Source organism: Triticum urartu, chromosome 2 (genome assembly GCF_003073215.2).
Source record: "Triticum urartu cultivar G1812 chromosome 2, Tu2.1, whole genome shotgun sequence".
Taxonomy (NCBI): domain Eukaryota; kingdom Viridiplantae; phylum Streptophyta; class Magnoliopsida; order Poales; family Poaceae; genus Triticum; species Triticum urartu.
In genome coordinates, this window is record NC_053023.1 from 261,641,349 (window position 1) to 261,785,527 (window position 144,179).

The window sequence follows — 144,179 nt, forward strand, 5'->3', positions numbered from 1 at the left end:
AAAATAGATCACCACTTAGGTACTGTTGTGAACTCATTCTAAATTCATATTGGTGTAATATATACTTTATTCCAACTTCTCTATGGTTCATACCCGCAGATACTGCTCATAGATTCACCAAAATAGGCAAACAACACATAGAAAACAGAATCTGTCAAAAACAGAACAGTCTGTAGTAATCTGTATCAACCGTATACTTATGTAACCCCAAAAATTCTGAAATAAATTGGTGGACGTGAGGAATTTTTCTATTAATCTCTCCCTAATAATAAAGGGCCTATTGCTTCTTCCTTTGAAATTTTCCTCCGTAAGTAGTGAATTTCGTCCGTCCATTCATATACCAGATTTTCGTATGTAGTAAAAAAATTGTCCTTGCCGTGAGCCGCATGGGCCTCAGCCCACCCACGGGTGGCCCAAGTAAACTATGCAGTCCGAGGACCAAAAATATGGGCTAGGGAGTCGAACTCCTGACCTATAGCTCAATCATCAAGCGCATATCCAACTAGAGTAGCTCGCGGTTGTGTTAATAATAGGCTCATATCCTTTATATTATCCCACCTCGCTCCCTTCAATAAAATATGATCAACTTATATACCTTTCCTCTTGATATCAATATAAGCGGCCTAGAAAATCCGTAAAGAGTTGATCCATGTCTGGGAGAAAATTTGTGGGATTAGTATGGGACAGAATTACTGAGGGAAGGAAACAAAGACCGGGAGATGGACAAAATTGCGGGATTATGGAGAGAGATATAGGGAGAAAATTGACCCGCACAAAAGATGAGATCGGAAGAAGATTGTGGGATTATGGAAAATTATTAATGGGAGACATAATTTTGGAATTGACGGGAGAGAATTAAGGAGATAAAGACCGGATTAAACTGGCTCATGCTGCACGCATCCAAGCCTATAATAAGCATGCGTGGAATAAGGAGGAAAACTGGGCGATATAACGTTGATGGTTGCATGTGTCAGAATTGGTCAGTCTCAGAAATCACGTGACATGTATGGATGGTCAGTCTCAGAAATAACGTGACATGTATGGAAAGTCCCAAGAAAATAATTGCATGCGTATGATTTGGCAAATCTCAAGAAAAGAACGTGCCAGGTACTGCACTTATCGGTTTGAAAGTATCAAGAAAAAAATGTTTTTTTTGGTGTTGGCCGATTTGAATCAAAGCTGGATTGGATTTGGTATTGTTTGTGTGCCCTCCATGTACTGGTATTGGAATCTTTCATAATAAACAATCTTGGACTAATATATATAAATGGGTTATCACACAAACGTCAATATGCGACTGCATAATAAATCACCGGCTCCAAAACACATACATTTAGAAGTCATGGTCATAGAGTCTCATCTTGATGAAGTTGTTGTTCTAGACCAGAAAGAAGATGCCATCCTTAACGTTTCTGAAGGTGGACACGCTGGAGGTGGTATGGAGAAAAAATTTCATCTAGGTAAATTTACTTCAACTGAAGTGTTGCGCATATGACATTTTTATTGTCTGATTTCGGTAACTCATTAGGATGGTTAATTTAGCGATGTGATATGCTTTGTCACTATGCATCTATTTAATGCAAAATATAATCAATTCCTTCTTTTTTAATAAATTTAACAGATTCGTACAATATAGAAAACTCTCATGCTGCCAAGAAATTTGTGTCGCTATCTCCAGTCCTGGATGCCAAAAAACAAAGAAATAAAAAAGATAGAGAGCGGTATGCATGAATGACCAATGAAGAAAAACAAGAGAAGCTAAAAAAGCAACGTCAGTCCTATCAGCGAAACAAAACAAATAAAGATTCAACTTAGTTGAAAAAAAATTGCCCACAAGGGAGGAAGAAATATGCAAATATGGAGCTGGCACAAAAAACAAAAAAGTGTGCAAGAGAAAGGCAAAAATACGCAAATATACAGCCAGAGCAAAAGAAAGATAGAATAGCGCAAATTGCAGCTAACCGTGAATTGAAGCGCAACACACCATGCAAAGAATCAATCGCGATGATGAATCCTACATATGTCGCAACTGAAGAGGAAGTTTGTACATCTATCCGACATTAACATACACACAATAAAATCATATTTTTATGGACGGTCCACAAAGTACATGACGTTTTTATTATCATATTTGTCTATTAATCATCTTCAAAAGGAATCAACCTAATCGCACTCTCCAGTAAAAAATGGCAGCTAATCTCGTCAGCACTAAAGTTTCTGTTTTTTACAGAAAGATCGCAAAGACTTCACCCAAGTCTTCCCAAAGGTTCTACTTGACACAAACACTAATTAAAACATAAAACCACATATAAATAGAGTCTAGATGAATCATTTATTGCTAAATAGGAGCAAAAAGCAAAGAACAAAAGTAAATTGGGTTTCCTCCCAACAAGCGCTATCGTTTAACGCCCCTAGCTAGGCATGATGATTTCAATGATGCTCACATAAAAGATAAGAATTGAAACATAAACAGAGCATCATGAAGAATATAACTAGCACTTTAATCCTAACCCACTTCCTATGCATAGGGATTTTGTGAGCAAACAACTTGTGGGAACTTCAAGATTTTTAACACATAGAGAGGAAACTTGATATTATTGCAATTCCTACAAGCATATGTTCCTCCCTCATAATAATTTTCAGTAGCATCATGAATGAATTCAACAATATAACCATCACATAAATCATTATTTTCATGATCTACAAGCATATAAAATTTAGTACTCACCACATAAGCAAAATTCTTCTCATTCATAATAGTGGGAGCAAACTCAACAAAAATAACTATCATGTGAGGCATAATCCAATTGAGAACTAAAATCATGATGACAAGTTTAATGGTTATCATTATTCTTTATAGCATACTTGTCCTCACAATAATCATCATAGTTAGCCACTTTGTTCTCATAATCAATTGGAACCTCTTTCGAAATAGTGGATTCGTCAGTAAATAAAGTCATGACCTCTCCAAATCTACTTTCATCAATATAATCATCATAAATAGGAGGCATGCTTTCATCATAATAAATTTGCTCATCAAAACTTGGGGGACAAAAAATATCATCTTCATCAAACATAACTTCCCCAAGCTTGTGGCTTTGCATATCATTAGCATCATGGATATTCAAGGAATTTGTACTAACAACATTGCAATCATGCTCATCATTCAAATATTTAGTGCCAAACATTCTAGGCAGAGTCTAGCGAGCAGCCGGCTGCTCGGTAGCCGTACCGAGCGGCCGGCCTAAATTCTAAATTGTGTGCATGTACTATTCCTGTCTATGCTACAGATTTGGTTTAGCAGTCCCTTTTCTTGCTACGAATTAAATGCCAGCATATGCATCTCCTCTTATGCATACATATGCATATGCATGTGTTTGTTCGTATTTATTTTGTGATTTAAATTTTTTAAAAAGGCATAACTTTCAATCCGCATGTCGAAATTCAGATCCGTTTTCACCGTTGAAACCCTTGCGACATGCTCTTTAAAACTAGATCCCACATGAGGATGTTTCGGCGAACTAATCCTCTTGCCAACTAAACGTCAATGTGTGTGCAACTAGACTACATTGGCGCGCCAACTGAGCATATATGTGTGTAACTAGTCCTGCTAACTAAATATCAATGTGTGTGCAACTAGACTACATTGCCGCCTCGATTACGCATATGTGTGCGTGCAACTAGTGTCCTTCCAACTAAACATCAATGTGTGTGCAACTAGACTACATTACAAGCCAACTGAGCATATGTGTGTGCAACTAGTATTCCTACCAACTAAACATCAATGTGTGTGCAACTAGACTACACTACAAGCCAAGGCTGCCGCAGCCCTGAGACCGGCAATCAAGCCTTTGTACTCCATGATGTTGTTGGAGACCTTCTCGCCCTGCTAGAAGCAGAGCTGCACGGCGTAGTAGAGCCTGTCCTGGGTGGGCAAGATGAGCACGGCACCAGCCCCCACGCCCTGACGCACGAAGGCGCCATCGAAGTACATGACCCAACCGTCTGGTGCCTCGCTTCCTAGTGAGAGGGATCGGTCCTCACCCACTTCGGGGCTGGGGACATCAGTCCATTCCGCCACGAAGTCAGCGAGTGCGGCGCCCTTGATGACTCTGGTGGTGCTAAAACCGAATTGGAATGCCTGCAATTCGATGTTCCATTCTGCAACCCTCCTGCCGCATTGGGGGCCCTGAGCACCCTCGCCAGCGGGTAAGCCGAGACGACCTTGATGGGGTGGCCATGGAAGTAGTGGTGCAACTTGCGGCATCCTACGAGAAGTGCGAGCAAGAGCTTTTGCGGCATGGGGTAGCATGCCCGCGCATCATGCAGCACTGTGCTGACGAAGTACACCGGGTGCTCGACAAGGGCGGAAGTGCTGGTGACGCCTTGCACCTCCTGAGGCTCGATGGCCTTAGGAGGCTGGTCGTTGGTCGAGGCAACCGGGGCCTCAGGAGCTCCGTCCTGAGGGGCTTTGTCTTCTGTCAGGGTAGCCGAGGCCTCATGAGTGCCATCCTAAAGCCGGTGTGTTCTAGCCGACCGCGGGGTGCTGCTTTGAGAGCCCTTGGCCGGGCATTCCTCCCGGACCGCCACCAGTGCCATGCAGGATGAGTGAGGGGTGGCGGCCAGGTAGAGCACCAGGGGCTCAAGGGGGCGTGGCGCTACCATCACTGGCAGGCTGGTGAGGTACTTCTTGAGGTCTTGGAACACCGCATCAGCCTCCGGAGTGCACTCGAATGGTCCCTTCTTTTTCATTAGCTTGAAGAATGGGAGGGCACATTCCCCCAGCTTGGAGATGAAGCGCCCAAGCAAGGTCATGCAGCCCGCCAGCTTCTACATCTCCTTGAGGGTCTGTGGCAGGCTCATCCCTTCTATGGCCTTGACCTTCTCTTGGGTGGCCTCGATTCCAATATGCGACACTAGAAAGCCCAGCAGCTTGCTGGAGGGGACGCCAAACACACATTTCGCCGGATTGAGACGTAGATCCACCTTGCGCAGGCTGGCAAACATTTCTTCCAGGTCTTCAATGAGAGTCCTCGCCTCCCGAGACTTCACCACTATATCTTCAACATATGCCTCAGCGTTCCTCCCGAGCTGTCCGCCCAGAGCGATGTGCATCAGCCGCTGGAAAGTTGCTCCGGCATTACGCAGCCCGAACGGCATGCAGGTGTAGCAATACACCCCTCATGGGGTCAGGAAAGCCTTCTTGTCAACATCTTGCACCGCCATCTTGATTTGGTGATAGCCTGAGAAGGCATCCAGAAAACACAGAAGGTTGCACTCGTCGATGGAGTCAACGATCTGATCGATACGCGGAAGCGGGAAGGGGTCTTGGGGGAAAGCCTTGTTGAGGTTAGTGAAGTCGATGCACATGCGCTCCTTCCTGCCTTTCTTGGGGACGACAACCGGATCCGCCAGCCATTCCGGGTACCGCACCTCCCGAATGACACCGGCTTCTTGCAGTTTGCGAGTCTCCTGGATGATGAACGACTGCTTTTCTATGGACTACCGCCGCGCCTTTTGCTTCATTGGGTGCACGTTAGGGCATACCCTTAGGTGATGCTCGATCATCCCTCTCGGGATCCCGACCAGATCCTTAGGCTCCCACGCGAACACATCCTTGTTCCTGCGGAAAAAGCCGACCAATGCCTCCTCCTGACCCGGAAGGAGATCGACACCTATGGTGAAGGTGGCACCCGATGCCCCGTCTTCGTCAATCGGTACCTGCTTTGTCTCGGTGCGATCTTGGGAGAATAGCTATTTCTTCTTTGCCGGCGCGGCCCTTGGGGCCTCTGGGCTCCTTCCTCGCTTGGTCACGCTGCCGCCGCGGCCCTGAAGGCAAGTTTGAGGGCTATCGATGCTTCCTTGGTATCTCATGCCACAGTGAGGACACCGCTGCTCCCTGGCATCTTCAAGAGACTGTAGGCAGGGTGAGTCACCGCCATGAACTGGGCCAAGGCCATGTACCCGAGGATGGCGTTGTACGGGAGGCTGATGAGAGCGATATCAAAGTCGATAAGCTCGGTGAGGTAGTTGTCGCGGGTGCCGAAGGTGACCGGGAGGCGGATCTGCCTCAGGGGGCTGTGGAGCCGTCGACGACCCCAGAGAAGGGTTTGGTTGGGTGGAGCCGGCCATGAGGCAGATGAAGCAAGCGGAACGCCTCCATAGAGAGCACATTGAGGCCGGCTTCACCGTCAATGAGGGTCTTGGTGACCGCCACATTGCAGATGGTGGGGGTGCACAGCATCGGGAGCGCGCTGGCGCCAGTGGTGGTCGCGGGGTGGTCCCTTGAGTCAAAGGTGAGGTCTACCTTGGGTGCCGCCCAGCCCGGTGGAGCCCCCCATTGCTCGCGGGCGGCACCCACCCGGCGAAAGAACTGCTTGACATGGCGGTCCAAGGGCGGTGCCCGCGAACCAACGAGGAGGGCCGCGATGGCGTGGGGCGCCGGAGCCGCGAAGCACGCGGTGAAGAGGCCGCGTAGTTCTTCCCGGGAAGCCACAAAAGATCTCGACAGGTTGAGCAGCCAGGCATGTGGCAGGCCTGCAAGGGCCATAGGAAGCCAGCTGGCCATGGCCTTGTCATCACCGCCAGCCATCAACACAGCTTGGAGAAAACCTGTCGGGTCCGTCGGGTTCGCCGCGCCGTCGTATCAGGGCGGCAGCTCCGACCTGAACTTGGGTAGCCACTGCACCCGCTGCAGGGCGGGGGTCAAAGCTCGGTGGCCCTCGGCCTCCGAAGGCACGCGTCAATCCAGTCGATGGAGGAGCGTTCGCCATTAGGGCCGACAGCAGAGCGCAGCAGACAGAGCGGCAGATCTTCGATGCACCCCTACCTAGCGCGCCAAATTTCGGATTTCGGGTTCCACATCCCCTTGAGAGGTTCGAACACTGGGGTGCGTGCGAAGAACTCGTCCTACCCAGTCTGCCAACTCTCTAATCTCACGGCCTAGCTCGACAAATTGAATGGAAAGGAGACACGGTAGTTTACCCAGGTTCGGGCCACCTTGCGATGTAAAAGCCCACTCCTGCTTTGTCCTGGATTGGCCTCAATGGGCTGAGGATGAACTAGTATTGTGGAGAACAACCTCAGGAGGAGGGGTGTTCTTGGTCTTGAGTAAGCTGGTGAGCTAATCAGGGTCGAATCGACCCCCCTCTATGGTGGTGGCTAGGTCCTATTTATAGTGGCCTTGGTCTTCTTCCCAAATGAAGGCGGGAAGGGATCCCACAACGGCCAAATTCGAAGGGAGACAACTAGTACATGCCCTCCTAACAAAAGTGGTCTTCGCCTGCGAAAGCCACTAGTCGTGACGCCGTGGTGGGCTCGATGATGACCTCTGTCCTGTCGTCCTGGTAGCCTTGGTCTTGTTGCATCGGAATGGAAACCTTTGGCTGATTCCTCGGGACTCCATGCCTGCGCCTGCCTCCTTAGGACCAAAGAGGAAACCAGTACACTGCACCCACTGGCGCCAGCCTGGCCTTGGTCGCCATGGCTCGGGTCATCTGAACCTCGCGAGGTGAGGCTTGCATAGGAATCTCCGCTCCTCGAGAGCCAGCCTGGGGAGGTTGCTCCTCGTGGAGGTCTTGGTGTCATACGCCTCGCGAGGCTTGGCCCTCTGTGAGTGTCTTGATTTGTTTGCTGCTAAAGTCGGGTCGTACCTGGCCGTCGATGGAGCCATGCCGTGGGCCGCAGGCAGGCAAGTCTAGGTACCCCGTTCCCCGAATGCTGACACATCTCTAACATCGGGGCGGATCACGTCCGCTGGGGGAAGGGATGGATGCTTTTGTGTAGATGTGGTCGCGGTCGCCGACGGCGAAAACCCAGTGTCGGCACGTCTCAATCAGGGGTCACCGTCGTTCTCTCTCACAAAGCCGGTGAGGTTGCCTTCATCCCTTGCTCACTTCCGCGATGTGGGAAGTTGCCGCCTCCCACTACCCTCCTCTAGGTTGACCTACGTCCCGATATTGCTCAGGCACAACTTCCTTTACAGCCGGCTTACACCACCGCCCCAGCTGCCCACATCGCTCCATGTGGATATTTCTCTACTTCCTTGCCCACACGTACCTCTACTGGCTTCTATTTATGTCTCATCAACTAGTCCCAGTAATCTTATTCTAATCACGCTTCTTGAATTTCTTTGCCACAGGGATGCTCATCTCGATTTTAGTGAAACTGCACAAAATGATTTGATGGTCAAAGTGTTGCAAACTTCATTTCTTTGGAAGGTTCAACATCGGCAGCAAATTAAAGCCTAGTTAGGGTTTAGGTTCAGGGGCTAGGGATGCAAGATACATGGAACAGAAGCTGAAAGCTTCATAGCATTGTACAAATGTATCTCGCTGAGAAATTACAGTACGTACTATACTACTATGTAAAGAGTTAGGTGTCGCATGGTGTCCAGAAAATATGGTGATAGTGTGAGGTGGCCCATGTAATCACTGAGCTTGCGTGTTTTCACTGCTTTCGCATTCCTCCGCTATAAGAATGGAGAAAATTGTAATCTAGTACCTCCTTTCGCCGAAACGTGGGACATCCAGCAGTCGTACCACCTCAGTAATAATGACCAATGAGTCGTCAAATCACATAGAACCAGCAGTAAGTTGGACGGACGAAGCAACCATCACTCTTGTATCCGCTTCTCCCTTCAACGCAGGCGCAAGTGAGAGGTCGTGTCCGCTCTACCCGGGCATGAATTCGACACCGATTCTTTGGAGCGACGCTGACCATTTCAGGAGGGAAGCACGCACGGGCGATGGAGGGGCTTTGGGTGGGCTAGACTGGCGAGGAGCGGGTGTGGCAGCTGTCCCGACCAGATGCCCATAAACGAGAGGATGCACCGACTCTCGCAGCCAAATCGTACACTACACACCATCTCGCAGTAGGAGTAGGTCGATGTGTCGCTCTCTCTAACACACACATGCTGTTAAAACACATACACACACATGCACACAGGTTCATAGAATAGGAATATCGTGCGAGTGGGAAGCCACAGGAAGTGAGATAAATGGAGTGCGTACAAGAAGAGAAGAGGTGACGACTATTGTGTCAAACCTGGACTGAGGAGTGGTACTCCCTCCGTCTAGGTGTTAAGTCATCTTACGAAAATGACATATTCCCAAAATGTTTAGGTGTCGTCCATTAACTTCGCATCTCAATCCCCTCCTAGACTCGTTGCTAGCGAGCATTGCTACTTACTCTACCTTGTTATCTCCCCTGGAAACCCAATGCATGAAGCGCAACTACGCGTTGATCAGTCAAGGAATCAAAGTCGGCTTGCATGCGAGTTAATACGTGGCCCTGCATGGTAGCTAAAACGGCATCTCTTAATTTTTGTGATTGATTGTTGCGTTTAGAGATAGAAATCAAGGCTTTAATTGGAGGAAGGACCGGTCAAGTGACCCTACAAATAAATGGCATGTCAATTACTCTCAATACGCCCTAGTTTCTTAGCACCCACTGTAACCCTTAGTACATACGGTGGCGTACTGACTTAGGCCGAATACAAGTGCCCAAAATAATTTAAAATTGGAGGATGGTGCAACCCACCTTCCCAATATTTTGACCGTGTGTGGTTCAGTTGTTGTTCACTTTGGAGGGTCGTGTACCAATAGGTGATCGTTAGTAAGCATGACCGGGAGGCGTGCGGCGTTAATTGCAAGTTGACTCCTTCGAGCATTAAATTTTCTTCATGTACTAGCATTGCCCCTAGTATTTTTCTTCACTATGTTAAATAAATAGTTTCATTTCGTGTACAATTTAAAACGATTTTTGCGGAGAGAAAAAGAAAACAACTCCATCTATATATGTTCCAGCCTCAACACTTGTTTTCTAGGGTTTGCTCTCTTCACACTCTCTAAACAAGACTTCATTGGCATCTCTCTCTCTCCCCCCTCACTGCTGGTCAAAGAGCCGGCAGGATCCGCCCGCCGGGAAGGGAAGGAGGCTTAACACTGTCGCCATCGGCTAGGGAGGGAATCCACTGCGGGGCAGCTGTTGTCTTTCCCGGCGGCAGCGCGGGAGGGCTTCCGTCCCCTTCTTCCTTGTTGCCGTATATAGTGTGGGCAGATCGGCCTCCCACCGCCCACTAAGCCACACCCCGAGAACCGTAAATATAATTTACTTATTCCACAAGCATTGATCTAGCTGCATGTGGGCTTTTTCCGCTTCTACACTTGAATCTACATTGGTAGGCGTCGGTGCTAAACAAACGGTTTTAACCCCTTTCTGCGACGGCATTCGGAACCGTCGCCTAGTGAGTGTAGGCGATAGGGGGGTCCTTCCGACACGACCCAGAAACCGTCGGGGATGTGCCCTCCTGGCACACACGCTCAGCAAAATGAGGTCATGTGTGACCGACGAGCACTCAAATACAGAAATACGTACAGTAGTGCTAAAAAATACAATTATACAGGCGAAATCATTTCCGGTCGTAAGTACATCCCACACAGTCAGTCACCGCTAAATGTTTCCGTTCGTATATACATCCCACACAGTCACTCCAAGCAAAACATTTGCGCAAGGTGGCGTAACGCAAACAGTTTTCAAGAGAATGTTGTGTGTGATTGTTCATTGATCCAACACGGTTTATTCCTAGAAACTGTGTGCGTTGCCTCAGGTCATAGCCCACGGTGTTTTCTCAATAACTGTTTGCAATAGGAAAACCCAATTAGCAAGCTAATTGGCCAATTAGTGGGCTAATTACCCTATTATTAATAATCAATTTACTATTCTAATTGACATTCATATTAAGGACATAATATATTCCATTTCCATATTAAGGAAGCAGGATTTCATAATTGAAATACATCAGAGTACAACATGATATAGCTTCAGCACTCAGCTACCCCATTACACAACTGCACCAGCACCAAGTTTCACATGCAACATCTAGAACCTTTCGAAATTAGCATCATTGACGATACATAGAGAGATGCATATCATCTGGAAAACTGCTGAAGCGGAAGGCGAATATTGAGCCTTCATTCATGTTGAATGTCTTTGCAACTTTAGGCCAACGCCTGTGGATGATTGACCGTCCATCCTTTGACCTCTTCAGGAACACTTCAATATCGAACCATGGGTGTTGTATGAAAACTTTCCTCGCCTCCTGACCACAGAGGTGGTTTGAGAAGTAATCATTAGTGAACCCTAAAAACAAGGATGTGCATAAATATTGTCTCTATATTGGAAATGGGGCAAAGGAATAAAAAATGCAAGGTATAATAGTTAGTACCATCTTGTAAACCTCAGTGCTTCCAATTGTTTCCCTACAACACATATAAGGTAGTTAGTCATCAGGTTAAGTAAGGGTTCGCATGCTATCTGTAAAATATGTTGATGAAAAATAAGCACATTGCAGATTCATCGGATTAATTTAAGCCACATGGAAAACCCATTTATCCGTACCAAGTATGATTAAAAACTAGGAAATATAGCACTTGTATATGGTTCTCATGTACTAAGTGCAGCCAAATTCGATTTAATCCTCACAAGGTATACAATAAGAGAATGCAGCCACAACAATTGAACATCGCATTGCAGAATTGAAGCAAGCAGTTAACTAAACACCACAACAAATGAACCAAATGTTAACTGAGCACCACATTGCACAATATAACATACTCCTCATAGAAGATCAGACAGTTAACCAAACCAAGCATGGTTAACAACTTGGTAAGGGGGAGGAGGCGGGGAGGTAGATATTTCCGCGGAAGCCAAAATTTGGAATCGCTTCTGCCAAAAAATTGGCACGCAAAGTGTCATCCGACACGGTCCCTTATTCAGAGCTGGTTGTGGATTGTAGTCGTCGCACCTTCCCGCGTAAGCCGTATGCGTACTATACTCCGACGGTGCTCCAAGATATTTTGTTTTGCATCTCACACGGTTGGTTATAATAAATTGTGTGGGATCTACTTAATTTTTCGTCTTGATTTGAATTACATAATGGGATCACAATGGCCATGGACGGTGTTTGAATTTCTAGACCTTTTATCTGCAGTGAACATGCAGCTATATGTGCGTCATAAAAGAATTGGAATTATTCAGGGTTTGTTTGGACATTTTTATGCATTAAGTGAGTTTTCAATGCATTTTTGTCCATAATTCAAATTTGAACTACATGCACATGCTCCAGTGCATATAAATTGGTTGAAAAAACAAATATTTTGTCCTTGGGTGCATGCTTAGGTCCCATGCAAGAAATGGGAATGAATGTCAAACACCCTGCCACTGTCACTCGGCCGCAAACATTGAGATACCTTGTTTTTAAATTCTAGTAAATCCAAAACTTGTCTGAAATTCATGAAACTTGGCATGCTATCGTGGAGCGGCATCAACATGCGGTGGTAAATATTTTGTCCCATTTAGGGCAAGTTTGGGTATATGCTTCTCACAAACCCGAGTTTCTCACAAACCCGAGTTTCTCACAACAAGCATGATGGTTTCGGTAGGGAACGCCCAACCTTTGGGGACGAAACGATATACATTGCCTCTTATTGCTTTCCAAAAATTTCTCGTGTCAGCATTGAACAACAGGACTGTTGTGTTATTTTTTGTGATTTTTCGGGGTTCGTTTGGACATTTTTATGCATTAATAGAGTTTTCAATGCATTTATGTGCATAATTCAAATTTGAACTACATGCACATGCTGCAGTGCATATAAATTGGTTGAAAAATCAAATATGTGTCCTTTGGTGAATGCTTAGGTCCCATGCAAGAAATGGGAATGAATGTCAAACACCCTACCACCGTCTCTCGGCTACAAACATTGAGATACCTTGTTTTTAAATTCTAGTAAATCCAAAACTTGTCTGAAATTCATGAAACTTGGCATGCTATCATGGAGCAGCATCGACATGTCGTGGTAAATTTTTTATCCCATTTGGGGAAGGTTTGGATATATGCTTCTCACAAACCAAAGCTTCTCACAACAAGCATGATGGTTTCGGTAGGGAACGCCCCACCTTTGGGGACGAAATGATATCCATTGCCTCTTATTGCTTTCAAAAAAATTCACGTGTCAACATAGAACAACAGGAGTGTTGTGTTATTTTTGGTGATTTTTCGGGGTTCGTTTGGACATTTTTATGCATTAAGTGATTTTTCAATGCATTTATGTGCATAATTCAAATTTGAACTACATGTACATGCTCCAGTGCATATAAATTGGTTGAAAAATCAAATCTATGTCCTTGGGTGCATGCTTAGGTCCCACGCAAGAAATGGGAATGAATGTCAAACACCCTGCCACCGTCACTCGGCCGCAAACATTGAGATACCTTGTTTTTAAATTCTAGTAAATCCATAACTCGTCTGAAATGCATTAAACTTGGCATGCTATCATGGAGCGACATCAACATGCCGTGGTAAACTTTTTGTCCCATTTGGGGCAGGTTTGGGTATATGCTTCTCACAAACCAGAGCTTGTCACAATAAGCATGATGGTTTTGATAGGGAACGTCCCACCTTTGGGGATGAAATGATATCCATTGCCTCTTATTGCTTTCAAAAATTTTCTCGTGTCAACATAGAACAACAGGAGTGTTGTGTCAATTTTTGTGATTTTTCAGGGTTCGTTTGGACATTTTTATGCATTAACTGAGTTTTCAATGCATTTATGTGCATAATTCAAATTTGTTCTACATGCACATGCTCCAGCGCATATAAATTGGTTGAAAAATCAAATATGTGTCCTTGGGTGCATGAAAGAAATGGGAATGAATTTCAAACACCAGGGCACCATTGATTGCCGGCAAAAGGTTGAGATACTTTGTTTTTAAATTCTAGTAAATCTAAAACTCGTAACTTGGCATGCTATCATGGAAGGGCACCCGACATGTTGTGGTATTTTTCGTGTCCATTTTGAGAGAAGGCGCACTCGAATAATGACAGCCAACAAAGGCATTTTGAAAAAATAGCTGCCACTTTAATATCTCAAATATTTGTATAATTTAAACCGTGTGCATTCTGTTAACTATTCATGTGACTCCACGTGTCTTTGTTTTAGTGGCTATAGGAGGTGTCATGTGGACAGTTGCTTGACCGAACGGGAGGCATGCGAGCGCAGTACGGTGCGCAGGCTCACCGAGAAGCGTACAAGATGTTCAACGCGGTATCTGTGCATCTCTTCAACGCAAACAGTTCAGATTACGGTATGCAAAATAAAGCCAGACTTTGGCGCTAAGCTAGGAGACACTGCGATTTGACAAAATATGCAACTAAAAATCAATAACACTATCTATTTTTTGCAACTAAAATTCAGTAATTAAGCATAGATTTCATTCATACTAGAGTTTAAACAGTCATTCTCACCGGGAAGCGAGACAGCCATGGACCGCCGCCCGCCTCGCTCCCACTGGTCTATATTAATGGCGCCACCGAGCGGCCGGACCGCCCATCATCACCACACACAATTCCTCTCTCTCCGCCCGCATAATTTATACGTCTCCAACGTATCTACATTCCCAAACACTTTTGACCTTGTTTTGGACTCTAACTTGCATGATTTGAATGGAACTAACCCGGACTGGTGCTATTTTCAGCAAAATTGCCATGGTGTTATTTTTGTGCAGAAATAAAAGTTCTCGGAATGACCTAGAAATTTACGGAGGCACCTTTTGGAATTTATAAAAAATATTGGCGAATGAATCAACACCAGGGGGCCCACACCCTGTCCACGAGGGTGCAAGGGGCGCCCCCTGCCTCGTGGGCCCCTGAGGCTCCACCGACGTCAACTCCAACTCTATATATTCACGTTCGGGGAGAAAAAATCAGAGAGAAGGATCCATCTTGTTTTACGATACGGAGCCGCCGCCAAGCCCTAATCTCTCAGGAGCGCGGATCTGGAGTCCGTTCGGGGCTCCGGAGAGGGGAATCCGTCGCCATCGTCATCATCAACCTTCCTCCATCACAAATTTCATGATGCTCACCGCTGTGCATGAGTAATTCGATCGTAGGCTTGCTGGACGGTGATGGGTTGGATGAGATTTATCATGTAATCGAGTTGGTTTTGTTAGGGTTTAATCCCTAGTATCCATTATGTTCTAAGATAGATGTTGCTCTCACTTTCCTATGCTTAATGCTTGTCACTAGGGCCCAAGTGCCATGATTTCAGATATGAACCTATTATGTTTTCATGAATATATGTGAGTTCTTGATCCTATTTTGCAAGTCAATAGTCACCTACTATGTGTTATGATCCGGTAACCCCGAAGTGACAAAAATCGGGACAACTCCCGATGATGACCGTAGTTTGAGGAGTTCATGTATTCACTAAGTGTTAATGCTTTGGTCCGGTACTCTATTAAAAGGAGGCCTTAATATCCCTTAGTTTCCAATAGGACCCTGCTTCCACAGGAGGGTAGGACAAAAGCGGTCATGCAAGTTCTATTCCATAAGCATGTATAACTATATTCGGAATACATGCCTACATTACATTGATGAATTGGAGCTAGTTATGTGTCACCCTATGTTATAATTGTTGCATGAGGAATCACATCCGACATAATTATCCATCACTGATCCATTGCCTACGAGCTTTTCACATATTGATCTTTGTTTAGTTACTTTTCCGTTGCCACTGTTACAATCACTACAAAAACTACTACCGTTACTTTTGTCACCGTTACTGTTACTTCCATATTTCTTTGCTAGTAAATACTTTGCTGCAGATATTAAGTCTTTTCAGGTGCGGTTGAATTGACAACTCAACTGTTAATACTTGAGAATATTCTTTGGTTCCCCTTGTTTCGAATCAATAAATTTGGGTTGAATAATCTACCCTCAAAAACTGTTGCGATTCCCTATACTTGTGGGTTATCAAGACTATTTTCTGGCACCGTTGCCAGGGAGCATAGCTCTATTCTTTGAGTCACATGGGATTTACATCTGTTGATCACTATGACGAACTTGAAAGATGAAAGAACAAAGATTTTTCCCTCACCTACGAAGGGAGGTAAGGAACTGCCATCTTGCTCTGCACTTGATTCACCTTCTGTTTTGAGTAAGCATGCAACACCAACACCTGCTATTGATTCTGATATGTCGCATGTTATTGATGATGCCACTTCTGCTATGCATGATGCTTATGATGAAACTGCGTCTATGCTTGATAATACTATGTCATTAGATGAATTTCTTGATGAACAACTTGCTAGGGTTAGAGTGAATGAAATTATTGAAACTGATAATATTGATGAAAGTGGTGATGAAGATTCTCCCCCTAGATATGAATTGCCTGATGTGCCTGAGGGTTATGTTATGGATGAAGAAACTGGTAGAGATCTTTTAGCTTGCAAAGATAGATATGACCTTAAGAAACTATTAGCTAAGCTGAAAGAAAAATCTTTGAATGCTAGAATGAAATATGACCCTGCTTTTGCTACTTCAACTATTTGTATTTCTGATAAGGATTATGATTTCTCTGTCGATCCTGAGTTAATTACTTTGGTTGAATCTGATCCTTTTTACGGCTATGAATCTGAAATTGTTGTGGCACATCTTACTAAATTAAATGATATAGCCACCCTATTCACTAATGAGGAAAAAAATCGTTACTACTATATCCTTAAGTTATTTCCATTCTCATTAAAGGGTGATGCTAAAATATGGTTTAATTCTCTTGATCCTGGTTGTGTGCGTAGTCCCCAGGATATGATTTATTACTTCTCAGCTAAATACCCTGCTCATAAGAAACAAGCTGCCTTAAGGGAAATATATAATTTTGTGCAAATTGAAGAAGAGAGTCTCCCACAAGCTTGGGGGAGGCTTCTCTGATTACTTAATGTTTTGCCTGATCGTCCTCTCAAGAAAAATGAAATACTTGATATCTTTTATAATGGACTAACCGATGCTTCCAGAGACCACCTGGATAGTTGTGCTGGTTGTGTTTTCAGGGAAAGAACTGTTGATCAAGCTGAATTGCTATTGAATAACATGTTGAGTAATGATAATGATTGGACACTTCCTGAAACAACTCCTAAGCCAACTCTAAAGAAAAGGGGTATTCTATTTCTCAGTCCTGAACATATGCAAGAGGCAAAGAAATATATGAAAGAAAAGGGTATTAAAGCTGAAGATGTTATGAATTTACCACCTACTGAAGAAATACATGGTCTTGATAATCCGACACAGGTAGTAAAGGTAAATTCTCTCTATAAATTTGATAAGGGTGAAATCCCATCTACTAAGTTTGCTAGCCAATGCTTGGATGATTTTTATAATTTTAATGTTAAACAAGAAAACTTTAATGCTTATGTTGGTATACAATTGAAACGTAATGCTTATACGATTGAACACTTGAGTGATTATATGTCTAGAGTTAAAGGTGAACTTAAACTTATTAGTAAACATGCTTCCATGGTTACCACTCAAGTAGAACAAGTGCTTAAAGCACAAGATGATTTTCTCAATGAATTAAATAATAAGAAAAATGATAATGTTATTAGAGTTGTGACTAGAGGAGGTAAAATGACTCAGGAACCTCTGTATCCTGAGGGCCACCCTAAGAGAGTTGAGCAAGATTCTCAAATAACTAATGTTGATGCACCTAGTCCTTCTAAAAAGAAGTAAACTAGAAATGATAGGACTTTGCATGCTTCTAGTGAACCTATTGTTGACACACCTAAGAACCCCAATGATATTTCTATTTCTGATGCTGAAACACAATCTGGTAATGAACATGAACCTAGTGATAATATTAATGATGATGTTCATGTTGATGCTCAACCTAGCAATAACAATGATGTAGAGATTGAACCTGTTGTTGATCTTGATAACCCACAATCAAAGAATCAACGTTAAGATAAGAGAGACTTTGTTGCTAGGAAGCACGATAAAGAAAGAGAAACATGGGTTCAGAAACCCATGCCTTTTCCTCCTAAACCATCCAAGAAAAAAGGATGATGAGGATTTTGAGCGCTTTGCTGAAATGATTAGACCTATATTTTTGCGTATGAGTTTGACTGATATGCTTAAAATGAATCCTTACGCTAAGTATATGAAAGATATTGTTAAAAATAAAAGAAAGATACTGGAAGCTAAAATTTCCACCATGCTTGCCAATTATACTTTTAAAGGTGGAATACCAAAGAAACTAGGAGATCCAGGAGTACCAACTATACCATGCTCCATTAAAAGAAACTATGTTAAAACTGCTTTATGTGATCTTGGAGCCCGTGTTAGTGTTATGCCTATCTCTTTATATCGTTGACTTGATTTGAATAAGTTGACACCTACTAAAATATCTTTGCAAATGGCCGATAAATCAACTGCCATGCATGTTGGTATTTGTGAGGATGTGCCGATTGTGGTTGCAAATGTTACTGTTTTAACGAACTTTGTTATTCTTGATATTCCCGAGGATGATGGTATGTCTATTATTCTTGGTTGACCCTTTTTGAATACTGCAGGGGCTGTTATTGATCGCAACAAAGGCAATGTTACTTTTCATGTTAATGGTAATGAGCATACGGTACACTTTCCAAGGAAACAACCTCAAGTTAACAGTATCAATTCTATTGGAAAAATTTCAACCATTACTATTGGAGGTTTTGAATTCCCTCTTCCTACTGCCAAGAAGAAATATGATATTCTTAGTGTTGGGGACATGCATATCCCCGTTGAGGTAACTTAGTGTTATTCGAAAATTCTCCGGTTTCATGTTATTCAGAAAGAGTTTGTTAACAAGACTTGATCAACCTTGTTAGTGGATTCCTTTTGATGAGCATGAGATGGATGAAGTTAGAAAGCACAACTCTCTGTACCCTTCTTTTACTTTCTGTTATTTAGATTAAATAAAGCAAAAATAATAATTTCTCTCTGTTTTCTGAATTATCTTTGCAATAAAAAAATACCCCGAATATAGAAGTTGTCCATATGTCCTGAAAATGATATATGATTTTTTGTAGAATATTTAAGAATTATTGGCACGGAGAACACACCAGGGGGGCACACCACCTGGCCACGAGGGTCCAGGGCGCGCCCCCAGCCTCATGGACCCCACGTGGACCCCCTCCACTTATCCCAGCACACACACACTTCGTCTTCCTCTAGAAAAAGCATCCCACATCTCAAACCCATGTTCTAGCTCACCTTGCTGCCATTTTCGATCTCCTCGCTCAAAGCTCCATTCACAAAACTGCTTTGGGGGATTGTTCTTCGGTATGTGACTCCTCCAATGGTCCAATTAGTTTTTGTTCTAGTGCTTTATTTATTGCAAATTTTTGCTACTTAGGTGACCCTTTTCTTGAGCTTGCATGTCAAATTTATATGGTCCAAAGTAGTTTTAATGCATGATATGGCCTCTAGGCACTTGTGGGAGTAGTTGCTATCAATCTTGTTGAGTTTGATTCACTTTTATTTTGGGTCACCAAAAATTTCAATAAAAATTCATAGGAATAAAAATGTTTAGGAAAATGTACCAAGGTGGTTCCTCAACGAAGCAAGGACCGAGGCTCGCGATACATGAGCGAGACGATGAACCACCGAGGGAAGCCCAAGTGTGGCCTTGTGAATGGCCGTCTGAGGAGTTTATGGTCCAAGTAGGCATCAAGGATGAATTTGACGCGTATGTGCGTAACGCTGATCTTGAGGGCTTCATGTCAGATAAGTGTCGGCAATACTACTATTTAACTGATTCCTTTCTGAGAAGGTTTAAATTTATGTCCTCGCGCAGTTCTCACACTGTTTATTTGATCTTTATGGTAAGTCAAATACCATGGAACTAGAATATTTTAACACTACTTGTAAACTCCCGCACTGGGGCAATGTTAGTGAACCCCGCAAATCTGAATATAAAGACTTTATTGCTAGTATTACTGTGGGGGAATCTAGAGAAATCACACAAGATACCATAGGGAGCATTCATTTCCCTTCCGTACAATATTTTTCTCTCTTTATTGGTAGATGCATTAACGGTAATGATGAGGCTTGTCACATGTGCATTCCAGATCTTAGTGTCCTCAAGAGTGCGGTATTAGGTGATAAACAATATAACTTGGGGGGCCATTGTTGCACGAAGGTTGCATCACAACAGTATAAGTGGACATTTGTTTGGTGGAATTTATGCAACTCGTGTAGCTAATTATTTTGATGTGCCCATACATGCATATGATATGGAATTACCTTCTGCTTATGTAGACTATAATGCTATGGTTCGCGATCAGTTTGTTGAGAGGAGTGAATAGTTCCTCCAGTACCGACTAATCTTTGACAGACAGTGTACTGTCCATGTTGCCCTCCCTGCTCCTACTTTCTTTGACTTTCATGCAAAAAGGAGATATGTTATAACTAGGGAGGAGGTGAACGAGTATGAGAGGAGGACGGAGACAGCTCGCCTCCAAGTTACAACTTTTCAGGCAGTTGCTGCGGCAGCTCAGTACAACCCCAACTACGACTTTGGATATCCGCCAGGCCAGCAGTGGCCATAGACCAACTTAGACCAAAAGCCTAAGCTTGGGGGACTACGTATTTCTCACCGACAATACATTCATGTTCACACACTCATTCCAGTTGTCGGTGCTCATAATTTTTCATTCTACTATCCATGCTAGTTTATTTTCTTTTCTAGCCTTCTTCTTGTGTGTTTTCAAAACCTTAAGAAAAACCAAAAAAAAATTGGTTATAGCTTTGAGCTAGTTTACTTTCCATGCCTGTAGTAGTAGTAATTAAAAGAAAACCCAAAAAGATTTCGCGTTCTTCTTTTGCTTGTTGGGATCTTTCCCGTGTAAATAGTTCTATTTCTTTTCTTTGTGGTCGAGAGGAGAAGACCAAGATGAAAATGTTGAGTGGCTCTCATATGCATAATTGTTGATCTAACCAAGAGCCCATATTACCTTGTCTTCTCCCTTGTATTAAATGCTTGTAGATTCTAGCTTAGTCCAATGCATGTGCACTATTATTATTATCCACACCGTTCGGTCGTGCAAGTGAAAGGCAATAATGACGATATATGATGGACCGATTGAGATGAGAGAAGCTGGTATGAACTCGACCTGTCTTGTTTTTGTAAATATGATTAGTTCCTCATTCCTGATTCAGCCTATTCTGAATGAAACATGTTTGCAATGACAATTAGAGATTATAGTTGCTCATGCCATGCTTAATTATCTAGGAGTTTATAATGGTTTACCTTGCGTGCCAATATGCAATTAAAATAGTTGTCATGTGGTATGATAGGATGGTATCCTCCTTTGAACGATTCGAGTGGCTTGACTTGGCACATGTTCACACATGTAGTTGAAACAAAATCAACATAGCCTCACGATATTTATGTTCATGGTGAATTATATCCTACTCATGCTTGCACTTAGTGTTGATTAATTTTAATGCATGTTCATGATTGTTGTCGCTCTCTAGTTGGTCGCTTCCCAGTCTTTTTCTAGCCTTCACTTGTACTAAGCGGGAATACTGCTCATGCATCCACTTCCATAGACCCCATAGTTATTCCATATTACTCCACCATACCTTCCTGTAAGCGGTATCTACCTTCCGTTCCAAGTAAATTTGTATGTGCCAAACTCTAAACCTTCAAATGAAATTCTGTTTTGTATGCTCGAATATCTCATGTATCAACTAGGGCTATCTATATCTTCCATGCTAGGTGGGCTATTCTCAAGATGAGTGGACTCCACTCATCATTCACGAGAAAATGGCTGGTAACCGGGATGCCTAGTCCCATTCTTAAATTAAAATAATTACAAACAAAACTCCCCCAGGATTGTTGTTAGTTGGAGGCACCCGTTGTTTCGGACAAGCCATGGATTGATGTTTGTTGGTGGTGGGGGGAGTATAAACTTTACCATTCTATTTGGGAACCGCCTATAATGTGTGTAGCATGGAAGATATCAAGATCTCTTGGTTTTTATGTTGACAATGAAAGTATGCCACTTAAAATATTATTTATCTCTATTTCAAAACTCGAGCTCTAGCACCTCTACAAATCCCTACTTCCCTTTGCGAAGGGCCTATCTATTTACTTTTAGGTTGAGTCATCATCCTCTTATTAAAAAGCACCAGTTGGAGAGCACTGCTGTCATGTTCATGCATTACTATTAATTTACATTGAGTATGACTGTGAATGGATCTCTTTTACCATGAATTACAATGTTTAGTCAGTCCTTGATCTTCAGGGGTGCTCTGCATTTATGTTTTGCGGTCTCAGAAAGGGCTAGCAAGATACCATATTGTTATATCATATTATGATTGTTTTGAGAAAGTGTTGTCATCGGAGATTTATTATTATTGCTCGCTAGTTGATTATGTCATTGATATGAGTAAACATGAGACCTAAATGTTATTGTGAATATGGTTAGTTCATAATCTTTGGTAAAAACTCGAATGCTGGCTTTACATATTTGCAACAACAAGATCAAACAGAGTTTGCAAAAGTTTGTCTTTATCACTCTCAGTTTTTCAACTGAATTGCTTGAGGACAAGCAAAGGTTTAAGCTTGGGGGAGTTGATACGTCTACAACGTATCTACTTTTCCAAACACTTTTGACCTTGTTTTGGACTCTAACTTGCATGATTTGAATGGAACTAATCCAGACTAATGCTGCTTTCAGTAGAATTGCCATGGTGTTATTTTTGTGCAAAAATAGAAGTTCTCAGAATGATCTGGAAATTTACAGAGACACGTTTTGGAATTTATAAAAAATACTGGTGAAAGAATCAACACCAGGGGCCCATACCCTGTCCATGAGGGTGCATGCCCCCCTGGGGCGCGCCCCCTGCCTCGTGGGCCCCCTGAGGCTCCACCGACATCAACTCCAACTCTATATATTCACGTTTGGGGAGAAAAAAATCAGAGAGAAGGATTCATCACATTTTACATTACAGAGCCGCTGGCAAGCCCTAATCTCTCTCGGGAGGGCTGACCTGGAGTCCGTTCGGGGCCCCGGAGAGGGGAATCCGTCACCATCGTCATCATCAACCTTCCTCCATCACCAATTTCATGATGCTCACCGCCGTGCGTGGGTAATTCCATCATAGGGTTGCTGGACGGTGATGGGTTGGATGAGATTTATCATCTAATCAAGTTAGTTTTGTTAGGGTTTGATCCCTAGTATCCATTATGTTCTAAGATAGATGTTGCTATGACTTCGCTATGCTTAATGCTTGTCACTAGGGCCCGAGTGCCATGATTTCAGATCTGAACCTATTATGTTTTCATGAATATATGTGAGTTCTTGATCCTATTTTGCAAGTCAATAGTCACCTACAATGTGTTATGATCTGGTAACCCCTAAGTGACAAAAATCAGGACCACTCCCGGTGATGACCGTTGTTTGAGGAGTTCATGTATTCACTAAGTGTTAATGCTTTGGTCTGGCACTCTATTAAAAGGAGACCTTAGTATCCCTTAGTTTCCAATATTACCCCACTGCCACGGGAGGGTAGGACAAAAGATGTCATGCAAGTTCTTCTCCATAAGCAGGTATGACTATATTCGGAATACATGCCTACATTACATTCTGAATTGGAGCTAGTTTTGTGTCACTGAGGGAGTCCTGGATTAGGGGGTCTCCGGACAGCTGGACTATATCCTTTGGCCGGACTGTTGGACTATGAAGATACAAGATTGAAGACTTCGTCTCATGTCCGGATGGGACTCTACTTGGCGTGGAAGGCAAGCTAGGCAATACAGATATGTATATCTCCTCCTTTGTAACCGACCTTGTGTAACCCTAGCCCCCTCCGGTGTCTATATAAACCAGAGGGTTTTAGTACGTAGGACAATATACAATCATACCATAGGCTAGCTTCTAGGGTTTAGCCTCTCCGATCTCGTGGTAGATCAACTCTTGTAATACTCATATCATCAAGAATAAATCAAGCAGGACGTAGGGTTTTACCTCCATCGAGAGGGCCCGAACCTGGGTAAAACATCGTGTCCCCTACCTCCTGTTACTATCCGCCTTAGACGCACAGTTCGGGACGCCCTACCCGAGATCCGCCGGTTTTGACACCGACATTGGTGCTTTCATTGAGAGTTCCTCTGTGTCGTCGCCATTAGGCTTGATGGCTCCTACGATCATCGATAGAGATGCAGTCTAGGGTGAGACTTTTCTCCCTGAACAGATCTTTGTGTTCGGCGGCTTTGCACTGTGGGCCAACTCGCTTGGCCATCTGGAGCAGATCGAAAGTTACACCCCTGGCCGTCAGGTCAGGTTTGGAAGCTTAAACTACACGGCCAATATCCGCGGAGACTTGATCTTCGACGGATTCGAGCCCCTGCCTTGTGCGCCACGCGGTCACGATGAGTACGATTTAGCTCTACCATCGGACTGTATTCAGGAGATCGCATCGGTAGCCGCTCTGAGCCTCAATTCGGAGCCAGTTGCGCCATCCATGAACGGGTGGATAGACCCCGTCACGGAGGTCGTATCCTCAGCGGCGATCGATCCGAATATCGACCTTACCCTTCATGAGAGCCGTGTTGCCAAACTATCGGATCCTTCTCCGGCCACGGACTCCGAACCGCTTGCGCCCATTCCTATCGAATCCGATTGGGCGTCGATCATGGAGTTTACCTCTGCGGATATTTTCCAGCACTCGCCCCTTGGCGACATACTGAACTCATTAAGGTCTCTCTCCTTGTTAGGAGAGTCCTGGCCGAACTACATCCGGCAGGATTGGGATGCGGATGACGAAGAAATTCGCCGCCCACCCACCACCCACTTAGTAGCCACTGTCAATGACTTAACCGACATGCTCGACTTCAACTCCGAAGGCATCGACGGTATGGACGACGATGCGGGAGGCGAAGAGGAACCACTGCCCACAGGGCACTGGACGCCCACTTCGTCACATGACGTATACATGGTGGACACACCTAAAGAAAATAACGACGAGGAACGGAAGGACGCTGCGAAGGGTTGTTCCCTCGAAAAGCACTCAAAGCGGCGGCGTAAATGCCGCTCCAAATCCTGCCTCGGCAGAAATAACGATCACATAGACCCAGCGTTAGGGCAGGGTGAACCATTGCCCGATCACGGCAACACGGAAAATCAAGCCGAACAACCCAACCTCGTCGAAGATAACAGTCCAGACGACATCACACCGGACAGGCGCCAGGAGCAACATAATGCCCACCAAAGGCTTGTTGCCACGGCGAGGAGTCTGAAAAAACAGAAGTGAAGGCTCAAGGCTGCACAAGACACACTCAAAATCAAATGGAGTGAAGTACTCAACACTACAGCGAAATATGGCAGTAATCGCCACACCAAGAGCTATCCGAAGCGAAAGTTGCTGCCTAAATTTGATGAGGAGGCCTTAGATCCTCCACACTTAAAAAATAAAACGGCCATCCGGTCGGATAGACGACCTCATAGCCAACATAAAGCGGCAATCGACGCCGCACATAAACCAGTACGGGATCCGCGTAAGGGCTCGCATCAAAAGAAAGACACAACCAGATCCATCTCTGGACCACGCAGGCGCGCTCCAACATACAATGCAACACAACAAACATCCGAACACCACAGTACACCCAAATACAGGGGTGCCGCACACCCTCTATGTTTCATCGACGAGGTGCTGGATCATGCATTTCTAGAGGGATTCAAACCCATAAACATAGAGGCGTACGACGGAACAACAGACCCTGGGGTGTGGACTGAGGACTACATCCTCCATATCCATATGGCTCGAGGAGATGATCTCCACGCCATCAAGTACTTACCCCTCAAGCTCAAAGGGCCAGCTCGGCACTAGCTTAAAAGCCTCCCTGAAAACTCCATCGGAAGCTGGGAAGAGCTCGAAGACGCCTTTCAGGCAAATTTTCAAGGGACATATGTCCGACCACCGGATGCAGACGATTTAAGTCATATAACTCAACAGCCCGGTGAGTCAGCCCAAAAACTTTGGAACAGGTTCCTCACTAAAAAGAACAAAATAGTTGACTGTCCAGACGCCGAAAGCATAGCGTTCAAGACGAATGGCTTGCCAGACACCTCGGTCAAGAAAAGCCGAGAACAATGGCAGCATTAACAAGCCTCATGAGCCGTTTTTGCATGGGCGAGGACAGCTGGTTAGCCCAATGCAGCACCAGTGACCCAAGTACATCCGAAGTCAGGGATGGAAACGGGAAATCAAGACGCAGCAAGAATAAGCACCGGAATAAAGAAGACAGCCCGAAGAGCACAGCGGTAAACGCCGGATTTAGAAGCTCTTGGCCAGGGCAGCAGAAGCCGCCCTCCAAAGGCAACAGAGACGAATTGTTGCCTAAACGAAATTTTGGACCAAATATGTCAGATCCATAGCACCCCTGATAAACCTGCAACTCATACCCACAGATAATGTTGGGTCTTCAAACAGTCCGGCAAGCTCAATGCCGAACACAAGGGGCAGGATACACCAAGTGAAGACGAGGATGAGCCTCGCAAGCAAAGCACAGGGGAACAGAAGAAATTCCTACCAGAAGTCAAAACAGTCAACGTGTTACATGTGATAAAAGGGAGAAACACAGCGGCACCTTTAGAGGAACATGCCCCAGGGCCTATCACCGCGGAGCTCCGCCACTGGTCATCCCAACCGATCACCTTCGACCATCGGGATGACTCGGTAAGTATCCGGCGTGCAGGATGGGCTGCCTTGGTATTAGATCCAATAATTGACGGATACCACTTCACCCGAGTCCTGATGGACTGCGACAGCAGTTTAAATCTGATATATCAGGACACAATCCGCAAAATGGGGGTAGACCCAACAAAAATTTACCGCAGCAATGCTACCTTTAAAGGAGTAATGCCAGGCCCGAAGGCTCATTGTAGGGGCTCTCTGCTACTAGAGGTCATATTCGGCTTCCCCGATAACTTCCGCAGTGAAAATTTATCTTTCCATGTCGCTCCGTTCCAAAGTGGCTATCAAGCACTACTCGGACGCAAAGCTTTCGCTCGCTTTAACGCAATACCGCATTACGCTTCCCTCAAGCGCAAGATGCCCGGTCCACACGACATCATTATAGTAAATGGAAATATTGAGCGCTCCTTGCGCGCCGAAGACGGCGCGGCCGCCTTGGCCGCCGAACACTAAACGGCCTCACCAACTCAAGCATTTGACAGGTCGTTAAGACCACGGACACGGCTAGACGAGTCCGGCTCAGCTATATGTAACGAATACAGGTTTGATGGCTACACCCCTATTACAATACAAGGGCTCAACGCGCGCGTAAAAGTGGCAATAAGGCTCACCTTTACTCATTTTCAACTATATATTGTTTATTTAGTATAACTTAACTTTTGCACGACAACTTTTCAATTAAGTTCCTCTCTTTTTCAGATGACCATCGTGCTACACCCGTCCAGGATACGGCACAATGGAGACACAGGCGCAGACGTGCAGCAGGGACCCGTTCCAAGGATTCTTTGTAGATTAAGACCCTGCGTAAACCTTTTTTACCGTCTCTTGTTGATTTACATCCCTCGGATTCTCGGTACAACCGAGAAGGATGCTGACGTCTTGGCATGTGGCCACGCCAGAATAATGCATGTACCTGGGCACCAGGGGCTTATTACAAAGGGTACTGTTTAGACCTGGTTTACACCACAAAGACCGAATACCTTAGGGAGTGTTTGGCGTCGCGAGTTTGGCCTTATATGCATCAGCTCCGAATCATGTATTTGGTCAAATGTTGGGTTTGCCCGGCTCCTATGTTTTGCTGCCTTACGTTCCGCTCTATCAGCTAAGGCGGCACCAGGAGAACTACTACAATTGTGCCTTGGTTCATCCGGACGAGCACCTTAGTAGAGAAAGCCGAAAACTGACTGTCATGATATAGCGTGAGACTGGTCAACCACTCGATGACCTATTGGAATCTTCAGGATTCCTCGGCATTAACGACGGGCCGTTTCCCGGCCAGCCATGTATGCACCCTGAATCCGAACGAGTGCGGAGCCACCAGGGGCTATATAGTAGCCCCACTGTCAAACTCCTATGGCTAAGTGAAAGTGTTAAAGCATTATAGTCCGGTTGCCTAGTTCGCTACGCTATCACCTCCTTATTAGGACCAAGACGTTGGATTAAGTGTGAATACGCATCTTCTGCGAACACCCCCGCATTATATGTTTGGGGGCTGAAGCCGACGACTGCAATCTTCCAGGTTATATACATGTATACATAAACGGCCGCACAGGAGGCATCACAATACTTTCGGGCAAAAGTATAAATACATCCTTGATAAATTCAATAAACCGTTGTTTTTACAACGGGAATACATGTCACTCAAACATAACACTCTTCGAGAACTGGGCCTCTATTGTACAAGCGCCCTCAAGAACTTCTTCAAAATAGTGCTCGGCAGCCACCCGGCCTATGGCCGAACCCTGCGCCGCGGCAGTGGTGGCATCCATCTCCGCCCAGTATGTTTTGGCATGGGCAAGGCCATCCGCGAGCCTTCTATGCACGCCGACCTCGTCATCGCATTAATGCGCGGCACCGCACCAAGGAACTGTTGCACCAAGCTAAAATAGCTATTCGGCTTTGGCCTTTCCGGCCACAGATGATCCACGACAGACCTCATGGCGAGTCCGGACAATCTATTGAGTTCGGCCCAATAGGCAAGCTGATCAGTCAATGGAAGCGGACGCTCTGGAATGTTAAATTGCAACCAGAACAGCTTGTCCACTTCACGATCTGTCTGATCTCGGAAGTATTCGGCCGCATCAACGTTGCTCACCGCTAAGTCCAGATATGTGTCGACCGAACTCCACAGCCGATCCAGAGGGGCATACCGTGGATCGCCGAACTTCCTCCACAGCATAAAAGGGCTTGCTAACCACAATGTCCCCGGCTTCACGCAGTTCCTCCTTCTTCGCTCTCATTGCAGAGCGGGTATCTTTGGTCGCCATTGTGGCCTTTTCAAGGTCCGTAGCCTTCGCCCGGTTTTCTTCTTCAAGAAACTGGCAGCGGTCGGCAGTGTCTTTTAACTTCATAGCCATTTTGGCCATTTTCTCTTTGCTCTCGCTATGAGCGGCCTTCTCGGCTTTCAACTCTTCGGCCGCCTTCAAAGCGGCCGCATCACTACTCCTTGCTTGATCCTTGGCTCGGGCAAGCTCTGCCCGCAGGGCCTCCACGGTGTCAGCTCCATCTGCAGTCACAACATATTAAAGATACTAGCATCATGCTGCTCTTACAATGTGACATTCACTATAAATATCATCTACCCTGTGCCTCGTCAAGCCACTTGTTAACAAGATCGATGTCGGCATCCGCCGCATCTAGTTGCCGCTTTAGTTTGGCAACCCCATAAGTCCGGCTAGCCACCAGAGCTTCAGACACCTGCACATAACGGCAGTCTGGTTATTACCTGGGACTACGATCCTCTGTTCGCCGCCATTCTCGACGACAACCAGAGTCTCATGGGCTACTATCTACACAGGGCACACCTAAAAATGTGCGGTACTACCACAAATGAATATCATTCCACGTACCTCAAAGCCCATCAGTAGACTCATAAAGGCTTCATGCAACGCGTTTTCGGCGGACGAAATCCTTTCAATCATCGTACACATTAATGTACGGTGCTCTTCTGAGATAGTCGCTCGCTCTAGCAGACCCTTCAGTACGTCCGACCGCATACCAGGTGGTGGCGGACTCTTTTGATTGCTCTCTTCAAGAGCCGGATACTGAAGGCTTCGGGTGACCATGGGATTACCTTCTGGCCTTGCCGGATCCGGAGAAACTCTCCGTCACGACACTTCAAGGTCGCCCGCTTCTTGAGCTAGGGAGTCCGGGGGAGGTATTTCGCTCTCCATCATCTACGGAAGAAGATCCCCCGAAGACGAGCTCTGCTGAGAAGGACTCAGATCCGAACTGCAAGATAGATGCTTCGGTTATCTTCCTCAGACATAAGGTAGTATATCTTCACTATTAACTACTTTTTGATTACTTACAGCTTGTTAGAGGGCTGATCCACACACGGACTTTGTGCGGCAAGAGCACCCTCCGAGGTGGGACCCTCTGGTGGAGTTTTCTTCTCCCGTTTGGAAACCTCGGTTTCCAGATCATCAGAGGCAGTCCTCTTCCTCCCCCAAGGCGAGGGAATGTCAGATTCCTTCCCTTGGCTATCCTCCCTCACGGAGGTGCTCGTTCCCTCGGTTGGAATAGGTAGCGGTGGAGGCCCGCTTTGTCCCTCACTATTCCCCCCTTCATCTTCCTTTGAGGGCACTAGGCAAGGTGCTAGCTCGAGCATCTTTTCCAGCACCGGATTTTCCAAGCCTTCGGGAAGGGGAGCCGAACACCGGATCATCTTCGCCTTTGTTATCCAGTCCTGGTCAAAGAGCGATCCTTCAGAATGATGTCATGATAAAAGAAAGGCAGTGTGTTCGGCTAGAGGATTACTTACTTGGGCCGCGGTGCGGTTGCTGCTCAGACCCACGTCCTCGGAGGTGTCCGGACACTCTATCTGGGGTCCGAAGAAAGACTTGTACATCTCCTCGTGCGTCAGGCCGAGGAAATTCTGAATAGCGCGTGGTCCTTCTGGATTGAATTCCCACAAGCGGAGGGGTCGGTGTTTGCAAGGCTGGACTTGACAAACTAGCATGACTTTCACTACCATAACCAAACTAAAATCTCCCTCGAAGAGATCCCGGATGCGGCTCTGCAGTATGGGCACATCCTTGGCTGCACCCCAGCTCAACCCCCTGCTGATCCATGACATCAGTTGCTTATTAATGCACCCCCGCACGTTGTGTACTGCCCCTCGACTGTCTTCGGCTTCACATCAAAGGTCTTGAGCCACAGGCCAAAGTGAGGGGTAATGCGGAGCAAGTCCTGACATACGACAATAAATGTCGAGATGTGGAGAAAGGAATCCGGGGCTAGGTCATGGAAATCAAGCCCGTAATAGAACATCAAACCCCTAACGAAGGGATCCAGAGTGAGGCCTAGTCCTCGGAGGAAGTGGGAGATGAATACAACGTATTCATTGGTTTCAAGAGTAGGGACGACCTGCCCTCGGGCAGGCAGCCGATGCGAAACTTCGGCGGTCAAGTATCTTTCCTCCCTCAACTTCTTGATATCCTCTTCCGTGACGGAGGAGGGCATCCACCGGCCCTGGAGACTGGATTCGGACATGATTGAAGGTCCGAAGCACCTGACCTGAGCTTTGGGTGTTAGAACTCGAGGCGGGGGAAGGATTCGATTGAGCACGGGAGGAAAAAAGTAAAAACCTTGACCCTTTATAAAGAGGGTGAATATCAAGTGTCCTCCTCGTGGCCGTTTGGGACTTGCCTAAAGTCTAGGAGTCCTAGGCGCGGTTGGGTTACCCACGAACGTATTGATGAGAATCCTGTAATAAGGGGGACACGATCTCTGCTTTGACAAGATGTGTCAAGAAACTGCCTCGCGTTATGTGCGGGGCTGGTTAAAGAAAAATAGTTCGAATAATCACCGGGCCATGGCATAATGTCATGTTGCCAAAACATGTCAGCATATAAGATTTGTGGAAATATTATTCTCTCTACGGTGGTATGTGGAACTTATTTTGTAGGGTCAGACACTATCCTTGTATTCAAATTCTTCCGTGGTGTATTCGGAGGAGGAACCCGCCTTGCAATGCCTAAGACAACACTGTGCGCCGGACTCATCGTCATTGAAGCCTGGCTCAGGGGCTACTGAGGGAGTCCTGGATTAGGGGGTCTCCGGACAGCTGGACTATATCCTTTGGCCGGACTGTTGGACTATGAAGATACAAGATTGAAGACTTTTTCTCGTGTCCGGATGGGACTCTACTTGGCGTGGAAGGCAAGCTAGGCAATACGGATATGTATATCTCCTCCTTTGTAACCGACCTTGTGTAGCCCTAGCCCCCTCCAGTGTCTATATAAACCGGAGGGTTTCAGTCCGTAGGACAATATACAATCATACCATAGGCTAGCTTCTAGGGTTTAGCCTCTCCGATCTCGTGGTAGATCAACTCTTGTAATACTCATATCATCAAGAATAAATCAAGTAGGACGTAGGGTTTTACCTCCATCAGGAGGGCCCGAACCTGGGTGAAACATCGTGTCCCCTGCCTCCTGTTACCATCCGCCTTAGACGCACAGTTCAGGGACCTAGCCGTTGGAAATATGCCCTAGAGGCAATAATAAAATGGTTATTATTATATTTCTTTGTTCATGATAATTGTCTATTGTTCATGCTATAATTGTGTTATCCGGAAATCGTAATACATGTGTGAATACATAGACCACAACACGTCCCTAGTGAGCCTCTAGTTGACTAGCTCGTTGATCAAAAGATAGTCATGGTTTCCTGACTATGGACATTGGATGCATTGATAACGGGATCACATCATTAGGAGAATGATGTGATGGACAAGACCCAATCCTAAGCTTAGCTCAAAGATCGTGTAGTTCGTTTGCTGTAGCTTTTTTGAATGTCAAGTATCATTTCCTTAGACCATGAGATTGTGCAACTCCCAGATACCGTAGGAGTTCCTTGGGTGTGCCAAACGTCACAACGTAACTGAGTGACTATAAAGGTACATTACAGGTATCTCCAAAAGTATGTGTTGGGTTGGCACGAATCGAGACTGGGATTTGTCACTCCGTATGACGGAGAGGTATCTCTAGTCCCACTCAGTAATGCATCATCATAATGAGCTCAATGTGATCAAGTTGTTGATCACAGGATCATGCATTACGGTACGAGTAAAGTGACTTGCCGGTAACGAGACTGAACAAGGTATTGGGATACCGACGATCGAGTCTCGGGCAAGTAACGTACCGATTGACAAAGGGACTTGTATACGGATTGATTGAATCCTCGACATTGTGGTTCATCCGATGAGATCATCGTGGAGCATGTGGGAGCCAACATGGGTATCCAGATCCCGCTATTGGTTATTGACCGGAGAGTCGTCTCGGTCATGTCTGCATGTCTCCCGAACCCGTAGGGTCTACACACTTAAGGTATGGTGATGCTAGGGTTTTTAGGAAGACTTGTATGTGATTACCAAATGTTGTTCGGAGTCCCGGATGAGATCCCGGACATCACGAGGAGTTCCGGAATGGTCCGGAGGTAAAGATTTATATATGGGAAGTTGTCATACGGTCGCCGGAAAGGTTCGGGGGCATATCGGTATTGTACCGGGGCCACCGGAGGGGTTCCGGCGGTCCACCGGGAGGGGCCACCTCTTCCGGAGGGCCTGGGGGGCCCCCCTTTCGGGGGGGGGGGGGGTTATGGGTTGTATGGAGAAGGGAACCAGCCCAAGTGGGCTGGGGCGCCACACCCCCCTAGGGCCCATGCGCCTAGGGTTGGGGGGGAACCCTAAGGGGCGCCCCCTTGCTTAGGGGGCAAGCCCCCCTCCCCTTGGCCGCCCCCCTCTAGATCTCATCTAGAGGGGGCCGGCCCCCTTCCCCCTTCCCCTATAAATAGAGGGGTGAGGGGAGGGCTGCATACGACATCCAAGCGCAGCCCCTCCCCTCCCCAACACCTCTCCTCCTCCATAAGAGCTTGGCGAAGCCCTGCCGGAGTACTGCAGCTTCACCACCACCACGTCCTCGTGCTGCTGTTGGGGCCCTCTTCCTCAACCCCTCCCTCCTCCTTGCTGGATCAAGGCGCGGGAGACGTCCTTGCTCCGTACGTGTGTTGAACGCGGAGGTGCCGTCCGTTCGGCGCTAGGATCTTCGGTGATTTGGATCACGTCGAGTACGACTCCATCAACCTGGTTCTCTTGAACGCTTCCGCTCGTGATATACAAGGGTATGTAGATGCACTCCTCTCTCCATCGTTGCTAGATAAATCCATAGATTGATCTTGGTGATGCGTAGAAAATTCTAAAATTCTGCTACGTTCCCCAACAGTGGTATCAGAGCTAGGTCTATGTGTAGTTACTATGCACGAGCAGAACACAAAGCAGTTGTGGGCGTCGATATTGTCAATTATCTTGCCGTTACTAGTCTTATCTTGATTCGGCGGCATTGTGGGATGAAGCGGCCCGGACCAACCTTACACGTACGCTTACGTGAGACCGGTTCCACCGACTGACATGCACTAGTTGCATAAGGTGGCTGGCGGGTGTCTGTCTCTCCCACTTTAGTTGGATCGGATTCGATGAAAAGGGTCCTTATGAAGGGTAAATAGAAATTGGCAATTCACGTTGTGGTTTTGGCGTAGGTAAGAAACGTTCTTGCTAGAATCCTATAGCAGCCACGTAAAAACTTGCAACAACAATTAGAGGACGTCTAACTTGTTTTTGCAGCAAGTGTTTTGTGATGTGATATGGCCAAAGGATGTGATGAATGATATATGTGATGTATGAGATGATCATGTTCTTGTAATAGGAATCACGACTTGCATGTCGATGAGTATGACAACCGGCAGGAGCCATAGGAGTTGTCTTTATTTATTTATGACCTGCGTGTCAACATAAACGTCATGTAATTACTTTACTTTATTGCTAAAGCGTTAGCCATAGTAGTAGAAGTAATAGATGACGAGACAACTTCAAGAAGACACGATGATGGAGATCATGATGACGGAGATCATGGTGTCATGCCGGTGACAACGATGATCATGGAGCCCCGAAGATGGAGATCAAAAGGAGCAAATGATATTGGCCATATCATGTCACTATTTGATTGCATGTGATGTTTATCATGTTTTGCATCTTATTTGCTTAGAACGACGGTAGCTTAAATAAGATGATCCCTCGTAATAATTTCAAGAAAGTGTTCCCCCTAATTGTGCACCGTTGCGAAGGTTCGTTGTTTCGAAGCACCATGTGATGATTGGGTGTGATAGATTCTAATGTTCGAATACAACGGGTGTAAGCCAGATTTACACACGCAATACACTTAGGTTGACTTGATGAGCCTAGCATGTACAGACATGGCCTCGGAACACAGAAGACCAAAAGGTCGAGCATGAGTTGTATAGAAGATACGATCAACATGAAGATGTTCACCGATGTTGACTAGTCCGTCTCACGTGATGATCGGACACGGCCTAGTTGACTCGGATCATGTTTCACTTAGATGACTAGAGGGATGTCTATCTGAGTGGGAGTTCATTGAATAATTTGATTAGATGAACTCAATTATCATGAACTTAGTCTAAAATCTTTACAATATGTCTTGTAGATCAAATGGCCCATGTTGTCCTCAAATTCAACGCGTTCCTAGAGAAAACCAAGCTGAAAAACGATGGCAGCAACTATACGGACTGGGTCCGGAACCTGAGGATCATCCTCATAGCTGCCAAGAAAGATTATGTCCTAGAAGCACCGCTAGGTGACGCACTTGTCCCAGAGAACCAAGACGTTATGAACGCTTGGCAGTTACGTGCTGATGATTACTCCCTCGTTCAGTGTGGCATGCTTTATAGCTTAGAACCGGGGCTCCAAAAGCGTTTTTAGAGACACGGAGCATATGAGATGTTTGAAGAGCTGAAAATGGTTTTTCGAGCTCATGCCCGGGTCGAGAGATATGAAGTCTCCGACAAGTTCTTCAGCTGTAAGATGGAGGAAAATAGTTCTGTTAGTGAGCAGATATTCAAAATGTCTGGGTTGCATAACCGCTTGACTCAGCTGGGAGTTAATCTCCCGGATGACGCGGTCATTGACAGAATCCTTCAGTCGCTTCCACTGAGCTACAAGAGCTTTGTGATGAACTTCAATATGCAGGGGATGGAAAAGACCATTCCTGAGGTATATTCAATGCTCAAATCAGCAGAGGTAGAAGTCAAAAAGGAGCATCAAGTGTTGATAAAACCACTAAGTTCAAGAAAGGCAAGGGTAAGAAGAACTTCAAGAAGGACGGCAAGGGAGTTGCCGCGCCCGGTAAGCAAGCTGCCGGGAAGAAGCCAAATGTAACACCCCGGATATGACTTTCCCAATTTGTACTCCAACTCTTGCCGTTTCCGGCGTTAAGTTATTTTATTTTCTCGGGTTCGGGTTTTTGTCTCTCTGTGTTGTTGTCATTGTCATGCATCTCATATCATGTCGTCATGTGCATTGCATTTGCATACGTGTTCGTCTCATGCATTCGAGCATTTTCCCCGTTGTCCGTTTTGCATTTTGGCGCTCCGTTCTCCTCCGGTGGTCATTTCTACCTTTCTTTCATGTGTGGGGATTAAACATTTCCGGAATGGACTGAGACTTACCAAGCGGCCTCGGTTTACTACCGGTAGACCGCCTGTCAAGTTTCGTATCATTTGGACTTCGTTTGATACTCCAACGGTTAACCGAGGGACCGAAAAGGCCTCGTGTGTGTTGCAGCTCAACACCCCTCCAATTTGGCCCAAAACCCACCTAACCCTGCTCCATCATCTAGAGTGTTCGATCACGATCGCGTGGCCGAAAACCGCACCTCATTTGGACTCTCCTAGCTCCCTCTACCTCTATTTAAAGTCCCCTCCCAAAATTCGCGGATCTCCTCTTCCCCTAACCCTAAAAATCGTCTCCGCGCGGCCGGACATCACCGCCGCCGCGAATCGCACGCCGCCACGTGGCCGAACCGCGCCCACATTGCCGCCTCTGTCCCGCCGGCCCGCTCGGCCCGGCCGGGGCCCCCGAAGCCCATCGGCTCGCCCCCGCCGCCTGGGCGCCCGCGGCTCCCGCGCCCGACCCTGCCGCCTGCGCCTCGCCTCCGCCGCCCGCCGTCACCGTGCCGCACAGCCGCGGACCACGATGCCGGCCGCCGCGCCACGCCTCCCGACCCGGCTCCGCCGCCTCCTCCGACGTCGCCGCGCCTCCCCCGACTCGCCGGTGACCGGATCCGGCGAGATCCGGCCCGGTAGGACCTCGGGCCCCTCCTCCTTCGAGCTCCGGCAGCTTCTCCAGCCATCTACAGTGCTCCCTTCGGCGAACCTCGATCGGCCTGCAAATCTGGATCTGGGATATTTTCTCGTTCGGTTGACTTTTTGCCCGAAACCCTTATCCATATGCCCATGTTCATCGTGTCATAACTTTGCATCCGTAGCTCCGATTTGGGCATATAGCATATCAAAATGTTCATCTCAGAGAGTACATCATTTCATTCCATTGCATCATTTTCATTTGAGTTCATCTTGATGCCCGAAATGCTGTTAGAAGAGGGCTACTTGAGATAATTGTCAGATCTGCTACTCCATTTGCATATTTGTCTTTTTTGCCATGATTATTGTGTGCATGATATACCCATGAGCTCTACATATGTTTTGTTAAGGGTTTTGCCATCTTTCCAGAGGTGCAACCCATGTATTTTTATGATGTGTGTGGTGACTAGTGCAAGCTTGCAAAGTGAGGCACTTGGTAATTCTGATTTCAGGGACTAAGCAATTCCACCAAGTCCTTGAGCTGTTTATCTCATGTGGCCATATGTTCTTGTTGTTTCCGAGTGATCCGTGCCTCTTTTGAGGATGATCAGTAATGATGTTTTGTTAATCTTGTAGTGCTCTATCCATCCATATCTTTGTTTGCACTTATGGAGGACCCTAGCTTGAGTCAATCGATCTCTACTTTTGCTACTTTGTGAATCCGGGCAGATTGTCAACTTGTTTGCAATTTCGCCGATGATGTTGTAGTTGACCCGTGCATGCTATGCTATTGTTCTTGCCATGTCTAGCTTGCATTTTGTGTGTTCTTGATGGATGTATGCTGAGATTGTCGTGACTTGCTCCGTAGTGAGTGCATCGAGCTTGTAAACATGCCTACTTGATATCTGTTTTCAGTATGCTCCAGTTTTCACTAAGTCTGTGATCTGATTATGTTTTTGCCATGTTCACATGCTTGCAATTGTATTTTCTGATCCCTTTTGGCTCAAGGTCACTAAGTGACTTTTGTGAAGATATTTGAGTAGCTCCATGCCATGTTTTACTTTACCATGTTCAGGTCCTGTAGAATGTAGTTTTGCTGCTCTGAAGATTGCTATCTGATCTGAAATTCCAGACAAGTGTTAATTTCACCAAGTCTGAGATCTGTTTACCATATGCATTTTTGCCATGCTTGTTTGAACCTGTTAATGTATGATTTGGCCGTAGCTCAGTGCTATAATTTTGTTAAGCATCTTGAGTGCATCCCTGCCATGTATTTTCTTGCCATGTTTGGGGTGCTGTAGCATGTTCATCTCATTGCATTTAGGTGGCTACTTGCTGTAAATCGCAGACCGGTGTCATATTTGTTTTGCTTGCCATTTCTAAACCGTAACTCCGATTCCAGCGTTCTTTATATCGTTTTCAAGCGATTTCATCTCACCTTTCCATTGCAAACTTGGATTTCCAAGTTGAGGCCAGGATCTTGCATTCCTGTCACATCTTGCATATGCATCCCGCATCGCATCCCGCATAGCATACCATCCTTGCATCATGTTGTTTGAGCTTTGCACGTGGTTGATTGTGTCCTTGTTGCTTGTTTGGGTAGAGCCGGGAGACGAGTTCGCTAACGAGGAGCCCGTTGAGTTTGCTTTCGAGGATCCAGTCAACTCTGACAACTTTGCAGGCAAGATGATCATACCCTCGAAATCACTAATATCTTTGCTATGCTAGATTGCTCGCTCTTTTACTATGCCAATGCTACGATGCCTACCATTTGCTTTCAAGCCCCCCAAATTGCCATGTCAAACCTCTAACCCACCATGTCCTAGCAAACCGTTGATTGGCTATGTTACCGCCTTGCTCAGCCCCTCTTATAGCGTTGCTAGTTGTAGGTGAAGATTGGAGACCGTTCCTTGTTGGAACATTTATTTACTTATTGGGATATCATTATTTTATCTTGTTATATTAATGCATCTATACACTTGGTAAAGGGTGGAAGGCTCGGCCTCTCGTCTAGTGTTTTGTTCCACTCTTGCCGCCCTAGTTTCCGTCATATCGGTGTTATGTTCCCGGATTTTGCGTTCCTTATGCGGTTGGGTTATAATGGGAACCCCTTGATAGTTCGCCTTGATTAAAGCTTTTCCAGCAATGCCCAACCTTGGTTTTACCATTTGCCACCTAGCCTCTTTTTCCCTTGGGTGTCCGGAGCCCAAGGGTCATCTTATTTAAACCCCCCCACGGGCCAGTGCTCCACTGAGTGTTGGTCCGAACCGAGTAGACTGCGGGGCCACCTCGGGGCAATTTGAGGGTTGGTTTTACTCGTAGGATGTCTCATCTAAGTGTGCCCTGAGAACGAGATATGTGCAGCTCCTATCGGGATTTGTCGGCACATTCGGGAGGTGTTGCTCGTCTTGTTTTAACCTGTCGAAGTGTCTTGAAGAACCGAGGTACCGAGTCTGATCGGAACGTCTCGGGAGGAGGTCTATTCCTTCGTTGACTGTGAGAGCTTGTCATGGGCTAAGTTGGGACTCCCCTGCAGGGATTTGAACTTTCGAAAGCCGTGCCCGCGGTTATGGGCAGATGGGAATTTGTTAATGTCCGGTTGTAGACAACTTGAACCTTAACTTATTTAAAATGAATCAACTGAGTGTGTTACCGTGATGGCCTCTTCTCGGCGGAGTCGGGGAAGTGGAAACGGTGTTGGAGTAATGTTTGCGCAGGTTGATCTCTAGCTTCTCACTCGCGCTTTGCCTCCTCTTCTCGCTCTCTTTTGCGAACAGGTTAGCCACCATATATGCTAGTCGCTTGCTGCTGCTCCACCTATAATTTACCTTGCCTTACCTATAAGCTTAAATAGTCTTGATCGTGAGGGTGCGAGATTGCTGAGTCCCTCTGGCTCATAGATTACTATTACACCAGATGCAGGGCCTGATGATTCCGCTCCAGGTGACGCGCTCGAGCTCATGTGGGAGTTCGACGAGGACTCTCAACGTTACTATGTTTCCTTTCCTGACGATCAGTATTGGTGCCCAGTTGGGGGTGATCGGGACTGTGTCGCTTGTTGGGTTATCTTTTATTTTGGCGCCATAGTCGGGCCATGAGTGTTTGGATGATGTAATGTTATTTATGTACCTTGATTGACGTGGTGAGTGTAAGCCAACTATGTTATCTCCCCTTTATTATTATATTACATGGGATGTGTAAAGATTACCTTACTTGCGACATATGCCTTCAATGCGATTATGTCTCTAAGTCGTGCCTCGACACGTGGGAGCTATAGTCGCATCGAGGGTGTTACACCAAAGAATGGACCCAAGTCCGAGACTGAGTGTTTTTATTGCAAGGGAAGTGGTCACTGGAAGCGGAAATGCCCCAAATACTTAGCGGACAAGAAGGCCGGCAACACGAAAGGTATATGTGATATACATGTAATTGATGTGTACCTTACCAGTGCTCGTAGTAGCTCCTGGGTATTTGATACCGGTGCGGTTGCTCACATTTGTAACTCAAAGCAGGAGCTGCGGAATAAACGGAGACTGGCGAAGGACGAGGTGACGATGCGCGTTGGGAATGGTTCCAAGGTCGATGTGATCGCCGTCGGCACGCTGCCTCTACATTTACCTATGGGATTAGTTTTAAACCTCAATAATTGTTATTTAGTGCCAGCTTTGAGCATGAACATTGTATCAGGATCTCGTTTAATTCGAGATGGCTACTCATTTAAATCCGAGAATAATGGTTGTTCTATTTATATGAGAGATATGTTTTATGGTCATGCTCCGATGGTGAATGGTTTATTCTTAATGAATCTCGAGCGTAATGCTACACATATTCATAGTGTGAATACCAAAAGATGTAAGGTTGATAATGATAGTCCCACATACTTGTGGCACTGCCGCCTTGGTCACATAGGTGTCAAACGCATGAAGAAGCTCCATACAGATGGACTTTTAGAGTCTCTTGATTACGAATCATTTGACACGTGCGAACCATGCCTCATGGGTAAAACGACCAAGACTCCGTTCTCAGGAACAATGGAGCGAGCAACCAACTTATTGGAAATCATACATACTGATGTGTGCGGTCCAATGAGTGTTGAGGCTCACGGTGGCTATCATTATGTTCTCACCCTCACTGATGACTTGAGTAGATATGGGTATGTCTACTTAATGAAACACAAGTCTGAGACCTTTGAAAAGTTCAAGGAATTTCAGAGTGAGGTTGAGAATCAACGTGACAAGAAAATCAAGTTCTTGCGATCAGATCGTGGGGGTGAATACTTGAGTCACGAATTTGGCACACACTTAAGAAAATGTGGAATAGTTTCACAACTCACGCCGCCTGGAACACCTCAGCGTAATGGTGTGTCCGAATGTCGTAATCGCACTCTATTGGGTGCGATCTATGATGTCTCTTACCAATTTACCGCTGTCATTTTGGGGCTATGCTTTAGAGACTGCCGCATTCACTTTAAATAGGGCTCCGTCGAAATCCGTTGAGATGACACCGTATGAATTATGGTTTGGGAAGAAACCTAAGCTGTCGTTTCTAAAAGTTTGGGGATGCGATGCTTATGTCAAGAAACTTCAACCTGAAAAGCTCGAACCCAAGTCGGAAAAATGCGTCTTCATAGGATACCCTAAAGAAACTGTTGGGTATACCTTCTACCTCAGATCCGAAGGCAAGATCTTTGTTGCCAAGAATGGATGCTTTCTAGAGAAAGAGTTTCTCTCGAAAGAAATAAGTGGGAGGAAAGTAGAACTTGATGAAGTATTACCTCTTGAACCGGTAAGTGGCGTAGCTCAAGAAAATGTTCCTGAGGTGCCTGCACCGACTAGAGAGGAAGTTGATGATGATGATCATGAAACTTCAGATCAAGTTACTACTGAACTTCGTAGGTCCACAAGGACACGTTCCGTACCAGAGTGGTACGGCAACCCTGTCTTGGAAATCATGTTGTTAGACAACGGTGAACCTTCGAACTATGAAGAAGCGATGGCGGGCCCGGATTCCGACAAATGGCTGGAAGCCATGAAATCCGAGATAGGATCCATGTATGAAAACGAAGTATGGACTTTGACTGACTTGCCCGACGATCGGCGAGCCATAGAAAATAAATGGATCTTTAAGAAGAAGACAGACGCGGATGGTAATGTGACCATCTATAAAGCTCGGCTTGTCGCTAAGGGTTATCGACAAGTTCAAGGGGTTGACTACGATGAGACTTTCTCACCCGTAGCGAAGCTGAAGTCCGTCCGAATCATGTTAGCAATTGCCTCATCCTATGATTATGAGATATGGCAAATGGACGTCAAAACGGCATTCCTTAATGGTTTCCTTAAGGAAGAATTGTATATGATGCAGCCGGAAGGTTTTGTCGATCCTAAAAATGCTGACAAGGTGTGCAAGCTCCAACCGTTATGGGCTGGTGCAAGCATCTCGGAGTTGGAACATTCGTTTTGATGAGATGATCAAAGCGTTTGGGTTTATGCAGACTTATGGAGAAGCCTGCATTTACAAGAAAGTGAGTGGGAGCTCTGTAGCATTTCTCATATTGTATGTGGATGACATACTGTTGATGGGAAATGATATAGAATTCTTGGAAAGCATAAAGGCCTACTTGAACAAGTGTTTTTCAATGAAGGACCTTGGAGAAGCTGCTTATATATTAGGCATCAATATCTATAGAGATAGATCGAGACGCCTCATTGGTCTTTCACAGAGTACGTACCTTGACAAGATATTGAAGAAGTTCAAAATGGATCAGTCAAAGAAGGGGTTCTTGCCTTTATTGCAAGGTACGAGATTGAGCACGGCTCAATGCCCGACCACGGCAGAAGATAGAGAAAAGATGAGTGTCATCCCCTATGCCTCGGCCATAGGGTCTATCATGTATGATATGCTATGTACCAGACCTGATGTAAACCTTGCCGTAAGTTTGGTAGGAAGGTACCAAAGTAATCCCGGCATGGAACACTAGACAGCGGTCAAGAATATCCTGAAGTACCTGAAAAGGACTAAGGACATGTTTCTCGTTTATGGAGGTGATGAAGAGCTTGTCGTAAAGGGTTACGTCGATCCTAGCTTTGACACAGATCTGGATGACTCTAAGTCACAAACCGGATACGTGTATATTTTGAATGGTGGGGCAGTAAGCTGGTGCAGTTGCAAGCAAAGCGTTGTGGCGGGACCTACATGTGAAGCGGAGTACATGGCAGCCTCGGAGGCAGCACAAGAAGCAGTCTGGGTGAAGGAGTTCATTACCGACCTAGGAGTCATACCCACTGCGTCGGGCCCGATGACTCTCTTCTGTGACAACACTGGAGCTATTGCATATCAAGCGTCGGTTCAACTCCATTCATGAAAGTGTTCAAAATGGAGACATAGAGATTTGTAAAGTACATACGGACCTGAATGTGGCAGATCTGTTGACTAAACCTCTCCCTAGAGCAAAACATGATCAACACCAGAACTGGATGGGTGTTCGATTCATCACAATGTAACTAGAATATTGACTCTAGTGCAAGTGCGAGACTGTTGGAAATATGCCCCAGAGGCAATAATAAAATGCTTATTATTATATTTCTTTGTTCATGATAATTGTCTATTGTTCATGCTATAATTGTGTTATCCGGAAATCGTAATACATGTGTGAATACATAGACCACAACACGTCCCTAGTGAGCCTCTAGTTAACTAGCTCGTTGATCAAAAGATAGTCATGGTTTCCTAACTATGGACATTGGATGTCATTGATAACGGGATCACATCATTAGGAGAATGATGTGATGGACAAGACCCAATCCTAAGCATAGCTCAAAGATCGTATAGTTCGTTTGTTTAGCTTTTCTAAATGTCAAGTATCATTTCCTTAGACCATGAGATTGTGCAACTCCCGGATACTGTAGGAGTGCCTTGGGTGTGCCAAACGTCACAACATAACTGGGTGACTATAAAGGTACATTACAGGTATCTCCGAAAGTGTCCGTTGGGTTGGCACGAGTCAAGACTGGGATTTGTCACTCCGTATGACGGAGAGGTATCTCTGGGCCCACTCGGTAATGCATCATCATAATGAGCTCAATGTGATCAAGTGGTTGATCACGGGATCATGCATTATGGTACGAGTAAAGTGACTTGCCGGTAACGAGACTGAACAAGGTATTGGGATACCGACGATCAAGTCTCGGGCAAGTAACATACCGATTGGCAAAGGGAATTGTATACGGATTGATTGAATCCTCGACATCGTGGTTCATCTGATGAAATCATCGTGGAGTATGTGGGAGCCAACATGGGTATCCAGATCCCACTGTTGGTTATTGACCGGAGAGTCGTCTCGGTCATGTCTGCATGTCTCCCCAACCCGTAGGGTCTACACACTTAAGGTTCGGTGATGCTAGGGTTGTTAGGAAGACTTGTATGTGATTACCGAATGTTGTTCGGAGTCCCGGATGAGATCCCGGACGTCACGAGGAGTTCCGGATTGGTCCGGAGGTAAAGATTTATATATGGGAAGTTGTCATACGGTCGCCGGAATGGTTCGAGGGCATATCGGTATTGTACCGGGGCCACCTCTTCTGCCACCAGAGGGGTTCCGGGGGTCCACCGGGAGGGTCCACCTCTTCTGGGGGGGCTTATGGGCTGTATGGAGAAGGGAACCAGCCCAAGTGGGCTGGGGCACCACACCCCCCTAGGGCCCATGCGCCTAGGGTTGGGGGGAAGCCCTAAGGGGGGCGCCCCCTTGCTTGGGGGGCAAGCCCCCCTCCCCTTGCCCCCCCTCTAGATCTCATCTAGAGGGGGCCGGCCCCCTTCCCCCTTCCCCTATATATAGAGGGGTGAGGGGAGGGCTGCATACGAGATCCAAGGCGCAGCACCTCCCCTCCCCAACACCTCTCCTCCTCCATAAGAGCTTGGCGAAGCCCTGCCGGAGTACTGCAGCTTCACCACCACCACGCTGTCGTGCTGCTGTTGGAGCCCTCTTCCTCAACCTCTCCCTCCTCCTTGCTGGATCAAGGCGCGGGAGACGTCCTCGCTCCGTACGTGTGTTGAACGCGGAGGTGCCGTCCGTTCGGCGCTAGGATCTTCGGTGATTTGGATCACGTCGAGTACGACTCCATCAACCCGGTTCTCTTGAACGCTTCTGCTCGTGATCTACAATGGTATGTAGATGCACTCCTCTCTCCATCGTTGCTAGATGACTCCATAGATTGATCCTGGTGATGCGTAGAAAATTTTAAAATTCTGCTACATTCCCCAACACCCCCTACCCGAGATCCACCGGTTTTGACACCGACAGTCACCCTATGTTATAACTGTTGCATGAGGAATTGGATCTGACATAATTATCCATCACTGATCCATTGCCTACGAGCTTTTCACAAATTGATCTTTGCTTAGTTACTTTTTTGTTGTCACTGTTACAATCACTACAAAAAGTACTACTGTTACTTTTGCCACCATTATCGTTACTTCCATATTACTTTGCTGCAGATATTAAGTCTTTCAGGTGCGGTTGAATTGACAACTCAACTGTTAATACTTGAGAATGTTCTTTGGCTCCCCTTGTGTCGAATCAATAAATTTGGGTTGAATACTCTACTATCAAAAACTATTGTGATCCCCTATACTTGTGGGTTATCAATCCTCGATGCTGCTCTGAGTCCTGAAAGCCGTCAGTGTACGAGGATGCCACCGAAGGGCCCCATCGGAGGGAGTGGCTATGCCGGGGCTATTGAAGCACCGGAGCATGGTGTGAATATGGTGACAAAGGTTTCCGTCGCCGCCGACGAGGTGGAGAACAAGGCTGCCAACAAGCGGAGGCGGGTCGAGAAAGAACCGCAAGCGACTCTAGCAGGCCTAGACTTCATCAACAACCTCCCCGACAAGGACAGCCGCCCTTTCCCTCCTCCCAATCAAATATCGGGCGAGGACAGCCGCCCTTTCCCGGCGGTGGCGCCCCCTATGGCTATGCACCCCTGTCGACCTCCTCAACGCCCACAAGCTCTGCCATGGCTATCGCCAAAGCTTGGATGCGTTCTCCCAGATCCTCAGCAGTCACGATGGCCCAATCAAAGGCCTTATTACGGGCAAGTTCCGTTCTAATGGCAAGGACCGAGCCAAGCTTGACAAGTGGTTCCGATCCCCTGCCATAGATCAGCTCGAGAAGCTAAGTTATAATGATGGGCATATGCGCTTGCTGCCAATGTTCGTGCTCCACTTTGCGCCCACGCTGCGCCTCGCCAAGTTCATGAACTGCCATCCCCCCGTTATTGACGCACCCGCTCTTTTTCTACCACAAATGAAGCACCTTGAGCTCGTCGTCGTCCGCATCCCAAAGGATGACATGGAGTGCCAGCTCCACGGCTGTACTGCACTCGAATTCCTTCATCTTCAGGCGATGAATTGGTCGAGTACCTTGCACATCACCTCCAGGACTCTCCAGATTATTTATGTCTATTGCTGGTGCTGCAGCGAGAGATCACAAAAGGTGGACCACAATATGGTCATCTAGGACACACCTTCACTTGAGAGATTACTTGTAGTTGATCAACAAGGTCCAACAAGAATCAATATCATTTCTATGACGAAATTGAAAGTGGTGGGCTACTCGTCTGTCAATTACTACAACTTTCAGCTACAACAATCGCCTTATATACCTCTTCTTCTTCTTCTTCTTCTTGATATCAACGTTATTCCTAGTTTTGAAGATGTATGTTCGTTTGTCATCCAGCAAAGCTTCACCCAGACTATGGGCACAATGAAGGTCTTGGCACTAGAATCTGTCGGCCCCAACCTGGACCAAGTTGTCAGTTGCCTGAGATGCTTTCCGTGCTTGAAGAAGTTGTATATCGAGGTGATGGTCCTTTCCTATTAAATGTTAACCATAAGGGAGTTCAATTTTTTACACCTTTTCCCAAGTTTACAATGACAATGTACTACGATTTCTGAAGGAATTTTGGAGGATTTTAGGACATACACCCCCACCCCATATTGGTTGTTTCATTCATATGGTTACAATCGTCCATATGCATTTCTCCTTTCGATTCATGTGTACTAGTTTTCTTAGGGAATTTTTCATCCAATCCAACCTCTTGTGAAGAAGGCTACATGTTTCTAGATTGTAATCAAATGCCCATGTTAATCATGCCAGATCGAAGATGGCACGTTGGTGCATTTTACAAATCCTTCAAACCAAATGGGCGTGTAGCAGTGTTCAAAACTGCATGTAGGCACTAACACATTCTCTTCTTTTGTAGATAATAATAGGCCCAAAGGTGGATAATGTTTATAACGACAATCACATCGAATTCCTAGATCTGCATCTCTCAAATATTACTTTGAACTCCTACCAGGGGACCTTACCGGAGATTACACTCGCCAGGTTCTTTCTTGCCAGAGCAAAGGTGCTGAGGGTATTGAGGTTGAACACACATTTAATTAGGAAAGATGAATGGTATGATTATCAGAGCTGGCAGGTACTGCGAAATGGAAAAGCCTCCAAAAATGCCAAACTTTGTATTGGAAGAGCATCTGGCAAAGCAATTGGAAGTCATTGTGTCAAACCCATACATGACTTGTCAGCGGTTGATCCCTTTTCAGAAATGACGCAGCTTGCATTGTTTGAATTTGGGCGTTGTAATCTTTGAATTTGAACCATGCAATATTTATGGTATTTATTATATTGAACCGTTTCTGTTCTCTCGTCTCAATGCAAACAGTTCATCCGAGTGAACTGCATGTCGTATATCGCACACACCTTGATCTGGCAGACTGTTTATTTTGTGTTGCCTAATCACAAACAGTTCATCTGAGTGAACTGTATGCTGTACATCGCACAGACCTTGATCTGGCTGACCGTTTCTTTTGTGTTGCCTAATCAAAAACAGTTCATCCGAATGAACCGTATGGTGTAAATCGCACACACCTTCATCTGGTTGCCCATTTCTTTTGTTCCTCCTCATCGAAAATGGTTAATTGAACTGAACTGTATGCCCCGAATCGCACATGCAACCAAAATCTCAATCGTGTTTGATGCATTCGTCATCGCAAACGTTTTGCACCTTTTTTGACGGGTTTTTTACACCACCGTTTGCGATTATTGCATCGCACACAGTTTCGTCGAAGGGTCTCTGATCGTAGTGTCACGTTAGCAGCATCCCGCAGTAGTGCTAGGTGTTGGATCAAACAGGAAAGTAGTGGGGAAAGTTGTATAGCATGAATCTAGGACGTGGTTCAAAGAGGAAAGGAACGGGAAAAGTAGTACAGACTGGCTATCCACCACCTAGGTTGGTCGAAAAGGGAAAACAATCACAAACGCAGTATGCACATCTGTAGCGAACTGATCATTCTATTTTGGGGGACAATGCTATAGAGTTTGAGCAGGACTAGATTTGCCGCCCTCACATAGGGAAAGGTGTCTAAAGATAACAAAAATGGGACCAACACAAATATGCTCCTTGGTTGTTTTTTTCTTTGTTGCAACAGATTGTGCATTACCCCTTTATACAACAGTAGATGTACATGTTGCTGGTGTGTCCATTGTCCCGTACAACTCTTTAGCTGTTGTTAATCTAAGGCCTTGTTTGGTTTAGAAGTCCTAGGACTTTGTTTAGTCCCAACTAAAAAGTCCCTAGTCCCTACATGTTTGGTTCCAAGGACTAAACATGGACTAGAGGTTACTAAATGACATGCTAAAATACCATGTTACCCCTAGTAAAGAACAAATAGAGATAAGGTGTGATGCGGGGTAGGGGCAACTATTGGAAGAAGTCCCAAAAAGACTCTCCCTCAGGGTCTTCTTTCTTTACTCCAAAAAATGTCCACTTTTAGTCCCTAAAAGTCCCTCCTATTTGGTTTGGATGGGACTAAAAGGGACTTTTTTAGTACCTACACCAAAAAGTCCCTGTAAACAAACACCCTCTAATAATGCCGCTGGAAAATTGAAGCAATGCCACAGTTAAAAGAAAATTACATGTTTAACGAATTTTATTGTTAATATAATCTCTCTGTTAATATGAATCAATGCCACTGTTTAGAAATTCTACTGTCTCGCTTTCTTTCCCATTAGATAAGTTAGATTCTTCTTTTTGTGGGCTTCTGTGTCATCCAGTGTTACTGACCATTAGTTGTTTCCTTTGCACCTCTGTGTAAAGAGGGTTATGTACTTCACCTCATTGCTATTGCGACCTTTTGTTGCAATGAACGAAACACTTTTGTTTTAAGAGTGTTTTGTGCAGTTCAACCAAAATGTCACACCAACAACATTGCTTGATTGCTTGATCTTAGTGGAACTGCACAAGATGAGCTCTAACTTCCTATCCGTGTTGGCAAATTTATTTCAGATCTTCTTGTGAGTTGTTTGAATTCTGCGTTATGAGAGGTCAGTACTAGCCTTCTTTCACATGATTGTGCAATGTGCTTTCATACATTGTGCTACTTATATGGTAGTGTCGCTTGATTTCAGTGAACTGCACAAATGGAGACAAGACTTCCAACCTGTATGTGCACCGTAATATCCCATTGAGGTAAGATAATGATATTTCACAACTGTTGCCCTGTATTTTGCCACTGCATCAGAAAATTAATTTCGTTGTTTAGTGCTATACTTGTGCTCCCTAATTGACATGCCAAATCTTACATTGAAGGCAAAGCTTGTCTGTTATTGAACCAAGTGATGAAGGGGAAGAACAAGTGCAAGAAAAACAAAAATCAACTCCCGGTGCTGTAATGAAGCACTGGAACTGTGATGACACAAGTAATGATATAGTTTTACATCTTAATTTATTGCTATGGCTGGAATGAGCAATTGCTTTGTCACTGATTTGATGCCACTCTTAATGTAATATGTAATTATCTCTACTTGTGCAAACATGGATCTTCTTTGAAGATAACATATATTTTAGTGGAACTATATAAGAAGATGATGGAAACATTAAACTAATCGAGGAGTATACAGTAAGCATGGCAACCATAGTAGATAACAACAGATGGTTCCGGAGAAGTGCTTCATCCATATGCTCTACACAATAAGCCTCCTGACAAAGGTTGGTACTCGCCCACGGATTTCATCCATATGATTGAGATTTTTCATCTCTATTGGTGTTGTGCTACTGTTTAGATACTGTCATGAGAAAGTGGTATTGTCCTTGAGAAGTGCTTCATCTGTGTTGATTTAAATATTTCCTTTCCTTTTTTTGAAGCAAACAGGGATACTAGCATTTAGTTGTCCTCTTGTCTTTACACAACAGGATCCTCCTCCTCTGAAGAAGAATATGGAGTACGTGAAGTGCCTAGTTCCGATTATGTCAGGATGAAGAAGCCAAGCCTCTCTTCTTAAGAAGGGAGCAGTTGAAGGATGGTTACATTATTGCCCAGAAGAACAAGCTAACTAAAGCTCAGAAGGACTCATGGATCTACATCTTTGTTGTTGTGATGGCCAATAAAATGTTGTTTTAGGATTCCTTCCGGTGAGTTCCATTTTTTAAATGTGTGCTCTGCATGGATCATATAGGTTGCCTGTTTAAACTGGCAATTCATAGTACAGTTTGCTTTATAATAATCACTTTTTTGTATTTATGCAAATAGGGGTTCTCAGCTTGATTTCAATGGGAATTGCACGAAATGTTCATGAATACATTGAATATTCTCGAATCATTCATTTCCACCACAAGAAAGGAGGTGCCGATATGTTCAAGGCGTTTCAACAAATAAAGGTGAAATCATAAAAGCTACGCGTGAATTTGGTTGATTTTGGTGGAACTGCACAAAAAGAACAGCTGGTTTATTTGGCACGAGCTACCATGTCAATGTCTGAACTGTTGCCAAACCCTACCAATTCCGCAATCGTAGGCATTTGATATTTTAGAATAGGAAAACCTTGTCAAAGTTTGCTAATTGATGTACGCAAAACAACACGCATTTGACATTTTGGAATGAGAAAACCTTGTCAAATTTTGCTCAGTGATGTTAGCAAGAAGACATGTGTTTGATATTTTCGAATGGGATGCCTTTTGCTGTCAGCAGCATCGATCGATTTTTCTTTATTCTTTAGTTGTGAAGTAAATATTGGCTCTGACATGTGAATTGCTGATATGCATAATCATCGGTTGTTTTGAATGTTCTCTATGAATTGCCAGGCCTGTGTGTTTGATTGCAATGTACAGGAACACTAAAAAGTTGCTCAAACTTTTTGTATTCCCTCTGTTCCTTTTTACTTCGCATATTAGATTTCTTTCAAGTTAGTTGATTTTACATTGTGAATGTTGATACTTTTTTCTATAAGATTGGTCAAAGTAGAGATACTTTGACTTCAGACAAAACATATATGCAGACTAAAAATGACCGGAGGAGTACATTTGAAAATTTCTGCAAACGAGGTGATCACCCTGGGAATAATGCTAGTACGTATTGTTTTGCATGTTCATCCAATGCCAGTGATACAAGAATTCAAAGTAATCGGACTAAATTCATTCATACACGACCAGATTTCATATAAACATGCCGGATTTCATTACATTTCATACGTTCTTCAACTAAAAAGGGGTGCGATGGAGGTATAATTACTTAACCGAAGCTACCCACAAGTGTCTAGCTGAGCCGAACAAAAGCTTCTTCTCTGACGGACTGAGCTTCAATGACTTAACTACAGGTGAAGTTGAGTCACTAACATATGGGCGAGATGCCTGTTGGGCCCACATGTCAGGGACCCAACTTCACCTGTAGTTAAGTAACTGAAGCAGCGTCCTTCTCCAACAAAGCTCTCCGACCCCATGTCGCCGCCAAGAAGCTAACCGGCCGTCAGTGGTCAACCCGCCAATCTTGGCTTCAACTAGAGGGCAGCAGCGGTGGCCTTACTTGGACCCGAGCGGTGACGACCTACCGTATGCTACTCTTCCTCGTTTTCTGTGAGGCGCGTCCTCGTTGGCAGTGAGGCGGGGCCTCGACGGAGCCAGCGATGACCTCATTCTCGTTGCCGGCGGGGCGGTGCCTCGGCGGAGCAGGGGAAATCCACCCCCTCGTTGCCGGCAGGGCAGGGCCTCGGCAGAGTCGGTGATGTCCTCTGCCTTGTTGTTGGCGGGGTGGGGGCTCGATGGAGCAGGGCCTCGCCAAAGCCGGCGAAGTCCTCCACCTCGGTGCCGGCGGGGCGGGGCCTCGGTGGAGCCGGAGATGTCCTGTGCCTCGTTGTTGGCGGGAAGGGTCCTTGGAGGAGCAGGGCCTCACCAAAGACGCCAAAGTCCTCCGCCTCGGTGCCAACGGTGCGGGGCCTCGGTGGAGCCGGTGATGTCCTCTGCTTTGTTGTTGGTGGGGCGGGGCCTCGGCAGAGCAGGGCCGCACCGAAGCCGGTGAAGTCCTCCGCCTCGGTGCTGGCGGGGCGGGGCCTCGGCGGAGCCGACATTGTTCGCCGCCTCATTGTCAGTCTCGCCAAATAGCGCCTCGCCCGCTTCATCGCCCTCTTTGGATGCAGCCGCAACCTCCGCTAGCCATATGCGGCCCCGCCAGCGCGCGAGGCGGCTCTCGCAGGCGGAGTGGTACGACTCGAGCAATACCTCCTACTCTGCCCGCTCCGTGGTGATCTACTCCTCCGCGTACAGGTTCTCCTGGAGGTGATCGGGGATGTAGGCGGCATTGGCTTGTGCCTCCCAGAACTGCACCTGACACTTCTGCCTCACCTTGTCCATGTATTGGGCACGGGCCTCACCGATGGTCATGGTGCAATGCACTAGCGAGGATGGCATGAAGGAGGGGGTTGGCTTTGGATTGTTGACTACCACGTTCTTCATTGGGACGTCGTCGTCCTCCGGCTGCCTGTCGGCCAGCCAGTCGGCAGCAATGGCTGCTACCTTCTTTTGTTCCATCGTCCTCCCAACCCGAAGAGCGCTGGAGCGCGAGGAAACCATGGTGGGAGTGGTGTGAATAGGAGAAAGGGAACGCAGGCGGATGACTGTGGCAATGGCCGGCGCAACAGTTTTTATAGCAATGGTGGGCGGCAAAGGGACGGACGGGTGGCGCCGGAGTAGCCACCTCGGCAACCGTGTATCATTAATGTGGGCGGCATGGACGGAAGGATGACACTTGTGTAGTTCGAACACGGAGAAATCACCTGCACCAGGAAGTGGCGCGGGTGGCATTGACTGTTTCAGGCGGAAAGCACACACGGGCGAGGGAGGCAGTCTGGGTGGGCCAGGGCGGTCAGACTCATGCTTGGCAGTGGTCCGGTCTAGCTGAGCGACGACAATAAGACGATGGACATGGCTTTCGACTAGGAGCCGGTGCCACCTCCCAAGCCGGTTCATGCCATGTTCACCATAGAGTAGGTGTGTCCGCACTTCGACGCCCTAATGGCGGAAGAGCTGCCAGCGCAGGATGGCCTGTGCTGCAACCTCTGTCTCCTCAATGAGCACCGGCTGGCATAAAGATGAATCACCAGCGAACAAGCGAACGACAATGTCGTCGCGAACATGTGGCCATATGATCCTGGCTTCCTAAATGAGCAGCGGGCGTTCTATCAGACCATCCGTAGGACCTACGAGGCCCTCTCCGTCGTCCTTCGAGTTATTGCGCTCGACGTGGCGTTGCCGTCTCGCATTGTCAACATGGTCAACGAACATGAGGAATCAGCAGATGACTTTTATTGGAGAGGATGACAATGGGGACCCACCAGGGTGACAGCTGCACATACGCAAGTACCTCCTTATTATATACAACTATTTTTTTGCTTCCTCCTAGATTCCTGACATCACGGTCCCACACCATTGTCAACCTATATAGTCAATAACCGAAAGAATTGCACACGGAGCGGCCGACAACTGGGAGCCAGCAGCTCGAACAATATTTGTGTTTTTGAGGTGTGAGTAGAGTTTTTCTAGCGCGATGTATTTGTTGTTGTTCAGATGAGCAGGGTATCACTTGGGCCGGCTGTGGCCCGTTTAGCCCAGGCCTTGAGGTATAGCTAGGCTAGACCAGCCCAGATATAAAAAAATTCAAGTTGAAAATGGCTGGCCCAGCTATACTTTTTTTGAGGAATACCCAACCCATGTCAACTTGTTATTCCCCGCCCCACTGGGCTACAAAACTTTCCTAGGAGGAATGCATTAGGCTTAACAAGAAAATTGGCATTAAGAAATAATAAATGGGATGTAATTATAAAAACTAGGGTGTAACTCTAAAAAATGCATCAAACACGTAATTAGTTAAAAATATATTATTTTTGGATTTTGAAATTTTTAATTTCATTACTTGTTGAGCAGGCAATATTTCATTGGATTTTTAATTAATATAAATTTATTTTGATATTATATTTAAGCTGACTAGATATTTCGGGATAAAAATAGTTTGGATCCCATCAAAATGTGGGAAGTTCTATTGAATTCCGTTTTGAGCTGTTGGTTGAAATTATTAATCGTTGTCCTAGCTAGAAAATAGGCTGTAATTTTAATAAACTGTAAATGGGTTGTAGTAAATTCCATTAGAATTCAAAAATGGGTTGTACATTCTTACAAAACGCAAAAATGGGCTATATGTTCTCTGCCACACACTTGTGGTCCTACTAAGTTGACGCTTACGCAAGGCTTTGTCAACTTATAGTCAACACATGGTTCTAGAAGCAGTGGCCATTGGATGTCCATCCAACGCATGTCATGCTTCTTCAATCTCGGATATTCTTGCTTTAGCCGCCCAAACAACCGCCGGCGGTACCGCCTGCTACCGCCTCCCGTGGCTGGCTGTGCTACCGCGCGGGACTCACCGGCCCTCCCTACTCCCATCGCCGTCCAAGCCATTCCTCTACTCACCAACACCTCCTGTTATTCCTCGGTGACGGCATCCTCACACCGCAGCCGAACCAGTGAGCCCTCGTACTCCCCTCTGCGTGGGCATCCACCTGCCTCGTCTTCCCTAGCTCCACGTCATTCCGTTCCTAGGCCTCACCGTCGTCCACCGCCTAGGTGTTGTCCGCGTGGCATGGTCAATGTGGTCAATGAATGGCAGCCATCGGAAGAGGACTCGACGTGGTGAGGCTGAAAGATGGACCCACCAGCTACATCTTCACACGCAAGGAAGTGCGTCCATATTATGGGAAAAAAATTATTATTCCCCCTGACAGCTGGGACCTAACAGCTATAGCTTCGCATGCAAGGAAGTGTGCCCTTATCCTCCCTGACAGCTGGGACCCACCTGGTCGAAGCGTACATAGCGTTTTCTGTCTTCCCACGAACGTGTATGTACATAATGGTCGATCGGTCTCTCTGCAATGATGAACCATGGCCGAGCAAGTAGCAGCATGAGTAGTAGTAGAGCCTGCGGCGTAGTAGTTCAGGCAGTCCCTTCTAAATCGTGTACACGTACGTACAACCAGATGCCAAAATATACAGCCACATATGTACATACGGGCGGGGTCTCGAACGCCTACTCGTGCATACATACGGCCATGGCTCATGTACATGTTGAGGTAACGGACGACAGCAATGGCGTCTTGTTCATCGGGCAGACAGCCGGCTGGGTCGGAACGGTGAAACAGCGTCCTGTTCATCAGGAGGCAACAAACTGTGTCTGAATGCATCATGTTCAATGGGAGCCAACCGGCTTGGATGGAACAGCCGAAACGGGGTCTTGCATACCGCAAAACGGAGGAAACAGACTTGTATTGGAGCGCCATGGTCGAAACAGGGGTCTTGTTCATCAGAGACGAAGGAAACAGACTTGTGTTGGAGCACTACGGTTGAAACAAGTCATGTTCATGAGAGGGGCGTAGTGGCGTACCGCAAAACGAGACTCCATGGGCTACTGTTCACCCACCGTCGGCTTCCTTCAGCCTCCGCCTATACTATTCAGCCACCGCATGTTCCTCCTGCCTCCACTAGCTACTGTTCATCCAGCCCTCCACTGGCTACTGTTCATCCACCCCTCCACCGGCTCAGCTGGGGCAGCCTCCTCTTGGGGTCTTGCTCATCCAGCGGCAACGGCCTACTATTACTACCACGGGGTCCTGTTCATCCAACCCCTACCGGGAACTGTTCATCCAACCCCAACCACGTACGTCTAACTCCTTCAACCAACCCCCACGTTCACTGTTCATCAAGAGGCAGCAGGTTTGATCGGCTTCAGTTAGCAGCAGTAGCGAAGGAGTCGCCCGGGTTTAGTTAACAGGATCGATCGCTCGGGTTCAGTAACGTAGCTAGTGCAATCGCTCGGGTTCAGTATGCAAATGCCTCGCTCGGGTTCAATTAGAGCCCAACGCCTCGCACACACGCGCGTACGTGTACGAGAGAAACGCGCAATCCATCAGTGCATCGCTCGTCCCCGACCACCCACCGTAACCGGGAACTCGCCAAAATTTTCCTCGCCCTCGCGTCTACCATAATTTTTTCTATCATGGACAGCCCATAGAATGTCATGCAGGTGTGTCTCCTGCCCGCACAAGACGAAAAGCCCATTTTCTGTCATGATTTTTTGTCATAGAAGTAGGAGCCCACCACATCGACGATGATACCGGGTTTTTTCATAATTATCATCATATAAGTGTCATAAGCATGACAGAAAAAATTTGTTCTGCCCGAAATGTGACGGATGTGTCTTTTTTTGTAGTGGGCCACCTCGCCGGTGTCGGGCGAAGAGGCTGCTATAAACCTCTTTTTGGCCATTGGCTCCTCGAGCTCCCCGGCACACAGGCAGAGGTTGAGGATGGAGGCGGCGGCGATGGCGATGGCGGCGACCTACCGATGGTTTTGGGGGTGGTGTGTGTCTGTGTGAGCGGGGGTTTGGGATGTGTGTGGTGTGTGTGGAGGGGGGACAAGGTGGTGTTTGAGGAAAGACCGGGGCAACTGGAAATTTTACTAGGCGGGAGTAACAAGGCGGGGCTACTGAAAATTTGGATCAAGGGCGAGCATATATTTTTGAGATTGCGAGGGATGCAGAGGTGGGAGTAAAATGCCGGGGCTACTGAAAATTTGAATCAAGGACTGAAGCAGAGCAGGAGTAACAAACATCGCACATGGTCCCCACTAATCGTGTGCTAACATTAAAACCTTCCAGGCAGTAGATATTTTCAAGATTATGAGGTAGTAGATATTTTTGAGACCGGGGGGCAAGCCTCGTGGAGCCCAATCTACTGTGATGATGTGAGGGACTATGGGGAATGGGCGTGGGACACGGGTAGTCTGACCGAACCATGTCTGTTGCGTACCCAATCGCAGACGGTTTCTACATCCAACTCGTGTGCTGTATATAAATTTGGCAAAATAATAACGCGGGATAGGGTCAGAACACGAACTCACTTACATGTGGACCAAATATATGTATGAAAAGGGTGGCTTGATGTTCGAATACCCTGTCGGATTACGGGTTCTGATAAACCCTTGAGGTTTGGACACTGGGGTGTGCACGAAGATCTCCCCCCCCAGCTCATGCTCTAGCAACGATCTCAAATCCAAGCTCGCCGAACCCGAGGAACAAGGGACGCATGAGTTTATACTGGTTCGGGCCACCGTTGCGGTGTAATACCCTACTCCAGTGTGGTGGATTGCCTTGTAGGCTGGGGATGAACAACTACAAGGGAAGAACAGCCTCCTGAGCAGAGGTGTTCTTGAGCTTGATGAGCTTGTGTGGCTAGGGATGATCTGAATGATCCATCTCCCGATCAGCCTCTCTCTTTCTAGATGAGCCCCCTGGCTACGGTGGTGTCTAGCCCTATTTATAGAGGTTCGGGTCCTCTCCCCAAATATTAGGCGGGAAGGGATCCCACAACGGCCAATTCGAAGGGGGACAACGAGTACAAGTTATCCTGACAAAAGGTAGTCTTCGCTTGCCAAAGGCTCTAGTGGTGACACCGTCGTGGGCTCCATGGTGACCTCCATCTTGCAGTCCTGCTGGTCTTGGTCTCGTTGCACCGAGATGGAGACCTTTTCCTGACGCCTCGAGATTCGTCACCTGCGCCCGCCTCTTTAGCGCCGAAGAGGAAACTTGCACTCTGCGCCCGCTGGCGCCCGCCTGGCCTTGGTCGTCATGGCTCACGTGACGGAAACCTTATGAGGTGCCCCTTGCCTTGATCTCTCCGCTCCTCATGAGCCAGCCTAGTGAGGCTGCCCTTGAGGAGGTCTTGTATCATCCATCTCGCAAGGATTGGCCCCTCGTGAGGGTCTTGTGCCTTGGTTGATGAAGATGGGCCATACCAGGCCGCGGGTGGAGCCACGTCCTGGGCCGCAGGCAGGTAGGTGTGGGTACCCCTGTTCCGAGGACGCTGACAGTAGCCCCCGGGCCTGAGGTGCGCCCATGCTTGGCTTCGAGGCGAAGCCAAGGGGCTAGCGTGGAGCGCCGCGGGCCCTAACAGCCTGCACCCTCGATTGACGCATGGCGACTGACGGGATGTGGGCGCCTCCACTACCCCACACAGCCTCGATTTCCGCCTGGCTAGGCAACTACCATCATCTTCAAATCTCCTCCTCCCTTACAGGCAGCACTCTCCACCGCTCCCTCATCTCCCAGAAGGCTACAGATCTCTTTCCCCGGCCCAATCTGACACCAACTCCCCCCGCCATCATGGAACCAAGCCGAAAGAAGAATGGAAAGCAGGAGTCACGTACCTCAGTCCCCGCGACACCGGTCCTCGAGCCGGCCATCAGCGGTTGGTGGTGCTCAACCATGAGGCGATGGGCAAGGTGCGCCCAGCACTTGCCACTGATTTCAGTGAGTGGGGGGGCGACGGTGGCCTGGCCTCCTTCTCGCGCCGAGGTTGACATGACGGCCACCGAGGTCCCCATCCATCTCCACGCCCTCTGGGCAGGCTTGATTCCACCTTTCTCCAATTTCTTCAATGCGGTGCTCTCGCATTACCAGATCAACGCGCTGCATCTTGATCCCCAATCCATCATCCTCCTTGTTGTCTTTGCCTTTGTCTGGAAAGCCATGGTGGGCATTGCCCCTTCTGTGGCTCTGCTTCACCACTTCTTCTCGCTGCACCTGACAGACCCTCTCACTCGGGGTGTGTATCCCTCTAGGCCGTCGCGGTGACGGCCGGCTTGGGGATTGACTTCGAGCTCTCGCAAGTCGTCGGAGGCTTCAGGAGGAGGTGGGTATTCATGGACGTTGGCGTACGCAACCCCCTACTGCTGCTCCCTCGGGTTCTAGCTGCTCCGAGCTCCGGTTGGGGGCACGCGAAGCTCACCGATCAACGGCTTGCCCATGTCTGGCTCCGGTTCGCTAGGTTGAAGGACCTTGGTGTGACGGTGCCCATGGTGGTGAAAGAGTTCATCCGGTGTCGCATCGCTCCGCTTCAGCGCCACTCTCGACAAATGTGGACCTTCTCTGGCTACGGGGACCGCATGAGGCTTTAGGCTCCAGCTCTTCCTCCAGTGGCACGGCGCACGGTGCTTGAGCTCCTGACAGGCGACCCGATGCCAACCAATCTGCCGGAGGACGTCTGTCTTCCGTACTACTGCTTGAACAAGGCGGAGTTCATGAAGTATATGCCCCTTTTCGACGAATGGGGACCACACCCATTTGGCCTTGAAGGGCCTCGAGAGAGCCCTGCCTTCGTGGCCCCTCTTCCTACCGTGAGTGCGGGGCCCGCCCCAGGAGCGGGCGCAGGGGGGTGGTTGCTGTTGGGCGATGGCGATGCTGCTGCTGATGGATCGGCACCACTTGGGGCTCCTTAGGTGCCGTCCCTCGGGACCGTGTAAAGCCATCCTGAGGAGACGGCCTTGGGGGCGACGCAGTCCGATGCTCCTGAGGCCGGAGCTCTCGAGGCCTTGGTGAACCTCCACGAGGCAAGCACTGAGATCTCAGCGTGGTGCGGCACCCCTGAGGTTGCCTCTTCAGGGGTCGCACCACCTGCGCTCGGCCTTGGTGACCGTGCCCTAGGCTTCGGCCAGCTCCGCCCGAACTTCGCGGCGCTCCGCAAAATGAGGGGATCTCCTGGCTGTAGTGGTGACACCTTCCGGCCGTTGAAGCAGAGGAAGTACATCACTATTGACGAGTGAGTACCTTATCTTTGTAATTTCTAGGGTGCCGCTTCTCCTCCTAACCGTGATTCCTCAGGGTCCCTTCTGCCAAGGCGACAATGTCTCCCGAGAAACGACCTCCTCCTACCACGAGCCCACTGCTGACCTTGAGAGCCTCAAGCCAGCTTACAACACTTGGTGTGAGGTTGGCCGGAGAGGCAAGCACGCGGGCTTGGTGTCTCGACCCCGCGTTCTTGCCGTCCACTCTTCGCGGCCTTGCTTGCGGTGCGGAAGGTGTGCCGAGAGCTCCTCCTCTGGTAATTGATCGCAGCTAGGTGGCCTCAGCTCTGGCTTCTCCTTTGGGTAACAAGCCTCCGCCCCTCTGGGCCCCCGTCGGGGCCCGAAGGGCGGCTGGAAAGGCGTCGGCCTCCAGCCCCCTGTTGGGAGGAGGCGATGAAGGAAATATGCCCTAGAGGCAATAATAAAGTTATTATTTATTTCCTTATATCATGATAAATGTTTATTATTCATGCTAGAATTGTATTAACCGGAAACATAATACATGTGTGAATACATAGACAAACAGAGTGTCACTAGTATGCCTCTACTTGACTAGCTCGTTAATCAAAGATGGTTATGTTTCCTAACCATGGACAAAGAGTTGTTATTTGATTAACGGGATCACATCATTAGGTGAATGATCTGATTGACATGACCTATTCCATTAGCTTAGCACCCGATCGTTTAGTATGTTGCTATTGCTTTCTTCATGACTTATACATGTTCCTATGACTATGAGATTATGCAACTCCCGTTTGCCGGAGGAACACTTTGTGTGCTACCAAACGTCACAACGTAACTGGGTGATTATAAAGGTTCTCTACAGGTGTCTCCAAAGGTACATGTTGGGTTGGCGTATTTCAATATTAGGATTTGTCACTCCGATTGTCGGAGAGGTATCTCTGGGCCCTCTCGGTAATGCACATCACATAAAGCCTTGCAAGCATTGCAGCTAATGAGTTAGTTGTGAGATGATGTATTACAGAACGAGTAAAGAGACTTGCCGGTAACGAGATTGAACTAGGTATTGAGATACCGACGATCGAATCTCGAGTAAGTAACATACCGATGACAAAGGGAACAACGTATGTTGTTATGCGGTCTGACCGATAAAGATCTTCGTAGAATATGTAGGAGCCAATATGGGCATCCTGGTCCCGCTATTGGTTATTGACCAGAGACATGTCTCGGTCATGTCTACATTGTTCTCGAACCCGTAGGGTCCGCACGCTTAAGGTTACGATGACAGTTATATTATGAGTTTTTGCATTTTGATGTACCGAAGTCTGTTCGGAGTCCCGGATGTGATCACGGACATGACGAGGAGTCTCGAAATGGTCGAGACATAAAGATTGATATATTGGAAGCCTATGTTTGGATATCGGAAGTGTGCCGGGTGAAATCGGGATTTTACCAGAGTACCGGGAGGTTACCGGAACCCCCCGAGAGCTAAATGGGCCATAGTGGGCCTTAGTGGAAAAGAGAAGGGGCTGCCCAAAGTGGGCCGCACGCCCCTCCCCTCCCTTGGTCCGAATAGGAAAAGGAGAGGGGGCCGGCCACCCTCTCTCTTTTCCCCCCTCCGCGAATCCTATTCCAACTAGGATTGGGGGGGAATCCTACTCCCAGAGGGAGTAGGACTCTCCTGGCGCGCCTCTCCTAGGCCGGCCGCACCCCCCCTTTAGTCCTTTATATATGGAGGCAGGGGCACCCCAGAAAGACACAAGTTGATCCACGTGATTATATTCTTAGCCGTGTGCGGCGCCCCCTTCCACCATAGTCCTCGATAATATTGTAGCGGAGTTTAGGCGAAGCCCTGCTGCAGTAGTACATCAAGATCTTCACCACGCCATCGTGCTGACGGAACTCTTCCCCGACACTTTGCTGGATCAGAGTCCGGGGATCGTCATCGAGCTGAACGTGTGCTAGACCTCGGAGGTGTCGTAGTTTCGGTGCTTGATCGGTCGGGCCGTGGAGACGTACGACTACATCAACCAAACGCTTCCATTGTCGATCTACAAGGTATGTAGATCACACTCTCCCCTCGTTGCTATGCATCACCATGATCTTGCGTGTGCGTAGGAAAATTTTGAAATTACTACGTTCCCCAACAGGCGAGGCACCTCGAACCTCTTCAACAACTCCTGGCGTGGGGGATGGGCCCGGTTGCGCATTCAAGCTCGCGCGCAGGCGGGGCGCCGTTCATCATGAGCTCTTCCAGGAAGCTATGGGTGCACTGAGCCGTCTCGAGGAAGAGCTTGCAGATGTGGACGCTCTCCTCGAAACCGAGGGTCTTCGGCGGGTGGATGAATGGCATCAATTGAAGGTGGCCATGAACCTCGGGCGCCTCTAGCATGAGCACGCCAGCACGGACGCCGAGGCATCCCTGGCAACATCGTGTGAGGCCAGCGCCCGAGCCTTGGAGGAGGCCAGGGAGGTAGACCGCCGCTGCGAGGTTGCCGAGAAGCGCAGGCAGGAGCTTCAGGCCCTGAATGCCCTCCTGGAGCAGCAGGCGGAGGCGCGCAGAGCTACCTTGGCATCGATGAGGGGGGAGCCATCTGACGAGGAGGAGGTCTTGAAGCGCGAGGAAGCGCTAACGCAGGAGTCCACAGAGCGCAGCCTCGAGATTGAGCGGTTGGAGACGAGGGAGCGCCAGGTTGCTCAGGCGGAAGATGCCATCAGCGCGCTCGAGGCCAGGATCCAGGAGGAAGTGGACCGCAGGGCTGAGGAGGCTCACGCTAACCTTGCCAATAGGTACGACCTGAAGCTGAATCTCATGGAAGCCGAAGCCGAGGGCAGGACCACTGTCCTCAGGTCGAGGTTGACTGAGGCGGAGCAGCGTGAGATGGCTGCCGCAACTGCTTTGATCTCCGTGCAGGTTGAGTTGGCCTCCGCCTGTGATGAACTACATCCGCTTCAGCAATGAGTTACCGCCACCGAGTCCCTTGCGCAATAGAGCAGGGAGGAGGCGATCCGCCGACAAACGTTGCAGCGTGAACACGCTCCCATGCTCCATGACCTCAGGGTGAGGGCCAACCGGGCGCTGGGCATCATCTGTGATGAATACGCCCCTCATCCTCATGCAGAAGACTATGTCGGCCACCTTCACTTCTTCACCAATGTCGTGACGCGCCTGGAGGACCGGGCTGAGAGAGCTCGCAAGCTTGTTGACGAAAAGAGCCGCGGCCTCCTCGGGCGTGCGTTTTCCCGCGTCTTCAGCCATCTTCAGAATGCCGACCCCAACTTCGACTTCGACGACGCCATCGCCCCAGTCCCCGGGGCTATTTGGGGCGACCTGGCGCACTGGGTGAATGATAACATAGACGCTCTTGTCAGAGCTTTCAATTATGATGATGCTATGGTGGTCATGACGGACAAAGGCGACGTCGTCGATGATGGTGAGGACGACACCGACGATGACGCCGGTAGCGTGTCCGGGAGAGATTCGGAAGATGCTGCGAGTGACATGTCCGATTGACCCCACGTTTCTTATTCCGAACCTGCGCGCAAAAGCTTGGGCATGGCCCCCGACGATGTGAGTGCATTTTGGGGAGGGGGACCACTCATGTAATCAGACTATTGTTTTATTCCCTGAGCCAGACTTAAGGCGTGCATTAGCGAGTTCTCAAGTTCCTCCGTGTGCTCGCCAGAGTAACTTACCTCAGTCTAGGCGGGCCCTAGACTGGCTTCGTAGTTTTCGATGTGTAGTTCTCCTGAGGGGAGTCCTCCGCAGACTTGCAAGATTTCGGGCTTCTGCGGAGCTCGCCAGTCCGCCTGAGAAGACCTTGAGAGACGGGCGTTAGATCGCGATGGGACGCACGCGCATACCACACCCAGCCCCCGCTCGGGAGGCGCTCGTGGGGAAGGGGTAGTAGGCGCCGGTCTCGGAACAAGGCACGGAGCCGAAAAACTTAAGAAATCAACATGAATGAGAAAAGATGCCCCCCATGCTTTGTCAACGAAAATACGACTGCGAGTTCAAATCCAAAAGTCGGCAAATCGAGCTACAGAGAAAGGGGTTGAAAGCAAAAGGCCGCGTCCGGCACCTAGCTAGTCTTCTTGTCTTCTCACTAGCGCGGAGCCTAGTGCCTTTGCTGCCCGTGAGCTTAGTCATTGGGGGACAGTGTCAACGGCCAGCGCTGAGCTTCGTGCTTCCACTAGGACGTGGACGGGAGCCCCCGAGGCTCGAGGGCGGCTCTCCGGAGACTTCGGGGCGTGTACAGCCCCACTCATTATTACATGAGAGGGTCACGAGCGGAGATCTTCACGGGTGTGAGCCTTGCTTCATATCGCCAGATGAGGGCCCCACGTTGCGCCACCCTCGACCACCGTTGGGGCGTCCAGAAATCAGGACGAGGCAAAGGGGCAAAGGGGACACCAGCGGTGCCCTCGGCGACCACGGGCCCTCTGCCGGGGGAGGGCTCCCTGGCGCCTCCCCGGAAGAGGACCTACCTCCGGGTGGCGCCTTGCCCCGCGCGACATGCGGGGGGCCTTGCTCCGGACCCCTTCCATGCAGCCCCCAGTGCGTCGCCCCTGACTGGGGTGGGGATGTAGCGCTGGGGTCGCCGTCCGCCACTACAGCTCGGTCCACTTGCGACCCATGGTTAGCATAAGCCTGCTCCTGAGATATCAGTGGTACCCTGGGGTGGTTGTCATCGGCTAGGTCGGCGAGGCTCCTGGGTGGCTCGTAGAAGGCCTCGGCCTCCAACATCTCTTCTTCCCAGCCCGGCTCGTGGAATGTGCAGGGGTTGTCCTCTGGCGTGTACTCCTGATCAACCATGCAGGGTACATAGGCTTCCTAAGCTGCCTTGTTGGAACCTTCGCCGAGGCGCCCTGTACCCCACGCCGCTGAGCCCGGCGCGCCTTCCTGGTGGTTGTGGGGTGGCGCTCGATTGGGACCGTGAGGAGCAACGCCCGCACCTACGCCACCCGGGGAAGGCGAAGGCGTGGCCGGACGTCCGGCACTGCTGGTCGTGCTATCCCTGGCGAGCCCTCCTGGTGCACCTGGGAGTGTGCAGGCGCAATGAGGCCCGTCGTGTGACCTGGACACAACTTGAGATGTGAGTAGGGAGCAGAAAGGCGATGTACCCCTGGCCGCAGTATCCAATAGCTCAGCGACGAGTTCCAGTAGTGCGTCAAGGCCGCTCTCCATCAGCCGGCACCGCAGTAGCTCCCGCGCCACCACGAGCGCGGATCGCATGTTCGCCTGTTCCCGTCGGGTGTGTGGCGCCATCGCTGCCGCGTAGCTTGCGGATCTTGCGGCAGACGAAGACCCGTGCTGCCCGCGTCCGCGGGAGTTGGGCGGCACGCGGGCCGCCTGGAGTGCGGAGTTGAGGTCTTCTGGAACGGAAGGAGGTACTCAAGCTGGCCGGGCCGCCCGACGGTAGAGATGGGTCCTCGGATCGTCAGACATCGGAGATGCAGGGTGACTGCGGACCAGTCGATGGGGAAGAAAACCTCAGTGCACCCCTACCTGGCGCGCCAAATGTCAGATTACGGGTTCCGACAAACCCTTGAGGTTCGAACACTGGGGTGCGCACGAAAATCTCTCCCCCAAGCTCACCCTCTCGCAATGATCTCAAAGCCTAGCTCGCCGAACCCGAGGAACATGGGACGCAACAATTTAAACATACTTGGTGTTGTTATCATGATGCGGATTACATATGCAAGTTTTAAGCAATTTTTACGAAAATGTTGATAAGAGCATTTTATGAAGCATTATTCATCGTGGCGGAAACGAAAGGGGTGCCACGGCAACGAATCCAAAAATGGTGCCACGACAACATATTGGTTCCGGTAGCTCATGGAAATACCGGTGCAAAGGAAGCAAGGGTGCGGATGTTCGGAACATGCTAGAGATGGTGGGGTGATCCCGGATTCCGGTTGTCCCATGAGTTGGCGACAAGGAAACGAGTGACAATTTGGACACGATGCAAACACGGGCATCTCAAACATCGCAAGCATTCGTTCACGGACGTCGTCTCGGGTTTATACCTTCGAAGTGTGCAAACGAGACGGTTTAGGTTCGATGGGACGTAGTGGTACTTTCGGTCCTCGGCGATGGAAGAGGTACAAACGTTCTCAAGGCACTTGTCGGTTCGGACTTGGTGTAGTTGTACATGGCAAACGTAGTGGTACTCGGATTCTTCTCAAACCCAAGCGATGGCAGTCGTACACGACACGTTGTGGAAGTAGTTGTACTCGCGGACTTCGGCGGCGGTAGTCGTTCAGGGTCTTGGCGGCTCATTGTGTAGCCGTACATGTTCGACACGGTACACGGTTCGAAGTCGTGCATGTCCCGTAGATGTTCAAGGTCACCGTGGGGAACTTGTCGAATCCAGGGTCTCAGGCGTCGATAGTGGTACACGTTTCGAAGGTGAAGTTGACGAACTCGAGTCCCTTCGGGGTTGTCGTGGTATTTGGGGTCTTCGGATCCGCCGTCTCCTTCTTGCGACAACAGTTGAACTTGAAGTTATTGGTTCATGGGTCTCCGGCGACGGTAGTCGTTCCAGGCATGGGCGTCGAGGTACTTGGCAACAACCGGGGTTTTTGACGATCCGGTGAGACGACATGGTCCGGGGCAGTCTTGAACTTGATGGTCTCGATCTCCAAAGTGGCACAAGGAGAGATGCACGGTCATGGTCATCTTCGGCCCTAGGGCTCCATGATGGCACCGTGGTGGTCTTGTAGCAGCAGCCAGGGCGTCGGGGAGGAGATGGGCGTGGCGAGGTGATCAGAGGCGTGAGGAGGTGGTCATGGTCACGTCAAGAGAGGCAGCGGGGCGACGCCCTTGCCGGATGACGTTGGAGCAAGAGAACCCTGGCGAGGCCAAAGGTGCTTGCAGGAGGGGCCCACGGCTGGAGCAGAGGAGGGGTCAACGCCCGGCGATGAGGTGCAGGGGCAGGAGCTTCGAGCACGGCCGGCTGCGGCCATGGAGGACGGCGAAGCGGAAGCGGGGCCCTTGAGGGCGCGGCGCTCCGGGTCGTCGGTGTCCGGCAGGGTCACGGTAGCGGCCTCCGGCGAGGAAGCCGAACGGAGGCGGGGCGATGGTGGCACTGGAGGGACGGGGAGAGGGAGCGAGGCGGCGGAGATGGTTGCGGGCGTGGGTGCCATGGGGAGGCGACAACATGGAGGAGGTGAGGCTGCAGGGGCAGCGATCATCGACGACGAGAGCGATGGGGAGGTCCGATGGCGTGGCACCAGGGGCAGCAAGGAGGAGGTCGGGAGCGGGGGTCTTGCGGTGGAGGCGGCGACGCGGACTGGAGGTGCGCGCAGGCTGCGAGGGAGGGAGAGGGGATCGAGCGGTTCTGGATCTGCGGGGTTGGAGGGAAGGAGATGGAGGAGATGGGATCGAACATGGCTCTCTGGCGGCGGGGTGGAGACGAGGGAGAGGGAGAGATCGACAGGAGGGGTCCGGGCTAGGTTTCGGCAGCATATGGTCCTAGTGGATGCGGCTGCAGGAGGCCCAAGTGGCCTAGGGAGGCCGGCCTGGGAGGTTGCGGTAGTTGGGAGGCCTAGCTGGCTCATGGGCTTTCTTCCCCCTCTCTTACTCTTTTCAAAACAGAAGATAAAGAGAAAGAAAAGGGTATAGAAAGAGTTTGGGCACGGTGATAATTTTCCCGGACTCGCAAAAATGCGCTGGTTCCAAGAAAATTAGAGTGGGCAAGATTGCAAGGTTAAATTCAAATTCATTTGAATACAATTCAAATGATTTTGAATTGGGATTAGGTTTTCGAAGTGCCCGAAAATATTGAGACTTTAAGAGGAGCCTCAAAAAAAATATAAGAATTGTTGGCAAAGTTTGAGGCAAGGAATTGAGATAGAAAAAGCATGGAACTTAAACTGCATGTGTGTTATGGTTGATTCCACCTCAATGCAATATTTAATAGTAGCTCCCTAAAATATTGGGAGAATATGTTTTAAAGAGAAATCACCATAGTGAATATCCCTCGATTTAAATGGACCGAAGATCCATGCAATTTAATTGGTTGAGTTTTAAAAATTAAATGACATGATGCAAAGATGAATGCAATCAAACCAACAAGTCACACGACGAAACTCGGAAAACATGGAAGGCATCTGAAGCTTCGGTCTTGGGGCGTCACAAGTTTATACTAGTTCGGGCCACCATTGCGGTGTAATACCCTACTCCAGTGTGGTGTGGTGGATTTCCTTGTAGGCTGGGGATGAACAAGTACAAGGGAAGAACAGCCTCCTGAGGAGAGGTGTTCTTGAGCTCAATGAGCTTGTGTGGCTGGGGTTGATCTGAGTGATCCGTATCCCGATGAGCCTCTCTCTTTCTAGATGAGCCCCTTGGCTACGGTGATGGCTAGCCCTATTTATAGAGGCCTGGGTCCTCTCCCCAAATATTAGTCAGAAAGGGTTCCCACAACGGCCAATTCGAAGGGGGACAATGAGTACAAGTTATCCTGACAAAGGGTGGTCTTCGCCTACCAAAGGCTCTGGTGGTGACGCCATTGTGAGCTCCATGGTGACCTCCGTCTTGCCATCCTGCTGGTCTTGGTCTCATTGCATCGATAAGGAAACCTTTGCCTGACGCCTCGAGACTCCTCGCCTGCGCCTGCCTCTTTAGCGCCTAAGAGGAAACTGGCACTCTGTGCCTGCTGGCGCCCACCTGGCCTTGGTCGTCATGGCCCACGTCACGGAAACCTCTCGAGGTGCCCCTTGCCTTGATCTCTCCGCTCCTCGCGAGCCAGCCTAGCGAGGCTTCCCTTGAGGAGGTCTTGTGTCGTCCGCCTCATGAGGCTTGGCCCCTCGCGAGGGTCTTGTGCCTTGGTTGATGAAGATGGGTCGTACCAGGCCGCGTGTGGAGCCGCGCCCTGGGACGCAGGCAGGCAGGTCTGGGTACCCCCGTTCCCAGGACGCCGACATACCCAATGCACAACTTTGATGTGGCACCTGTCGCACAAAAGCACAGTATTGCTAGTCAGCCACCCCCTATGAACCCCACTTCATGTCGGCGGTAAGGGAATCCTAGCTACAAATGCATGCCCCCAAATAGCTAGGTATGAAATCTCACCAGACCGTAACACAAAACCTATAGGAGTCCATCATATATATATAGTTGGTCAAAATTCCCCTTTCGCTTCCCGACAAAGGTGGACTGTGTGCCGACCCACAATTGTGTGCTTGTGGCACGAGATGGGTGAGACCACATATGAACCACATGCGGGTGGCTCTAATATATGTATGAAAAGGGTGTGGTGTGTTATATTTAACTACCATTCACAACTTTTGATGTGGCACGTGTGCCTTGCAAATTAACCGGACTTCCCCGACCCAACGGAGGTTGCAGGTAGCGCGAAGTAGCCCCCCCCCCCCACACACACGTCGGTGGGAGGGCATCTCACCAAGACGTACTGTAACACGGACGAAGCAGAATCCAACTTGGTCGTACAACCTCTCCCCGCTCGTTGTTGGTCAAAGTGATGGACGTCCACACGGTCCCGCAAAATGGGCTGGCTTGTCGCTGATAACCTCGCAAGGGAGTATTGTATCACGACAAACCCACTCTATGCATGTGGCCCAAGTATGTATATGGAAGTGGTGTGTGTGGTGTTTGAATACCCAATGCGCAAATTTGATATGGCACCATGCTTTGGAACCATAAAATCCCCACACTGAGCGAGGGTTCATGACGCATAGCATGCCCTCAAACTTAATTAGGATTGGAATGGATCGACCTACTATACGATAACTCGAAGCAAAGAAGAAGAATATATCCACCCTGGTAACCTTTCTCGTCGTTGGTCGAAATGATGGACGTCCACATGGGCCCATGAGTATATATAGTCTTGCCTCCCATAACCAAGCGAGTGAGAGTGTGTCCAAAGACAACCATTATTGCATGCGTGTGTCCTAAACATATTTTTGGAGGTGTATGATGCATGCATATGTGTTGAATACCCGACCCAATGCACAACATTAATGTGGTGCATGCGTTGAAAATCGCAGAGGACCCCACATAGAGCGAGAGGTCGTTCATGACGTGTCATGTGCTCGCCCCCCCTTCGATCCAGTCTGATGAATTCATGTGTACGTATGCGCTATTATATATATGTAATCTCATATCCTGATCTACATCAAGACAAAACAAAAAAATTAGTCCCCTCATGAGTCAAATTAGTTAACCTCTCTCGCATTGTCGGTGAAAGTGATGGACCAAGCTGGTCACCACCCCCTCTCGACACATACTATATATACACCTAGTAACACAACCCTAAAAGAATTAATCCTCCTTGTTCTTCAAACCGTACCTCTCTCTCGCTGGGTCAAAGTGATGCACGATGAACTCGCGGGCCCAACACAAAAGCAAAGCATACGTCACACGCGAGTGATCATCCTATATAGGACTACGTATCACCGTCTGCATGTGGCCCAAAGAGCTATACGTCGCACGGCTCACTTTGATGTGGCACACGCATATAGGAAACCAAAAAGTCCCCACAGAGAGTGCGAGGATCATGACGCGTGGTATGAGCAATATGTACACCCCCATTCGACGCGTGGTATATATGTGCTTCTACTGTATAGCACACACCAAAAAAGATTCATTCCTTGATGATCAAATTAACCTCTCTCTCATTGGGTCAAAGTGATGGAGGACAACCTCGCATGCCCACGAATCGAAGCTCCACACGCGAGTGAGTTCCTATATGTAGGTCAACCACCGCCAACATGGTATTGCGTGATGTTTGAATACCAATATAATGTACAACTTTGATGTGGAACCTGCCTCGGGAACCGAAAAGTCCCCACATGGAGCGAGGTTATGACACACATATATATAGAGTATTCATGTTGCCCCCTTTTTGACATGTACATACTCCTATGTCGTGCATATACGTAACATAAATCAAAAAAGAACCATCCTTGTTGGTCAAATTAACCTCTCTTGTTGTACGTTCAACTGGTCGATGATGACCTCGTGGGCCCATAGAGAAAGGCACACGTGAGTGATGTCATAGGAAAAAAGCACTGTGTGCATGCGCCTGTGTGTTATGTGATGTTTGAATACCCAATGCACAACTTTGATGTGGCACATGCTTCACAAACCAGAAATGCACTACACCACGATGTGTGTAGCCCCCTCACTTCAAGCCGGTGGGAGTGTGTACGCACGTGGTCGAACTTTGATATGGAATCGCACCATGATCCACACACCACACACATGCCAAGATGAATCCACCTTTTGGTCAAATGCCTCTCGTTGTCGGTGGAAACTGAAAACCTTTGCGAGCTAACGAATGGGCATGTCGCTGATAACCGCATGAGGGAGAGTGTCCGAGAGGACCACCAACGCATGCATATGGCCCAAACATTATGTATGACAGGGCTGTGTAAGTCTTTAAATAACAAATTCATGACTTTGATGTGGCATATATGACTCACAAAATGATCAATAATTCCACACGAAGGTTCACGACTCATAGTGTGATCCATAATTCCACACGAAGGCCCCCCCACACACAGACACACACACCCCGCACCACCACAGCCACTCTGAGGCATGTCAAACTTTTTCTGCAGTGAACACGTGACAAAAGGCGGAGTGTCGTGTTAATTTTTTTTAAACAGACATCATTCGACCGTTTTTATACATTGATTGATTTCCTAGGAAGTTAATGTGAAAAAATAAAATTTGAGCTACATGTGCACCAAAATGGGTTGCAAAATCATATGTGTCCCTGGGTGCATGTTTCCCTGTGCAAGAGATTTCAAAATATTTAGAATATATATTTTTAAAATTCAGTAAATCCAAAACTTAGTTGAAATTCATGAAACTTATCATGGTGTCATATATGGACACTAGTAGACTATGATATTGTATTTTTTCGTCAATGAGACCCGCTTTGTTATAATCTTCTTACAAGTGGGAGATTGTTAAAAACTGGCAACCAATATATCATACAGATAAATATTATTTATTCGGACCATGTGCATTAGACCGTGCCATGCTTCAGTTAAGTAGTAAAGCGGTAGAATGAATCATCAATAAACCAAAAAATACACGTGCTGCCACACGCCCCGTGTGCCATGCGAGCTGGCGTGAGTTGACGAGGCGCATGCGAGCAGACCGTCGTGCAGGCATACCGGGAGGCGTGTGTGTAGGTGTGCGTATTGACGAGAGGCGTGCGAGTAGCTGTGTGAAATGATGGTAGAAATGGCAGAAGTCCGTCACGCAGGCTCACCGGGGAGGCGAGATAGCTTTTGACCACAGCCTTCCTTGCTCCCACTGGTCCGTATTAATTGCGTGCCCGAGCCGCCAGCCATAATAGGTCGCCGCACCCCTGGTCCACAATGGTCACCAATGTCTGGACTATGGAGTGTATGAGGACGTCGCCGAAGCGCACCATTAGAGGGAGTGGCGACACCGGGGTTGATGAAGCACCCGTGTAACACGTGAAGCTAGGCACCGAGGTTGCCGTCGCCACCAACGAGGTCTCGCGTGGGCAGCAGCATGACCTTGACTTCATCGGTGCCGTCGTGCCCCCCCCCCTAGCCGGAGCCGGAGGTCAACAACAACTCCGGCAACGACTGCGACTCCGACGGAAAACTGGTTAGTCATCTATATACGCATTTGTGCGGCAAACATATCGTGTGTTTTCTCTAGTTACTCCCCCTCTATATTTTTTTCTGGAATACAAATCCTATGGTTATGTTCTCTCAGTCCATGAAATCAGAGTACTTAAGATCTGATAGATGCACGTAGTGTATTGATTGTTTGAATGTTATCCGTATAGAGTTAGTGATTAATTGTTTGTTCTGTACAAATGATTTTTGCTAATAATCCGATTACGGTTATCTGGCATGCTAATAATTCGTGGCCAGATCTTGAGAAATGATTTTGAATGTCCTACATATATGTTTGTGCCTTTTTTCTTCCAGATCCTGAGAATTGATTTTGAATGTCCTACATGTATGCTTATGCCATTTTTTCTTTCAGATTGGTATGTACACAGATGATGCTTTGGCCAGCGCCACCGCCAGATGTAGATCTTGGACCCGGTTGTGCGGCCAGAAGCGGCCCCCCTGGACCTGAGGAACCAGTAAAATCTCCAGCGGACCGCATCAGTGATCTCCCGGATGGAATCCTTGGGGAGATCATCTCCCTTCTCCCCACCAAGGATGGGAAGATTGAGATTATCTATGTCAACACTCAAGAGAAACTAGCAGATATTTTCATGAACCCTTTGGATGAAGCAAGATTTTGTGAGTTAAGGCATGAGCTAAATATCATTAATTCGAGAATTGTGGCTTGAATCTAGGCACACCCCACCGCATTCATCATATTATCTTGTTCTACATGTAAGCGTGGACATAGGGGAGTCTTGTTCTCTCAATGAACTCTCCTTCTCCCATTATGCATAAATTGATCAAGTCTTTCACACTAGCCATTCTTGATGGTACTTGTTCTTCAAAGACGAGTTTTGGTCATGGGCCCAAGGTTAAAATCTTTGCAGTGCCATACTAGTTGACTCAAACATAGGTGACTTCGGTCACCGCCCTCTTGTTGAGAGGCTTGGCTCCGTTTGGTTTGAGTTGTGCTTTCTTATCTTAGGCTTTTTGGGTGTTGGTTTACTCCTTGGGTGCTCTTGATTTACTTGCTCTTTGACCATGGAGTATTCCTTTACATTTGTGGTGTTTTCTTGTCTCCAACCCAAGCCTTTCGTGCCTCAAACCTCCTATAATTGCATAAGCCCCTACTCTCAAATTTGATCCTAGCAGTTTTTCTCGCAGCAAGCGGTACTACCCCTAGTAGGCATGGTACTACCGCTCAGGCGGTACTACCACGCCCACCTATGGTACTACCGCTGACAACAGTGTGCCAACCTCCTATCAAAGCACTGGGGCAGTACTACTACCGATAGTGAATGTTACTACCGCTGACACAAGCAGTACTACCGCTTCAGGGACCTGTGAGGGGGTTAAGTGCTAGGCCTGGGGAGTTCTAACTCCCCCATACCCATTCACTTCCTCTCCTCTCGCGTTCTCTCTCTCAAGCAACCAAGAACTACTCTGGAGGCTGGCTTCGGCCCCCTGAATCTGTGTCATCTTCTCCATTTCCACTTGCCATGGCTATCGGTATTGCCCTTGTTTTTCTCTCCTACGATTCTATTTTTGGAATCTTAGTTCAAGGGAAATGCATGTGGTGTTTGTAGATTTTTGGCTAAATCTAAGCATGAGTAGGATGCGGGATGACTGCTAGATAGGAGTATAGTTGTCTTTGCCAAAATTTTGCACTTCTATATCATCGGTACTACCGGATCCACACTGTGGATGTAATCTCGTCGGATGAGTGGTACTACCGCTTGAGCAGTACTACCACTCGTGTCTGGTGGTACTACCACTTACCCTTCGGCGGTACTGCCGCTGCTGGGCATGGTAGTACAGATGTGACCTAGTTTTTTAGAATTTTTTTACTTACTTCTATCCTCTTTTTGTATTTATTGGCATATGCAATGACTTTAACCTACTTTTCCCTCGCTCTGTGTTTGTGGGTTCCAGGTGATGATAGCTACACTCATCAAGCTCGTCGCAAGAACCCGGATCGTTATGGTGGCTACAAGTGCTACCACACTTCTGATGAGGCTCCAGCTAGTTCCAGTGAGCCTCCAAAGCAACATGTGAAGAGGACCTCAAACAAGCAGAAGGAGAAGAGCACTCCACCCGATGAGATGTCTGGGAAAGAGTTTGCAGCTTGGCATACATGCAGTCCATATCGGCGTGCTTAGGACGAGGCTCTCGTTGGTCGTCCCTTCTAGAACAAGGATTAGTCTCTGATATATGTGGACATTCTGAAGGCTAAGAAGAACTTTTTTATGGTGGTCAAGTCTATCGACACACTCGCATAGAGAAGGACCCAACTTACTTTGAAGAAGCTCTTGCTCTTTGTCACTAGTGGGGTCTTATTCCTATCATCACCTTCAACAAGGACTATGATGCTCAATTCTATGCCACGGTTCACTTTCATGCAGATGAGGAGAAGAACATGTCATGGATGACCGGTGGGAGGAGACTGAAGGTCAATTAGAAGGCATTCATCGACTGTTTGGGAATTGTTGGTGAGAGAGAAGACAACCTAGTTGGTCTCAGGCCTCACAACGATACTCCTGCTACACACAAGTCAAAGCTTATCGGCTACAATAGGACTATGACTACTGCCAAGGGGGCCACTCGTACGGAGCTCATTCCCTTTTGGATATCAAGCACCGCATCTTTTGCACGACCCTTTTCCCTCGCATTGTGAACCTGGATCAAGTACATTCTTATCTGATGGATCAGCTGCTAATGTGCATCAAGGAGAAGGGTAGGACATCTACTTTGGACATCTCTCACATCATGTGGCGAGAGCTTTGCTCTGCCATGCTGGATCAAAGGTGCCTATCTACGGCCCTTATCTATTTAAGTCGATTGACGAAACATGGGCTGTTGAGTTTCCAGGAGAGGCCCTTCCCACTGAGCATATGCTATCTCATGGGGTTCTGAACTTGCGCCAGAAGGAGAACTAAGGTACTGCTTCTGCTGCCCCTACTGAGGAGATTGCACCTACTGACTCAAATGATGAGCCTGAGCCTGATTACGAGTTTGTTCCCTCTCCAGAGAAGGTACCATCTTGGGTGTCCAAGCTTAAAACAAAGATGAATAAGCTCTTCTACATGTAAGCCAAGGGTTAGTATAGGGTTCATATAGCTGAGAAGGCGGCTCTCACACATCATAAGACCATGATGAGGGCCCTAGTTCAGGAGATCACTAGTGGATCTGAGGAGAGGGTCACAGGTGAGGAGAATTGGATCTCATGGCACCATCAGTGGTCAGCCTGCGAGGTTGAGCGTCAACATGATGCAGCAAGGAAAGCAGAGGAGTCTGAGGAGCACAAGGACTCAGATGAACATGAGGAGTACTGGTGTTCTGGAGCACCTCCATCACCCTGGACTAGTTTACTGCTCTTTGCCCTTTTGGTGTCTCTGTCGGATTTCGGGTTCCGGCAAAACCCTTAAGGTTCGAACACTGGGGTGCGTGCAAAGATCTCTCCCTCACCGATCACACCCTCACACACTTTGCGATTTCTAAGGCTAGCTCGACGAACTCACAACACAAGTTACACAAGATTTATACTGGTTCGGGCCACCGTTGCGGTGCAATACCCTAGTCCAGTGTGGTGGTGGTGGATTGCCTCTTGGGCAGATGATGAACAGTACAAGGGGGAGAACAGCCTCCTGAGGAGAGGTGCTCTTGTGCTTGGCGAACTTGTGGTTATCTAGATCTCTCTCGTTCTCTCTCTCCCCCTCCTGCTGTGGCGGCTAGTCCTATTTATAGAGGCCCTGGTCCTCTCCCCAAATATTGAGCGGGAAGGGAGCCAAAAATGGCCAATTTGAAAGGGGACAGCTAGTACAAGTTATCCTGATAAAAGGTGGTCTTCGCCTGCCAAAGGCTCTGGTGGTGACGCCGTCTTGGGCTCCACGGTGACCTCCGTCCTGCCGTCCTGCTGGTATTGGTCTCGTTGCACCAATATGGAAACCTTTCCTTGACGCCTCGGTACTCTTCCTCTGCGCTTGCCTCCTTAGCACCAAAGAGGAAACAAGGACACTATGTGCGCTGGCGCCCGCTTGGCACCCGCCTGGTCTCGATCGTCATGGCTCACGTCATTGGAAACTCGCGAGGTTTGCCTTGCCTTGATCTCTCCCCCCCTCGTGAGCCAGCCTGGTGAGGCCGCTCCTGAGGAGGTCTTGTGTCGCCTACCTCGCGAGGCTTGGTCCCTCGCGAGGGCCTTGAATGCTTGTTGGTGAAGATGGGTCGTACGGGCCCGCTTGCAGAGCCACGCCGTGGGTCGCAGGCAGGCAAGTCTGGGGACCCCCGTTCCCAGAATGCCGACAGTCTCGATGCCAAAGGGGGAGAGAGCTTAGGGATTTTCCGAGTCACGAGTGTGTCTTCCTTGTTGTTGATTTTGTTCTCTCGTGAACTCTCTTTCATTTGCTTCGATTTGCTTTCGCTTCTGTGGAACCTTTAGTAGCTATCATGTGGTGTGAGACATATGCTACCCTATATTTATCTTTATGTCTAGTACCTTATTAGCTTGTGTGATGTTATTTATCTTGTGCCCTATTCTTATGCTCACATGCTTTTTTCTTGCATCTATGCTTATATGTCTCATTATTCTGATGCAAGTTTGGTCAGTCAATCAAATATAGGGGGATTGTTGATCCTAGTGTGTGTGCTTTGCATTCCAAAAGCATACTCAATTAGTGCACACATCTAGGGGGAGCCTGTCTATATTTTGTAGATTTTGGGATTCCATATTTTCTTCCTCTATATTTGTGCAAATCCCGCATTTTCATCAATCCACCAAAAAGGGGGAGATTGTTAGGGCATATTTCGCCCTTAGTGGTTCTGGTGATTGATGACAATGCATTTGCAGACTAATCGTGTGCATTGAGCATTTCAGATAATCTATCATATGGCACAAGATGATTCATACCCCTCGGAGCTATTAAGAAGACTGTGATTTTCTTGCATTTCATTTTTGGTGGATTTGAGTCATAGGATCACCGTACTATTAAGAGGGGGTCCGCTTCAAAAAGGTTTGGGTGGAATCTACACGTACACATCCATTTTACAGCCTTGTTATTTATTGGGAATTAAGCTTCTCCTCCCTCTGTGCTTGAACTTTCTAGACCAACATAAGCAGTACTACCACTCTAGCGGTACTACTGCAGGTCAGTGCTTTCCTCACTTCCACTTATTGTTTACGTTCTATAAATGGGCGGTAGTAGAGCGGCAGTTCAGCGCGGTAGTACCGCTCGAGCGGTACTGCGACTCTGACTGCCATCCCACTACCGCAGGTTGACTAGGCATGCATCAGCCAAGTGGAAGTACCGCTCATGCAGCGCGGTAGTACCGCTCCAGCAGAACTACTGCTGTTTCACTACCGCACTAACTACTGATAACTCATAGTTTTCGAGGGTAGAGTATTCAACCCAAATTTATTGATTCGACACAAGGGGAGCCAAAGAATATTCTCAAGTATTAGCAGCTGAGTTGTCAACGCAACCACACCTGGAAAACTTAATATTTGCAGCAAAGTATTTAGTAGCAACGTATTATGGAAGTAGTGGTAACGGTGGCAAAAGTAACAGTATTGGTTTTGTAGTGATTGTAACAGTGGCAATGGAAAAGTAACTAAGCAAAGATCAATATGTGAAAAGCTCATAGGCAATGGATAATTATATCGGATGCGATTCCTCATGCAACAGTTATAACATAGGGTGACACGGAACTAGCTCCAGTTCATCAATGTAATGTAGGCATGTATTCCAAATACAGTCATACGTGCTTATGGAAAAGAACTTGCATGACATCTTTTGTCCTACCCTCCCGTGGCAGCGGGGTCATATTGGAAACTAAGGCATATTAAGGCCTCCTTTTAATAGAGTACTAGACCAAAGCATTAACACTTAGTGAATACATGAACTCCTCAAACTACGGTCATCACCGGTAAGTATCCCGATTATTGTCACATCGGGGTTAACGGATCATACCACATAATAGGTGACTATAGACTTGCAAGATAGGATCAAGAACTCACATATATTCATGAAAACATAATAGGTTCGGATCTGAAATCATGGCACTCGGCCCCTAGTGACAAGCATAAGCACAGCGAAGTCATAGCAACATCAATCTTAGACCATAATGGATACTAGGGATCAAACCCTAACAAAACTAACTCGATTACATGATAAATCTCATCCAACCCATCACCGTCCAGCAAGCCTATGATGGAATTACTCACGCACGGCGGTGAGCATCATGAAATTGGTGATGGAGGAAGGTTGATGATGACGATGGCGACGGATTCCCCTCTCCGGAGCCCCAAACGGACTCCAGATCAGCCCTCCTGAGAGAGATTAGGGCTTGCTAGTGGCACCGTATCATAAAACGCGATTGTCGGTGTCAAAACTGGCGGATCTCGGGTAGGGGGTCCTGAACTGTGCGTCTAAGGCGGATGTTAACAGGAGGCAGGGGACACGATGTTTACCCAGGTTCGGGCCCTCCTGATGGAGGTAAAACCCTATGTCCTGCTTGATTGTTCTTGATTATATGAGTATTACAAGAGTAGATCTACCACGAGATCAGAGAGGCTAAACCCTAGAAGCTAGCCTATGGTATGATTGTATGTTGTCCTACAGACTAAAACCCTCTGGTTTATATAGACACCAGAGGGGGCTAGAGTTACACAAGGTCGGTTACAAAGGACGAGATATCCATATCCGTATTTCCTAGCTTGCCTTCCACACCAAGTAGAGTCCCATCCGGACACGGGACGAAGTCTTCGATCTTGTATCTTCATAGTCCAACAGTCCGACCAAAGGATATAGTCCGGCTCTCTGGAGACCCCCTAATCCAAGACTCCTTCAGTAGCCCCTGAACCAGGCTTCAATGACGATGAGTCTGGCGCACAGTGTTGTCTTCGGCATTGCAAGGCGGGTTCCTCCGTCGAATACACCATGGAAGAGTTTGAATGCAAGGATAGTGTCCGACCCTGCAAAATAAGTTCCACATACCACCGTAGAGAGAATAATACTTCCACAAATCTAATCTGCTGACATGTTTTGATAGTATGACATCACTTCATGGCCCGGTTATCATTCGAACCGCTTTTCTCAACCAGCTCCGCACATATCGCGAGGCAGTTTTCTTGATACGTCTTGTCAAAGCAGAGATCGTGTTCCCCTTATCACGGGATTCCCATCAATACGGACGTGGGTAACCCAACCGCGCCCTCAACTGCGGTGCCTGGGGAATTAGCGGTTTTGCCAGGCAAGTGGGGAGACTCATCGCCTCCTCCACCCTTATAAATGGACAAAGATTTACTTTTTACACCCACGCCTTCTTCCTTCTCGCTTACCCATTCCCGCACACTCGAGCTCTAGCGCCCAAGCTCGCATTCTTCTTCTCAAACCACTCCAAGCATGTCTGGAGTAGGAGGCAAGTGGATGGTTTCCTCCATCACGGAGGAGAACATCAAAAAGTTACGGGGAGCCGGATACCTAGCTGCGAATATCACGCACCGGATGCCGAATGCGGGGCAGATCATCCCCACGCCCGAACCCCATGAGAGGGTAGTTTTTCTTACCCATTTCGTCTGCGGGCTCATGTTCTACTACGGGCTGGATTTTCATGATCTGGCCCCCAACTTCATCCTCAACATCTCGGCGTTTATCGTCGTGTGCGAGGCCTTCCTCCGCATCAGGCCCCACTTCGGCCTATGGCTGAAAACCTTCAATGTCAAACCGAAGGTGGTGGGTGGCTAGCAAGCAGAGTGCGGAGGCGCCATGGTGGGCAAGATACCTAATGTCACCTGGCTCAAGGGTACCTACGTGGATACCATAAAGGGGTGGAAATCGGGGTGGTTCTACATCACCGAGCCGCGCGACTCCAACTGGGTGGCGACCCCCAAATTTCGATCCGGAATCCCCACGTGGCTCACCTCTTGGAAAAAGAAGGGCTTGTCCTGGGGTTCTTCAGTAGAGCTGACCGGACTCCAGACCTGCATCCAGAACATGACGAACAAGAAAATTAAGCTCGTCAACATGGTCCAGGTTATGCTCTTCCGCCCGATCCTTCCGTGCCAACGACGGGCATTTGTTTTGTGGGAGTTCGACTCGGCCCAGCACCAGATACTGCGAGAGATCTATGACACGACGCACGAGGACATCTGGAGGGTGCTGTTCAAGGGCGCCAAGATGCCTCCCTCCCTCACCGAGGACCGCGGACACAGCGCAAAGCGCCATGCCCATCCGGTAGGCTTTCATATCTCTCAGGGTATTTATGTGCCCTGGTTTGGTTATGTGCTGGATGTAAGCTTTCATGTCAGTAACATGACTGGATAAAGACAACGGAGCAGCTTGATTGCCCAGCCCCCCTGCCCGAAGATCCTCCAAATGCTCTTCTAACGAAGATGCTGACTCCGGCACCTTACGAGGTGCCGGAAAAGACGGCCAAGAAGAAGGTCGCGGGGACCCGAAAGGGTCTCCGGCGCAAGGTGGTTCTATCGGACTCATCGTCCGATGAGTCCGACGCGCACTCCTCCCATGGAAACGAGGAGGAGGAGAAAAGTTCTCCCCCCCTAGCCGGGGGAGACAAGAAAAGGAAGGCCGACCCATCCGGGGAGGCCGAAGGGTCCAAGAAGGGAAAGACCCTCCCTTCGGACTGTGCCACGATGGCCATCGATAGCGGCCACGAGTGGCTACCCAGGGACAAGCCCCTGGCGAAGTCGTATGTGTCCGGACACCATAGTACTTCATGTTATGTTTTATTGTACTGCCTTTGCTCATGCTGAACATGATTATGCAGTCCGGCCCGAGCTCATCTCGATGTACCCTCGTCGAGCGGCTCTTTGGGCTCGTCGGATATGAACAGCGGTTCTCCTCCGACGGCTTCCACCCCTCGCCCTACGGACAACGCCGAGGTGGTGTCTCAAAAGGCACCGATCCAAGGGGAGGTGACCCTGGGGGTGCCCCACGGTGATCTCCCGGACCCTGAGTACCAAGGGAGCGAGGCTCCTACGGGCTTCGAGTTCGGGCCCCAGCCGGACACTGCGCCGAAACCTTCGATGGTTCCGAACTCCGGTAGGCGGCCCCCCATTAAGGGGGGCCAACCATCCGTGCCGGTGTCCTCTGTCCAACAAGAGGCACCGAACAACTTGCTGGAAGTGCTTCACAGCGCTTCCATCTATGAAGAACACCGCACTATCATGAGTGCGGTGGTCAAGAAGGTTCAGTCCGCCAAAAACGGACTGACCGAAGCTTTGCGCCAGCCTCCTAACAGGCTTTGAGGTAAGCATTCAAAATATAAAAATATTACCGCATAGATAGTAGCCCCCGATGCTCTGTTCGACGTTCACGAAGAAAAGCCGAATAGAGTATCAAATGATAGCTCAGAGTCTACTTAGAGAATGTCTATGTGTATGTGCAGGCTTCCCTGCTGGCCGCTGCCGCACGTACTGCGGAGGTCTCTGCGCTGAAGCAGGCCCTGAAGCGGTTCAAGGACGAGCTCGGCCTTACCAAGGGGCAGCTCGAAGAGAGCAAAGGTAAGATATACCCCAGTTTATATAGTTAAAAAGAAGTTCGTTGTAAAGTAATAGGATCATCATGAATTTTTCAGGGGCCATGACCAAGGTGGAGACCCTGAGGAAGGCGTTGTCCGTGGCCGAAGACAACGCGGCCAAAGAACGCATTGAACGGGAGACACAAGAAGCCCGAGTGGGCGAGGTGCAGCAAGAGCTCGAGGCTCTCGCCAAATAGCACGAGTCCTTGGAGCTTGACTCCAAGATGCGAGAGTCCGAGCTCGCGCGGGCGCTTGAAAGCGTCCGGAGCGCCAAGGCCGAAACCCACAAGGCCCTCTAGGAGATTGATGCGGCGAAGAAGATAGCAATGGGTAAGGCATTCAATATGCAAAGCAAGCATGTGAAGGAGACTTTCCTTTTTCTTACCCGAGTTCGGAGCTCTCCAGGAGCGTTTGCAGATCTTCTCCGCAGTGTGCTGGATGCTGTGGAGTTTTACCGGGCTGAGGAGGGGTGCTCAACGAAGAAGTTGTTCTGGTCTCAGTATACTAGGACCGAACACCCCGTGTCCTTGAGCGACCAGCTGAAGCAGTTGGTCGAACTTCACAAGGCGGGCCGAACAGGCCATGAGGGGCCTTATAGTCCGGATGTGGCCTGGCAAACCCCTGTCCGGCAGCTACTTCGGTCTAGTGAGGCGGCTGGTGGAAGCCTGCCCACGACTTGAGGTCATCAAGCGGTCCGTCTGCATCGATGGTGCACGCAGGGCTTTTCCCCGGGCGAAGGTGCATTGGGCGAAGCTGGACGCCCTGAAGCTTGTGAAGGAGGGGCCGCCGGAGGGCAAGGGGCATCGCTGCCCCAAGAATTATTATGAGAGCGTCCTGAAGGGTTCCCGCTTAGTGGCGGATGAGTGTGCCAAGGATGTAATCTTTGAATGAACATGCCCATGTGATCCTGTAATATGAAATGAGTTCTTTTGCGCCATGCGACACTTTCTTAATTTCAAATATTACCTTATTTGCGGCCGTTTGTAAAATCTGAGCGTCGGCCAGTCATCGGCTTCTGCCCCCATGTAACTAGTACTGGGGTGTTCGGGGTAAATCTGAACACTCTTTACCCCAATTTTGGGTTCTTCAAGGGAGGTGCTCAGCGCAACGAACCAGGCAATCGGACTATAATGCTTTATCACTCTCACTTAGCCATAAAAGTCTATGATTTTAAATTTTTGGCGAAGCCCCTGGTATTCAAAGGGCCGAATTTGGGGCGCTATACACGCCTACGCCGGACAAGGCCGACTCCTCACCTGAAGCGGAAAAAGTCATTAAGGACTTGAGACCTCTCGAACAGCGACCAGTCTCTCGCCTTATCATGTCAGTCAGTTTTTGGCTTTCTCTACTGAGGTGCTCATCCGGAAGAACCGGGACACAATCGCAGTAGTTCTCCCACCGCTACCTTAGCCGATATAGCGGAAAGTAAGGTACCAAAGCATGGGAGCCGGGCAACCCAACATTTGACCCAAGACATGATTCAAAGCTGATGTATATAATGCTATAAGTTCGGGGTGCCGCACTGTCGAAAGTGTTCGGACTTCTTGCGCCGTATTACGGGGTAAACGAGAGCCCCTAGCGTATTGACCGCACCTGAGCGTGCAGGTGCGGAATGTCGTAAATGGACATATAAGAGAAAGAGAAAAACTTAAATAATGCAATGACATATTAATAATATGCATTGTTATTTGAATAATACGTCAAAGTGTACTGGTACAAGTAGTGCAATAAGCATAAAGTAGGACAATTCGAAATGTCCTATCGCAAGGCAAGCTACGCATAAATAGTGAAAAATGGGTATATCTAGTATTACTAAAGACCACCTGGCGGTTCCCGTGTTCATCCTAGCTTCTTGCCGCCTTGGTTGTTGCTTCCAGAATGTGTCCGGCAATCGGACTACCGGAAAGGGCTTCCGAAGAGTTAGGTCCTGAAAGAGAAAAGGAATGTCAAAGGTATACAGCCCCTGGTGTGGTTAAGCCACAATGCGAGGCGTGTCCTGGTTGTGCCCCCGCCTATGTCCATGGTATTTTTAATGCGTAGTTATGTACGCGCGGCACGAATTTCGTCGCTGCACTGGGACTGGGATGGGGGCCGGATTGCTAGGCGAGCATTGATCACGCCAGGCGATACTGTTGCAGATTGTTCCGGACTCGCTTGAAGGTGTCTGGGGTCTGTAACGCCGAATCAGTGGTCTGCCTGAACATGCTGCTTTGTGCCTCTGCTGCAAGGGCCGCAGTGTGCTCTTCTGTTCGGAGCGAGCGTTCTGTGTTTCCATTTACTATTATGACCCCGTGGGGTCCTGGCATCTTGAGCTTGAGGTATGCGTAATTCGGCACTGTGTTGAATTTTGCAAATGTTGTCCGTTCGAGCAGTGCATGATAGCCACTGTGAAACAGGGCGATGTCGAAGATTAACTCTTTGCTTCAGAAGTTATCCAGTGATCCGAAGACCACTTCCAGTGTGATTGAGCCTGTGCAATGGGCCTCTACACCTGGGATGACGCCTTTAAAGGTGGTTTGCTGGGTTTGATCCTTGAGGGATCGATACCCATTTTTCGCACTATATCCTGATAAAGTAGGTTCAGGCTGCTACCGCCGTCCATAAGGACTCGAGTGAGGTGAAATCCGTCAATGATGGTGTTTAGGACCAGTGCAGTGGATCCGCCATGACCGATGCTAGTGGGGTGGTCCCTGTGATCGAAGGTGATCGGACAAGCAGACCATGGGTTGAACTTCGGGGCAATGGGCTCCATCACGTAGACGTCCCTTAGTGCATGCTTCCGCTCCCTCTTGGGAATGTGGGTTGCGTATATCATGTTCATTGTCTTCACTTGTGGGGGAAACCCCTTCTGTCCTCCTGGGTTCGGTGGCCGGGGCTCCTCCTCGTCATCGCTATGCAGCCCCTTGTCCTTGTTTTTGGCATTTAACTTGCCGGCCTGCTTAAACACCCAGCATTCTCTGTTGGTGTGATTGGCTGGTTTGTCAGGGGTGCCATGGATTTGACACCAGCGATCCAGTATGCGATCCAGACTGGACGGAGCCAGAGTATTTCTTTTAAATGCCTTTTTCCGCTGACCGGATTTATAGCCTCTGAATCCGGCATTGACTGCCGTATCTTCGGTGTTATCGCCGTTATTGCGGTGCTTTGGTCTATTATGACGCTGCCTACCGTTAACGTCTTTGGTATCGGAGGTATCCGGATTCCTTGATGTGTTGTTGCTGCAAGCCAGCCAGCTATCCTCGCCCGCGCAAAAGCGGGTCATGAGTGTTGTGAGGGCTACCATAGATTTCAGCTTCTCCTGGCCGAGGTGGCGGTCGAGCCACTCGTCGTGGATGTTGTGCTTGAATGCCGCTAGGGCTTGTGCATCCGGACAGTCTACAATTTGATTTTTCTTAGTCAGGAACCGTGTCCAGAATTGTCTGGCCGATTCCCCTGGCTGCTGGGTTATGTGGCTCAGGTCATCATCATCCGGTGGCCGCACATAAGTGCCCTGGAAGTTGTCAAGAAATGCATCTTCCGAATCCTCCCAACTGCCAACTGAATCTGCTGGCAAGCTATTCAGCCAATGCCGGGCTGGTCCTTTGAGTTTTAGCGGGAGGTACTTGATGGCATGGAGATCATCACCACGAGCCATGTGGATGTGAAGGAGGAAATCCTCAATCCATACAGCGGGATCTGTTGTGTCGTCGTATGATTTGATATTTACGGGTTTGAAACCCTCCGGTAATTCATGATTCATAACTTCATCAGTGAAGCATAGGGGGTGTGCGGCGCCTCTGTGTCGGGCTATATCCCAACGTAGTTCGTATGAGTCTTGTCGGCTGTATTCGGCCCGGCCTGATTTACTCTTGGTGTATCCAACGCGACGATCATCGTCCCGTGTGGGCGCACGTGCTCGTGTCCCGTATATTGACCATGCAATTTTTGCCTTACTGTCCAAGATGTCTCACAGGTCCTCTGTGTTGCCCCAGGCCTTAGTATTTTTGACTGAGTGGCGACGGGGTGCCGTCTGAACTTTAGGCTGAAACGCCACTCTAGATCGGCCGCGTAGTGGCCGGTCAGCCGCATCGTACACTGGTGAATGAGGTTTCAATGCTTCCTCCTCGAGGTGAGGTAGCAACCTGCGTTTTGGGTAACTCTTGGACGGGCGCTCGAGTTCATGCTCCTTGGCCGCAAGGACTTCAGTCCATCTGTCTAGTAGCAAGTCTTGATCATCTTGAAGCTATTGTTGTTTCTTCTTTAGGCTACTTGTCGTGGCCATAAGCCGGCGCTTGAAGTGCTCTTGCTCGACGGGGTCCTCAGGCACGATAAACTCGTCGTCGCCGAGGATCTCCTCGTCTTCGGAGAGAGGCATGTAATTGTCCTCCTCCGGTTCTCCATCTGCTGCCTGCTCTGGGGGGCTATCTTATTCGTCCTCTAGCTCTGCACTGTGCTGGAGGGGATTGTTGTTTTCTTCGGTGCTATCCGGAGTGTTATTATCTCCTGTGCCGGTATCACTTCTCTTGTTGTGGCGGGACTTAGAGCGGCGCTGCTAACGTTGGCGCTTGGGTTGCTTCTTGGAGGGGTCATCCTCCGCTTTCTCGTCGCCATTGGCTTCTTTAGGGGTGTCCACCATGTATATATCATATGATGAGGTGGCAGTCCAGTACCCCGAGGGTGGTGGATCCTGTTCGTCTCCGGCTTCGTCGTCCATACCGTCGAAGTCTTCAGAGCCGAAGTCGAGCATGTCGGTTAAGTCGTCGACAGTGGCTACTAAGTGGGTGGTGGGTGGGCAGCGAATTTCTTCGTCATCCGCATCCCATTCTAGCCGGACATAGTTTGGCCAAGGTTCTCCTGACAGGGAGAGAGACCTTAATGTATTTAGCACATCCCGAAGGGTGAGTGCTGAAATATGTCCGCGGAGGTGAACTCCATGATCGGCGCCTAGTCGGACTCGACGGGCACGGATATGAGCGGCTTGGAGTCCGTGGCCGGAGATGAATCCAGTGGTTTGGCGACACCGCTCTCGTAAGGGGTGAAGTCAGTATCTGGCTCTATCGGCACTGAGAGTGCGGCCTCCATGGCGGGGTCCATCCCTCCGCTCTCGGATGGCGCGACTTGCTCCGGATTAATGGACGGAGTAGCTGCGGATGCGGTCTCCCAAACACTGTCCAACGGCAGAGTTACATCATGCTCGTCAAGATTGTACGTCGCGTCTGACCTGGGCTCGAATCTGTCGAAGATCAAGTCTCCGCAGATGTTGGCCATGTAGTTCAAGTTTCCAAATATGACTTGATGGCCAGGGGCGTAGCTCTCAATCTGCTCCAGATGGCCAAGCGAATTGGCCCGCAGTGCACAGCCGCCGAATATAAAGATCTGTCCGAGGAGGAAAGCCTCACCCTGGACCGCATCGCAAGTGATGATCGAAGGAGCCATCAAGCCTTATGGTGGCAACACAGTGGAACTCTCAATGAAAGCACCAATGTTGGTGTGAAAACCGGCGGATCTCGGGTAGGGGGTCCCGAACTATGCGTCTAAGGCGGATGGTAACAGGAGGCAGGGGACACGATGTTTACCCAGGTTCGGGCCCGCCTGATGGAGGTAAAACCCTACGTCATGCTTGATTGTTCTTGATGATATGAGTATTACGGGAGTAGATCTACCACGAGATCAGAGAGGCTAAACCCTAGAAGCTAGCCTATGGTATGATTGTATGTTGTCCTACGGACTAAAACCCTCCGGTTTATATAGACACCGGAGGGGGCTAGGGTTACACAAGGTCGGTTACAAAGGAGGAGATATCCATATCCGTATTCCCTAGCTTGCCTTCCACGCCAAGTAGAGTCCCATCCGGATACGGGACGAAGTCTTCGATCTTGTATCTTCATAGTCCAATAGTCCGGCCAAAGGATATAGTCCGGCTGTCCGGAGACCCCCTAATCCAGGACTCCCTCAGCGATGAATCCTTCTCTCTGATTTTTTCTCCCCGAACGTGAATATATAGAGTTGGAGTTGAGGTCGGTGGAGCACCAGGGGGCCCATGAGGCAGGGGGCGCGCCCAGGGGGTAGGCGCGCCCCCCACCCTCGTGGACAGGGTGTGGGCCCGTGGCCTTGATTCTTTCGCCAGTATTTTTTATATATTCCAAAAATATTCTCTATTGATTTTCAGGTCATTATGAGAACTTTTATTTTTGCACAAAAATAACACCTTGGCAATTCTGCTAAAAACAACGTCAATCCGAGTTAGTTCCATTCAAATCATGCAAGTTAGAGTGCAAAACAAGGGCAAAAGTGTTTGGAAAAGTAGATACGATGGAGACGTATCAACTCCCCCAATCTTAAACCCTTGCTTGTCCTCAAGCAATTCAGTTGATAAACTGAAAGTGATAAAGAAAAACTTTTACAAACTCTGTTTGCTCTTGTTGTTGTAAATATGTAAAGCCAGCATTCAAGTTTTCGGCAAGATTATGAACTAACCATATTCACAATAACATTTAGGTCTCATGTTTACTCATATCAATGATATAATCAACTAGCGAGCAATAATAGTAAATATCGAATGACAACAGTTTCTCAAAACAATCATGATATGATATAACAAGATGCTATCTCGCTAGCCCTTTCTGAGACTGCAAAACATAAATGCAGGGCACCTCTGAAGATCAAGGGCTGACTGGAAATTGTAATTCATGGTAAAAGAGATCCAGTCACAGTCATACTCAATGTAAACTAATAATAATACTTGCAAATGACAGCGGTGCTCTCCAACTGGTGCTTTTTAATAAGAGGATGATAACTCAACATAAAAGTAAATAGATAAGCCATTCGCAGAGGGAAGCAGGGATTTGTACAGGTGCCAGAGCTCGGTTTTGAAATAGAGATAAATAATATTTTAAGCAGTTTACTTTCATTGTCAACATAACAACCGAGAGATCTCGATTTCTTCCATGCTACACACATTATAGGCTGTTCCCAAGCAGAATGGTAAATTTTATACTCACCCTACGACCAACAAACCTCAATCCATGGCTTGTCCGAAACAACGGGTGCCTCTAACTAACAACAATCCTGGGGGAGTTTTGTTTGCAATTATTTTGATTTGATTTGAGCATGGGACTGGGCATCCCGGTTACCAGCCATTTTCTCGTGAATGAGGAGCGGAATCCACTCCTCTTGAGAATAACCCGCCTAGCATGGAAGATATAGACAGCCCTATTTGATACATGAGCTATTCGAGCATACAAAACAGAATTTCATTTGAAGGTTTAGAGTTTGGCACATACAAATTTACTTGGAACGACAGGTAGATACCGCATATAGGAAGGTATGGTGGACTCATATGGAATAACTATTGGGGTTTATGTAAGTGGATGCACAAGCAGTATTCCCGCTTAGTACAAGTGAAGGATAGAAAGAGACTGGGAAGCGACCAGCTAGAGAGCGACAACAGTCATGAACATGCATTAAAATTAATCAACACTGAATGCAAGCATGAGTAGGATATAATTCACCATGAACATAAATATTGTGGAGGCTATGTTAATTTTCTTTCAACTTCATGCGTGAACATGTGCCAAGTCAAGCCACTCGAATCGTTCAAAGGAGGATAGCACCCTATCATACCACATCACAACCATTTTAATAGCATTTTGGCACGCAAGGTAAACCATTATAAACTCCTAGCAAATTAAGCATGGCATGAGAAACCATAATCTCTAATTGTCATTGCAAACATGTTTCATTCATAATAGGCTGAATCAGGAATGATGAACTAATCGTATTTACAAAAACAAGATAGGTCGAGTTCATAACAGCTTATCTCATATCAATTAGTTCATCATATATCATCATTATTGCCTTTCACTTGCACAACCGAACGGTGTGGATAATAATAATAGTGCGTGTGCATCGGACTAAGCTGGAATCTGCGAGCATTCAATTAAAGGGATAAGACAAGGTAATATGGGCTCTTTGTTAGATCAACAATAACTCAAATGAGAGCCACTCAACATTTTCATCATGGTCTTCTCCTCTCGACCCCCAAAGAAAAGAAATAAAACTATTTACATGGGAAAGCTCCCAACCAACAAAAGAAGAATGAGAAATCTTTTTGGGTTTTCCTTTTTTAATTACTACTACTACAAGCATGGAAAGTAAACTAGCTAAAAGCTACAACTATTTTTTTTCTTAAGGTTTTTCAAACACATAAGAAGAAAGCTTAAAACAAAAAATAAACTAGCATGGATGATACAATGAAAAAGTATGAGCATCGACAACTGCCATGAGTGTGTGAACCTGAATGTAATGTCGGTGAGAAATACGTACTCACCCAAGCTTAGGCTTTTGGCCTAAGTTGGTCTATGGCCACGTCTCAAAGCTGCCCTCTCCAGTGTACGGAGGAGTATCTTTTGGTGCCACTGGTTGGCGATCTCCTCCAGATTCCACTGATAAACAGACTATCGATAAGGGTCAAGGGGTGGCTCCGGCTCAGGCTCTAGAGCTGGTGTCACGCTCTAGTATGCATAAACGGCCTCGGGCGAAATGAGGTACGTGCTGTTCGAGCTGGTCGTGGAGGAAGTCGATGAGGCCTGCATTCTCAGCCAAATAATAAAAGTCTTCATAAATCCCGGCTGCTCTCAATAACTCATCACAAGGCCATTCGCACGGCCGAACCTCCGTAGTGCGAGGGAGATTATATTTGGGATTCTTATTCTCTTCACTTTGCTTATCCTTCGAGCTTCGGCTCGAAGAGCCCCTCAAAAATCTCTTCATCATTTTCTGAAAATTTCAGAAAATTTTAGTAACTTAAAATAAAACTGAACCAAACTCAACAAGATTGATAGCAACTACTCCCACAAGTGCCTAGAGGCCATATAATGCAATAGAACTACTTGGGACCAAATAAATTTGACATGCAAGCTCAAGAACAGGGTCACCTAAGAAAAAAATTGCAATAAATAAAGCACTAGAACAAAAACTAATTGGACCATCGGAGGAGTCATATACCGAAGAACAATCCCCCAAAGCAGTTTTGTGAATGGAGCTTTGAGCAAGGAGATCGAAAATGGCAGCAAAACGAGCTGGAACACGGGTTTGAGCTGTGTGGTGATTTTTTTATCGAGGAAGAAGGAGTGTGTGGGTGCAAGAATATGTGGAGGGGGCCATGAGGGGCCCACGAGGCAGGGGGCGCGCCCAGGAGGGTAGGCGCTCCTGCACCCTCGTGGCCAGGTGGTTGCCCCCTCTGGTGTGTTCTCAGTGCCAATAATTTTTAAATATTCTAGAAAAAATCATATTAAATTTTCAGGACATTTAGAGAACTTTTATTTTCAGGGTATTTTTTATTGCAAGGATAATTCAGAAAACAGACAGAAAATACTATTTTTTTCTTTATTAAATCTAAATAACAGAAAGTAAAAGGAGGGTACACAAAGTTGTGCTTTCTAACTTCATCCATCTCATGCTCATCAAAAGGAATCCACTAACAAGGTTGATCAAGTCTTGTTAACAAACTCATTCCGAATCGCATGAAACCGGAGAATTTTCTAATCATACTAGGTTACCTCAATGGGGATATGCACATCCCCAACAATAAGAATATCATATTTATTCTTGACAGTAGCAAGAGGAAATTCAAAACCTCCAATAATAATCGTTGAAAATTTTCCAATAGAATAAATACTATGGACTTGAGGTTGTTTCCTCAAAAAGTGTACCGTATGCTCATTACCATTAATATGAAAAGTGACATTGCCTTTGTTGCAATCAATAACAACCCCTGCAGTATTTAGAAAGGGTCTACCAAGAATAATAGACATACTATCGTCCTCGGGAATATCAAGAATAACAAAGCCCGTTAAAATAGTAACGTTTGCAACCACAATAGGCACATCCTCACAAATACCGACAGGTATAGCAGTTCATTTATCAGCCATTTGCTAAGATATTTCAGTAGGTGTCAACTTATTCAAATCAAGTCTACGATATAAAGAGGGAGGCATAATACTAACACCAGCTCGGAGATCACATAAAGCAGTTTTAACATAGTTTCTCTTAATGGAGCATGGTATAGTTGGTACTCCTAGATTGTGACGCCCCGAGACCGATGCTCGAGTTGCCTTCCATTTATTTTTCGTTGTTGTCGTGTGTTTATTTTGTTTGTTGCATTATCATAATTATTTTGCATATTTCATTCCTCTATGTTGATGCCATGACCATGTTGTGTGCCTTGTCTTCTTTTGCTTATTGCAGCATGTTCATCTTTTATTATACTGCATTATGCCATCCATGATTGCTTTGCCATGCCTATCTCTTGTCATATTGCATTTGGTCATTCATGTTGTTGCTAGGAGCATCATGTGCATTGCACTCATCCTCATGTTAGTGTGGCTTTTATGTTGCGTGTGCATCAGTCCTTGTTGTCTCTTCTCTCGAGCCAAGCCCATGTATCATCCCCTCTCCCTTCCTTCTTCTTTCAGTTTTTTGCAAGTGACCTTATTTCCTCCTCCATTAATGTTCATTTATTTCCTGATAATCTTACTCACTGCCTTACACCTCTCTGCCAAGTTTCATCCCATTTGGAGTTGTTTTGGTTGGGTTCAAAAATGCCCCAAGTTTGAATTTAATTCAAACTCGGATTATTTTTCTACCTGTTAAAATTGCCAAGTCAATTTTTTCAAATCCTGCACAAATTCTAGACTCCAGGGATATTCTCATATCTCTCTCAACCCTCTCCATTATACCTGTGCTTTTCGGTCTTGTTTTCTGTTTGAAGAAAAGAGAAGAAGGGAAGTAGCAGTAACAACTGAGCAGCCCAGCAGAAGCAGTGCTGCTCCAGCCGAGCCCGGCCCAGCTCCAGCGCCTCCCGCAGCCCAGCTCTCCTCCCGCACCCTCGTTCCACTCTCCCGTGGTGAATCCACGCTGGACACCCGTCCAGGCCCCACCTGCAGCCTCTCCTTCCCCTGTTTTTCTTCCTCCTCCTAATCTCTTTTCTCTCACAGTAAAACCTCTAGGGGCGCCCGCACATGGCCACCGTGGTTCCACCACGACCCCTCGATGCCTCCTGGCCCTCCTATAAATCCAGCAATCTGCGCCCCCTAGGGTTTCCCTCTCGCCGCCACCATCCTTTCCCTACCCCTATTTCTCCTTCTTCCTCAAGAGACAGAGAACAGAGGGCACCACCGAGAGCTTCGCCTTTGCCTGCGTGGACGGAGGCCACCATGGTAATCTCCGGCATGTCCATCTTCTTCCTCGACGTCGACTACTTCCGTTCAGACGTCTTCCCCGCCCTAGGTCTCCTCCACTACGTCGCCGAGTTCCTCGACGTCTTCCTCCCCGCTTCCTATGCTTCGCGGATCCGAGGATGTCGCCCCGATCAGCGCATCCCTACGTCGCCTCCTTCGTTTTCCGGCAAGTCCAGGAGCCAGGAGGTCCAAGGTCGACGCGGCCGTCCTCCTCTACGTCGCCTCGCCTCGTTGTTTATTTTGCATACTCCTACACACTCCCGCACGCACGCACGCGCCGTAGCCGCAGAGCACCACCCGCGCAGCTCCGGTCGTCTTCTTCGCCATGTCCAGGGCAAGCTGAAGCTCGTGCCTGAACGCATGCGCATCCACATAGCACGCGTGCACCCTGTGTGCTTCACCTCGCCACGCCTCTGTACTCACTTGGCCTCGCCGCGCATCGCCCGGGCCGAGCCGAGCCTACTCGTGCTCGAGCACCTCCGCGGAGCCGTTTGCCCGCGCTCGTGTGGCAGCTCGCCCATCACCGCGCCTCGCTGTGCTTCGCCATATGGCAGCAGGTTTCTGCCCGCGTTCATGTGCACTGCCACTGCCTCGCCGTGCCTCGCTGCCATGGCCGAGATGAGCTCCTGCCTGAGCTTGTTCTTGAGCCCTTGCTCATGTCGTTTCCCGGTCCCTCTTGCAGCTATCCGCAAGCGCGCGTGCACTGTCTTCAGTTTCCGCATGCCCGCCGCAGGTTCTTAACCCCAACAGCCATCGTTTGTGCTTGCCATCACCGTCAGTTGTCGCCGTGCAGCCATGGCCAAGCTCGACCTGTTGTTGAATACTCAAAAGAGCCTGGGAGGTCCTGGGTTCAAACCCCAGGCGCCTCTCTTTTGCTCTGTTCTTTTATTTCTTTTGCACACACCCACAGCTGCTTGGGCCGAATCCTCATCTGGGTCGCTGCATTGTGATGCTTCGGGCCCGTGCATATTTTTTTCCACCCTGTGTATTTTAGCATTTTTTAGTGCATGCATATTTACCGAAATGCCATCATTTTAAAATGCTCATAACTAAATATCCATGCATCCAAATGAAACATGTCATATATGCATCTTGCTCAGTTTTTCATGTTCTTTAATAATCTGCAACTTTCATCCCTGTTAAAAATATTTAAAATTGCTTTTAGCATTAATTTGCATAAATCACATGTTAAAATGGTTTATTTCATAACTAAATAACCGTAGCTCGGTTTTAATTGTTCTTTATATGTAAATGGGCTAGAAAAATGTATAGATTAACTTGGTGCACTTTATTTTCCTGTTTAACAAAAATAAAATATGGTTTATGGCGGAACAGTACCAAATCCTTAAATTGCACATGGGGATTTTTCCGGACTTGTTGTTTGTTGTTCCGGCCTCATTTAAACTTGCCTAGATAGGTAGTTTTCTTTATGCTTCACCTCTTGCCATGCTAACCAACATTTAATATTGTTGAGTACCTAAACGAGAGAGAACTAAATAACTTGAATGTGGTGTTTTGTCAATATGCAACCCGTTGCATATTGAGCTCCACTTAACTTGTAGTTTTGCTTGTGCACTTTGCCATGCCATGTATCATTAAACCGGACATGCATCATACTTCGTTGTGCATCATTCCATGTTTATGTGATGTTTGTTTACGATGTTGTTTGCTTCTTTCCGGTGATGCTTCTTCGGGTTGGTTCCGTTAACGTCGCGTTTGTGAGGATTCGTTTGACTACGTCCGTTTGTATTCTTCATGGGCTCGTTCTTCTTCCTTGCGGGTTTTCAGGCAAGATGACCATACCCTCGAAATCACTTCTATCTTTGCTTGCTAGTTGCTTGCTCTTTTGCTATGCCTATGTTGCGATACCTACCACTTACTTATCATGCCTCCCATATTGCTAAGCCAAGCCTCTAACCCACCTTGTCCTAGCAAACCGTTGTTTGGCTATGTTACCACTTTGCTCAGCCCCTCTTATAGCGTTGTTAGTTGCAGGTGAAGATTGAAGTTTGTTTCCTTGTTGGAGCATGGAGATGTTGTTCCTTGTTGGAACAGGTTTACTTGTTGGGATATCACAATATCTCTTATTTAATTAATGCATCTATATACTTGGTAAAGGGTGGAAGGCTCGGCCTTATGCCTGGTGTTTTCTTCCACTCTTGCCGCCCTAGTTTCCGTCATATCGGTGTTTTGTTCTCGGATTTTGCGTTCCATACACGGTTGGGTTATAATGGGAAACCCTTGACAGTTCGCCTTGAATAAAACTCCTCCAGCAAGGCCCAACATTGGTTTTACCATTCGCCACCTAGCCTTTTCTTTCCCTTGGGTCATCTTTATTAAACCCCCGGGCCAGTGCTCCTCTGAGTGTTGGTCCAACCTGTCAGCTGCCGGTGGCCACCAGGGGCAACTCTGGGCTGGCCTACCGGAACCTTGGACAATCCGGTGTGCCCTGAGAAAGAGATATGTGCAGCTCCTATCGGGATTTGTCGGCACATTCGGGTGGCTTTGCTGGTCTTGTTTTACCATTGACGAAATGTCTTGTAACCGGGATTCCGAGTCTGATCGGGTCTTCCTGCTAGAAGGAATATCCTTCATTGACCGTGAGAGCTTGTGATGGGCTAAGTTGGGACACCCCTGCAGGGATTTGAACTTTCGAGAGCCGTGCCCGCGGTTATGGGCAGATGGGAATTTGTTAATGTCCGGTTGTAGAAAACTTGAAGTTGATCTTAATTAAAATACATCAACCGCGTGTGTAACCGTGATGGTCTCTTCTAGGCGGAGTCCGGGAAGTGAACACGGTGTTGGAGTTATGCTTGACGTAGGTTGTTCTAGGATCACTTCTTGATCATAGTTTCTCGATCGTGCTTTTCCTTCTCTTCTTGCTCTCATTTGCGTATGTTTAGCCACCATATATGCTAGTCGCTTGCTGCAGCTCCACCTCATACCTTTTACCCTACCTATAAGCTTAAATAGTCTTGATCGCGAGGGTGTGAGATTGCTGAGTCCCCGTGACTCACAGATGCTTCCAAAACCAGCTTGTAGGTGCCGTTGAACCGTGCAGATGACGCAACCAAGCTCAAGGAGGAGCTCGATGAAGATCTTGTCCTTTGTGTTGTTTCGTTCTAGTTTATCAGTAGTGGAGCCCAGTTGGGGTCGATCGGGGATCTGTGTAGCTTTTGGGGTAGTCTTCTTTTATTTTGGTTCCGTAGTCGGACCTTGAATGTATCTGGATGATGTAATGCTTTATTCATGTAATTGTGTGAAGTGGCGATTGTAAGCCAACTATGTATCTCTTTCCCTTATTGCATTACATGGGTTGTGTGAATATTACCTCACTTTCGACATTGCTTTCAATGCGGTTATGCCTCTAAGTCGTGCTTCGACACGTGGGAGATATAGCCGCATCGAGGACGTTACATGGATCTCCTAGTTTCTTTGGTATTCCACCTTTATAAGTGTAATTAGCAAGCATGGTGGAAATTTAAGCTTCTGGTTTCTTTCTTTTATTAGTAACAATATCCTTCATGTACTTAGCATAAGGGTTCATTTTAAGCATATGAGTTGAAAGCATACGCAAAAAGATAGATCTAATCATTTCAGCAAAGCGCTCAAAATCCTCATCATGCTTTTTCTTGGATGGTTTAGGAGGAAAAGCATGGGTTTCTGAACCCATGGTTCTCTTTCTTTACCGTGCTTCCTTGAAACGAAGTCTCTCTTATCATAATGTTGATTCTTTGATTGTGGGTTATCAAGATCAACAGCGGGTTCAATCTCTACGTCACTATTATTGCTAGGTTGAGCATCAACATGAACATCATTATTAACATTATCACTAGGTTCATGTTCATCACCAGATTGTGTTTCAACATCGGAAATAGAAATATCATTGGGATTCTCAGGTGTGTCTACAACAGGTTCACTAGGAGCATGCAAAGTCCTATCATTTTTCCTTTTCTTCTTCTTAGAAGAACTAGGTGCATCAACATTAGTTCTCTGAGAATCTTGCTCAATTCTCTTAGGGTGGCCCTCAGGATACAAAGGTTCCTGAGTCATTTTACCCCCTCTAGTCACAACTCTAACAATATTACCATTATTCTTATTATTTAATTCATTGAACAAATCATTCTGAGCTTTAAGTACTTGTTCTACTTGAGTGGTAACCATAGAAGCATGTTTACTAATAAGTTTAAATTCACCTTTAACTCTAGACATATAATCACTCAAGTTTTCAATCATATAAGCATGGCGTTTCAATTGTCTACTAACATAAGAATTGATTTCTTCTTATTTAACAATAAAATTATCAAACTCATCTAAGCATTGGCTAGCAGAATTATTACGAGGAATATCACCTTCATCAAATCTATAGAGATAATTTACCTTTACTACCTGTGTCGGGTTATCAAGACCATGTATTTCTTCAATAGGTGGTAAATTCTTAACATCTTCAACTTTAATACCCTTTTCTTTCATAGATTTCTTTGCCTCTTGCATATCTTCAGGACTAAGAAATAGAATACCACTTTTCTTCAAAGTTGGCTTAGGAGTTGGTTCAGGAAGTGTCCAATCATTTTCATTACTTAACATATTATTCAATAGCAATTCAGCATGATCAACTATTCTTTCCCTGAAAACACAACCAGCACAACTATCCAGGTGGTCTCCAGAAGCATCAGTTAGTCCATTATAAAAGATATCAAGTATTTCATTTTTATTGAGAGGATGATCAGGCAAAGAATTAAGTAATTGGAGAAGCCTCCCCCAAGCTTGTGGGAGACTCTCTTCTTCAATTTGCACAAAATTATATATTTCCCTTAAGACAGCTTGTTTCTTATGAGCAGGGAAATGTTTAGCAGAGAAGTAATAAATCATATCCTGGGGACTACGCACACAACCAGGATCAAGAGAATTAAACCATGTTTTAGCATCACCCTTTAATGAGAACGGAAATAACTGAATGATAAAGTAATAGCGAGTTTTCTCATCATTAGTGAACAGGGTGGCTATATCATTTAATTTAGTAAGATGTGCCACAACAGTTTCAGTTTCATAACCATGGAAAGGATCAGATTCAACCAAAGTAATTAACTCAGGGTCGACAAAGAAATCATAATCCCTATAAAAAATACAGATAGGTGAAGTATCAAAAGCAGGGCCATATTTCATTATAGCATTCAAAGACTTTTCTTTCAACTTAGCTAATAGTTTCTTAAGATCATATCTATCATTGCAAGCTAAAAAGTCTCTAGCAGTTTCTTCATCCATAGCATAACCCTCAGGCACAACGGGCAATTCGTATCTAGGGGGAGAATCTTCATCATCACTTTCATCAATATTATCGGTTTCAATAATTTCATTCTCTCTAACCCTAGCAAGTTGTTCATCAAGAAATTCACCTAATGGCACAATATTATCAAGCATTGAAGTAGTTTCATCATAAGTATCATGCAAAGCAGAAGTGGCATCATCAATAACATGTGACATATCAGAATGAATAGCAGGAGTAGCTGTCGCAAGTTTACTCATAACAGAAGGTGAATCAACTGCATAGCTAGATGGCAGTTCCTTACCTCCCCTCATAGTTGAGGGATAAATCTTGGTTCTTTCATCTTTCAAGTTCTTCATAATGATCAACAGATATAAATCCCAAGTGACTCAAAGAATACAGCTATGCTCCCCGGCAACGGCGCCAGAAAATAGTCTTGATAACCCACAAGTATAGGAGATCGCAACAGTTTTTGAGGGTAGAGTATTCAACCCAAATTTATTGATTCGACACAAGGGGAGCCAAAGAATATTCTCAAGTATTACCAGCTGAGTTGCCAATTCAACCACACCGGGAAAACTTAATATCTGTAGCAAAATATTTAGTAGCAAAGTAATATGGAAGTAACGGTAATGATGGCAAAAGTAACAGTATTGGTTTTGTAGTGATTGTAACAGTGGCAACGGAAAAGTAACTAAGCAAAGATCAATATGTGAGAAGCTCATAGGCAATGGATCAGTGATGGATAATTATGTCAGATGCGATTCCTCATCCAACAGTTATAACATAGGGTGACACAGAACTAGCTCCAGTTCATCAATGTAATGTAGGCATGTATTCCGAATATAGTCATATGTGCTTATGGAAAAGAACTTGCATGACATATTTTGTCCTACCCTCCCGTGGCAGCGGGGTCCTATTGGAAACTAAGGGATATTAAGGCCTGCTTTTAATAGAGTAACGGACCAAAGCATTAACACTTAGTGAATACATGAACTCCTCAAACTACGGTCATCACTGGTAAGTATCCCGATTATTGTCACTTCGGGGTTAATGGATCATAACACATAATAGGTGACTATAGACTTGCAAGATAGGATCATGAACTCACATATATTCATGAAAACATAATAGGTTCAGATCTAAAATCATGGCACTCGGGCCCTAGTGACAAGCATTTAGCATAGCAAAGTCATAGCCACATCAATCTCAGAACATAATGGATACAAGGGATCAAACCCTTACAGAACTAACTCGATTACATGATAAATCTCATCCAACCCATCACCGTACAACAAGCCTACGAAGGAAGTAGTCAGGCATGGCGGTGAGCATCATCAAAATGGTGATGGAGGAAGGTTGATGATGACAATGGCGACGGATTCCCCTCTCCAAAGCCCCGAACAGACTCCAGATCAGCCCTCCCAAGAGAAATTAGGGCTTGGCGGCGGCTTCGTATAATAAAACGCGATGAATGCTTCTCTCTAATTTTGTTCTCCCTGAACGTGAATATACAGAGTTGTAGTTGAGGTCGGTGGAGCACCAGGGGGCCCACGAGGCAGGGCGGCACGCCCAGGGGGTAGGCGCGCCCCTCACCATCGTGGACAGGGTGTGGGTCCCCTGGCCTTGATTCTCTCGCCAATATTTTTTATATATTCCAAAAATATTCTCCGTTGATTTTCAGGTCATTCCGAGAACTTTAATTTCTGCACAAAAATAACACCATGGCAATTCTGCTGAAAACAGCGTCAGTCCGGGTTAGTTCCATTCAAATCATGCAAGTTAGAGTCCAAAACAAGGGCAAAAGTGTTTGGAAAAGTAGATACGATGGAGACGTATCAACTACCGCTAATTTATTGCTCTCCCGATAGTTCTGTCACTTGAGTGGAAGTTAAGCGGTAGTTGGGCAGTACTACCGCCCTACCATTCTCTACTATCGTTATTCTTGGCTGGTGTTCAATACTTACCGGTAGTACCACTGGTGAGAGCGGTACTACCGCTCCGGCGGCACTACCGCCTCCCTGATCTTCTTAATTGAACAGTGCGCCAGGAACCTCCGTGCTAGCGGAAGTACCACTTGCCTAAGCGGTACTACTGCTTGTGCACGGGCTGTGAGTGCACAATAGTTGGATTTCATTCCCGACTATAAAAGGGAGTCATCTTCTCCAAGTTGACTTACCTCTTCCTCCCCCAAGCTCCATTGTTGCTCGCAAGCTCATTCTTGCCTGATCTCTCTCCCTAGCCAATCAAACTTGTTGATTCTTTAGGGATTTCTTGAGAAGGCCTAGATCTATACTTCCACCAAGAGAAATTTGGTTCCCCCCACAAATCCCTTGCGGATCTTGTTACTCTTGGGTGTTTGAGTACCATAAACGGTTGAGGTCACATGAGATCCACATTCCATTGTGGTGAACCTTCATGGTGGTGTTGGGAGCATCCAATTCGGTTGTGGAGAGAGCCCCCCGACCTTGTTTGTAAAGGTACGGTTGCTGTAACGCCCGGATAATTAAGCTACAGTGAACCTCTGCTAATGATGCCACGTCACCTCGGTTACTGTTCCTAATCTCGTGTTAGTTCGAAACTGATTCAAATTCAAATTCAAAATCAACCAAAGAAAAAAAACTTTTCAAAATTTAAGACAAAATGTTCGGGGTGAGCAAATAAATGCCTAGGAATTTATGGTGTGGGATCCATGCCTTTATAAAAGACCTAAATACTTAAAATGAATCAAAACAGAAAACAAACAAAAAATATATATATAAAAGGACCCCCCCCCACTGGGCCAGACGGCCCAGCCGGCCAGGCCACCACCGGCCCAACTGGGCAAAGGCCCAGCCGGCCACCCCCCCCATAACCCCACACCCCCGAAACCCTAACCCCACCCCGTCGCCCCACTCACCCCCCACTCCCCACTCGCTCTCCCCACCCCCCCTCGCGCTGGATCTGGATCGGGAGGAGCCCGATCCCCTTCTCCCTCGCCCGGCCCCCAACACCCGCCGCCCCGTCGCTCGTCCTCACCCCCCTCCTCGCCGGACGCCGTGGACGCGCGCCGTCCCGCCGCTGCCGAACGCCTCCTCGTCCTCCTCCTTGCCGGTCTTCCCCGACCGCCCCCGAGCCCATTGCCCCGTTGCCCTACTCCCCCCCCCCCCCCCCCGCCCCCCCCCCCCCCCCCCCCCCCCCCCCCCCCCCCCCCCCCCCCCCCCCCCCGTGAGCTCCCCCCCTTCGCCCTCCTCTCCCCCTAGGTCGCCTCGGCCGTCGCCGCTCGACGCGCTCCGGCGCCACCGTCGCCCGCGCCGGGCCGTCCCGCCCCCGGCCCCTCCCCGCTTCCCCGTGCGGCTCCCCTGCCGCGGCCGCCGCGCCCTTCCCCCCCTGGTCACCTCGGCCACGTGCACGGGCACCACCGGCCGCGCCATCGCCCCGCCTCGCCTCGCGCCACAGCCGCTCACCGTCCCTCGCCCGCTTCCTGCCCTGGCCGCACCGGCTTCGCCCGACCGCGCTCGCGCTAGGCCCGGCCCCGGCGCCGCCTCGTCGTGGCCTCGCCGCTGCCATCCCCGGCGCCGGCGCCCCTCAGCGCCCGCTCGGCCCTCTCCTGGGTCGAGCGCCCACAACGCCCCACGCCCGCTAGCCAGTAGCCTGCGCCCGCTAAGGCCCCGGGCCTATGATAGATGGGCCCCACGCCCAAAATGAAAAAAAAGAATTAAAAAAAAAATAAAATTAATTAATTAATTAATTAAGGAATTAATTAAGTTAATTAATTATAATTAGATTAACCTAATCACTAATTAACCTAATTAACTGTTAGTTAATTAAAACAGAGTATGACAAACGGGACCCACCTGTCAGGTTGACCTGGTCAACTGCTGACGTCATGCTGACGTCATGATGATGTCAGCAGACACTATTCTGGATAATGTTGATTAAATTAAATAAATCCTAAAAATGATTTAAATCTTTTAAAATTTATATAAAATAAACCGTAGCTCGGATGGAAAAACTTTGTACATGAAAGTTGCTCAGAACGACGAGACGAATTTGAATACGTAGCCCGTTTATCCGCCACGCGTCCCTAGCATAGCGAACACGCAACTTTCCCCCTCTTTTTCATCTGTCCGAAAACGCGAAACACCGGGGATACTTTCCCGGATGTTTCCCCCCTTCACCAGTATCACCTCATACCGCGATAGGGCACCCCTAGCACCGATACTTGTCATGTCATACATCGCTATGCATCTGTTTGCTTAAATATTTATTGTTTCTTCCCCCTCTTCTCTCGCTAGACACCGAGACCGACGCCGCTGCTACCCAGTACGACTACGGTGTTGACGACCCCTCTCTCTTGCCAGAGCAACCAGGCAAGCCCCCCCTTTGATCACCAGATATCGCCTACTCTTCTCTATACTGCTTGCATTAGAGTAGTGTAGCATGTTACTGCTTCCCGTTAATCCTATACTGATGCATAGCCTGTCCTTGCTACTACTGTTGTTACCTTTACCTGCAATCCTAATGCTTAGTATAGGATGCTAGTTTATCATCAGTGGCCCTACATCCTTGTCCGTCTGCCATGCTATACTATCGGGCCGTGATCACTCGGGAGTTGATCACGGGTATATACTATATACTTTATACATGATACATGTGGTGACTAAAGACGGGTCGGCTTGAGGAGCACCCGCGAGTGGAGTTTTGAGGCGGAGCGGCAGGGCAGGTTCCGACCACCTAGGAGAGAGGTGGGCCTGGCCCTGGTCGGCGTTCGCGGATACTTAACACGCTTAACGAGATCTGGGTATTTGATCTGAGTCTGGCCATTTGGTCTATACGCACTAACCATCTACGCGGGAGTAGTTATGGGTATCCCGGCGTCGTGGTATCAGCCGAAGCCTTCTTGACGTCAGCGACGGAGCGGCGCGCGCTGGATTGGACTGGAACGCCACTAGGCTAGGTCTGCTTCCGGCCGCCCATGCAACGTGCAGGTGTGCTAAGGGCGATGGGTCCCAGACCCCTGGGCGCTTAGGTTTAGACCGGCGTGCTGACCTCTCTGTTGGTCTAGGTGGGGCTGCAACGTGTTGATCTTCCGAGGCCGGGCATGACCCAGGAAAGTGTGTCCGGCCAAATGGGATCGAGCGTGTTGGGGTATGTGGTGCACCCCTGCAGGGAAGTTAATCTATTCGAATAGCCGTGATCTTCGGTAACAGGACGATTTGGAGTTGTACCTTGACCTTATGACAACTAGAACCGGATACTTAATAAAACACACCCTTCCTAGTGCCAGATACAACCGGTGATCGCTCTCTCACAAGGCGACGAGGCGGGATCATCGGTTAGGGTTATGCTATGCGATGCTACTTGGAGGTCTTCAGTCTACTCTCTTCTACATGCTGCAAGACGGAGGCTGCCAGAAGCGTAGTCTTCGAAAGGACTAGCTATCCCCCTCTTATTCCAGCTTTCTGCAGTCCAGTCCACATATAATAGCCTTATTCCAGTTGATACCAATGCATACGCATGTAGTGTAGCTCCTTGCTTGCGAGTACTTTGGATGAGTACTCACGGTTGCTTTCTCCTTCTTTTCCCTCTATCCCTTCTACCTGGTTGTCGCAACCAGATGTTGGAGCCCAGGAGCCAGACGCCACCGTCGACGACGACTCCTACTACACCGGAGGTGCCTACTACTACGTGGTGCCCGCTGACGACGACCAGGAGTAGTTAGGAGGATCCCAGGCAGGAGGCCTGCGCCTCTTTCGATCTGTATCCCAGTTTGTGCTAGCCTTCTTAAGGCAATCTTGTTTAACTTATGTCTGTGCTCAGATATTGTTGCTTCCGCTGACTCGTCTATGATCGAGCTCTTGTATTCGAGCCCTCGAGGCCCCTGGCTTGTAATATGATGCTTGTATGACTTATTTTATTTGTAGAGTTGTGTTGTGATATCTTCCCGTGAGTCCCTGATCTTGATCGTACACGTTTGTGTGTATGATTAGTGTACGATTGAATCGGGGGCGTCACAAGTTGGTATCAGAGCCGACTGCCTATAGGAACCCCCCTTCCACACTCCTTGGCCGAAGTCGAGTCTAGACATTACAAAAACTTTTACTAACTTGGCTGTGTGCCTTACGGGCCCACGTCGCCATCGGGTGGTACTAGGATCTTTTACTCCTCGACCTTTACTCTGGGACTCTGAACTCTCTTCTACTCGGGTTAAACGAATTTACTAACTCTGACACTAGGATCCCGTTATGACATTCACCCCAAAGTTGGATAAGCCCTAGTTATTCTTTAGAGTAGTATTTGAACATTATCCACATTGTCATTTGACTCCTGTGAAAACATCTTTGTTTTCAGATGGAACCCATGAGGCAGGTCGTGCGCCACACGACGGCCATTGGTGCCTCAGGGTCACCTGCTGTGTTGGTTGAGATGATGGCCTATCTGGGTTATCGCTGGCACCCTGAGTACACCGTCTATGAGGAGTATCAGGACTTCAACCAGGAGCAGTACCGTGCCATCGTCCACCTCTACTCTCGGGAGTATGACTCCACTACCGTGCTGCACACTGCTCATGGAGTTGGAGTGACTATCGATATGGCGGTCCACGATGCTGCTTATGCTGCTCTGACACGTCTTCGTGGAGAGTATCAGGAGTTGGATACCTCCCCCTTTAGGCACATTGCTATCGCATCCGATGTTGGTGCGGAGGGATACTACACTGCTGCCTACTCCACTGTCACCCGGGAGCCCTTCTACCATCAGAACCTGGTTCTGCATGCTGATGGGCTGGATAGAGCTAACCGAGCTCTTCGCCACGAGTTGTACACCACCCGTCAGCACCTGTATCATGCTCTGACGCTGTTACACCCCTCTGTCCACTCTGGTGACCTGTCGCATTCTGCGATCTACCCTGCCCGGATCGTGATGCCCCAGGGCGTCGGCTGGCCAGATGTGGAAGGCTACTCTCCTGCATTGGGTCCTCTCCTGCCACCTGCGCATCAGGTTCCGCACCAGAGTATCCGTGGGCCCCAGGCTACTCGCGTGGAGGTCTTCCCTTCACGTCACCACCAGCTGTCGGGCTACACCTACCTCCGCAGTACCGCATGGGACTGACGTAGACTTGCTTATTAGTGTTAGCTGCATTCGCCGCGAGCCTTTGTGCCGCCTATGATGTCTTAGCCTATGTACCGAACTCTGTGTAACGAACTCTATGCTGATCTCTTTTGTAAGATATGCCGACTACTATGTAGTATCTATCGTGCTACGTTCATTGTGCATGTTTCATCATGAATGATTCTTGTTTTTGCAATTCCTCAATGCTGAACTACCCCTGTTAAATATTAGCAGGATGGTTAGACCAGGTGGTCGTGGTCGTGGTGGCAACGCCCCACCACCGCCTGAGTACATGGCTGGTATGATCCAACAGCTTGAGATGAATCGCCAGTTCATGGAGAATATGATGGCTCAGTTTCCTCGCCCCAATATGAACCAGCAGCCATCCCCAGTGACTCTGCAGGATTTCATGCGCCTGAACCCAACTGTGTACCGCAGCTCAACTCAGCCTCTGGATGCTGATGACTGGCTCCGTGACATCACCTATGAGATGGAGTCTGCTGATGTAGCCCCTGCCAGCTATGTCACCTTTGCTTCCTTCTTCCTGAAGGGACCCGCAGCTCAATGGTGGGACAGCCACAGGCGTACTCTGCCAGCTGGAACAATCATCACCTGGCCAGACTTCCAAGCTGCCTTCCGTGCTCGCTTCATTCCTCAGGGAGTTATGGACCGGAAGAAGCGTGAGTTCCGCAACGTCACCCAAGGCAACCGAACTGTGGAAGCTTATCAGCGGGAGTTTCTGGACTTGTCCCGCTATGCTGAAGAGGACATTGCAACTGATGCACGCAGACAGGAGAAGTTCCGGGATGGCCTTCAAGCTGACATCAAGCTCGCACTTCTAGTGCATGACTTTGCTGATTTCGCCACTCTGGTGAACAAAGCCATCAATGTCGAAACTGGTCTGCAGGAATACCAAAGCTCTCACAAGTGCAGCCGTGACATGGGCTCATCTTCGGGCCCGTCCTTACAGAAGCGCAAGATATGGATTCCCAACAGCATGTACCAGCCGAATGCACCTGCCCCAAGGCAGTCCTATGCTGCACCTCGTCCGCCTACGGCTCCAACTAGGCAGCCAAGGCTTCCAGCTCCACCACCCCAAGCTCCTGTTCCTACTCCCGAGAATGGTTTGTGCTTCAGGTGTGGACAACCAGGGCATCGTGCTAGGGAATGCAACCAGAACCAGAATCAACTGGCCCTTCCAGCAACTGGCCGTGGAAGCAACCAGCCCCGCAGCAACAATGCCAAGTCTTATGGTCGTGTTCATGCCAACCACGTTGATCTGAGCGAAGCTCAAGACCAGCCTGCTACTGTGATGGGTACCCTCCTCGTAAATTCAGTACCAGCATCCGTTTTATTTGATACAGGTGCATCGCATTCATTCATGTCAGAAGGTTTTGCATGCTTGCACGACATTAAATGTGAGAACATGGATGCTTCACTATTAGTACACACCCCTGCGGGCCAATGTCGAACCTCCATGATTTGCAACGACGTCCCTGTAGAAATCGAAGGACTGGAATTCCTTGTCTCTCCCATCGTACTGAAGTCCTGTAGCATTGATCTCATTCTGGGAATGAATTGGTTAAAAGCGCATACTGCTTCTATAGTTTGCGCCACTAAGGTCGTCCATCTGCTACACCCTTCTGATGAAATAATAGCTTACCAAGCTCATCTAGTTCAGAACGCCGAGGCACGACTTTATGCCTTGAATGCGTTGAACGCTGCACCACTCGAGGGCATTGAAAACATTCCCGTCGTTCGTGAATTCCAAGATGTCTTCCCAGAAGAACTTCCAGGGATTCCCCCTGCTAGAGCTGTCGAGTTCATCATCGACTTGAAACCTGGCACTACCCCTATAGCTAAACGACCCTACAAGATGCCGCCGCATGAACTCATTGAGCTTAAGGAGGAAATCGACAAATCTCTTGTCAAAGGTTTCATTCGTCCTAGTTGCTCTCCTTGGGGAGCACCTTCTCTCTTTGTTAAGAAAAAGGATGGGACAAACCGATTAGTCCAAGACTACCGTCCTATAAACCAAGCTACCATTCAGAATAAATATCCTCTTCCTCGAATCAATGATCTTTATGATCAACTGGCTGGCTCATCAGTGTTCTCCAAACTCGACTTGAGGTTGGGTTACCACCAGATCCGTGTTTGTGAAGAGGACATCCCAAAAACTGCCTTCGTGACTCGGTATGGATCATAAGAGTACACCGTCATGTCATTCGGCTTAACGAATGCTCCAGCCACCTTCTCTCGTCTGATGAATTATATATTCATGGATTACCTCGACAAGTTCGTCGTGGTTTATCTGGACGATATCCTTGTATTTTCCAAGAACGAGGAAGAACATGCTGGACATCTGCGTCTTGTGCTAGAGAAGCTTCGAGAACATCAACTGTATGCTAAGTATTCCAAGTGTGAATTCTGGCTCCCCGAAGTAACCTATCTTGGGCATGTCATCTCCAAGGATGGTATTGCCGTCAACCCTGAACGAGTTCAGGCTATACTCGATTGGACTCCTCCGAAGAATGTGAAGCAAGTCCAAAGTTTTCTCGGTCTCGCCAGCTATTGCCGTCGATTCGTCGAGAACTTCTCCAAGATTGCCAGGCCTCTGACTAATTTGTTGCATAAGGGTGTCAAGTTCGACTGGACAGACAAGTGTCAGGAATGTTTCCAGGCGCTCAAAGACAAGTTGACTTCTGCCCCCGTACTTGCTCCACCTGATACTAAGAAGGACTTCGTCATTTACTGCGACGCTTCCCGTCAAGGATTAGGCTGTGTCCTAATGCAAGAGCGCAGAGTGATTGCTTATGCCTCTCGTCAATTGCGCCCTCACGAAGAAAACTACCCAGTTCACGACCTCGAGCTTGCTGCTGTCATTCATGCACTGAAGCAGTGGCGACATCACCTTCTCGGTAATCGTTGCGAGATCTTCACCGACCATCAAAGTCTGAAGTATCTGTTTACTCAGCCAGATTTGAACCTACGCCAGCAAAGATGGATGGAGACTATTGCAGACTTTGACGTGGGTATATCCTATACCCCCGGCAAGGCTAATGTAATGGCTGATGCCTTGAGCCGCAATTCTTACTGCAACCACCTCCAGGTCCACAAAGTTCAGCCCTCGCTTACCGAAGAATTTAGAAGGCTGAACCTCCATATTGTTCCTCCGGGATCACTCGCTCCCCCTCCCGAAGATTTCCCCAAACGGAACCTCCATGTTGTTTCCAAGGGTTCTCTCAATACCCTGGTTGCGAAACCAGATCTTGTGGACACCATTAAATGGATACAGAAATGTGACGATGAAGTCCTCAAGATTAAGCGCGACCTCAAAAGGGGAAAGCCCTCATTCTTCATGATCGCCGACGATGGCGCCTTGTATTTCAAAGGCCGCTTAGTGGTACCATGTTCGAAGAAAAACCTGGATAAGACTAAAAGGGTTATGCAAGAAGCTCATGATACGCCTCTGTCCATCCATCCTGGTAGTACAAAGATGTATCAGGATATTCGTCAAAGATTCTGGTGGTCTAATATGAAGCAGGACATTGCTCGTTATGTTGCTGAGTGTGACATTTGTCGCCGAATCAAAGCAGAGCATCAAAGGCCTGCTGGAACTCTGCAACCTATCTCTATTCCTGAATGGAAATGGGACCATGCTGAAATGGACTTCGACACTGGATTTCCCAAATCGCAGAAAGGTAATGATGCTATTCTTGTCGTCATTGACCGGCTTTCCAAAGTTGCCCATTTTCTGGCGGTCAAAGAGACAATCACTGCTAGTCAGCTTGCTACTCTCTACATGGCCAGAATTGTTTCACTTCACGGTATTCCATTGATTATCAGTTCAGACCGTGGCAGCTTATTCACTTCAAGGTTTTGGGCGAGTTTCCAAGAAGCTATGGGAACTCATCTGTCGTTCAGTACTGCGTTTCATCCTCAGTCGCAAGGACAGGTTGAACGTGTCAACCAAGTTCTCGAAGACATGCTTCGAGCTTGTGTAATCTCATTCGGCAAGAAATGGGAGGAATCTCTTCCATATGCCGAGTTCTCTTATAATAATAGCTATCAAGCTAGTCTGAAGATGTCCCCCTTCGAAGTGCTATATGGACGAAAGTGTCGAACCCCCCTGAACTGGTCAGAAACTGGGGAACGTCCACTCTTCGGTCCAGATATTATCCAGCAGGACGAAGAACAAGTTCGCATTATTCGCGAGAATCTCAAGAATGCTCAGTCACGTCAGAAAAGTCAGTATGACCGTCATCACCAAGACATGGTCTATCAACCTGGCGAAAAGGCTTATCTTCGAGTTACACCAATGAAGGGTGCACACCGCTTCGGGATCAAAGGAAAGTTAGCTCCCCGCTATATCGGTCCCTTCACTATTCTCGAAAGGCGTGGAAAGGTGGCATATCAACTGGAGCTTCCGCCGAACCTTTCTCAGGTTCACGATGTGTTCCACGTGTCACAACTCCGACGCTGCTTCAAGGACCCAATCCGAGCAGTGGACCATGAAGTGCTCGAATTGCAACAGGACCTCTCCTATAAAGAGCATCCGGTCCGCATTATCGACCAAGCTGAACGCCGCACCCGTCAGAAGGCGATCAAGTTCCTCAAGGTCCAGTGGTCGAATCACTCTGAAGACGAAGCCACCTGGGAACGCGAGGATCGTCTTCGCGATGAATACCCTGCACTGTTTCCTTCTACCTCCTAAATCTCGGGACGAGATTTCTTGTAGTGGAGGAGTTTTGTAACGCCCGGATAATTAAGCTACAGTGAACCTCTGCTAATGATGCCACGTCACCTCGGTTACTGTTCCTAATCTCGTGTTAGTTCGAAACTGATTCAAATTCAAATTCGAAATCAACCAAAGAAAAAAAAACTTTTCAAAATTTAAGACAAAATGTTCGGGGTGAGCAAATAAATGCCTAGGAATTTATGGTGTGGGATCCATGCCTTTATAAAAGACCTAAATACTTAAAATGAATCAAAACAGAAAACAAACAAAAAATATATATAAAAGGACCCCCCCCACTGGGCCAGACGGCCCAGCCGGCCAGGCCACCACCGTGAGGAGCTCGATTGGGACCGTGAGGAGCAACGCCCGCACCTACGCCACCCGGGGAAGGCGAAGGCGTGGCCGGACGTCCGACACTGCTGGTCGTGCTATCCCTGGCGAGCCCTCCTGGTGCACCTGGGAGTGTGCAGGCGCAATGAGGCCCGTCGTGTGACCTGGACACAACTTGAGATGTGAGTAGGGAGCAGAAAGGCGATGTACCCCTGGCCGCAGTATCCAATAGCTCAGCGACGAGTTCAAGTAGTGCGTCAAGGCCGCTCTCCATCAGCCGGCACCGCAGTAGCTCCCGCGCCACCACGAGCGCGGATCGCATGTTCGCCTGTTCCCGTCGGGTGTGTGGCGCCATCGCTGCCGCGTAGCTTGCGGATCTTGCGGCAGACGAAGACCCGTGCTGCCCGCGTCCGCGGGAGTTGGGCGGCACGCGGGCCGCCTGGAGTGCGGAGTTGAGGTCTTCTGGAACGGAAGGAGGTACTCAAGCTGGCCGGGCCGCCCGACGGTAGAGATGGGTCCTCGGATCGTCAGACATCGGAGATGCAGGGTGACTGCGGACCAGTCGATGGGGAAGAAAACCTCAGTGCACCCCTACCTGGCGCGCCAAATGTCAGATTACGGGTTCCGACAAACCCTTGAGGTTCGAACACTGGGGTGCGCACGAAAATCTCTCCCCCAAGATCACCCTCTCGCAATGATCTCAAAGCCTAGCTCGCCGAACCCGAGGAACATGGGACGCAACAATTTAAACATACTTGGTGTTGTTATCATGATGCGGATTACATATGCAAGTTTTAAGCAATTTTTACGAAAATGTTGATAAGAGCATTTTATGAAGCATTATTCATCGTGGCGGAAACGAAAGGGGTGCCACGGCAACGAATCCAAAAATGGTGCCACGACAACATATTGGTTCCGGTAGCTCATGGAAATACCGGTGCAAAGGAAGCAAGGGTGCGGATGTTCGGAACATGCTAGAGATGGTGGGGTGATCCCGGATTCCGGTTGTCCCATGAGTTGGCGACAAGGAAACGAGTGACAATTTGGACACGGTGCAAACACGGGCATCTCAAACATCGCAAGCATTCGTTCACGGACGTCGTCTCGGGTTTATACCTTCGAAGTGTGCAAACAAGACGGTTTAGGTTCGATGGGACGTAGTGGTACTTTCGGTCCTCGGCGATGGAAGAGGTACAAACGTTCTCAAGGCACTTGTCGGTTCGGACTTGGTGTAGTTGTACATGGCAAATGTAGTGGTACTCGGATTCTTCTCAAACCCAAGCGATGGCAGTCGTACACGACACGTTGTGGAAGTAGTTGTACTCGCGGACTTCGGCGGCGGTAGTCGCTCAGGGTCTTGGCGGCTCATTATGTAGCCGTACATGTTCGACACGGTACACGGTTCGAAATTGTGCATGTCCCGTAGATGTTCAAGGTCACCGTGGGGAACTTGTCGAATCCAGGGTCTCAAGCGTCGATAGTGGTACACGTTTCGAAGGTGAAGTTGACGAACTCGACTCCCTTCGGGGTTGTCGTGGTATTTGGGGTCTTCGGATCCGCCGTCTCCTTCTTGCGACAACAGTTGAACTTGAAGTTATTGGTTCATGGGTCTCCGGCGACGGTAGTCGTGCCAGGCATGGGCGTCGAGGTACTTGGCAACAACCGGGGTTTTTGACGATCCGGTGAGACGACATGGTCCGGGGCAGTCTTGAACTTGATGGTCTCAATCTCCAAAGTGGCACAAGGAGAGATGCACGGTCATGGTCATCTTCGGCCCTAGGGCTCCATGATGGCGCTGTGGTGGTCTTGTAGCAGCAGCCAGGGCGTCGGGGAGGAGATGGGCGTGCGAGGTGATCAGAGGCGTGAGGAGGTGGTCCATGGTCACGTCAAGAGAGGCAGCGGGGCGACGCCCTTGCCGGATGACGTTGAAGCAAGAGAACCCTGGCGAGGCCAAAGGTGCTTGCAGGAGGGGCCACGGCCTGGAGCAGAGGAGGGGTCAACGGCCGGCGATGAAGGTGCAGGGGCAAGGAGCTTCGAGCACGGCCGGCCTGCGGCCATGGAGGACGGCACGACGCGGATGCGAGGCCCTTGAGGGCGCGGCATTTCGGGTCAGCGGTGTCCGGCAGGGTTGCGGTAACGGCCTCCGGTGAGGGAGCCGAACGGAGGCGGGGCGATGGCGGCACTGGAGGGACGGGGAGAGGGAGCGAGGCGGCGGAGATGGTTGCGGGCGCGGGTGCCATGGGGAGGCGACAACATGGAGGAGGTGAGGCTGCAGGGGCAGCGATCATCGGACGACAGAGCCGATGGGGAAGGTCCGATGGCGTGGCACCAGGGGCAGGCAAGGAGGAGGTCGGAGCGGGGGTCTTGCGGTGGAGCGGCGACGTCGGACTGGAGGTGCGCGCAGGCTGCGAGGGGAGGGAGAGGGGATCGAGCGGTTCTGGATCTGCGGGGTTGGAGGGAAGGATGGAGGAGATGGGATCGAATGGCTCTCTGGCGGCGGGTGGAGACGAGGGAGAGGAGAGATCGACAGAGGGTTCGGGCTAGGTTTCGGCAGCAATATGGTCCTAGTGGATGCGGCTGCAGGAGGCCAAGTGGCCTAGGGAGGCCGGCCCTGGGAGGTTGCGATAGTTGGAGGCCTAGCTGGCTCATGGGCTTTCTTCCCCCTCTCTTACTCTTTTCAAAACAGAAGATAAAGAGAAAGAAAAGGGTATAGAAAGAGTTTGGGCACGGTGATAATTTTCCCGGACTCGCAAAAATTGCGCTGGTTCCAAAGAAAATAGAGTGGCAAGATTGCAAGGTTAAATTCAAATTCATTGAATACAATTCAAATGATTTTGAATTGGTGTTAGGTTTTCGAAGTGCCCGAAAATATTGAGAACTTAAGAGGAGCCTCAAAAAAAATATAAGAATTGTTGGCAAAGTTTGAGGCAAGGAATTTGAGATAGAAAAAAGCATGGAACTTAACTGCATGTGTGTTTATGGTTGATTCCACCTCAATGCAATATTTTAATAGTAGCTCCTAAAATATTGGGAGAATATGTTTTAAAGAGAAATCACCATAAGTGAATATCCCTCGATTTAAATGGACCGAAGATCATGCAATTTAATTGTTGAAGTTTTAAAAATTAATGACAATGAATGCAAAGATGAATGCAATCAAACCAACAAGTCACACGACGAAACTTCGGAAAACATGGAAGGCATCTGAAGCTCCGGTCTTGGGGCGTCACAAGTTTATACTAGTTCGGGCCACCATTGCGGTGTAATACCCTACTCCAGTGTGGTGTGGTGGATTTCCTTGTAGGCTAGGGATGAACAAGTACAGGGGAAGAACAGCCTCCTGAGGAGAGGTGTTCTTGAGCTCAATGAGCTTGTGTGGCTGGGGTTGATCTGAGTGATCCGTATCCCGATGAGCCTCTCTCTTTCTAGATGAGCCCCTTGGCTACGGTGATGGCTAGCCCTATTTATAGAGGCCTGGGTCCTCTCCCCAAATATTAGTCGGAAAGGGTTCCCACAACGGCCAATTCGAAGGGGGACAATGAGTACAAGTTATCCTGACAAAGGGTGGTCTTCGCCTACCAAAGGCTCTGGTGGTGACGCCATTGTGAGCTCCATGGTGACCTCCGTCTTGCCATCCTGCTGGTCTTGGTCTCATTGCATCGATAAGGAAACCTTTGCCTGACGCCTCGAGACTCCTCGCCTGCGCCCGCCTCTTTAGCGCCTAAGAGGAAACTGGCACTCTGTGCCTGCTGGCGCCCACCTGGCCTTGGTCGTCATGGCCCACGTCACGGAAACCTCTCGAGGTGCCCCTTGCCTTGATCTCTCCGCTCCTCGCGAGCCAGCCTAGCGAGGCTTCCCTTGAGGAGGGAGTACCCTGATCGCAGACGGTTGTTGCGTTCGACTCTTGTGCTATTTATAAATTTGGCGAAAAACGCGGGAAAGGGTCAGAACATGAACACACTTGCATGTGGACCAGATATATGTATGAAAATGGTGGTTTGTTGTTCAAATACCCAATGCACACTTTGATGTGGCACCTGTCGCACAAAAGCACAGTATTGCTAGTCAGCCACCCCCTATGAACCCCACTTCATGTCGGCGGTAAGGGAATCCTAGCTACAAATGCATGCCCCCAAATAGCTAGGTATGAAATCTCACCAGACCGTAACACAAAACCTATAGGAGTCCATCATATATATATAGTTGGTCAAAACTTCCCCTTTCGCTTCCCGACAAAGGTGGACTGTGTGCCGACCCACAATTGTGTGCTTGTGGCACGAGATGGGTGAAACCACATACGAACCACATGCGGGTGGCTCTAATATATGTATGAAAAGGGTGTGGTGTGTTATATTTAACTACCATTCACAACTTTTGATGTGGCACGTGTGCCTTGCAAATTAACCGGACTTCCCCGACCCAACGGAGGTTGCAGGTAGCGCGAAGTAGCCCCCCCCCCCACAACCGTCGGTGGGCGGGAGGGCATCTCACCAAGACGTACTGTAACACGGACGAAGCAGAATCCAACTTGGTCGTACAACCTCTCCCCGCTCGTTGTTGGTCAAAGTGATGGACGTCCACACGGTCCCGCAAAATGGGCTGGCTTGTCGCTGATAACCTCGCAAGGGAGTATTGTATCACGACAAACCCACTCTATGCATGTGGCCCAAGTATGTATATGGAAGTGGTGTGTGTGGTGTTTGAATACCCAATGCGCAAATTTGATATGGCACCATGCTTTGGAACCATAAAATCCCCACACTGAGCGAGGGTTCATGACGCATAGCATGCCCTCAAACTTAATTAGGATTGGAATGGATCGACCTACTATACGATAACTCGAAGCAAAGAAGAAGAATATATCCACCCTGGTAACCTTTCTCGTCGTTGGTCGAAATGATGGACGTCCACATGGGCCCACGAGTATATATAGTCTTGCCTCCCATAACCAAGCGAGTGAGAGTGTGTCCAAAGACAACCATTATTGCATGCGTGTGTCCTAAACATATTTTTGGAGGTGTATGATGCATGCATATGTGTTGAATACCCGACCCAATGCACAACATTAATGTGGTGCATGCGTTGAAAATCGCAGAGGACCCCACATAGAGCGAGAGGTCGTTCATGACGTGTCATGTGCTCGCCCCCCCCCTTCGATCCAGTCGGATGAATTCATGTGTACGTATGCGCTATTATATATATGTAATCTCATATCCTGATCTACATCAAGACAAAACAAAAAAATTAGTCCCCTCATGAGTCAAATTAGTTAACCTCTCTCGCATTGTCGGTGAAAGTGATGGACCAAGCTGGTCACCACCCCCTCTCGACACATACTATATATACACCTAGTAACACAACCCTAAAAGAATTAATCCTCCTTGTTCTTCAAACCGTACCTCTCTCTCGCTGGGTCAAAGTGATGCACGATGAACTCGCGGGCCCAACACAAAAGCAAAGCATACGTCACACGCGAGTGATCATCCTATATAGGACTACGTATCACCGTCTGCATGTGGCCCAAAGAGCTATACGTCGCACGGCTCACTTTGATGTGGCACACGCATATAGGAAACCAAAAAGTCCCCACAGAGAGTGCGAGGATCATGACGCGTGGTATGAGCAATATGTACACCCCCATTCGACGCGTGGTATATATGTGCTTCTACTGTATACCACACACCAAAAAAGATTCATTCCTTGATGATCAAATTAACCTCTCTCTCATTGGGTCAAAGTGATGGAGGACAACCTCGCATGCCCACGAATCGAAGCGCACACGCGAGTGAGTTCCTATATGTAGGTCAACCACCGCCAACATGGTATTGCGTGATGTTTGAATACCAATATAATGTACAACTTTGATGTGGAACCTGCCTCGGGAACCGAAAAGTCCCCACATGGAGCGAGGTTATGACACACATATATATAGAGTATTCATGTTGCCCCCTTTTTGACATGTACATACTCCTATGTCGTGCATATACGTAACATAAATCAAAAAAGAACCATCCTTGTTGGTCAAATTAACCTCTCTCTTGTTGTACGTTCAACTGGTCGATGATGACCTCGTGGGCCCATAGAGAAAGGACATAGGTGAGTGATGTCATAGGAAAAAAGCAACTGTGTGCATGCGCCTGTGTGTTATGTGATGTTTGAATACCCAATGCACAACTTTGATGTGGCACATGCTTCACAAACCAGAAATGCACTACACCACGATGTGTGTAGCCCCCTCACTTCAAGCCGGTGGGAGTGTGTACGCACGTGGTCGAACTTTGATATGGAATCGCACCATGATCCACACACCACACACATGCCAAGATGAATCCACCTTTTGGTCAAATGCCTCTCGTTGTCGGTGGAAACTGAAAACCTTTGCGAGCTAACGAATGGGCATGTCGCTGATAACCGCATGAGGGAGAGTGTCCGAGAGGACCACCAACGCATGCATATGGCCTAAACATTATGTATGACAGGGCTATGTAAGTCTTTAAATAACAAATTCATGACTTTGATGTGGCATATATGACTCACAAAATGATCAATAATTCCACACGAAGGTTCACGACTCACAAAATGATCAATAATTCCACACGAAGGCCCCCCCACACACAGACACACACACCCCGCACCACCACAGCCACTCTGAGGCATGTCAAACTTTTTCTGCAGTGAACACGTGACAAAAGGCGGAGTGTCGTGTTAATTTTTTTTAAACAGACATCATTCGACCGTTTTTATACATTGATTGATTTCCTAGGAAGTTAATGTGAAAAAATAAAATTTGAGCTACATGTGCACCAAAATGGGTTGCAAAATCATATGTGTCCCTGGGTGCATGTTTCCCTGTGCAAGAGATTTCAAAATATTTAGAATATATATTTTTAAAATTCAGTAAATCCAAAACTTAGTTGAAATTCATGAAACTTATCATGGTGTCATATATGGACACTAGTAGACTATGATATTGTATTTTTTCGTCAATGAGACCCGCTTTGTTATAATCTTCTTACAAGTGGGAGATTGTTAAAAACTGGCAACCAATATATCATACAGATAAATATTATTTATTCGGACCATGTGCATTAGACCGTGCCATGCTTCAGTTAAGTAGTAAAGCGGTAGAATGAATCATCAATAAACCAAAAAATACACGTGCTGCCACACGCCCCGTGTGCCATGCGAGCTGGCGTGAGTTGACGAGGCGCATGCGAGCAGACCGTCGTGCAGGCATACCGGGAGGCGTGTGTGTAGGTGTGCGTATTGACGAGAGGCGTGCGAGTAGCTGTGTGAAATGATGGTAGAAATGGCAGAAGTCCGTCACGCAGGCTCACCGGGGAGGCGAGATAGCTTTTGACCACAGCCTTCCTTGCTCCCACTGGTCCGTATTAATTGCATGCCCGAGCCGCCAGCCATAATAGGTCGCCGCACCCCTGGTCCACAATGGTCACCAATGTCTGGACTATGGAGTGTATGAGGACGTCGCCGAAGCGCACCATTAGAGGGAGTGGCGACACCGGGGTTGATGAAGCACCCGTGTAACACGTGAAGCTAGGCACCGAGGTTGCCGTCGCCACCAACGAGGTCTCGCGTGGGCAGCAGCATGACCTTGACTTCATCGGTGCCGTCGTGCCCCCCCCCCTAGCCGGAGCCGGAGGTCAACAACAACTCCGGCAACGACTGCGACTCCGACGGAAAACTGGTTAGTCATCTATATACGCATTTGTGCGGCAAACATATCGTGTGTTTTCTCTAGTTACTCCCCCTCTATATTTTTTTCTGGAATACAAATCCTATGGTTATGTTCTCTCAGTCCATGAAATCAGAGTACTTAAGATCTGATAGATGCACGTAGTGTATTGATTGTTTGAATGTTATCCGTATAGAGTTAGTGATTAATTGTTTGTTCTGTACAAATGATTTTTGCTAATAATCCGATTACGGTTATCTGGCATGCTAATAATTCGTGGCCAGATCTTGAGAAATGATTTTGAATGTCCTACATATATGTTTGTGCCTTTTTTCTTCCAGATCCTGAGAATTGATTTTGAATGTCCTACATGTATGCTTATGCCATTTTTTCTTTCAGATTGGTATGTACACAGATGATGCTTTGGCCAGCGCCACCGCCAGATGTAGATCTTGGACCCGGTTGTGCGGCCAGAAGCGGCCCCCCTAGACCTGAGGAACCAGTAAAATCTCCAGCGGACCGCATCAGTGATCTCCCGGATGGAATCCTTGGGGAGATCATCTCCCTTCTCCCCACCAAGGATGGGAAGATTGAGATTATCTATGTCAACACTCAAGAGAAACTAGCAGATATTTTCATGAACCCTTTGGATGAAGCAAGATTTTGTGAGTTAAGGCATGAGCTAAATATCATTAATTCGAGAATTGTGGCTTGAATCTAGGCACACCCCACCGCATTCATCATATTATCTTATTCTACATGTAAGCGTGGACATAGGGGAGTCTTGTTCTCTCAATGAACTCTCCTTCTCCCATTATGCATAAATTGATCAAGTCTTTCACACTAGCCATTCTTGATGGTACTTGTTCTTCAAAGACGAGTTTTGGTCATGGGCCCAAGGTTAAAATCTTTGCAGTGCCATACTAGTTGACTCAAACATAGGTGACTTCGGTCACCGCCCTCTTGTTGAGAGGCTTGGCTCCGTTTGGTTTGAGTTGTGCTTTCTTATCTTAGGCTTTTTGGGTGTTGGTTTACTCCTTGGGTGCTCTTGATTTACTTGCTCTTTGACCATGGAGTATTCCTTTACATTTGTGGTGTTTTCTTGTCTCCAACCCAAGCCTTTCGTGCCTCAAACCTCCTATAATTGCATAAGCCCCTACTCTCAAATTTGATCCTAGCAGTTTTTCTCGCAGCAAGCGGTACTACCCCTAGTAGGCATGGTACTACCGCTCAGGCGGTACTACCACGCCCACCTATGGTACTACCGCTGACAACAGTGTGCCAACCTCCTATCAAAGCACTGGGGCAGTACTACTACCGATAGTGAATGTTACTACCGCTGACACAAGCGGTACTACCGCTTCAGGGACCTGTGATGGGGTTAAGTGCTAGGCCTGGGGAGTTCTAACTCCCCCATACCCATTCACTTCCTCTCCTCTCGCGTTCTCTCTCTCAAGCAACCAAGAACTACTCTGGAGGCTGGCTTCGGCCCCCTGAATCTGTGTCATCTTCTCCATTTCCACTTGCCATGGCTATCGGTATTGCCCTTGTTTTTCTCTCCTACGATTCTATTTTTGGAATCTTAGTTCAAGGGAAATGCATGTGGTGTTTGTAGATTTTTGGCTAAATCTAAGCATGAGTAGGATGCGGGATGACTGCTAGATAGGAGTATAGTTGTCTTTGCCAAAATTTTGCACTTCTATATCATCGATACTACCGGATCCACACTGTGGATGTAATCTCGTCGGATGAGTGGTACTACCGCTTGAGCAGTACTACCACTCGTGTCTGGTGGTACTACCACTTACCCTTCGGCGGTACTGCCGCTGCTGGGCATGGTAGTACAGATGTGACCTAGTTTTTTAGAATTTTTTTACTTACTTCTATCCTCTTTTTGTATTTATTGGCATATGCAATGACTTTAACCTACTTTTCCCTCGCTCTGTGTTTGTGGGTTCCAGGTGATGATAGCTCCACTCATCAAGCTCGTCGCAAGAACCCGGATCGTTATGGTGGCTACAAGTGCTACCACACTTCTGATGAGGCTCCAGCTAGTTCCAGTGAGCCTCCAAAGCAACATGTGAAGAGGACCTCAAACAAGCAGAAGGAGAAGAGCACTCCACCCGATGAGATGTCTGGGAAAGAGTTTGCAGCTTGGCATACATGCAGTCCATATCGGCGTGCTTAGGACGAGGCTCTCGTTGGTCGTCCCTTCTAGAACAAGGATTAGTCTCTGATATATGTGGACATTCTGAAGGCTAAGAAGAACTTTTTTATGGTGGTCAAGTCTATCGACACACTCGCATAGAGAAGGACCCAACTTACTTTGAAGAACTCTTGCTCTTTGTCACTAGTGGGGTCTTATTCCTATCATCACCTTCAACAAGGACTATGATGCTCAATTCTATGCCACGGTTCACTTTCATGCAGATGAGGAGAAGAACATGTCATGGATGACCGGTGGGAGGAGACTGAAGGTCAATTAGAAGGCATTCATCGACTGTTTGGGAATTGTTGGTGAGAGAGAAGACAACCTAGTTGGTCTCAGGCCTCACAACGATACTCCTGCTACACACAAGTCAAAGCTTATCGGCTACAATAGGACTATGACTACTGCCAAGGGGGCCACTCGTACGGAGCTCATTCCCTTTTGGATATCAAGCACCGCATCTTTTGCACGACCCTTTTCCCTCGCATTGTGAACCTGGATCAAGTACATTCTTATCTGATGGATCAGCTGCTAATGTGCATCAAGGAGAAGGGTAGGACATCTACTTTGGACATCTCTCACATCATGTGGCGAGAGCTTTGCTCTGCCATGCTGGATCAAAGGTGCCTATCTACGGCCCTTATCTATTTAAGTCGATTGACGAAACATGGGCTGTTGAGTTTCCAGGAGAGGCCCTTCCCACTGAGCATATGCTATCTCATGGGGTTCTGAACTTGCGCCAGAAGGAGAACTAAGGTACTGCTTCTGCTGCCCCTACTGAGGAGATTGCACCTACTGACTCAAATGATGAGCCTGAGCCTGATTACGAGTTTGTTCCCTCTCCAGAGAAGGTACCATCTTGGGTGTCCAAGCTTAAAACAAAGATGAATAAGCTCTTCTACATGTAAGCCAAGGGTTAGTATAGGGTTCATATAGCTGAGAAGGCGGCTCTCACACATCATAAGACCATGATGAGGGCCCTAGTTCAGGAGATCACTAGTGGATCTGAGGAGAGGGTCACATGTGAGGAGAATTGGATCTCATGGCACCATCAGTGGTCAGCCTGTGAGGTTGAGCGTCAACATGATGCAGCAAGGAAAGCAGAGGAGTCTGAGGAGCACAAGGACTCAGATGAACATGAGGAGTACTGGTGTTCTGGAGCACCTCCATCACCCTGGACTAGTTTACTGCTCTTTGCCCTTTTGGTGTCTCTGTCGGATTTCGGGTTCCGGCAAAACCCTTAAGGTTCGAACACTGGGGTGCGTGCAAAGATCTCTCCCTCACCGATCACACCCTCACACACTTTGCGATTTCTAAGGCTAGCTCGACGAACTCACAACACAAGTTACACAAGATTTATACTGGTTCGGGCCACCGTTGCGGTGCAATACCCTAGTCCAGTGTGGTGGTGGTGGATTGCCTCTTGGGCAGATGATGAACAGTACAAGGGGGAGAACAGCCTCCTGAGGAGAGGTGCTCTTGTGCTTGGCGAACTTGTGGTTATCTAGATCTCTCTCGTTCTCTCTCTCCCCCTCCTGCTGTGGCGGCTAGTCCTATTTATAGAGGCCCTGGTCCTCTCCCCAAATATTGAGCGGGAAGGGAGCCAAAAATGGCCAATTTGAAAGGGGACAGCTAGTACAAGTTATCCTGATAAAAGGTGGTCTTCGCCTGCCAAAGGCTCTGGTGGTGATGCCGTCTTGGGCTCCACGGTGACCTCCGTCCTGCCGTCCTGCTGGTATTGGTCTCGTTGCACCAATATGGAAACCTTTCCTTAACGCCTCGGTACTCTTCCTCTGCGCTTGCCTCCTTAGCACCAAAGAGGAAACAAGGACACTATGTGCGTTGGCGCCCGCTTGGCACCCGCCTGGTCTCGATCGTCATGGCTCACGTCATTGGAAACTCGCGAGGTTTGCCTTGCCTTGATCTCTCCCCCCCTCGTGAGCCAGCCTGGTGAGGCCGCTCCTGAGGAGGTCTTGTGTCGCCTACCTCGCGAGGCTTGGTCCCTCGCGAGGGCCTTGAATGCTTGTTGGTGAAGATGGGTCGTACGGGCCCGCTTGCAGAGCCACGCCGTGGGCCGCAGGCAGGCAAGTCTAGGGACCCCCGTTCCCAGAATGCCGACAGTCTCGATGCCAAAGGGGGAGAGAGCTTAGGGATTTTCCGAGTCACGAGTGTGTCTTCCTTGTTGTTGATTTTGTTCTCTCGTGAACTCTCTTTCATTTGCTTCGATTTGCTTTCGCTTCTGTGGAACCTTTAGTAGCTATCATGTGGTGTGAGACATATGCTACCCTATATTTATGTTTATGTCTAGTACCTTATTAGCTTGTGTGATGTTATTTATCTTGTGCCCTATTCTTATGCTCACATGCTTTTTTCTTGCATCTATGCTTATATGTCTCATTATTCTGATGCAAGTTTGGTCAGTCAATCAAATATAGGGGGATTGTTGATCCTAGTGTGTGTGCTTTGCATTCCAAAAGCATACTCAATTAGTGCACACATCTAGGGGGAGCCTGTCTATATTTTGTAGATTTTGGGATTCCATATTTTCTTCCTCTATATTTGTGCAAATCCCGCATTGTCATCAATCCACCAAAAAGGGGGAGATTGTTAGGGCATATTTCGCCCTTAGTGGTTCTGGTGATTGATGACAATGCATTTGCAGACTAATCGTGTGCATTGAGCATTTCAGATAATCTATCATATGGCACAAGATGATTCATACCCCTCGGAGCTATTAAGAAGACTGTGATTTTCTTGCATTTCATTTTTGGTGGATTTGAGTCATAGGATCACCGTACTATTAAGAGGGGGTCCGCTTCAAAAAGGTTTGGGTGGAATCTACACGTACACATCCATTTTACAGCCTTGTTATTTATTGGGAATTAAGCTTCTCCTCCCTCTGTGCTTGAACTTTCTAGACCAACATAAGCAGTACTACCACTCTAGCGGTACTACTGCAGGTCAGTGCTTTCCTCACTTCCACTTATTGTTTACGTTCTATAAATGGGCGGTAGTAGAGCGGCAGTTCAGCGCGGTAGTACCGCTCGAGCGGTACTGCGACTCTGACTGCCATCCCACTACCGCAGGTTGACTAGGCATGCATCAGCCAAGTGGAAGTACCGCTCATGCAACGCGGTAGTACCGCTCCAGCAGAACTACTGCTGTTTCACTACCGCACTAACTACTGATAACTCATAGTTTTCGAGGGTAGAGTATTCAACCCAAATTTATTGATTCGACACAAGGGGAGCCAAAGAATATTCTCAAGTATTAGCAGCTGAGTTGTCAACGCAACCACACCTGGAAAACTTAATATTTGCAGCAAAGTATTTAGTAGCAACGTATTATGGAAGTAGTGGTAACGGTGGCAAAAGTAACAGTATTGGTTTTGTAGTGATTGTAACAGTGGCAACGGAAAAGTAACTAAGCAAAGATCAATATGTGAAAAGCTCATAGGCAATGGATAATTATATCGGATGCGATTCCTCATGCAACAGTTATAACATAGGGTGACACGGAACTAGCTCCAGTTCATCAATGTAATGTAGGCATGTATTCCAAATACAGTCATACGTGCTTATGGAAAAGAACTTGCATGACATCTTTTGTCCTACCCTCCCGTGGCAGCGGGGTCATATTGGAAACTAAGGCATATTAAGGCCTCCTTTTAATAGAGTACTAGACCAAAGCATTAACACTTAGTGAATACATGAACTCCTCAAACTACGGTCATCACCGGTAAGTATCCCGATTATTGTCACATCGGGGTTAACGGATCATACCACATAATAGGTGACTATAGACTTGCAAGATAGGATCAAGAACTCACATATATTCATGAAAACATAATAGGTTCGGATCTGAAATCATGGCACTCGGCCCCTAGTGACAAGCATAAGCACAGCGAAGTCATAGCAACATCAATCTTAGACCATAATGGATACTAGGGATCAAACCCTAACAAAACTAACTCGATTACATGATAAATCTCATCCAACCCATCACCGTCCAGCAAGCCTATGATGGAATTACTCACGCACGGCGGTGAGCATCATGAAATTGGTGATGGAGGAAGGTTGATGATGACGATGGCGACGGATTCCCCTCTCCGGAGCCCCAAACGGACTCCAGATCAGCCCTCCCGAGAGAGATTAGGGCTTGCTAGTGGCACCGTATCATAAAACGCGATTGTCGGTGTCAAAACTGGCGGATCTCGGGTAGGGGGTCCTGAACTGTGCGTCTAAGGCGGATGTTAACAGGAGGCAGGGGACACGATGTTTACCCAGGTTCGGGCCCTCCTGATGGAGGTAAAACCCTATGTCCTGCTTGATTGTTCTTGATTATATGAGTATTACAAGAGTAGATCTACCACGAGATCAGAGAGGCTAAACCCTAGAAGCTAGCCTATGGTATGATTGTATGTTGTCCTACAGACTAAAACCCTCTGGTTTATATAGACACCAGAGGGGGCTAGAGTTACACAAGGTCGGTTACAAAGGACGAGATATCCATATCCGTATTTCCTAGCTTGCCTTCCACACCAAGTAGAGTCCCATCCGGACACGGGACGAAGTCTTCGATCTTGTATCTTCATAGTCCAACAGTCCGACCAAAGGATATAGTCCGGCTCTCTGGAGACCCCCTAATCCAAGACTCCTTCAGTAGCCCCTGAACCAGGCTTCAATGACGATGAGTCTGGCGCACAGTGTTGTCTTCGGCATTGCAAGGCGGGTTCCTCCGTCGAATACACCATGGAAGAGTTTGAATGCAAGGATAGTGTCCGACCCTGCAAAATAAGTTCCACATACCACCGTAGAGAGAATAATACTTCCACAAATCTAATCTGCTGACATGTTTTGATAGTATGACATCACTTCATGGCCCGGTTATCATTCGAACCGCTTTTCTCAACCAGCTCCGCACATATCGCGAGGCAGTTTTCTTGATACGTCTTGTCAAAGCAGAGATCGTGTTCCCCTTATCACGGGATTCCCATCAATACGGACGTGGGTAACCCAACCGCGCCCTCAACTGCGGTGCCTGGGGAATTAGCGGTTTTGCCAGGCAAGTGGGGAGACTCATCGCCTCCTCCACCCTTATAAATGGACAAAGATTTACTTTTTACACCCACGCCTTCTTCCTTCTCGCTTACCCATTCCCGCACACTCGAGCTCTAGCGCCCAAGCTCGCATTCTTCTTCTCAAACCACTCCAAGCATGTCTGGAGTAGGAGGCAAGTGGATGGTTTCCTCCATCACGGAGGAGAACATCAAAAAGTTACGGGGAGCCGGATACCTAGCTGCGAATATCACGCACCGGATGCCGAATGCGGGGCAGATCATCCCCACGCCCGAACCCCATGAGAGGGTAGTTTTTCTTACCCATTTCGTCTGCGGGCTCATGTTCTACTACGGGCTGGATTTTCATGATCTGGCCCCCAACTTCATCCTCAACATCTCGGCGTTTATCGTCGTGTGCGAGGCCTTCCTCCGCATCAGGCCCCACTTCGGCCTATGGCTGAAAACCTTCAATGTCAAACCGAAGGTGGTGGGTGGCTAGCAAGCAGAGTGCGGAGGCGCCATGGTGGGCAAGATACCTAATGTCACCTGGCTCAAGGGTACCTACGTGGATACCATAAAGGGGTGGAAATCGGGGTGGTTCTACATCACCGAGCCGCGCGACTCCAACTGGGTGGCGACCCCCAAATTTCGATCCGGAATCCCCACGTGGCTCACCTCTTGGAAAAAGAAGGGCTTGTCCTGGGGTTCTTCAGTAGAGCTGACCGGACTCCAGACCTGCATCCAGAACATGACGAACAAGAAAATTAAGCTCGTCAACATGGTCCAGGTTATGCTCTTCCGCCCGATCCTTCCGTGCCAACGACGGGCATTTGTTTTGTGGGAGTTCGACTCGGCCCAGCACCAGATACTGCGAGAGATCTATGACACGACGCACGAGGACATCTGGAGGGTGCTGTTCAAGGGCGCCAAGATGCCTCCCTCCCTCACCGAGGACCGCGGACACAGCGCAAAGCGCCATGCCCATCCGGTAGGCTTTCATATCTCTCAGGGTATTTATGTGCCCTGGTTTGGTTATGTGCTGGATGTAAGCTTTCATGTCAGTAACATGACTGGATAAAGACAACGGAGCAGCTTGATTGCCCAGCCCCCCTGCCCGAAGATCCTCCAAATGCTCTTCTAACGAAGATGCTGACTCCGGCACCTTACGAGGTGCCGGAAAAGACGGCCAAGAAGAAGGTCGCGGGGACCCGAAAGGGTCTCCGGCGCAAGGTGGTTCTATCGGACTCATCGTCCGATGAGTCCGACGCGCACTCCTCCCATGGAAACGAGGAGGAGGAGAAAAGTTCTCCCCCCCTAGCCGGGGGAGACAAGAAAAGGAAGGCCGACCCATCCGGGGAGGCCGAAGGGTCCAAGAAGGGAAAGACCCTCCCTTCGGACTGTGCCACGATGGCCATCGATAGCGGCCACGAGTGGCTACCCAGGGACAAGCCCCTGGCGAAGTCGTATGTGTCCGGACACCATAGTACTTCATGTTATGTTTTATTGTACTGCCTTTGCTCATGCTGAACATGATTATGCAGTCCGGCCCGAGCTCATCTCGATGTACCCTCGTCGAGCGGCTCTTTGGGCTCGTCGGATATGAACAGCGGTTCTCCTCCGACGGCTTCCACCCCTCGCCCTACGGACAACGCCGAGGTGGTGTCTCAAAAGGCACCGATCCAAGGGGAGGTGACCCTGGGGGTGCCCCACGGTGATCTCCCGGACCCTGAGTACCAAGGGAGCGAGGCTCCTACGGGCTTCGAGTTCGGGCCCCAGCCGGACACTGCGCCGAAACCTTCGATGGTTCCGAACTCCGGTAGGCGGCCCCCCATTAAGGGGGGCCAACCATCCGTGCCGGTGTCCTCTGTCCAACAAGAGGCACCGAACAACTTGCTGGAAGTGCTTCACAGCGCTTCCATCTATGAAGAACACCGCACTATCATGAGTGCGGTGGTCAAGAAGGTTCAGTCCGCCAAAAACGGACTGACCGAAGCTTTGCGCCAGCCTCCTAACAGGCTTTGAGGTAAGCATTCAAAATATAAAAATATTACCGCATAGATAGTAGCCCCCGATGCTCTGTTCGACGTTCACGAAGAAAAGCCGAATAGAGTATCAAATGATAGCTCAGAGTCTACTTAGAGAATGTCTATGTGTATGTGCAGGCTTCCCTGCTGGCCGCTGCCGCACGTACTGCGGAGGTCTCTGCGCTGAAGCAGGCCCTGAAGCGGTTCAAGGACGAGCTCGGCCTTACCAAGGGGCAGCTCGAAGAGAGCAAAGGTAAGATATACCCCAGTTTATATAGTTAAAAAGAAGTTCGTTGTAAAGTAATAGGATCATCATGAATTTTTCAGGGGCCATGACCAAGGTGGAGACCCTGAGGAAGGCGTTGTCCGTGGCCGAAGACAACGCGGCCAAAGAACGCATTGAACGGGAGACACAAGAAGCCCGAGTGGGCGAGGTGCAGCAAGAGCTCGAGGCTCTCGCCAAATAGCACGAGTCCTTGGAGCTTGACTCCAAGATGCGAGAGTCCGAGCTCGCGCGGGCGCTTGAAAGCGTCCGGAGCGCCAAGGCCGAAACCCACAAGGCCCTCTAGGAGATTGATGCGGCGAAGAAGATAGCAATGGGTAAGGCATTCAATATGCAAAGCAAGCATGTGAAGGAGACTTTCCTTTTTCTTACCCGAGTTCGGAGCTCTCCAGGAGCGTTTGCAGATCTTCTCCGCAGTGTGCTGGATGCTGTGGAGTTTTACCGGGCTGAGGAGGGGTGCTCAACGAAGAAGTTGTTCTGGTCTCAGTATACTAGGACCGAACACCCCGTGTCCTTGAGCGACCAGCTGAAGCAGTTGGTCGAACTTCACAAGGCGGGCCGAACAGGCCATGAGGGGCCTTATAGTCCGGATGTGGCCTGGCAAACCCCTGTCCGGCAGCTACTTCGGTCTAGTGAGGCGGCTGGTGGAAGCCTGCCCACGACTTGAGGTCATCAAGCGGTCCGTCTGCATCGATGGTGCACGCAGGGCTTTTCCCCGGGCGAAGGTGCATTGGGCGAAGCTGGACGCCCTGAAGCTTGTGAAGGAGGGGCCGCCGGAGGGCAAGGGGCATCGCTGCCCCAAGAATTATTATGAGAGCGTCCTGAAGGGTTCCCGCTTAGTGGCGGATGAGTGTGCCAAGGATGTAATCTTTGAATGAACATGCCCATGTGATCCTGTAATATGAAATGAGTTCTTTTGCGCCATGCGACACTTTCTTAATTTCAAATATTACCTTATTTGCGGCCGTTTGTAAAATCTGAGCGTCGGCCAGTCATCGGCTTCTGCCCCCATGTAACTAGTACTGGGGTGTTCGGGGTAAATCTGAACACTCTTTACCCCAATTTTGGGTTCTTCAAGGGAGGTGCTCAGCGCAACGAACCAGGCAATCGGACTATAATGCTTTATCACTCTCACTTAGCCATAAAAGTCTATGATTTTAAATTTTTGGCGAAGCCCCTGGTATTCAAAGGGCCGAATTTGGGGCGCTATACACGCCTACGCCGGACAAGGCCGACTCCTCACCTGAAGCGGAAAAAGTCATTAAGGACTTGAGACCTCTCGAACAGCGACCAGTCTCTCGCCTTATCATGTCAGTCAGTTTTTGGCTTTCTCTACTGAGGTGCTCATCCGGAAGAACCGGGACACAATCGCAGTAGTTCTCCCACCGCTACCTTAGCCGATATAGGGGAAAGTAAGGTACCAAAGCATGGGAGCCGGGCAACCCAACATTTGACCCAAGACATGATTCAAAGCTGATGTATATAATGCTATAAGTTCGGGGTGCCGCACTGTCGAAAGTGTTCGGACTTCTTGCGCCGTATTACGGGGTAAACGAGAGCCCCTAGCGTATTGACCGCACCTGAGCGTGCAGGTGCGGAATGTCGTAAATGGACATATAAGAGAAAGAGAAAAACTTAAATAATGCAATGACATATTAATAATATGCATTGTTATTTGAATAATACGTCAAAGTGTACTGGTACAAGTAGTGCAATAAGCATAAAGTAGGACAATTCGAAATGTCCTATCGCAAGGCAAGCTACGCATAAATAGTGAAAAATGGGTATATCTAGTATTACTAAAGACCACCTGGCGGTTCCCGTGTTCATCCTAGCTTCTTGCCGCCTTGGTTGTTGCTTCCAGAATGTGTCCGGCAATCGGACTACCGGAAAGGGCTTCCGAAGAGTTAGGTCCTGAAAGAGAAAAGGAATGTCAAAGGTATACAGCCCCTGGTGTGGTTAAGCCACAATGCGAGGCGTGTCCTGGTTGTGCCCCCGCCTATGTCCATGGTATTTTTAATGCGTAGTTATGTACGCGCGGCACGAATTTCGTCGCTGCACTGGGACTGGGATGGGGGCCGGATTGCTAGGCGAGCATTGATCACGCCAGGCGATACTGTTGCAGATTGCTCCGGACTCGCTTGAAGGTGTCCGGGGTCTGTAACGCCGAATCAGTGGTCTGCCTGAACATGCTGCTTTGTGCCTCTGCTGCAAGGGCCGCAGTGTGCTCTTCTGTTCGGAGCGAGCGTTCTGTGTTTCCATTTACTATTATGACCCCGTGGGGTCCTGGCATCTTGAGCTTGAGGTATGCGTAATTCGGCACTGTGTTGAATTTTGCAAATGTTGTCCGTTCGAGCAGTGCATGATAGCCACTGTGAAACAGGGCGATGTCGAAGATTAACTCTTTGCTTCAGAAGTTATCCAGTGATCCGAAGACCACTTCCAGTGTGATTGAGCCTGTGCAATGGGCCTCTACACCTGGGATGACGCCTTTAAAGGTGGTTTGCTGGGTTTGATCCTTGAGGGATCGATACCCATTTTTCGCACTATATCCTGATAAAGTAGGTTCAGGCTGCTACCGCCGTCCATAAGGACTCGAGTGAGGTGAAATCCGTCAATGATGGTGTTTAGGACCAGTGCAGTGGATCCGCCATGACGGATGCTAGTGGGGTGGTCCCTGTGATCGAAGGTGATCGGACAAGCAGACCATGGGTTGAACTTCGGGGCAATGGGCTCCATCACGTAGACGTCCCTTAGTGCATGCTTCCGCTCCCTCTTGGGAATGTGGGTTGCGTATATCATGTTCATTGTCTTCACTTGTGGGGGAAACCCCTTCTGTCCTCCTGGGTTCGGTGGCCGGGGCTCCTCCTCGTCATCGCTATGCAGCCCCTTGTCCTTGTTTTTGGCATTTAACTTGCCGGCCTGCTTAAACACCCAGCATTCTCTGTTGGTGTGATTGGCTGGTTTGTCAGGGGTGCCATGGATTTGACACCAGCGATCCAGTATGCGATCCAGACTGGACGGAGCCAGAGTATTTCTTTTAAATGCCTTTTTCCGCTGACCGGATTTATAGCCTCTGAATCCGGCATTGACTGCCGTATCTTCGGTGTTATCGCCGTTATTGCGGTGCTTTGGTCTATTATGACGCTGCCTACCGTTAACGTCTTTGGTATCGGAGGTATCCGGATTCCTTGATGTGTTGTTGCTGCAAGCCAGCCAGCTATCCTCGCCCGCGCAAAAGCGGGTCATGAGTGTTGTGAGGGCTACCATAGATTTCAGCTTCTCCTGGCCGAGGTGGCGGTCGAGCCACTCGTCGTGGATGTTGTGCTTGAATGCCGCTAGGGCTTGTGCATCCGGACAGTCTACAATTTGATTTTTCTTAGTCAGGAACCGTGTCCAGAATTGTCTGGCCGATTCCCCTGGCTGCTGGGTTATGTGGCTCAGGTCATCATCATCCGGTGGCCGCACATAAGTGCCCTGGAAGTTGTCAAGAAATGCATCTTCCGAATCCTCCCAACTGCCAACTGAATCTGCTGGCAAGCTATTCAGCCAATGCCGGGCTGGTCCTTTGAGTTTTAGCGGGAGGTACTTGATGGCATGGAGATCATCACCACGAGCCATGTGGATGTGAAGGAGGAAATCCTCAATCCATACAGCGGGATCTGTTGTGTCGTCGTATGATTTGATATTTACGGGTTTGAAACCCTCCGGTAATTCATGATTCATAACTTCATCAGTGAAGCATAGGGGGTGTGCGGCGCCTCTGTGTCGGGCTATATCCCAACGTAGTTCGTATGAGTCTTGTCGGCTGTATTCGGCCCGGCCTGATTTACTCTTGGTGTATCCAACGCGACGATCATCGTCCCGTGTGGGCGCACGTGCTCGTGTCCCGTATATTGACCATGCAATTTTTGCCTTACTGTCCAAGATGTCTCACAGGTCCTCTGTGTTGCCCCAGGCCTTAGTATTTTTGACTGAGTGGCGACGGGGTGCGGTCTGAACTTTAGGCTGAAACGCCACTCTAGATCGGCCGCGTAGTGGCCGGTCAGCCGCATCGTACACTGGTGAATGAGGTTTCAATGCTTCCTCCTCGAGGTGAGGTAGCAACCTGCGTTTTGGGTAACTCTTGGACGGGCGCTCGAGTTCATGCTCCTTGGCCGCAAGGACTTCAGTCCATCTGTCTAGTAGCAAGTCTTGATCATCTTGAAGCTATTGTTGTTTCTTCTTTAGGCTACTTGTCGTGGCCATAAGCCGGCGCTTGAAGTGCTCTTGCTCGACGGGGTCCTCAGGCACGATAAACTCGTCGTCGCCGAGGCTCTCCTCGTCTTCGGAGAGAGGCATGTAATTGTCCTCCTCCGGTTCTCCATCTGCTGCCTGCTCTGGGGGGCTAGCTTATTCGTCCTCTAGCTCTGCACTGTGCTGGAGGGGATTGTTGTTTTCTTCGGTGCTATCCGGAGTGTTATTATCTCCTGTGCCGGTATCACTTCTCTTGTTGTGGCGGGACTTAGAGCGGCGCTGCTAACGTTGGCGCTTGGGTTGCTTCTTGGAGGGGTCATCCTCCGCTTTCTCGTCGCCATTGGCTTCTTTAGGGGTGTCCACCATGTATATATCATATGATGAGGTGGCAGTCCAGTACCCCGAGGGTGGTGGATCCTGTTCGTCTCCGGCTTCGTCGTCCATACCGTCGAAGTCTTCAGAGCCGAAGTCGAGCATGTCGGTTAAGTCGTCGACAGTGGCTACTAAGTGGGTGGTGGGTGGGCAGCGAATTTCTTCGTCATCCGCATCCCATTCTAGCCGGACATAGTTTGGCCAAGGTTCTCCTGATAGGGAGAGAGACCTTAATGTATTTAGCACATCCCGAAGGGTGAGTGCTGAAATATGTCCGCGGAGGTGAACTCCATGATCGGCGCCTAGTCGGACTCGACGGGCACGGATATGAGCGGCTTGGAGTCCGTGGCCGGAGATGAATCCAGTGGTTTGGCGACACCGCTCTCGTAAGGGGTGAAGTCAGTATCTGGCTCTATCGGCACTGAGAGTGCGGCCTCCATGGCGGGGTCCATCCCTCCGCTCTCGGATGGCGCGACTTGCTCCAGATTAATGGACGGAGTAGCTGCGGATGTGGTCTCCCAAACACTGTCCAACGGCAGAGTTACATCATGCTCGTCAAGATTGTACGTCGCGTCTGACCTGGGCTCGAATCTGTCGAAGATCAAGTCTCCGCAGATGTTGGCCATGTAGTTCAAGTTTCCAAATATGACTTGATGGCCAGGGGCGTAGCTCTCAATCTGCTCCAGATGGCCAAGCGAATTGGCCCGCAGTGCAAAGCCGCCGAATATGAAGATCTGTCCGAGGAGGAAAGCCTCACCCTGGACCGCATCGCAAGTGATGATCGAAGGAGCCATCAAGCCTTATGGTGGCAACACAGTGGAACTCTCAATGAAAGCACCAATGTTGGTGTGAAAACCGGCGGATCTCGGGTAGGGGGTCCCGAACTATGCGTCTAAGGCGGATGGTAACAGGAGGCAGGGGACACAATGTTTACCCAGGTTCGGGCCCGCCTGATGGAGGTAAAACCCTACGTCATGCTTGATTGTTCTTGATGATATGAGTATTACGGGAGTAGATCTACCACGAGATCAGAGAGGCTAAACCCTAGAAGCTAGCCTATGGTATGATTGTATGTTGTCCTACGGACTAAAACCCTCCGGTTTATATAGACACCGGAGGGGGCTAGGGTTACACAAGGTCGGTTACAAAGGAGGAGATATCCATATCCGTATTCCCTAGCTTGCCTTCCACGCCAAGTAGAGTCCCATCCGGATACGGGACGAAGTCTTCGATCTTGTATCTTCATAGTCCAATAGTCCGGCCAAAGGATATAGTCCGGCTGTCCGGAGACCCCCTAATCCAGGACTCCCTCAGCGATGAATCCTTCTCTCTGATTTTTTCTCCCTGAACGTGAATATATAGAGTTGGAGTTGAGGTCGGTGGAGCACCAGGGGGCCCATGAGGCAGGGGGCGCGCCCAGGGGGTAGGCGCGCCCCCCACCCTCGTGGACAGGGTGTGGGCCCGTGGCCTTGATTCTTTCGCCAGTATTTTTTATATATTCCAAAAATATTCTCTATTGATTTTCAGGTCATTATGAGAACTTTTATTTTTGCACAAAAATAACACCTTGGCAATTCTGCTGAAAACAACGTCAATCCGAGTTAGTTCCATTCAAATCATGCAAGTTAGAGTGCAAAACAAGGGCAAAAGTGTTTGGAAAAGTAGATACGATGGAGACGTATCAACTCCCCCAATCTTAAACCCTTGCTTGTCCTCAAGCAATTCAGTTGATAAACTGAAAGTGATAAAGAAAAACTTTTACAAACTCTGTTTGCTCTTGTTGTTGTAAATATGTAAAGCCAGCATTCAAGTTTTCGGCAAGATTATGAACTAACCATATTCACAATAACATTTAGGTCTCATGTTTACTCATATCAATGATATAATCAACTAGCGAGCAATAATAGTAAATATCGAATGACAACAGTTTCTCAAAACAATCATGATATGATATAACAAGATGCTATCTCGCTAGCCCTTTCTGAGACTGCAAAACATAAATGCAGGGCACCTCTGAAGATCAAGGGCTGACTGGAAATTGTAATTCATGGTAAAAGAGATCCAGTCACAGTCATACTCAATGTAAACTAATAATAATACTTGCAAATGACAGCGGTGCTCTCCAACTGGTGCTTTTTAATAAGAGGATGATAACTCAACATAAAAGTAAATAGATAAGCCATTCGCAGAGGGAAGCAGGGATTTGTACAGGTGCCAGAGCTCGGTTTTGAAATAGAGATAAATAATATTTTAAGCAGTTTACTTTCATTGTCAACATAACAACCGAGAGATCTCGATTTCTTCCATGCTACACACATTATAGGCTGTTCCCAAGTAGAATGGTAAATTTTATACTCACCCTACAACCAACAAACCTCAATCCATGGCTTGTCCGAAACAACGGGTGCCTCTAACTAACAACAATCCTGGGGGAGTTTTGTTTGCAATTATTTTGATTTGATTTGAGCATGGGACTGGGCATCCCGGTTACCAGCCATTTTCTCGTGAATGAGGAGCGGAATCCACTCCTCTTGAGAATAACCCACCTAGCATGGAAGATATAGACAGCCCTATTTGATACATGAGCTATTCGAGCATACAAAACAGAATTTCATTTGAAGGTTTAGAGTTTGGCACATACAAATTTACTTGGAACGACAGGTAGATACCGCATATAGGAAGGTATGGTGGACTCATATGGAATAACTATTGGGGTTTATGTAAGTGGATGCACAAGCAGTATTCCCGCTTAGTACAAGTGAAGGATAGAAAGAGACTGGGAAGCGACCAGCTAGAGAGCGACAACAGTCATGAACATGCATTAAAATTAATCAACACTGAATGCAAGCATGAGTAGGATATAATTCACCATGAACATAAATATTGTGGAGGCTATGTTAATTTTCTTTCAACTTCATGCGTGAACATGTGCCAAGTCAAGCCACTCGAATCGTTCAAAGGAGGATAGCACCCTATCATACCACATCACAACCATTTTAATAGCATTTTGGCACGCAAGGTAAACCATTATAAACGCCTAGCAAATTAAGCATGGCATGAGAAACCATAATCTCTAATTGTCATTGCAAACATGTTTCATTCATAATAGGCTGAATCAGGAATGATGAACTAATCATATTTACAAAAACAAGATAGGTCGAGTTCATAACAGCTTATCTCATATCAATTAGTTCATCATATATCATCATTATTGCCTTTCACTTGCACAACCGAACGGTGTGGATAATAATAATAGTGCGTGTGCATCGGACTAAGCTGGAATCTGCGAGCATTCAATTAAAGGGATAAGACAAGGTAATATGGGCTCTTTGTTAGATCAACAATAACTCAAATGAGAGCCACTCAACATTTTCATCATGGTCTTCTCCTCTCGACCCCCAAAGAAAAGAAATAAAACTATTTACATGGGAAAGCTCCCAACCAACAAAAGAAGAATGAGAAATCTTTTTGGGTTTTCCTTTTTTAATTACTACTACTACAAGCATGGAAAGTAAACTAGCTAAAAGCTACAACTATTTTTTTTCTTAAGGTTTTTCAAACACATAAGAAGAAAGCTTAAAACAAAAAATAAACTAGCATGGATGATACAATGAAAAAGTATGAGCATCGACAACTGCCATGAGTGTGTGAACCTGAATGTAATGTCGGTGAGAAATACGTACTCACCCAAGCTTAGGCTTTTGGCCTAAGTTGGTCTATGGCCACGTCTCAAAGCTGCCCTCTCCAGTGTACGGAGGAGTATCTTTTGGTGCCACTGGTTGGCGATCTCCTCCAGATTCCACTGATAAACAGACTATCGATAAGGGTCAAGGGGTGGCTCCGGCTCAGGCTCTAGAGCTGGTGTCACGCTCTAGTATGCATAAACGGCCTCGGGCGAAATGAGGTACGTGCTGTTCGAGCTGGTCGTGGAGGAAGTCGATGAGGCCTGCATTCTCAGCCAAATAATAAAAGTCTTCATAAATCCCGGCTGCTCTCAATAACTCATCACAAGGCCATTCGCACGGCCAAACCTCCGTAGTGCGAGGGAGATTATATTTGGGATTCTTATTCTCTTCACTTTGCTTATCCTTCGAGCTTCGGCTCGAAGAGCCCCTCAAAAATCTCTTCATCATTTTCTGAAAATTTCAGAAAATTTTAGTAACTTAAAATAAAACTGAACCAAACTCAACAAGATTGATAGCAACTACTCCCACAAGTGCCTAGAGGCCATATAATGCAATAGAACTACTTGGGACCAAATAAATTTGACATGCAAGCTCAAGAACAGGGTCACCTAAGAAAAAAAATTGCAATAAATAAAGCACTAGAACAAAAACTAATTGGACCATCGGAGGAGTCATATACCGAAGAACAATCCCCCAAAGCAGTTTTGTGAATGGAGCTTTGAGCAAGGAGATCGAAAATGGCAGCAAAACGAGCTGGAACACGGGTTTGAGCTGTGTGGTGATTTTTTTATCGAGGAAGAAGGAGTGTGTGGGTGCAAGAATATGTGGAGGGGGCCATGAGGGGCCCACGAGGCAGGGGGCGCGCCCAGGAGGGTAGGCGCTCCTGCACCCTCGTGGCCAGGTGGTTGCCCCCTCTGGTGTGTTCTCAGTGCCAATAATTTTTAAATATTCTAGAAAAAATCATATTAAATTTTCAGGACATTTAGAGAACTTTTATTTTCAGGGTATTTTTTATTGCAAGGATAATTCAGAAAACAGACAGAAAATACTATTTTTTTCTTTATTAAATCTAAATAACAGAAAGTAAAAGGAGGGTACACAAAGTTGTGCTTTCTAACTTCATCCATCTCATGCTCATCAAAAGGAATCCACTAACAAGGTTGATCAAGTCTTGTTAACAAACTCATTCCGAATCGCATGAAACCGGAGAATTTTCTAATCATACTAGGTTACCTCAATGGGGATATGCACATCCCCAACAATAAGAATATCATATTTATTCTTGACAGTAGCAAGAGGAAATTCAAAACCTCCAATAATAATCGTTGAAAATTTTCCAATAGAATAAATACTATGGACTTGAGGTTGTTTCCTCAGAAAGTGTACCGTATGCTCATTACCATTAATATGAAAAGTGACATTGCCTTTGTTGCAATCAATAACAACCCCTGCAGTATTTAGAAAGGGTCTACCAAGAATAATAGACATACTATCGTCCTCGGGAATATCAAGAATAACAAAGCCCGTTAAAATAGTAACGTTTGCAACCACAATAGGCACATCCTCACAAATACCGACAGGTATAGCAGTTCATTTATCAGCCATTTGCTAAGATATTTCAGTAGGTGTCAACTTATTCAAATCAAGTCTACGATATAAAGAGGGAGGCATAATACTAACACCAGCTCGGAGATCACATAAAGCAGTTTTAACATAGTTTCTCTTAATGGAGCATGGTATAGTTGGTACTCCTAGATTGTGACGCCCCGAGACCGATGCTCGAGTTGCCTTCCATTTATTTTTCGTTGTTGTCGTGTGTTTATTTTGTTTGTTGCATTATCATAATTATTTTGCATATTTCATTCCTCTATGTTGATGCCATGACCATGTTGTGTGCCTTGTCTTCTTTTGCTTATTGCAGCATGTTCATCTTTTATTATACTGCATTATGCCATCCATGATTGCTTTGCCATGCCTATCTCTTGTCATATTGCATTTGGTCATTCATGTTGTTGCTAGGAGCATCATGTGCATTGCACTCATCCTCATGTTAGTGTGGCTTTTATGTTGCGTGTGCATCAGTCCTTGTTGTCTCTTCTCTCGAGCCAAGCCCATGTATCATCCCCTCTCCCTTCCTTCTTCTTTCAGTTTTTTGCAAGTGACCTTATTTCCTCCTCCATTAATGTTCATTTATTTCCTGATAATCTTACTCACTGCCTTACACCTCTCTGCCAAGTTTCATCCCATTTGGAGTTGTTTTGGTTGGGTTCAAAAATGCCCCAAGTTTGAATTTAATTCAAACTCGGATTATTTTTCTACCTGTTAAAATTGCCAAGTCAATTTTTTCAAATCCTGCACAAATTCTAGACTCCAGGGATATTCTCATATCTCTCTCAACCCTCTCCATTATACCTGTGCTTTTCGGTCTTGTTTTCTGTTTGAAGAAAAGAGAAGAAGGGAAGTAGCAGTAACAACTGAGCAGCCCAGCAGAAGCAGTGCTGCTCCAGCCGAGCCCGGCCCAGCTCCAGCGCCTCCCGCAGCCCAGCTCTCCTCCCGCACCCTCGTTCCACTCTCCCGTGGTGAATCCACGCTGGACACCCGTCCAGGCCCCACCTGCAGCCTCTCCTTCCCCTGTTTTTCTTCCTCCTCCTAATCTCTTTTCTCTCACAGTAAAACCTCTAGGGGCGCCCGCACATGGCCACCGTGGTTCCACCACGACCCCTCGATGCCTCCTGGCCCTCCTATAAATCTAGCAATCAACGCCCCCTAGGGTTTCCCTCTCGCCGCCACCATCCTTTCCCTACCCCTATTTCTCCTTCTTCCTCAAGAGACAGAGAACAGAGGGCACCACCGAGAGCTTCGCCTTTGCTTGCGTGGACGGAGGCCACCATGGTAATCTCCGGCATGTCCATCTTCTTCCTCGACGTCGACTACTTCCGTTCAGACGTCTTCCCCGCCCTAGGTCTCCTCCACTACGTCGCCGAGTTCCTCGACGTCTTCCTCCCCGCTTCCTATGCTTCGCGGATCCGAGGATGTCGCCCCGATCAGCGCATCCCTGCGTCGCCTCCTTCGTTTTCCGGCAAGTCCAGGAGCCAGGAGGTCCAAGGTCGACGCGGCCGTCCTCCTCTACGTCGCCTCGCCTCGTTGTTTATTTTGCATACTCCTACACACTCCCGCACGCACGCACGCGCGGCACGCGCCGTAGCCGCAGAGCACCACCCGCGCAGCTCCGGTCGTCTTCTTCGCCATGTCCAGGGCAAGCTGAAGCTCGTGCCTGAACGCATGCGCATCCACATAGCACGCGTGCACCCTGTGTGCTTCACCTCGCCACGCCTCTGTACTCACTTGGCCTCGCCGCGCATCGCCCGGGCCGAGCCGAGCCTACTCGTGCTCGAGCACCTCCGCGGAGCCGTTTGCCCGCGCTCGTGTGGCAGCTCGCCCGTCGCCGCGCCTCGCTGTGCTTCGCCGTATGGCAGCAGGTTTCTGCCCGCGTTCATGTGCACTACCACTGCCTCGCCGTGCCTCGCTGCCATGGCCGAGACGAGCTCCTGCCTGAGCTTGTTCTTGAGCCCTTGCTCATGTCGTTTCCCGGTCCCTCTTGCAGCTATCCGCAAGCACGCGTGCACTGTCTTCAGTTTCCGCATGCCCGCCGCAGGTTCTTAACCCCAACAGCCGTCGTTTGTGCTTGCCATCGCCGTCAGTTGTCGCCGTGCAGCCATGGCCAAGCTCGACCTGTTGTTGAATACTCAAAAGAGCCTGGGAGGTCCTGGGTTCAAACCCCAGGCGCCTCTCTTTTGCTCTGTTCTTTTATTTCTTTTGCACACACCCACAGCTACTTGGGCCGAATCCTCATCTGGGTCGCTGCATTGTGATGCTTCGGGCCCGTGCATATTTTTTTCCACCCTGTGTATTTTAGCATTTTTTAGTGCATGCATATTTACCGAAATGCCATCATTTTAAAATGCTCATAACTAAATATCCATGCATCCAAATGAAACATGTCATATATGCATCTTGCTCAGTTTTTCATGTTCTTTAATAATCTGCAACTTTCATCCCTATTAAAAATATTTAAAATTGCTTTTAGCATTAATTTGCATAAATCACATGTTAAAATGGTTTATTTCATAACTAAATAACCGTAGCTCGGTTTTAATTGTTCTTTATATGTAAATGGGCTAGAAAAATGTATAGATTAACTTGGTGCACTTTATTTTCCTGTTTAACAAAAATAAAATATGGTTTATGGCAGAACAGTACCAAATCCTTAAATTGCACATGGGGATTTTTCCGGACTTGTTGTTTGTTGTTCCGGCCTCATTTAAACTTGCCTAGATAGGTAGTTTTCTTTATGCTTCACCTCTTGCCATGCTAACCAACATTTAATATTGTTGAGTACCTAAACGAGAGAGAACTAAATAACTTGAATGTGATGTTTTGTCAATATGCAACCCGTTGCATATTGAGCTCCACTTAACTTGTAGTTTTGCTTGTGCACTTTGCCATGCCATGTATCATTAAACCGGACATGCATCATACTTCGTTGTGCATCATTCCATGTTTATGTGATGTTTGTTTACGATGTTGTTTGCTTCTTTCCGGTGATGCTTCTTCGGGTTGGTTCCGTTAATGTCGCGTTTGTGAGGATCCGTTTGACTACGTCCGTTTGTCTTCTTCATGGGCTCGTTCTTCTTCCTTGCGGGTTTTCAGGCAAGATGACCATACCCTCGAAATCACTTCTATCTTTGCTTGCTAGTTGCTTGCTCTTTTGCTATGCCTATGTTGTGATACCTACCACTTACTTATCATGCCTCCCATATTGCTAAGCCAAGCCTCTAACCCACCTTGTCCTAGCAAACCGTTGTTTGGCTATGTTACCACTTTGCTCAGCCCCTCTTATAGCGTTGTTAGTTGCAGGTGAAGATTGAAGTTTGTTTCCTTGTTGGAGCATGGAGATGTTGTTCCTTGTTGGAACAGGTTTACTTGTTGGGATATCACAATATCTCTTATTTAATTAATGCATCTATATACTTGGTAAAGGGTGGAAGGCTCGGCCTTATGCCTGGTGTTTTCTTCCACTCTTGCCGCCCTAGTTTCCGTCATATCGGTGTTTTGTTCTCGGATTTTGCGTTCCATACACGGTTGGGTTATAATGGGAAACCCTTGACAGTTCGCCTTGAATAAAACTCCTCCAGCAAGGCCCAACATTGGTTTTACCATTCGCCACCTAGCCTTTTCTTTCCCTTGGGTCATCTTTATTAAACCCCCGGGCCAGTGCTCCTCTGAGTGTTGGTCCAACCTGTCAGCTGCCGGTGGCCACCAGGGGCAACTCTGGGCTGGCCTACCGGAACGTTGGACAATCCGGTGTGCCCTGAGAAAGAGATATGTGCAGCTCCTATCGGGATTTGTCGGCACATTCGGGTGGCTTTGCTGCTCTTGTTTTACCATTGTCGAAATGTCTTGTAACTGGGATTCCGAGATCGGGTCTTCCTGCTAGAAGGAATATCCTTCATTGACCGTGAGAGCTTGTGATGGGCTAAGTTGGGACACCCCTGCAGGGATTTGAACTTTCGAGAGCCGTGCCCGCGGTTATGGGAAGATGGGAATTTGTTAATGTCCGGTTGTAGAAAACTTGAAGTTGATCTTAATTAAAATACATCAACCGCGTGTGTAACCGTGATGGTCTCTTCTAGGCGGAGTCCGGGAAGTGAACACGGTGTTGGAGTTATGCTTGACGTAGGTTGTTCTAGGATCACTTCTTGATCATAGTTTCTCGATCGTGCTTTTCCTTCTCTTCTCGCTCTCATTTACGTATGTTTAGCCACCATATATGCTAGTCGCTTGCTGCAGCTCCACCTCATACCTTTTACCCTACCTATAAGCTTAAATAGTCTTGATCGCGAGGGTGTGAGATTGCTGAGTCCCCGTGACTCACAGATGCTTCCAAAACCAGCTTGTAGGTGCCGTTGAACCGTGCAGATGACGCAACCAAGCTCAAGGAGGAGCTCGATGAAGATCTTGTCCTTTGTGTTGTTTCGTTCTAGTTGATCAGTAGTGGAGCCCAGTTGGGGTCGATCGGGGATCTGTGTAGCTTTTGGGGTAGTCTTCTTTTATTTTGGTTCCGTAGTCGGACCTTGAATGTATCTGGATGATGTAATGCTTTATTCATGTAATTGTGTGAAGTGGCGATTGTAAGCCAACTATGTATCTCTTTCCCTTATTGCATTACATGGGTTGTGTGAATATTACCTCACTTTCGACATTGCTTTCAATGCGGTTATGCCTCTAAGTCGTGCTTCGACACGTGGGAGATATAGCCGCATCGAGGACGTTACATGGATCTCCTAGTTTCTTTGGTATTCCACCTTTATAAGTGTAATTAGCAAGCATGGTGGAAATTTAAGCTTCTGGTTTCTTTCTTTTATTAGTAACAATATCCTTCATGTACTTAGCATAAGGGTTCATTTTAAGCATATGAGTTGAAAGCATACGCAAAAAGATAGATCTAATCATTTCAGCAAAGCGCTCAAAATCCTCATCATGCTTTTTCTTGGATGGTTTAGGAGGAAAAGCATGGGTTTCTGAACCCATGGTTCTCTTTCTTTACCGTGCTTCCTTGAAACGAAGTCTCTCTTATCATAATGTTGATTCTTTGATTGTGGGTTATCAAGATCAACAGCGGGTTCAATCTCTACGTCACTATTATTGCTAGGTTGAGCATCAACATGAACATCATTATTAACATTATCACTAGGTTCATGTTCATCACCAGATTGTGTTTCAACATCGGAAATAGAAATATCATTGGGATTCTCAGGTGTGTCTACAACAGGTTCACTAGGAGCATGCAAAGTCCTATCATTTTTCCTTTTCTTCTTCTTAGAAGAACTAGGTGCATCAACATTAGTTCTCTGAGAATCTTGCTCAATTCTCTTAGGGTGGCCCTCAGGATACAAAGGTTCCTGAGTCATTTTACCCCCTCTAGTCACAACTCTAACAATATTACCATTATTCTTATTATTTAATTCATTGAACAAATCATTCTGAGCTTTAAGTACTTGTTCTACTTGAGTGGTAACCATAGAAGCATGTTTACTAATAAGTTTAAATTCACCTTTAACTCTAGACATATAATCACTCAAGTTTTCAATCATATAAGCATGGCGTTTCAATTGTCTACTAACATAAGAATTGATTTCTTCTTATTTAACAATAAAATTATCAAACTCATCTAAGCATTGGCTAGCAGAATTATTACGAGGAATATCACCTTCATCAAATCTATAGAGATAATTTACCTTTACTACCTGTGTCGGGTTATCAAGACCATGTATTTCTTCAATAGGTGGTAAATTCTTAACATCTTCAACTTTAATACCCTTTTCTTTCATAGATTTCTTTGCCTCTTGCATATCTTCAGGACTGAGAAATAGAATACCACTTATCTTCAAAGTTGGCTTAGGAGTTGGTTCAGGAAGTGTCCAATCATTTTCATTACTTAACATATTATTCAATAGCAATTCAGCATGATCAACTATTCTTTCCCTGAAAACACAACCAGCACAACTATCCAGGTGGTCTCCAGAAGCATCAGTTAATCCATTATAAAAGATATCAAGTATTTCATTTTTATTGAGAGGATGATCAGGCAAAGCATTAAGTAATTGGAGAAGCCTCCCCCAAGCTTGTGGGAGACTCTCTTCTTCAATTTGCACAAAATTATATATTTCCCTTAAGACAGCTTGTTTCTTATGAGCAGGGAAATGTTTAGCAGAGAAGTAATAAATCATATCCTGGGGACTACGCACACAACCAGGATCAAGAGAATTAAACCATGTTTTAGCATCACCCTTTAATGAGAACGGAAACAACTGAATGATAAAGTAATAGCGAGTTTTCTCATCATTAGTGAACAGGGTGGCTATATCATTTAATTTAGTAAGATGTGCCACAACAGTTTCAGTTTCATAACCATGGAAAGGATCAGATTCAACCAAAGTAATTAACTCAGGGTCGACAAAGAAATCATAATCCCTATAAAAAATACAGATAGGTGAAGTATCAAAAGCAGGGCCATATTTCATTATAGCATTCAAAGACTTTTCTTTCAACTTAGCTAA